A 144,179-nucleotide genomic window follows, 5' to 3' on the forward strand; every position below is an offset into this window, starting at 1 on the left:
GCAGCAGGCGCAGCTTCGTATGCGCGCTGTTTAAAGCATATTTCATATCGAAACAAATTATCGCTTTTAGTAACATAGTTGTGCTCTCGGCTTCAATGCACGCTTTGTTGCGTTATCACCTTCCCGGCCGCCACCGCCGTTACGCTATCGCCTGCTTCTATGTCACAAGTTATGGCGTGCTCACAGAAAAAGACGGCCGGGACCCTCGCTTGTATGACACTTAAGAGCAGCGATAGCAGCTGATAGTCACGGAGCGCACCGATGTCACCGATTCACTCATTGGTCAAGCTCGACTTCAATAAGCGCTGTAATAAAAAAAGGCTAACTTTTCGTTGTTATTTTTCTCTTGAGTTCGATCATGTGACCCAGCAGCAAATGCCATACATTAGATTCTCTTTGTCATGGAGTGGCCTGTACTGCCCTCTTAAGCTGCGGTTACAAAAAAGAAAGGATTTTTATTTTATCGCCAAACATAAAAGCAAAGTACTGCATGTCGTTTGTATGCTCCGTGATCGCTGACTTGGAAACTGTCGAAACGATTATTTCTTTCGGTAGAAAACATGCTTTAAACCGCACGCCATGCGAAACTGCACCTGCTGCAAATTACCGGACATTTTGCGTGCGCCGAAGGTCCGCTAAATTTTTTGCCCTATTTCGCGGCAAAAGCAGCCGCCATTTTCAAGCTGTTACGTAACAGTACGTCATTTTTACGAAGGCTGAAGTTGCCAATGTGTGACGTGATCGTTCCCGCCAACTGTTTAAATTACGTCACGCCTTCTCAGTCAATCACAGAGAGGGCGTGCAATACAAGCAGTATTGTTGAATAGCAAAGACAGGCCTGCGTTGTCATGTCTGGTGCATTTAGTCTATTTTTCATTGCCGGACAGGAATTAGGCGCTTTTAGTAAAGAGAAATAAGCCGAACTTTAGAACTGTTGACAGTAAACGTCATGAAACGTCACCATGACGAAACCACACACAACCGCTTTGTAAACCGGAAGCAAGTGACCAAAATTGAAAGCCAATCAGAAAAGACTTCCGGCAAATTGCCCAATTGCCCGGGAATTTGTGCAGTCGAGAATAGGGCTCTTAGTTTCCTGTTAGCACCGATTACGTAGTCCCGCGGACGCGTGATGAGCACGTCTGATAGCGGACGGCTAATAGCCGCGGCAAAATCGAATAATGCGCTTAATAACGCTAGCGCGTTAAAACATTGCAAAGAAATTAGTGCACTGACTCTCGAGTGCTACAATTCCTGCGATAGAGGTGAAGTTTTCAAAGATAGGAAAATCGGCAATAAATACTGCTCAGAGATTTACAGGGCCAAGAAACTCCCTGTGTTCCACTACACTCTCCGCTCCAGTGGAACGTGTGGTTTCTATTACGAATTAAATGGGAACATGCATGAAGTGCACGCATGAGCCTTTTTCCTCAACATCGCGAGCAATATACCACTTCTACTACTCAACTTACCATATCGGTGTGGAGACATCGCAACCCTGTTTTACGGGGAAAGTCCTAATGAGCTCATTTGAAGTACCGAGCACTTAATGGCTTGCCGCCATAGCTTGCTAGGGGTCAGGGCGTCACGAACCCAAACAGAAGCTTCGAAAAGAAAGCCGCTTACCCTGGTAGGGACCGAACCCGGCTCTCCGCGTTACGAAGCTGTCTACTTCCTTGCGCCACAAAGGCACATGGTATTTATATGTAAAGTTTTGGGGGTCATCTTTGGGCAACGCAGTTTCCATGGACGCTGGCGTCGCTAGGCCGTAAATGACACGGTAAAACGTCTGCAGAAATTCAGAGAGTTGTCTATTCATGCGTAGCAATCTTATGCCGTTTGTCTTGAGTGTGAGTTTTTTGCAGCCAAGTTTTTTAGTTGTTCTAAATGCTGTCCGACCAATTATCTCCATTTACGCTATTACCGTATTTACCAGATTCTAACGCGCACTTTTTTTCCGAAAAAAATAGGCCGAAAATTCGCATGCGCGTTAGAATCGGATACAAAACCGAAACTGCCGAAACAGCGGAAATTTCGTCCCACCCATCACCATCGCCATCTCAAGATGGCGCCAAAGCTTTTAGCAACGATTTTTCAGACGCAGCAAGCCTAGGCGCCTAGGCTTTTCTGTCGGCGTTCGCACAAATCGTCAAATCGTTTCACTTGCGCGCTTGATAACAGCAATGGCAGCAGTCGCTTCAATGCGTTCAAAACGAGCGGTCGGCTGAAGCGTGCACCTCTGGAGAAGCTCTCGGGATGGGCGTACGAGGCGTAGGCCACGATCCCATCGACCATGGTTGAACGTTCGTTCAGAAGTGTGGCATCGCGAACGCGCTTTAAGGTACCGAGGCCGAGATGTTGTGGTCAGCGGAGAGCGACGAGGAGTGAGATGAGTGAGGTTACTTCGGGAAATGAATCGCCCGTTTCTCTCGCATTCGTTTGTCTGGGTCAACAAGTCCCGTGCGCGTTACAATCGGAGGTGCAAGTTTTTTCGTTTTTTTTTGCCAGGAAAATCGGGTGCGCATTAGAATCGGGGGCGCGTTAGAATCGGGTAAATACGGTATAACGATTACAAATGCCACTTTCGCAATATCTGCATTTGTTGGGGAAATGCAGGGCGTTACACATTTCGCCATTTTCCGTAATTTTTGTGTATTTTCGTCTTTCAACATTTCGTTCCACCAATCATATTCATTTACGCTATTATAACGATTACATTTCGAACTATCGCGAAACCTGCATTATTGTGGAAATGCAGGGCGTTTCACCGCTTGCAATTTTCCTTTAATTTTCTATTTTTCTTATTTTTTGGTTTTCGAAATTTCGTGCGGCCAGTTATATTCATTAACGCTATTAAAACAATTTAAGGTGGAAATTCCGCGATATCTGCATTTCTGCAGAAATGCAGGACGTTATACGGTTCTGGCTGTGAAGGTACTCGCCAAAGAATGCTACACAGTAATATGAAACAAGAAAAACATCATTATTAACGCGTTAATTTTCCCAAATTAAAAACAAAAATCAATCCAGCGTTTTTTTGTATGCCTTTTCAGGGGCTGCGGCGCAATCCCTTGATTACTGTCGGTATCAGCGCCATGCTGATACTGAAATTGACTAGTCAACAGAGAGCACCACAGCCCGTCTCGGCGGGTTACTAGGCGCAACGCCGCCTGTATCACGCAATATTTTACAGGCGGAATAGCGAAAGCAAGAGAAACACGAGGTACTCACAAGATTAACAGAAGGGAAACACTGGCGAATCACTACTCCGCACTTAGGACAGCTTTCAAGTTGAGTGGAACTGCCTTGTTCTTTTTGGGCTGTTCCACTACCTCGCTACAATAACTTAAGCACTTCAAAATATGTAGCAAACATAACGGCGTAAGTTTACTCTCGCACGCGTAAAATGGCACATGGAGACGTTTTCTGGGATCAGTTCTGTTATGATGAGTAGTCAGCTGCTGAAGATTGGCCTACTATGAAGCAGCCAATGACGGCAAATGTGATGAAAGGGCCCACACCCCGCGTTGATGTGCGCCAGTAGGGTATCAGGGTACAAGCCTCTTAAGAAGCTTGTTTCCAGTGCAACGTCTGTAGCGACTAGAGCAATAACTCCAGACACATTTCATGTCAGAAAATAAACCACAAAGCCTCAAGTTGGTGGACTGGCGCAGTACTCGTAAGCCAGGATTATATGTAGCGTGTGGCCCCAGACTGAGTCCCGTTCGAAGGTCACCCTTTAACTAGTCGTGTTTGTCGTGTGCCATTACGGTGCATACCGTTACGGTGCACATTTATAGCCGCAATATGCTTCAGCACAGTCTGAAGCATCAAAGTCCATCTTCTCATTCAAATGCGGCCTTTGAAACGGTACCAATGGCGCTTCGAATACCACAAGAGACGCACGTGACTGCCACTTTATTTTTGTTTTGTTACAAACCGCAGGATCCACACTACTAAAACACTGTTTTAAACTTGACGTAGCAACGCCCACAGAAGGACACACGTATCCAGCACTGCATGGGCGAATACTATTCTAGATTCCTGGCTCCTGAAGCTCACTCTATCCTCTATACAAAAAAAATTCAGCAAGCACAGGTCCCTACATGCATTCATCGAGAAAAACACGCCCGAAGCACAGCCAACCAAATGTACAAAGCTATGGAATTAGAGACCGGGGCACAGTGTCACTCCTTCCTGGACAACCGGTACTTGAGCAGTATAAAGGCTATCACCCTGCATATCAGCTCGTAGAGGAGCAGTGCGAGGCACATCACGTAGATCTTCTTGCCGGCGGTGCCGGTGACCTCTAGAAACTGTGCCGGATCCTCAAAGAGGCAGATGAACTCGTCGCATTTGAGAGGTGCGCGGCCGTAGCCGTATACGGAGAGGAGGAAGCCGTTGTAGGCGTAGTATATATACGACGCATCCGTCATCCAGCGGATATAGGGACTCAGCAGGTGCGCCGGCACGAAGAAACCGCAGAAGAAGAACGCCGGTGACACGGCCGGCAGCGCCATGAACACCGCCGTCTGCACATGGGCGAAAGTAGGAAGCAGAGAAACAAACAGCGGTAAAGTAAACTCCACTTCGGAGCCTATTTCGTCGCGTGTTCCAACCACGGTCGCGCTCAGGCAAGGAAAACTCTAAATTTTTTGATATCCCTTTTTTTGAGAGATAACAAAACAGCCCCTTCAGCCATGGTTGTCAGCCTTTCTACCACGAAAGCTGCTCGAGGGGACTTGTGCCGATAAACTTTCTTGGCAGCGGGGCCCTATGAAACTGGGCTGCCTATTCAATAAAAGATGACAGTTGATCTTTCGCCGAGAAAGTCGTCGAGCGTACGCAATGCAACGACGAATCACCAGTGTTAAAATAAGCCGTGAAGGCACTTGGGGATATATTACATTTTGGCATGAGAGTGCCATGTAAAATTATTTTCCCCATACTGCAAGCAGTGATTTTACAACAAGATTTAGTTCGACTGCGAAACCATTCACACATCATGCGGTACTTTAACAGGTTATAAACAATTTCATGCTGGTAGCTGATTTCTTAGGAATGTGCGACAAGTCTACAAACGTTCAAAACCCGTGAAAAATACAGTATTCTAAAACATTTAACGTGATTATGAACCGTGAATGCACAGCATCGCGCAGTAAGAAATCCCTCCACGTCCCTTTCTCTTCGAACGTTTCCAAGCCAACCATTCTTGGAAAGGTAGGCAGGAACACCGCCATTGCACGTTAGCGTTTCGCGACATCTCGAACGTTAATAATCACAGAAAATCGTTCTCGCCTTACACTGTCGCACACTCCATAATTGGATCGAAATGTCTGTCTGGGAAGCCCACTGATATTTCCCATAGGCATTACGAACAGGAAGTTGGGACAGTTGGTTAATGGATGCTCGGTACGTTATACGAGCACTGTAGGACGGAACGCAGAAAGAAGGAGACGGTACGAAAGCTAGACTTCAAGTCTTCAACAGTGAAAGTCTAGCGTTCGTCCCGTGTATTTATTTCTGTGCTCCGTCCTAGAGCGCCAGTGCAATGTACCCAGCTTTTCGTGCACATCCTTATGCTCCTTAATTCCTTCCCGCCACCCACCGCTAGTTTACGTTCGCGGCGTTCGGCTTCGCAAGCGGACTGCGGTTTCTTCGAGGCAGCTGATGGCACCAAGTTTGGAACGATATCTGCACGCCAGTGAACGCAACGCAATAACTACCTAGTCCCGGGACATCCATATTGAACTCCTCGATTACAACTAAAGGGGTAGTATTATGGCAGCCAACCCACAGTCTGAGGACACTCCTAGGTATTCTGGCGTTGACAGCACATTTCCCAACTATCAAGTTAAAGTGACAGGGAATGAAATTATCAAACGTCTGTTCGTGTCTGCATTACATGGACGGGCTCAAATAAACATATATTCCATTGTTTCACGACATTAAATCAGTGTTTAATTTACAAAGGTAGAAAGAATAACAAATACCATGCGACGGCTCTGGCGGCGGCAGCAACTGCCGCGGAAATGTGAAACTACCAGCACCGTTCTTTGACTGTAATTGGCTATTTAGAAGTTTTAAAAATTCCAGAATATGCACTCCCTGCGATTAGGTCAACGTTATGTTCGAGTTAACAAAAACTATATGTTCGGTTTATCAAAAACTTTAGTTATATTTAAATGAAGCATGTGTGCATGAATGTCTTTTTGTGTTTTTATCGAGTTGTCCGAATGAGTTTTGATATTGGTCTCCTGCTGTAGGCATAGCGCCCGAGCTCACCCTGCGTGGTCGCGCATTCTGGATATCTTAAAATCGGCGTGCTGCGCTTCTGTGATGTTGTCGACAGCAGAATGGGTCGTATAAGCCTGCCAGTGGCGCTTAGAGCGAGCAAGTACCGTCCCGTTCACAGCCAAACGACGAGCCAAGGCATACGCCGTGGCTGAACATCTTCTGCACCATCGCGTCGCTGAACTGCGAGGCGTTTCGCCCGCCCCTTCGGAGCTCGCCTCGCTTGTCTCCATGTCCTTACACGCACGTACACACCACGCCAGCACTTGTCCCGTGTTGTCCCTTAGTCTTAAGCTGCCTTTGCATTGTAAGTTTTCCATATCTCAGTACAAACTTGACCAAAAGCATATTCGTCTGTAAAAATGTGTGCATACGTGATGCATGCGCAGTAGGGGAGCCCAGGGTGAGATCGTTATAAACAATGAGTAGGCGAAGGCGGCCTGCCTCGTAAGCATAAATAGTGAGGGTGAATCATGGTTTCGATTTACATCCGCAGAGTCTACAGGAGGACCAAAGAGATAACGCAATGTGCAAAAGTTGTACAAGCGTAAAAAACGCACATGGCCGAAACCTCTTCATACCCATGCAGTGTCGTGCTATTAGGAGACCGTGTTTTTTTTTTAAAGTTCAGCACAATAATTTCATTGACACCTGGTGTTTCTCGGTAGCGCCACTTGTTCTTTTGTCACTGTTTCTATTACCTGCAGTTTCGTGACGGCCGAAACAATGAGGCCCATGGCCTGCGAGACGGAGCAGATCTGGACGCAGAAGAGGTAGAGCGCTGCCAGGCGCCACGCCTCCATAGGCTGCCCCGTCGGGTAATACACGATCGCAATCATCAGCCCGACCGGGATTACCTGGGTAGACACAATCAACAGGCGTTGACAAGAATGGTTCGTGCCGTCCGCTTTTCAATACAGCAATATCACAGGAATACCGCCCACTGCATAGAATATAATCACCTCAACAAGAACAACCTATTTACACGGGTGCCCGTGCAGTGTCCCCACGCCAATTTCTAAGTACAACGCTAAGTAGTCCAAACATCGGGAATTCTGAAAGGCCAACAACAAATAGTATATTTTTTATTCAATAACTTGTAAAACCCTACATTTCCATCAAATACCTCTTAAGCTCTACCTCACAACGCTCTTCGAGCTAGCTTAGCGCGTCGCATTTTCTTCCCTAGCACCCCCATAGTCCCAACCATGTAAGGCACTGCATTTGCACAAAAATGCATAACTGCCGGTTTTCACACATTTAATCGATATAAGTACAAAAAGGAAAAGCTCTGATCTGAAGCATAGCCGCGCGCATCCTGCCAAGAAGGGAATATGTATTCATTATTGCGAAGAAGGTCAGAAGGCCTGTTCGAGGCCTGTCGTGAGAAGGTCAGAACCACTGTGTCCTACGGCGGTCTTATGACGCCCAGATACAACGCACCCATGTCCTACAAAGTGCCCAGGTCTCACGATGGTGCTCCTGCTTCCTGCATCGGCTGTTTGCCCGCACTTTGCCCTCACCAGATTATATCGATGCCTCCCTCACGCCTTCAACGTCCTGCCCTCGTCTGTTCCTTAAACCACCGGTAGAGCTTCCATTTGTAAAACTACCGAATTTGTTCGATTGCTGGATTGACATTCAACTTATTAGTGTTAGGACTTTCTTCTTTACGTCATTTTCGCGACCCTAGCATTGCAACTACCTTATATTTTGTCTTTCTTGAGCCATTAGTCGTCTTCATCGCTTCGTAAAAATACCATTTCCATTGGTTACTACAGAACATTGTGTTTCTGTCTTTGACCCATAGCTCTTAGTTCCTTGTCTTTAGTCCCTATAGCATAACTTGTCCATTTGATTACAGCGTATGGTCTTGTCGATGGCTCTTTAACTGTGGTTGCTGCAAGGGAGGGTGAGGTTACATAGATATTGTGTTGCCCATGCGCCTCCGGAAACAGCTAAGTACTAGCCACTGGGCTTAAACATGAAAAAAAAAACTTCACCCGGCCTTTTCCCCAAAAGGAACTCGGTAGTTAGTTTTTCATTGGAACTTAAGTACCTGAATGCAAATAGCGTGTTACGTGCAAATCTGCTTGAGGGAAACGCTGTCCCTCGCAAGGCGAGAGGCTGCAATCGTATGCTGGTCCTTCTTTGTGACGAGGGCCATCTTGGTTCTTACTCTCTCGGCCTTTCCGTCCCTTTATTCTTCCTTCCTTCCTTCCTTTGTTCACTGCTGACTAATGTCGACAGCGGTAGCATCTTTTTCCGGATAAAACAAAATACCACGTAGAACAAAATTCGCGTTTCTGACGATTCAAAGGAGAGTCGGCTCTCAGCGGAATTCGTCAAAGATATTTTGATGACGCCTCCATGTGAGGGCCTATGATTAAAGCAAAATGCCGTGAGCAGAGAATGGAGTCCATACGGAAGGTCTCAAGAAAAATTTGCACTTGAGGCAGCCTACTGTGCACGTGCTAGACTTTCAGTCAAGAATATTGTTTTGGTTTAAAGGAGCACTGACACCAATTTTCGGCGTTAATATTATTGCACAGTTCGCTTCCTTCACTCAACATAATACCCTGGCTGAAATATGAGCGGCCTGCGACGCGAAGAACGTAGTTCAATTGGATCTCATTTATCGCGCCGACGGAGCAGCGCGCGGAGCGGCACTCATCAAATGGACATCAGCGTGACGTCAATCCAAGAGCGGAAAAGAAGTGACGCGACAGCGCTCGTCAAAAACTCGTGACGTCCCTTCACGCGCGCGACCCCACGAGCGGCGAGCGGGCGCAACACCCTCTCAAGCGGGCGCCGGTGACGTCCGCACAAAGCGGTGACGTCTGTCCGGGAGTCTGTCATATGCGCCGTTCGGGATGAAAGCGCGGGAATTTGAAACAAACGATTTCAGGCCGTTCAATGTAATTAACTATCGCGCGCTGAAGTATTTGAAGGGCTGTTTCGGGTTCGCCAGACCATTAAGCATCGATAAAAACAATAAAAGTGGAACATGAAATTTTCGTGTCAGTGCTCCTTTAAGGCCCACACTTGCAGCTACACTCAAAAATACTATTTACAGGAAAATGTGCCTGGACTATCCTAAAGCAGAGAGTTTGTGCCTTATCGAGTAAGCACCTCATTGTACCTAGCTAACCTCTTGTGGAACTTATTTTTTGACTCACCAAAAACGGAATCTCGCAGATGTAGTTGGCCAAGTAGTATACCTTGAGGCTGTACCAACAGTTTCGCTGTTCTCGTACCAACACTGAAATGTCGACAGGAACTGCGGAAACGCAAGAAAAATGACAACAGTCAGAAGTTACACTAGCGACTTTTGTCCCTATCGCCGTCTTTTATGCAAATATGTACTACTCGTTTGGACAAGCCCCAACAAGTTGAAAACTCGTCGTGATTGCAATAGTTTCAGAGCACTCATAAAAGATTTCGAGGTGGTTTCCTTTTCGAAGGACTTTAAGAGCGTAAATGATGACAGTAGGTGCATTCATAAAAATACAAACAAACAGAATGTTCCTTTGAGGTTGCTTATGTTTGTAATTTGGTGCCAGGGCAAATAGAGCCCAAGGCCGTACCAACAGAGAGTACGGATCTCGAAACAGAAGGGCATTTACTTACATACCTTCAAGAGACAGCGAAGCAATACATTGGTGGCTTGTGCACTGCGAGACATAAACATTGTCCCGCTTCTACAGGACAGTGCCTAGATAGTTTTCTAAACACAAGCCATCTGTGAATATTGCCACGAAAACAACCCGGCACTGCTCACCACCATGCCCATAACATCGGATGCTCTACTTGCACCAAGCAGGACAATCTCGGGCACATTGCGAGACCGGGTTGCAACTGGGACAACCGTTGGATGTGCCCCTCTGTACTTAGTAGGAACGAAGGGAGGACGGCAAGGGAGCAGCCCGCAGACCCTCGAACGCACGCACATGCTTAATTTTGGAGAAGCACCTCCAGGGATGTATTCCGATTCGAAAGAGTCTAGAGAGCCAATTTATTGGGCGGATCACTTAACCTATTCAAACAACTTGATGTGGCTAAGCTGAGTGGGGAGACAAAAGGTACAAATCTGAACCTTCTCATGATGTGACAAAGGCGATTCAATTAGTGTCTCTGGGACTTCACCTAAGGAAAAACAACCAGGACATTTTTACTGCCGACTTGCTTGGTTAGTTATTGTTTCCTCACTTGTTATATAGGTTTTTTTAGAGGCCGGTGTTGGTAAAAAAACGAGGGCTTCTTGTTCTGTATGAATTTTTTTGTCAGCACCTCAAAAAACACAATGTGTGCTCCTTACGCCCTCGGTAAAGTTTACTTCAAAATCCATGAAGTATCCGTAGGGCGGGCCTTACAAGAAAACAAACATCTTGACAGTGGAATTGCTCAGTATGAATATAAATCAACACGAACTACTCCGAATGAGCCAAAAAACAGAAAGGCGAACTGGGGCAAATAACAATTGACGAAAATTGTGAGGAACAATGAAGACCCCCGGCTGTGATGCTACACATCATGCTGCCATATAAAGTGATGACCTCAACGCCACCGTCCAAGGACAAGTAAGATGCATGGAGGAGGCCTGCCAGGTTGCAAGCGCCCTAATCACGCCACGACAGCTGGTGGAGGTGGACGCTCAAACCTCGAGACGCGAAGTGTCTCAGATATTTTGCGCGGGTTGAAACGCCAGTTATATCACGTTACCCCAGACGGATATGCTACCATAACGAATTCAGTGACAACGCCCTTGCTCACGAGGTTGCCCTTGGTGTGACTAAGGGAAATAACGACGATGCATGTGACCTAAGGTTGTCTGTGTGGCTTGCCTCAAGCCATACTGTGCTCGAGAAAGCACTTTTTTTCTTTTCTCACCTGCTTTTAGTTTCCACCCAGGCAATGTTTTTATATACTGGTAATGCTGTAAACCCTCTTTAGTGAATTCTTTTTCTATGGTTTCTTTCCAGCTTCTGGCCGCGCACAGCTATACTATACTGAGCCGAATGCGGTGTCCTTGGTTCCTTTTGACGTTAGGTCGCTTTGGTGTTGTTTCATATTTAAAGAATGACCCATGCTTATCCTTCACCTGGGCAGTTCTTGTTTAATCGACAATATTCTCGATGTTATCGGAAACGTGCACACCAAATGCCGTGGCACTCAATTCACCGGCATTACTTTGTTGTCTGCAGCCTGGGCGTTTCTACTTTGCATTTTATGTTCCGCACAGCGCACGTTTGCTGAAATAAACATTAATTATTACAAAAGCCTTCTGGCATTCCTGAATACCTTACACTATGAAACAAAGTGACTGCGAAGCTGACTTCCTTTTAACAAAACACGTTGCATCAGGGACGTACCCAAAGGGGGGGCCCGGGGGGCCTGGGCCCCCCCGAAATTTTTTGGGCCACACCCCCCTTTCCCGCGCCACCTCCCATCGTCCCTCGCACACATTCTAAAGCGACGCCATACAAATCCTGGGCTTGATAGCTATTTGAGGCGCTTTTTTTTTCGGAATGAGCCAAATCCACCTAAGGGGAATTTGAGGGGGAAAAAACGAAAGTTTGGAACCGGACCTAAATGCAGTGCTGTCAAAACTATTAAATTACATGTTTCACATGTCAGCTAGGGGAAATCTATAGCGACAAGTAATTAATAATTATGCGGAGAATTCGAGCAATATTAAGTTCAGATTTGGCTCGTACTCATTTGAAACAGACAAGTTGGTGCGGCATTCTTATGAAAACTTTAGAATCGACTTTCAAGAACGGTACGATACAGTTTCAAGCAAAAAAGGCAATAAACATGCAACAGAGCTTAAAAAACAGCTCTTTTCGAATGGCTCCGTAGAGTACTTTTTTGGACACGCCTGAAAACACTCATGAAGCTCTTCATTGCCTTGCCATAAATTTCCAAAACGCTTTACAAGAAGCCTGCCCAAATCATCTTCCATGGCTTGCCATGGCTTATAAGAGGCAGCTAATTTGTTAGGTACGTAAGTGGGAAGTATGGGAGTAATAACAATAATAATAACCAGATTTACCGCGTAAGGACGAGGGAGACGAGATAAAATGATAGTATCACACCTCTCAGTTTCATTTCGTTCACTTCCGCTTCCGTTCACGTTATCGTAGTCGTGTGTCGGCAGATCATTTGCCGATCTCCTCATTGCTGTCTGACCTCATGATAAGCCAGCTCTCAAAAGCAAAAAAAAATTGACGCAAAAACACACAAAACAGCCCGAAACGTAACACCAACGCTAAATCCCATTGGGCAAATGAATTTGGCTCATTTTGCTTCATGCCACAACAGGGTCTGGCTCATTTTCCACACGAAGTAAGATCTGCGTACACGTTTGCAGGGAATTATCTCAACTATTTTTTTGCCACATTTTTTTAGGGGAAACTTGGCGGGATTTTCTTGGCACTGCAGTTTTATCTGACTTAGTTTTGGTTTGTGGATTAGGTTCATTTCGAAAAAAAAAAGATGAATCATTTGGTGGTCAACGTGGGATTAAACAAAAAAAAACAGGCGAGGTATGTTTGCTCCGTTTACGCGGAAGCCAGTACCGCTGTACACTGGCTTCGCGCTCTGCTGCCGGCCTGCCACTTGCAATTCGCTGCACCCCCTTTACTCTGTTCATCTGCAATTGGTGCTTCGGTTCTCTCAGACAGCAGTAACTTACAGCTTGTTTCGCCAGGGTGGCGGTTTCAGCGGCTCGGGTCGCATATGTTTTGGTGGGGAAGAAAATGTTTGCCTTTGAACATTTAACAAATCCCTCCATCCTAGCGCACCGTGGTGTCGGCCGATACTATCGCCCATGCCTGGTGTTTGTGGCTCAACGAATTCCTTCCCTGAGCCTAACTCACAGCGCGTTTTTCACTAGTTTTCGTGGAAATGCTGCTTTTGTGTTTGTCGGTAAGATGGGTAAGAAGTCTTCTTGCCGCAGAGAAACCCGCTGTAGGGTTTCTCTACGCAATGCCTTCCAACGTCCGGCTCGCGCACGCGTGCAGCGTCTGCCGAACAAGCCAAGGCGACACAAGGGCTTGGAACCGGATGGCGACGAGCGGAGTGGCGCGAGGGGATGCTTGACCCCACCGTCCGGCGCCTCTAACATTACGCCCGCTTAGGGAAAGCTACCGTGGGAGTACAAAAGCCTTGTTCCACAGTCGGCGCGTCCGTCTGGACAAGAAGGATCGCTCAAAAATGAAGCGCAACAACGTTACCAAGCCCGGCGACGGCAGGGTGACAAAGTGAAGGCGCGCATCGCAGTTGTACGGCGGCAAGAGACACCGGCGGCATTCCTTTGGACAACTAAAGGCAGTGACAGCGGCACTGTTGATTGACAGCCATTGCGGTTAATGGCTGCTATGCACAACGGCGGTGTAGTGATGCCAGCGCCGGTGGACCCCATCGGGGCGATGACCCTCCTCCCTTCTCGCAGCTTTGCCGTGTCCCCCAAGCCGTCGGCGGAGTGGCAGCCCTTTGGGACGGCCTTGCCGGCGACCTTCTCCGCGGCTTTTGGGAAGACTCGTTTCCCCCCGACTTCCTGGGGCGGCGGACAGGGGGGAGCGGGGGTCAAAATCCTAATTGGTACGTGTGTTGCTGTGTGGAGGCTGCTTCGATTGCGACTGCATGCGCAATTTTGCAGAGTTTGTCCGGAGCTGCGGCCAAGAGCGGCCGCATGAAGACTTGCTCTCGTGGCAGTTTCTGGGCGCCAGAGCCCCACGAATTTCTCGCCAACCACGCGGCGGTTCGGCACCCATTTTGGCCCCCGGGCCCCCAGCAGGGATCATGCCGCTATACCCTTTTTGTGCGCTGCGTCACCTTTTATTTGTAATCCAGTTTTCATTATCATCTGTTATCTTATGTTCATGCTTCGTCGTCTCCTGTAAATAAGTGTAAATAGACTTTTTCTTCATTATCTACTTGCCTCGTCTCATCATCGGGTCCTTCACGACGACACCACCCACCTCATCAACGAACCAAACTTTACTGGCGGGTTTACGGACCCCGAGCTGCATTCCTATGAACAGACCTCGAGAACACCGGGCTTCAGCGGGGAAGGGCACGGAGTCTAAGTGGCCAATGGTCAACATGAGAAAGACGGGGTGCCGCGGGTGAACGGTGAAAATGAACCCGGGCCGGACATCTCGACGGACCACAACCAGACTTTTGGCCGAGAGAAATTTCGGCTTGAAAATTGGACTCCGAACTGTGTCTTTGTATTAGAGAGGTTATGAAACCCCGGGTACATATGATAGCTTAGTCTCGCGATGTAGGAATATCGTCAAGGTGTCGGCAGTGAACGACTTGTTTACTTCACCAACGGGCCGAACGAGAAGACAGATGAGCTCATTCCCGCCTTGCAGGACAAGCCACGCAGCGACGTCGAGGAAGCGACAAGGCTCTTTCCTGGATATAACAAGGTTCTTTACAAAACTGCCAGAGGTAAGCGCTGACGCGCTGACGCTTGCCACTGTTTTTTTATCTACATTTCCTGCAGTCCAGTGTGTCTCGATACTGCAATTTCCAAGGCCTGAATCATTGGTGCTTTGAATGGCAGACCGTTAAACGTCGAACTCGGAGGCTGTTTAGGGTAATAACACACGGAATTAGGCGTATGACATCTCCGATTTACCTAGAATTTTGTTTCTTTCCTTCATAACTAGGAGCTACGGGTTTTGTTTGGAGAAAAATATGGAAGCGCAAGAGGGTTTCCACGGAGATCTGAACTCTCGAGTGCCTATGACCTTCCATATCTGCCGACTTCGATTGTGTATAACGTGTGGGATGCTCCGGAAATGTATAGTTACTGTGCAGTACGCGTATTTATTCCCGTAAATATTGTAATTACGGCCGTTCTTTTTTTTTAATTTTGCAAACTTCGCGTAGGGATCTTTAACGTGAGCAGAAATCTTGAACATACGAGTGTTTTTGCTTTTCGACTCCATCACAAGGGCGGATACAATTAATTTCATTTCTCTATGCAGGCTTACGCGCATATATGGTAAACGCTGTGCGTTTATCGTGTTTGTACTAGTAACGGCGGGTACCCTCGCCCTCTCCCCTAATTTGCATAGAAAACGTACCTTGGGTTGGGCCCCCCCGGAAAAAAAATCCTGGGTACGTGCCTGCGTTGCATACAACCCACCGGAAACATAACGTACTTTTTGTTTGCCGCTCTTTGGCCTACACCTGTTGTGCCGTTAAACACCATTATCATTATCGACTTCGATGTCTTATGCTGCATTCACGCCGACATAATTTACTGAGACTAAATTGTAAACTATAATTAAAATGCATTTTGCAGTTATTCCTCCTGCACCTCCTGTGTGATAAGATAGGTCGTCGGTCGTCGCAAGCGGCCACCACCCAGACAAAATAAATGTTCTGCTGAGAAGAAAGAGAAAGATGGGCACGAGCAGAAAACACCAGTTGGATAAGCGGGGGACGAGAATAAGGCACGCTCACTGCCTCCCTCAGTTGTTCGAATGGCTAGCTGGAGGTCGCTCTCCGGGTTGCCTGGTCTTTGGTTCCCTTCTCCAAATGCTTCTTGAGATGGCACCCTGGAGCCACCGAGCATCACCTCTCCGCAGCAAAGGCGGATTCTGAGGAACAACGGCATCTACAAATTGTAGCCTCTTCTATGTGACAAGGTGACAGTTCATACACCACGCTTAGCATACCGTCGACACCTATCGTTCTGGTGCTTTCTACTTTTTTAGTTTTATTTTCTTTCGATTGATTGTTCTCCTCTTCGTGCCCTGTCGTAGGTTTGCCTCTTAAAACATTCTTTAGGCGATAAAGCAGTGCAAGTGGAGAAAAATTAAGAAAGATCATTTCGATTGCTGAGGAGGCGCCTGATTTCCGGTGGGCGACAAAGTTGTGTTGTCAAACTATATTAACTCCACTCGCGGAACCCTACCCACATCTCATGAGCTCCCTCCACGACCTTTACTATCCTCGCTGCTCCGTCCTCCTGACCCCTTTCGCTGAGGCTGCAATACATTAGGGACAACGAAAACCAGAAATCACGCCACAGACGTTTTCGCAGAAAAACGCTACATGCTGGTACAGTGTAAGTTGTTCCGCGACAAGCTAATTAACTGTTTATTCACTGTGTTGGCTGGCATCAAAAGCCGCACGGAACTAACCATAGCAATGTAAGCCTATAATCTTTTTTTATGTGCAAGCGTTCTATGTCTAGGGCAAATTATCCTCCCGAATTTATTTGGAACTAAGGAACAGATCTTTAACCATTGCATCAACAATCAGCTTTTCCTCCTCTTCTGCTTTGGACCTTGCCCTTCCGCTCTGCTGGCCATCTGCAAGACGGCCTTCTTAATTCCTGCAGGCATGACTTGCTCGGCTAACAGCATTCCTCGACCTACTAGTAAGCCCGTGAATTTCCCTTTGAGGTATGCCTTCCACAAGTAGCGAATAATCTTAGGGCGTTATGCGATTGGTGACGAATCCTGACGTGCAGAGCGAACAGACAAGTAAATGAGTATATCTTTGGATCATGTTTAAATATGGAAGTAGAGACAGCAAAAAATAAAGCGAAGGAAACTTCTTTTAATACTATAAAGGGTTAACAGCGCACAATTACAACGACACACAAGGAAGAGAAGACAGGACAAGCGCTGAACAACAACAGTAGTTCAGGGCTTGTCCTGTCTTCTCTTCCTTGTGTCGTCGTATTTGTGTGCTGTTAACCCTTTATGATGCTACACCAACTAGCCCACCAAGCCATCCTCGTGAACTTCTTTTCATACACTTGAAAATTGCACACTTCATTAGCAGAAGAAAGCGAGCTGAAAGAGAAGTTCAGTGGTAAAGTATGCATAATAACCAAAATGAATAAAGGTTCGCCACGCATCTCGCTGGCATTTCGTTGTCGATAGCGCAGCACCCTGCCATTGCACTTTACACACGCTTCATTTTACGACGCCGTTCAAAAGCCGCTAGTATGTACCAGCGTGTATACACGATTAGGCACAAAACAGGAAAATACCAAACAAAAGAATCCCCGTAAGCATTTATCAGGACGCGAGGAGCACTTGCGCCAAAGCCGGCGGAATCGTCACATTAGGCCGCTGTTCCATCGGGATGAAAAAAATGTTACAAAGGCGTCGCTCCTCGGTGCTTCAGTGACCATCGCAGTATAGCTGCAGGAAGCGAGCAAATCAGCGTGCTTGCGTGTAAAAAAGACGCGCATGCGCGCCGCGCTGGTCCCGTCAGCAGGCGCCAGGCCTCCAGAGTGCGCATCGGTGGCTTTTGCCACGCGCTGGCGGGGTCCAGAATATTAAAGGTTCACGGAAGTGATTTGTAAACATTGCGGGAATACTAGCGCAAATTGTAGTACGAAGACCATAGGCCATGTTTCGACCACTCTGAGCGCGTTTACGCGAATTTATTTAGCAGAAAAATCAATTCGAAAATGCTGTCTTCCTTTCTGCACCTTCGCCCATTTTCTGTGGCGTTTTCGTGTGACGTCAGGAAGAGATGTGCTGGCAATTGGCTGCGTTACTGCACGGTTCGCCGACCGTCCGACCGAGTCAGTTGGCCGAGTGTTTAGACCACCGGCCGCCGACGGGTCGTCGCAATTTGCTCGCTGAGTTGAAACTAAGCCACAGCACGTTTGTGAATGGAAGAATGTGCCTTTCTTTACTTTGTTAGTTTGTACACTGTATCAAGCTCCGAGTCCGGCTCGCTCCACACAAGCGCTGCAGAAGTGGACATGCGACGCTTCGCTGACTTTACGCTAGTAGGAAAATCTAAGGCCACTTGAAGGCGGGAAGAGGGTAAGCGAAGTCAATAAGGTACTAAGTAAATAAAATGAACTGAAACTTGTACCGTACAGCGCAAAACTAGGGAGCAGGAAGCACTTTTTGCGCTGGGTGAACAAGCACAGCGGTCAGCAACACGACCGCACATCTGCGAACGCTTTTCCGTCGAAGAAATGCAATTGGTAGACGCCAGATACTGTGGAAGTTTGGGGGACGCATACTGCACAAGCGCTATACAAGAAATAGTCACCTAAAGTAGTTGAAATGCTAAAATTAAATAAAAGTGTGAACTGTTTACACACGATATATCTTCTATATCCAACTTCGGCAGCGCTGGCTCGTGGCCAAGTGGTCTGAGGAGCTAGGATTATTGTTTTGCAAGTCGCAAGTTCGAATCCCCGAGGGTACGTGTTTTTTTTTTGTTTTTTTTTTCGTAAGTTGATTTTTTCGTTTTCGGCCGCTGTTTTCCAAATTGAGTTCACCATTTTTGGGCCGTAACGTTCACTGCTCCACGAGCGAGTTCGCAGAACGCGCGTAGACTGACAATGACGCACTAGCGAGTTCTTCTTGGCGCGCTGTTGCCACAAGCACTGACTGCTTGCGGGCAGTGGGCACAGGCCTGAATCAGCACACCCTTGGCCTGGTGTGAACACGCTTTTTACGATACAGGCATGAGTGAGGCAAGCTACGAAAAGCGCGTGGCATTTGAGCGTCTGCGGTGACGCGGAGGGCGTTCATACTGTTCATACACTGCGTAGGCCTCGGCTTGTGATTTCTACGATTCCAAGCCGTCCCGGGAGGCTTATCTTAGACATTTTACAGCCGACAACATGGCAGAAGCGCGGTACGGCGATTACTGAGATATTGATCGAGAATACCCATCGAACGATGCCGTCCGATGTCAGGCATGTTGTTTTACAGAACCGAAACTGAAACTTATTTGAATGCTAACCTTGGACATGGCCAATCACGGTGCCACCTCCTGCCGACGTCACACCCTTCAGTTGGTGCGGCCGCCACATCTAGACCTCGCATGCTAGTTTTTCTTCTTTCCCTCTTTATAAAATAATTAACGACTTATCAACCGGATAAACAATGAAAAGTGTGGTAAGTTGAGCCAGTCTACGCAGTGCAAGCAAAGCCGGGAGCTTGACAAATTCACTTCAGTGTCCCTTTAAGTCACCGCCTGTACAAGTAGTCGTTCTGTCGTACCGTCGTATCGCCAATACAGGTGCGCTGGTGAACCACCTTCACATAGTGAAATGATCGATGAATTTTTCACCCGAGCACTCCGAGAAGCTACCTCTACGTCAGAGACGTTTTGAACCGCCTGCATCTTTAAAAGCTGCGATTACCGCCACAGGCTTCTACGCATATCAGACGCATGCAGATACACGCATGCTACGTGACGTGTTCAGTTAGGGAAGCTGTCACAATGGCATAGTCAAAAACACCGATTTCCGGGCATTTAAACAGTCAATAACTGGGAAAGTGCGACGACACAGCGCGTTTAGCTTGACAGACTCACAGACTATGACGGCGGGAAGAATTGACTGGAAGACGCATATGCAGCACATGGAGAAGAACATGGTGGCGTTGTTGGTCACCGTGCTCGCCTTGTTGCCGATATTGTAGAAAAGAAGCACCAGCATCACGGCGAAGCCTACGTAGGCCACAAACCTCAGGGGCGTGGCCACCTGCGCCAGTTTGAAGAGAGATCGAGCAACTCCAGTTAATACATTATGGAAAGTGGAGGTCGCATGGGGCCGACAGAGGGGGCCGAGAGGCATTGGTTAAGATTTTATAATTGATGTAAAGTACAATGGCTTGTGATCTGCTCATGAAAACAGACATTTGCTCACCTTTCTCATTGGTCCTAAATTTGTACATTCATATGTAACTTTGTTTTCCCCTTATTGCACAGGCAACGTCTTCTGACACACGCGTTACTGATAGTATAAATATGTCGACTGACAGAGAGCAAATTCTTTTACTAATATTTACTCGAAGCTCTGAAAGAACATTTGCTGGAAGCTACTACATTTTAATAGTAAATTTTGTAATTTTCCTATAAACCTAAAGGATGAACATCAAAATGAAGGAGCGGCTGGGATGCTTGCGGTCGTATAGCCCGTGGCCAGTGCCTTGATAAAGCCAATCCGACTTCAACACCCGCACTTCTGTTCCATTGAGAAGGTAACAGCGACTTTGTTGGCATTCTCTTTCTCCTTGCTGTGGCTGCACGCTGTGTTGTGATCGCATTTTGCACAGCAGTGCTCCAGCATTATCCGCCAACGGGGTCATTTGAAATATCACGCGCAGGTTTGAAATGCCACATGGCAGGATATTTCGGTTTACATATTTTTTAAGTGTTGATTGACACACACCACTTAGGATACGAATCTCTTCTGGCGACACACACAGACCTCTTTTCATTTGTTCAAGATAAGAGGGTGCGACAGCCAGTCATACCTTGTTTCGGAAAACAGAGAGCCAGCACCTCTTCAGGAGCACGAGGAACTGGCGGAACTGATTGACGTCAAACGAGTACATTCGGTTGGCCTCGGCTCTTTGCTGTTGACCAACGAGAAACGAGAATAACATGCACGTATTTAATACGAAAGTCCACAATACTAGAAAACAATTACCTTCAGACACTGTGCTTGGGTCATTTTTAGCTTCTAGCCGGCTTTCCTGTCGATTACAGTACAGCTGTGAAATGCAAAGTTCTCTTTACTAAGACACTCTAAAAAACAATCAATTCGTGCTCTTGATTAGGCTGCAAGGTCTCTTTCTTATTGCGTTATGTTTTTGCACAAACTGGAGGTTTGTGGGATACCAAACTTAGTAAAGAACAAAGGTTATTGGCATCAACTATCACTCTGGCATGGCCAATCTATGATGGACAAATAAAGCTTGTATTCGAGGACCACCACTTGCGTCAATGAGAAGTTTAGGGGTGTGAAATCCTCGATATTGGCCAAAATCAAAGATTTCGTGAGGCAGTTGGTGACACAAGAGAAAGTTATGTCTTTCATGAATCCGTGCGACAATAACGTGTCGTCTGTAAGAACATTCCTGGTTGAATGGGCGATGTTTTAAATGCAAGATAACCTCCAGGAGCTACACTGGGCAGTGTTCGTGCAGGAGCTTGCAAAAGAATTCGGCGGTTAACGGCAGTGAGGGTGCAGCGAACGGGACTGGGAGTGTTTTAAGGATGGGAGAGGCTAAAACAGTTTCTTCTGGCACTGTTGGGAAAGTGCCAGGCGTGAATAGATGACGCCCATCATCTGGGCAGATCCTATGTAGAAACCTGGGGGTGAGGGGGTGGCGATATCTGACAGTTCCGGCCACATGGCAACGTCAGAGCAAATTTGCGGCTCTTCGCGTACACAAAACACTGCACTAAACATTATCTTTTCCTTTTATAGGTGGCGCTTCATTCAAGTAGCGAGCGCCTCGGTGACCAAGAAAACAATTGGGGCAGCTTCGCACTAGTGGTACGAAGACTGGGCAGGCAGCGAAGCTAGCGGCCCCACCTAGTCTATTCTTGCTTCGGCTAAGTTTATGCGTGGTTATGCTTGGAGAGTTGGCCAAGTTTGCTGCGTGGTTATGCTTGGTTACTCGGGGAAGGTTTCTGCATGGTGTCGTCGATAGCCTCCTAAAGATCAACGAACAATCGGTCATAAAAGCATGTCCAATTTACGCGAGCTCGCGGCTCCGGATCTTCCGCAACTCAATGGCGTTTTGGCGTTATTCGAGAATGGACCGAAGTCGCATCCGTTCTCGAATAGAGGCGCGGCGGCTTTCTCGCCCCGCTTCTTCTTCTTCGGGAGTGACGATCTTCTTCTGTGGCCCCGTCTCTCCCTTCGTCGGAGACCCGGCTGTTGCTACACAGATCGATTTCCGAATTTTTCGCTGAAAATTCTCCATCACTGGGCGGCCAGGACCGTTTTGTGAGCAGGCTTACACATCTCTCCCAAAGTGGACTGCGTTATCATGCGCTAGATCTGGCAGCAACCGGTCTCGCGAACCCGGCGTCTGTATTTCAGGGGCTAACGCACGCGAACTGGCGAGGAGAAGTGGACGCTAGAGATCCCGTCAGGAACGCTGGGCAGAGTGTTCCCGAAGGCCGAGCGGTGCCGACGGCGTCATAGGTCACCGAGGTTTTCTTGCGCACGTTCTCCGGGCCAACACCAGCGTAAGCAGCACCGCTGTTAGAAAGCTGAAGCGACCGTGCTATATGCACTACCGCTGCACCTGCCAGGATGAGGCTCGGATGGGGATGGATTCGCACACTCCACCACAGATGTTACGGGCAAGTTACTCTATTTACAACGCTATTTACAAGGTTGCAGACGTATGTGCCCGAGAAGAGCGGTCCAGGAGCACGCACAAGCATAGCCGAGTCCGAAGGTCGTCGCCCCGTGTTCTCCCTCTAGCTGCGTCAGCGTTAAGAAGCTATATATTTAAAAGAAGCTACATACAACCTACGTTCGCCCTAGGATTGAATACGCTTCATCAGTTTGAGACCCTGGCTGCGTAACACTATGTAATAAAATTGAAGCTGTGCAAAACCTCTCCGCAAGGTTCATACTTTCTCACTATCGCCGCACTTCCAGTGTTACTACCAGGAAATTCAGCCTTCACCTTGCTACTCTTGCCACTCGCCGGAAACTGTCTCGGCTTTGTCTGCTGCAGAAAGCGTATCACCACAACCCGCTGCTTCAATGACGTTGGCTAAAACCTCCGTTTCTCCTATCTCAACGACTCAACTATCATTACAAGGTTCATATTCCGCGCCAGAACACCGTAACATACTCGCATTCTTTTTTACTACAAACATGCCATGATTGAAACAACCTGCTTGCGTCATTAGTCACCATTACTAACCATAAAGCCTTGGGAGGCACTCAAAATTTCTATGCGTTGATTTGCTCAACGCATATTTTTTCCTTTAGATGTTTTTTGCTGTTGTTCGTGTTACCATTCACTTATGTATCGCAGAAATTTTATGCTAATTTCTTTTCGTCAGTGCTTTTTTGTGCATTTGGTTGTCATTATGGCATTTTTTGTCCCGGTGCTTCCTTGTTTGATTCTTTCTTGATACTTTCTCTGTTTTGTAAACATTGTGGTTTATATATTTGAGTGTTGAATTAATGTACCAAATGTGGTTTGCTTTTCATGTGCGCGTTTGTATTTTACTTGTCTCCTAAACCCACTCCCCTCTATAATGCTGTCTGCCCTGAGCAGGGCCGTAGCCAGAGGGGGGGGGGGTTGGGTGTTGAACCCCCGCCGAAATTTTTCAAAGGCAGTGCGAAACCGAAATTTAATGTTTCTTTTGCCAAAACTCCTCCCTCACGATAACCCATAGCCCCCTCCGGAAACAATTTCTGGCTACGGCCCTGGCCCTGAGGGTAATATAAATAAATAAAATAAATAATTCAGTCCAACAGCCTGATGCATGGCCAGCACAGATGGGGACACATAGCTGCTACGCTCAGTACAGAGCCCAACAGCCTCAGCACATTAATTAGAAGTTTACTGTGAACTACGTAGACCAAAATGTAAAAAGAAATCTGCGTAATATCGGAATTGTTTTAGCGGCTGTCATGTAATTTGTTTTGGGGTAGTTTCGACAAAGCAAGGGCTACAGCCATTTTTCACACTTCCCTAACCGTGTACTGCCTCCGTAGATGGCCATATATTTGCATTTTCATTATCAACTAATTATTCATGGAAAGTAAACGAAACATAGCGTAATCATAGTGTCGTCCTTGCGGCCAATTTCAGCATTATTTTTGAAGAAACATACAATAGAAATATACAGAGCATTCAATAGAAAGTTGGCATTGTCATCGAAGTTGTTAACGCTGTTGCCGTCGACGCAAGCAGTTTTGGTAAGACCTCAGCACATAAAAGCTCCGCTGTAACCAAAACACCTGTATCTGAAGGCCAGGAGCAGCAAAAAAGAATGACGGAATTAATTCCCTTGCACATTGCACATTGCACAACAAAATTATTTTTTTTTTAATTTATGTGATGTCCTCTGTACTGCATTCACAGTTTTTTGCTGAAACAAATGCAGATGTAAGCAGTAAAAGAAAATTTGGCCCCATCGTTCGACCCTGCATTACGAAAGCGCTTTCTCACACAACCAGAGAAAAAATACTCCAGCCTCATGCACAACAAAATTTTTTTTTTTTAATTTATGTGATGTCCTCTGTACTGCATTCACAGTTTTTTGCTGAAACAAATGCAGATGTAAGCAGTAAAAGAAAATTTGGCCCCATCGTTCGACCCTGCATTACGAAAGCGCTTTCTCACACAACCAGAGAAAAAATACTCCAGCCTCATGGACACTCATACCGGTGAAAAACAAAAACACATCAATGTTCAAGTAACTGTTGTATATCACTCTTTACAAATACGCGCACAGACCGTAAGCTACTGCTCTAGAATAGCGAAGCTGTGCAAACCATATTAAAATGGCGCTGTTAGTGATACTCTAAAATTACACAGTGGAACTGGAGGTCATGAAACATTGATAATTAGGTACAGACCTCGCCACTTCCACTTTTAAGAGACTGCAGTCCGAAAAACTACTTAGCGCTGGTTGAACCGCGCTGTTCAAAGCATCACGAAGGGAAGCTTACTAGCGTACCTCACTGGTCATGACTAGTCCGCCGTATTTTGTGCGCTCTCCTTCTTTGGTGCTGGTGCTGCCGTTGGGAACAGGAAGCTCGAACTCCGAGCACAGTCGGTCGCAATAGTCGCCGTACTCACCGGAAGCCACTTCCGATACTGCAGCAAAAACCACGCAGTTTGACAAGCGGAAATGTGCGTAAAACCATCGCCTCCTGTATAAGAAAACACGAGGGGCAACACCGTGCGACCTCATAGCTTGCTATGAAAGTTCGGCATATTCAATACCGTTAACATGGGGGAAGTGGGACAGACCAAAAATGCTAAATAGTTATGATAGATTTCGCGAACATCTCCACAATGGGGTAATAGCAAACATTGAGCACCTCGGTACACCGGGTAGAGATGGTGGTTGGTCCCCCACATTCGTAAATGCTCCGTAATTCGCATATGCAGCAACAAACTCCCACGGGACACCGCTGAAGCCTACGAGATCATTTCTCACGAAGACACATGCGCCAGCTGCACTTCTGTGCTGTTAACAAAGAAATCGCTTATGAATAGGCTTATCGCTCGTGAAGAACAGTTGTGTCTGAAAATGTGCCTCTCCCCTTTTCTCTTTTTCCAGATTTGTTACAACGGAATTCTGCCTACCAGTATTCTTTCGTGTAATAAATGACAGTTGTTAACACCCTGTCCCGTTCGCACGTGGCCTGCGTCTTTTCTTCGCGCTGTCCCAATAACAAAACAATACTTTCTATACGGATTTTGGGAAGCCCTGTTACAACGAGCCTTGGACTCGGCGCAGGCTTTCCTAGACATGGTAGGCTGACCAAATCCCCGTGAAAATACCCTCTTGCTCAAATAAATGTTTATTCCTACAGTTCTGGGGGCCGAAGCATTTCATTTATGTTATTTTAAAAGCCTCACCCTAATTTCTGTTCTGGGGATAATCGAGTGCCGATGAAGGTCTCCCAATGAGATCAGGCATTCAAATATTTTTTTTGAAGTGGGAACCACTGTAAAACGCTACACAGGGGGAGAAGACAGACACGGACGGCACTGCCATCCAGTGGCGTCCGTGTTTGTCTTTTCCACCTGTGTAGCGCCTAACACTGGTTCCCACTTCAAAAACTATGAACCAACTGGCCCAGCTTTCTACCTTATCCAAATAATTTGCGATGGATGTGAATCCATCCGCGAACTCACCGGCTATATGCACAGATGTTGGGACAGGGGCGAGCTTCCTTTAGAATGAAAAACTGCTAATCTGGCACTCATCCCGAAACCCGGCAAGAAACTAGGTTTAGATAATCTGAGCCCGATCTCCATCACATCGTGTGTTGGCAAGTTAATGGAACATGTAATTCAAACCAGACTTGGTAGGTATCTGGAAGACGAGGGAATGTACCCAGACTCGATGATAGGTTTCATGGCGAACCTTTCGGTCTGTGATGTAATGCTACAAATCAAGGAGGATATAATTGACAGTACGAGTAAGGATACGAGAGTCATTGTTGGCCTCGATGTAGCCAAAGCTTTCGACAACGTCAGACATTCGGCCGTCCTGCGCCACCTGAGAGCCCTAAACGTGGGGACCAAAACATACAACTATGTCAGGGATTTCCTTTCAAATCGTACGGCTAACATAGAGTTAGTGGGTGCCTCCCTCCGGTAATTTGAACTGGGGAACGCCTCAAGGGTCGGTCCTATCTCCGACATTGTTTAACGTAGCCATGATAGGACTATCCGAGAGGCTCGATAAGATAGAAGACCTGAGGTACACCATCCACGCGGACGATCTCACTCTGTGGATCAACCATGGTAGTGACGGGCCCATTGAAGATATACTACAGCAAGCCATAGATGAAATTGAAAACTACCTAGAAACTTTGGGACTCAAGTGCTCGGCCAAAAAATCCGAGGCACTGTTCCTCGTCTCCCAGTACAACCGGAAAGCGAGCAGGAACAGCCACAACATAAGACAAAGTTGGAGGACAGCAAATCCCCGCGAGAGACAAGATCAGAGTACTGGGGCTTTATGTTCAAGACACCGGCAGAAATACGGAGACCATACGTCGATTAGAGAATGTGGTGGCACATGTTTGCAGAATGATGAAACGCATCTCAAACAAGCATGGGGGATGAAGAAGCTCAACCTGCTCAGGGTGTTTCAGGCCTTCGATATCACTAGGATCCTTTTCGTAGCCCCCTACATGAGGCTGACAAAATCCGAGAAGAATAAGTTGGACATTATATAAGAAAGGGAATCAAATGTGCGCTAGGTCTTCCCCTAACACGCCAACGGCCAAGATTCTTAGTTTGGGCGTATCGAACACTTTAAATGAACTCATAGAGGCGGCAAACGCATTGCAACAGCAGAGACTGTTGGGCAGCAGGACAGGTCGCAAAATACTCGAACGTCGGGGATACCAGACCAGTGAACTAGCCAAAGATACACGCGAGATACCAAAGTCGATCACGGAGAAAATTAGGGTAACACCCATGCCCAGAAACATGCATTCCGCGTATCACGAAGCTAGACAAAAGAGCAGAGCCAAAGCCCTGCAAACCAGATACGGTGGACAGACGGACGTCCTTTACACCGACGCAGCGGCATATCACAGTAAAACCGCTTACGCAGCAGTAGCGGTTACTGAAAGCGGGGTCCCAGTCTCGTGTTGCACGTTACTGAATAGGGGCGCGACAGAGGCCGAGGAGGTAGTCATTGCCTTAGCAAAGACCCGGCCGGAAATTAGAACAATAGTGAGCGACTCTAAATTGGCCATCAGAAATTTCGACCAAGGGAGGATCTGCAGCTCCGCTTGGAGTATCCTCGCAAACGTAAAAAAATTTACAACCGAATAGGTAACGTTACTGTGGACCCCAGCTTATCGGGGACTCATTGGGAATGAGAAAGCACATGCGACCGCCCGAGGTGTTACAGTCCGGGCAACCGCCGCCAACGCCGCCGCTGCTGATGTCCAGTCGTTGGCCTCAGCCTTGCATGCCGAACGTCCTTCCCAAATGACGGTGAAGGGCCGAGTGACTACAGTGAAATAACGCAATATTATAGACTGGAGAGGAAGATACTACCTCCTGCGGATCCGCAGTTAAGTAGAAAAGAGGAGATTTAATGGAGGCGAGCTATTACAGAACCCAGTCGTATAAGTAAGTGGCATCCCGAAGTCGTCGATTCAAGATGTAAGAAATGTAAGGGCCGAGCGTACCTCGTCCACTTGGTGTGGACTTGTCCTTCGTACAAGAAACCACAACGAAACGTAGCATCCTGGGAGGCACTACTCCTCAGCCGAACCTCCGAAACCCAGCGCAAGATCATCGGTCTCGCCCTAGAAGCCAAGGGATATAGGCCGACTGATGGGGGGAGGCAGCACGTAACGTTCCCTTTTTGACTGGTGTGTAATAAAGTTTTCACTGACTGACTGACTTGATGGATATTTCGCAATGAGTGGGCATGTCATTGCTACCCCTACCGAACTTTCAGGTCCACGCAATCCGCACGTGTTGTTCCGGTTTCAGAAGTCCGCCAAGAGGGGTTTCTCGTACACCCCTCGTTAAAATAAACCTGTGGCCTTGCGTCAACTCAGTTATTACGGCGCAGTGCCGGGTTAGGCTGATCCTATTTCTGTTGGTCCTAGGGCTTTTTTAATGCTCGTACAGCTTGTTTTTGCCTTGCCAAAGGCATTCACAAAACTTCTTAGCGGTAACTGAGCTTTTTTTTTTCGCTCTGATAACTCAGTGAATCAGTGAACAAGCAAAAAAATCGCATGTTTTTGACGTTACCCAGTGAACACTTTGCCCGCGTCTTTCTATGCGTGTTTACTTTCCGAGCATGTTTCGGTTCCGACTCGGGCACAAGTTAGCTAGTTTTTGCCCGTTTTGTATCTACCAGTAACCAAACTTGCTGTAAGGGAGGCTTGATATACCTGGAGCTCACAACGAGATAGATACCACGCGTGGGGAATTGTGGCCCTGCACTGACACCTTGCTAACAACCGGCTGCTGCCTACAATGGCAGCCGAATTTGTAACCGAATTCGCAGAATTCGGTTACGAATCCAGTGAGTCAGAAGCATGGCAAAAAATGACCACTAAGGACCACTTACGTCAAATAGTGCCATGCCGTTCGCACTATTCTCAGATGTCACGTGTCGTTCTTTGCATGTCATAAAGGCTGTGTTCTGCCATTCTGCCCAGCAACAAGCAAACACGCTCTGATGAGGATGCTTGTACTCTCTTGTTGTGAAGAGTTAAAATACCTACCACCAGTTATTGAAACTAGATTTCATGAGCCCTATGCTTGTAACTTTCCTGGTAGCCTTTATTTTTATTTTCTGATTTTAGTGCAACTGAGCTAAGTGAAGACAGACTTTGAAGCCCTGAGTTTGTTCAGGCGTATTCCAAATATTGAGTGTAAGACTAACTACAGAAGAGGCGTTTGACTAGCACAAATGGTACCCGGGTATATCTTCTATATTTACCAGCAATGTCGTTGGATTCATCAAGTGTACACCTTCGATTTGAGTGAACTTGCTGTATTATTACAGCAGTGCAGCACAATGCAGCACAGTGCAGAAAGTGCAGGGTAAGTTCACTGTTTTCCCTGCACTCCCAAGAAGGTAGGTGCAGAAGTAGACGAAAAAAGTGCAGGGCCTGTTCTGCAATGGCTGCACCTGTTGCGAACTATTGTGAAGGGTGCAAGCGGAATTCAACAGAGCTATCGTTGATTGCGTAGACTCACTGTAATCGGCTGGATTGTGAAACTGTGGACAGTACAGGCCGTGGCGGTTGAGGAACCCGAGGAGGTCATCCACTTCTCCATGGTAGATGCAGCGCCCGTCGGACACCATGTAGAGCTGCGACCAAATGTGCCGAGTGAGCAACAGGAGTTCTTGCACGGACAACACGGCAGGAAGCTTGCAGGGGAAATTGTAAATGGAGCAACGTCTGTGCTAGACTGACACCGCACCGTACAACAGTAAATAACGGAATTTAGAGTGACTAACTTCAGTGAACCTGGAGTTTTGGCTACAGAACTATCACACCAAGCGCAAACTATTCGCAAAACCAAGCCTTCTGCGCCTTTGACTTGCCTTAACAATACATTCATAACTTGCGGGTCAACGTTTTTTGTAGATTTGGGAAATTTTAAAGCTATGTTAATCCTGCATATGTTGTTTATGCGGAAGTTTGCATGCTGAAGCCAGCGTCTCGAAGTTCGACCAGATCTCTACGATCGCTTCTGGTTGTTGTAAGCATCCAGCGTAAACTGGTTTTGGTAACCAGGTTCTCTGGTAGAGATAACGGATCTCTGCGCCTACAGTCAGTGCGAACATTCCATTGGCTAAGTGGCAGGTTTCCCAGGAAAATCTGGGGTAAGAGAAAGGTTCCTCCGCCTAAATAAATCCAGTGGCCATGGTGGCAAGGCAGGAGCATTCTAATCTTAAACTGCTTACATTTTGCAATGACTATGTCCCACGTGACGTACACTAATGAAAACTCACCATGTCGAAGTATGAAAATATCTTGGCGCTGGGTGCATGTATGGAGCAAATGACTGTGTGTCCCATAGAGGCCATTCGCTTCAAGATCTGGACGCACATGAGGCTTGACACGTTGTCCAGACCACTGCGTAATGGAGGTAAAGAAGTCATCAGTCTCTGCTCAAGAGAAGTATACAGAAATTGGATGTAAGGGTTGCAGATCTGAATGGCATTCAGTTACGGCCACTCAAAGATATTTTTTTATTTAGGAACGGAAGCATCGCACGGTAAAAGAGCGTGTACTTTTTGAATTTCCAACAGCTCAGCTATTGGAATACATGAAAATATCAAAGCAACGTCAGCAGTTCGAGCCTCGGTATGAAACAAATACATAGGCCATGGTGAAGATCTAATAATTATTATTTTTCATATGCATACAGCTTCCGTATTTGTTTTCTGCGATGAAAATTATTCACCATGCAGAATCGGCACACTTCGTTTTTATGAAAATTTAAAGCTTAAAAAGCTAGTTTTTTCCGCCTGGCTACACAATCAAGAGAGATTTCGGCATGTGATGTATGGCAGGACAGGGTTTTGTTAGTTACAACCAGTCTTCTTAGAAATACGTGTTTACATGCACGTTGCTTTAACAGCACGGAAGTCCTCGAGCGAGTTAACTGGTGCTATTACAGATTGCTGCCTTGTACGAATGGTATGCATGCCTTAGCCCACAGCTTCTGGTAAATGTCCCTCGAGGATGTTTGCGCTCCTAGTGCAGTCAAATCTCATTGGCTAGTAGGAAAGCTCGTTTTTGAACACTTACAAGTGGCAGTTTAGTAAAGCAAACTCAAAATTTCGCATATACAGGTCAGAAACTAACACCCACACCAAAGTATAGTTGTGTTGGGCGGGAAAGGAAACAAAAAGTGTTGCAACTGCTGCACTACTCCGTAACCATGAAGCCATGTGATGACTTGTGAAGCAATGTGGTAGGTGGTGCTTCGTTTCGTTTTGTTTTTGTCGCATTGTCCGTGAACCCGCTTTTGTTTCAAAGAACACACTGTGGGGGCATATACCACTTTTATAGTTGGCATAGTTCGCACGTATCATGAACACACTATGTGTGCAGTTCATTACAGGTCCAAGGAAATGTTTCGCGGGTTTTGCGCAGCATTAAACACCTCGACTATGGTATTTGGTAATCCTGATGCGGAAGAGTTGCTCCTCCGCTTTTTTTGCAAGCCCTTGATAAAGTAGGCGGTGACAAAACCTGACTTGACCAGTTCTGGGCATATACGCATACGAAAACAACAAAGAGCGCGCTAACCTTGAGGGTTGGTAGATCTACTTTCTTTTGAATCGTTTTCTATTTTTATAAGATCCTTCCAGGCAAGACCACTAACAGAAGAAGAAAGAACAAAAGGAAGGCTGCAAGCAAGTCAGTTTCTGCGCGCCGCGACGCGTTTGTGTTGGGCGGGAAGGGAAACAAAAAGTGCTGCAACTACTGCACTACTTCGTAACCATGAAGCTTTGAAGATCATAACTTTGAAGATGGTAAACACAACATCGCTGTTAACTGTTAGGCCATCAAAGGCCAGAACTTTTATACGCTGTAACACACACCACGAGCCGAAAATTTTAGCATGGCTGTTGTGCTCTCACCTTTCGATGTAATTTAGACAGAACAGGCAGCACTGTGGCCCATATTTTTTTCCTGTGAAGTCCTTACATACTCTCTCTCTTCCCAGAAGGACCACACATCCCACTAAGGATGCGTGATTACCTGGTGGGCTCGTCGAGGAAGAGTACAGGAGGGTTGTTGACGAGCTCCTGGGCGATAGCCAGCCGCTTCCGCTGACCACCCGACAAATTCTCCGTCCGAGTGTTCCGGCACACCTCGAGGCCCCATTCCTGAATGCACTGCTCCACCTAAGAAGGGCCGAAAATAACAAGCAAACTGCTATTACTTCAAAACCCACCCACGAATGTCACCTGAAGTATTCTAGACCGATGAGTCGAGCTCATTTATTATTCAGAACACCTTTAGCCTGTATAAGATTTAGCCTAAGATCGCTCGAAGCTTCTGCTACCACATTCTGTAACCAATATAATCACGTCAATGAACAAAGCAAAAAGCGACTACGTCTGTTCCTGGCAACAAAATTCAGTATTTTTAGCCATGCCTAGACAACACTTTGAAGACAAATATTTTATGCGAATAAAACCAAACATCAGCCCTATTTCTGCAAAATAAAAAGAACTACAAGCAGAAAGCTCGTTGAAAAACCAACTTTCCAAGGCCCCGTATGGGTAAACAATCCAGTTTTAAAGCTCTATTTCTGCAAAATAAAGAAACTCCAGGCAGAAAGATTGTTGAGGAAGCAACTTGCCAAGGCCCCGGAACGTGAAGAATCAAATTGTAAAGTTTCATTTGTAAAGTAGAACATTGGTGAAACAAACTTGCCAAGGCCTGGGATGTAGGTAAACAGATGTAAAACAGATGTAAACAGAAGTGAAGATATAAAATAGTAAAGAGATGTAAAGCATGATTTCTGCGAAATAAAACGGACTCCAGGCAGAGAGATTGCTCAGAAACCAAGTCGGCAAGGCCGCGGATCTAGGCAAGCAATCCAGATGTAAACCCCTCACTGTATGTGCCATGAAGCCGTAGTATTTTAGCTAGGTTATTCTACTGCATTACTGGCATGAAGTCATCAAGCCTCTTAAAAAAATGTTGAAGCTCATACTAGGAATCTTGCCTTCGGGCCACAAGTATTCTGCTTGTAAGTGTTTTTTTTTTTGTCTTGTGAGGACGCATCGTCATTATCATTATAATACCCGCTGCTCAGATAGCAAGGAGAACGGTGATGAGTGACATCCCTCTTCTCATGCCCTGCAGCTACGAATGAGCAGGCAGCATAGAAAACCCGATGCCACTCCCTTTTTTAGCAAATGCAGTAATAATGTCGAATCTCCTGAGGGACAGCTTGGTGAAATCATGATACATCTTCTGGGAGTACTAAGGGCGTGTTCTCTGAGAAACAATGGCTTGTTCTCTGAGGAACAAGGGCATGTTCTCTTCTCCTAGGCTAGGAGCAGATCAAGGATGTATGTAGGTGTGTCCTGGTCGATTCATTCAATTGTAGGCGTGAAAAGCGGCGACCAAGGAAGACGCCAGGAACAAGTGCTTATTCCTGTCATCATCCTTCGTTGTGCATCAAAATTTGGCGCTTTAATTTACACGTGTATAATTACAAACGTGCCCACAAATCAGCACAATTAGTTAAAACTAATTGGGAAAAGAAAGTGGCCTGGAACCTTTTGTCCTATTTATATTGTCACGTAGCCAAGGACGATGCATGCAGCTTTCTTCCGATAAACAAGGTTTACTGGAGCGAAATCGTGCTCCGCTACGAACGAGAATTTCAAGCGGCAAAATGCCGGTAAGCAAAGCGACACGCACAATAGGGCATTTATCATTTCGCGCTAAAGTTTACAGAACCGTCAAACTAGATCGACAGCCGTGACCATTAAAGAAGTATGTTCTTGTATAGTGACGACAGGGCAAAACACTCTCCCTAAAAGAATGGAGATGAAGCCGGGCTCGATCGCTTCGAACACAGACAACACAACTGGGCGCAGCCAGACCATAACAAGAAAACACATAAGTACGAAAAAGAGAAGGCACCGTTCGTGGCAATGTGCTTTCTAGTCGCGAGAGTTCAAAGGACTGGCCTTCTTCTGCTTGTCCTGGGCGGAAGGCATGCGCAGCTCGACGCTCATGGAGATGGCCTCGTGCACCGTGAGCGCGGGCAGAAGCCGGTCCTCCTGCATGACGTAGCAGCTCTGCTTGTTGAACAGCGCCTGGTCACGGACGAACCCGTTGGTCTGCACCTCACCCTCGTACCCTTTGTCGCTGCGAAGGAAACGCAGTCATTGCTGATTCTCCTCCACACGCAAGACAATTTTCTCCGCGTGTTCTATTAGAGCTTTCTTTGTTAAACCTCCGTGGCTCCCACACCCACTTTAGGAAATACTTTTGCTACTTAACTGAAAACACTTGCAACAATTTAAAAGTTAGATTTGTGAACATAAACATCAGCACTGTCGAGTACTCATCATTCAGTTTTGTCATCACTACCATCGTTGTAGTCATCTGCGCTGACAGACAGAATTGGGCATGCCGGTCAAGGCAAATAATTTTAACCATCGGAACTGTCTTTGCAGGCGAAGCGACAATCACCCCCAAAGCATTACTAATGGGACCGTGAAAACATTACAATTTAAGAGGCAACTTGTGTTCCTTCTTGTCTCATAGTTGCAGCAATTACTGCACATGATACCTTGGTCAAGAGGAAAGCTGTGTTTGCGTCGCACTGTTGTTTTTGCGCCTCGTCCATTGCGCTATTTTTATCCCCAATTTTTTATAATTCTATAAAGCGAAGGCAATTTAGCTGCACTGTTGCAGGAACTCTCACGAAGGAAATAGTACGTCATATGGTTAAGCCAGGCTTGAAAAAACCCAAAGGATTTTATGATACTGACTTGAGTGTATTATCTGTACAATCGCAGGCACCCAGAAAGAAAGGTGCCAAAGGTAAGTTTTTAAACCTCTAAAGACGCAGATAGAAATGTAGACGCATTCTGCTGCATAATGAGTGCAGCAGCTAGTGTTGCCCGCTTACCTAAGATGTACACGTCAAAAAGTATACAGGAAAGACGCACCGACATCTGCCTTCTGAGATGAAGGGGGTGACGGTTTGTACTGGGATGGGGTATTTGCAATGAGTAAATTACACACTTGGTGCTCAATCATCACGCCCCGATTTCACCTTGCATAAGCTATAAGGGTTGAGCCAACTCTGCCAAGGTTTATTTGAATGGCGAAGCAGGTCGCGAAAACCCAGCGCCAACTCTGTGGGGCTACAATATAGTATGGGGGAGGGAGGGCGGTAATTTTCTCTTTACCCTGCTTCCTCCTTTGGCGGCCGGCCAGATCATTTTACGGGCGGCTTGCAGTTGGCATGAGCGAGCGGTCTATGGCTACGCATTAAAAACGATTGTTGCTCACTAGAAGCCGGTGAGTAAGTTGAGAAGCGTGGTCTTGCCGGCCCCGGAAGGCCCCATGATGGCCGTCAACGTCCCAGACGATGCTTCCCCGCTCATATTGTCCACGATGTTTTTTCTGCCTGAAAAATAAAAAACATGTCACCAAATCAGTGAATGACCAAACATTGCCACTGTTGGAAAGTTAGGCAACCTGCAACTTACCTCTGACAACATTGCGCTGCCTAGAGGTTGAAAAACACAGTAATAAGCAGGAAAAAACCGTTACCGTACCTTACCGGGTTGCACCGGTTTTCGAGGAGCTCGGAAAAATAGCGTTAGTTGTTAATTGTGCGCGTTTCGTATGTTTGCTTCTGATTCCCATATTTGTAAACAACAGTAGCGCAATGTTTTTATGTACCAACTAGCCCACAAGCAAGCACCCCTCGGGCAACCCAAAACGGCCAGTTCCCGAATAATAATTTCATCCCCAAATTGGCGTTAGCCTTCCACTTGAGACTTCTTTGTAATAACATTGCCGACACTTCTCAACTCTCCTTCTGCTCAAGTCGATGCGTTAATCACAGTTGATGTGTCTGGAGCCTCTGACCACATCGGCCACGACCATATACCCTGTTCCCGAAATTCCACATGCCGTTTTCGCGACCTGCTTCGCCATTCAAATAAACCTTGGAGCGGCTCCTAATCTCAACTAAACAAACATTGATTGCCTGCCTGAAACGAGGTGCGCAAACGAGAGGAGCAACAGCAGTTGCCGCGGCGCAGCCTCTGTTGGGAGGAAGCACATTTTGTGAACACCAAAGGAAGTTCCTGCCGAATTGCGGAGTCGAGGGCGTGAGCAATTCATGAATACTCACCTGTACGGATGCTCCTAAAAGTCCCAGCCATTTTTTTGGAAGATTTTGTGGCTGTTGAGCTTAGAGCGTCTGAGCCCGAGCTCGGGCTCTTTATTTTCAATTTGCGGTTTTATCTGCCCTCACTTCGACGCCGTTTTTAGGCCGTTTTTTATTGGCATCGCGAAAACCGACCCCGGGGTTCCGTCTATTTTTAAATAAAAGAACGTTGAAATTGTGAGTTACGCACTTGTGTTCTCTGTTCCTTTCGTTTTGTTTTTCCTGATCAAGTTTGAGCAGCACGAAGCATGCCACAAATTGCAAAGTATACTTTGAACAAACTTTGGGCATTTCTACTTCTTGTTCAAATGTTCTATAAGCTTTTGCAGGGCAGCGTAGGGGTGTAACAGACAGATCGAAATTTTAGTGTTTATGTAGCCCGAAAGGACTGTCTTTAAAAGTGATAGCCGCAAATCAAACATCAGTGAAAGTTAATGTATGGGGAAAGAAGGCAAACAGCACATTGAATGTGTGGACCCAAAACGACGGCAGAGTGATGTGACGACAAAACAGCCCGCCGACAAAACGAGACATCGCAACAGCAAAGCGATGCGACAGTACGGCACGCTGCTCTGGCGTTTTTCGACGGTTCTCTTCAGCACCGTACAATCATATCTGCGTGCGTATATCTCAGAATTACATTACTTAGATAATCGGAAATAACTACATTGAGCACCGAACATGGCGCGCTCTTTTTACTTTCAGTGCGGAGCATCTAGGTATTTGCACATACTAAACCAACATATAATTATTACCACCAGCCCAAAATCTCCATGATTCTTTTTTTTTCCTACGCTATCACAGCTGGAACACTCTTTGAAGGGGCCCACCAGACAAAATTAGAGTTTGGTTCATTCAAAGGATTGCCTCGTTAGAACAACAATAACGCCACTTTTTTCGCAAACTTCACCCAAATAAGCTATATAATTAGGATAAAATAGAGTGGCCGTGCGACCTGCTTGCTCAAGAACCTATGCCGTATAATGGGCCGCTGAGCGATTGGCTACGGCCGGTCAAATCCAACGCAAAAAATACCGAGGGTGATAAGCTTGCAGAAGGAGCTATTTGCGCTTATATTTAATGTATATCTTTTTAATAGCACTAAAAATGCTGGCGTAAGCAATGAAAGTTATGAACGCGCACGTAAACATAAAAGCACCAGTGAGTACTGCGGGCCCTATGCCGGTATAGCTGCATAGCCGTTCGGCGCGTAGAGCTTACGCTAGCCAACTGGCATAAGCGACATTGTCTTCTGTGACTCTCTTTGTCGAGCATACCCAATGTTTCACGAAGTGATTACTATCAACGGTAACAAAAATTCTCCAGGCACAAATCTGGTCAAAAACGAATCGACGGTGGTCAGCGGCCCTCAGCGGTATTGTGGCGCCATCTAGGAATACTGATAGCAAAGAAGACGTTGTGCAGTTCGCTGCAGCCCTAGTCCGCATGCTTAACGTTCTTTTAAGTACCTCCCCAGGATATATAATCGCATATGTCACGAAACCCACTATCCAGCAGGAGAATCAAAATTGTGGCTGCAGTCGTTTACGTTCAGTGTATACAGCATCTTTTGCAGCCGGACAAGGGCTGGGGGCACGATAAACACCAACTATTTCGAATAAAACAAACTTGTTATTTTCTTCATGGGCCCTTAAAATGCTGCTTAAAATGGTTTACCTGATTAATCGCCCAGTTTTATATCGTGCCTAAAAATTTTTCATTCGTTTTTAAATTTCAGTTTTTCGTACCGCAAGTTAGGATTCGACGTGACGATTACAGGAACCCAACAACAACGCATGACATGCTGCTAGTGCCACATTTGGGCTCACATTGCCTCCGGTGCGGCTGCAGGCGGCGGCTTGAAGATTGCACGGTTATAGGCCGAAACTGAGAGCAGACCATTCGAGAAATTATAGAAGCGGCGGAAATTCGCAGATTAGGGGACGAGTGTATCAGCCTTCCTTCTATATTACTGTCAACAAAGGCACTGCACTCTCTATCGGCTCCTGGCTAATAGTTATAAATGGCTTAGTGTTCCAAGTGACAATGTACAATCTTTTACGGCTATCTTTTAAGGCTCCCTGATGTCTACATTCTGTTACAGTGACCAACATACATAGTGTATATAAGCATTGCTATTTCAAAATAAAAAATCAGTTGATAGTAGCGCTTCGTGTCTATGTATTTTGTTTTCTTCTCCAGTCCCGTGTTAGTTTGTGTTTCCACCCAATGCAATGTATCACCAACTCGCCCAAGCTTCCGCTCTTTAGCTGGACATTCATTATGTTTAGTACCGTTGTTATAACACTTCTTCATCTTTTTTTTTAATTTCACGTGTTTTTGTATGTGCAGTTTCCTCCCCATATTTTACTGCGTTTAGCTTAACTGCTTCACTATTGTATTTTCCTGCTGTTCAGAGTGAGCTGTACAATTAATTCTATTGGCTCCTATGTAATGCCAGCGAGCGCATATAATTTAAAGACGGAATACAATGACGCAAGTAGGATTTTTTTAGGCCCACCTGTATTGAAATGTACTGAAGGAGTGGGCAATGTGGCAGGAGCGACAGCAGCATGCTCAGCCCTTCTTTTTCTTTACGCAGCTCCTTAGCTGCCTGGCCGGAACGATTATCAATGACGCTGCCATGCCCGGTACTACAGCATCTTGGACAAGAGCTGCTCTCGCCCTTCTCAGGGAACGCGAACAGCTTATCAGCCGCGTGCGCGACTACCGTCCTGTCGCCCTCGTTGGCGATGGAGCTGATGTGCACATCAGCGTGTGCACTAATGGCTTGAAAGCTTTCCGCCTGCCTGGCATCAAATTTTACTGTCCAATTATCGTGCCCCACAGACGTGTGACTTCAACAAGCGGAAGACCAAAGGTCCTGGCCACGGCGCTCTCATCCAGTGGGCAATGTGGCAGCAGAAACAGCAGCACGCTCAGGCTCTTCTTATCTTTCACGCAGGTACGTTATCTGAACAATGCGTACTGCGCCAGGTCTGACGATTGTTTTTTTGCCGCTGCTTCTTTTCCCACGAAATCTCGTTGTATCCTTTTCTAATACACTGTATTGTTTTAATGGACTAATAGTGAGTGGTGATTTCGAGCAAAACCCAGGTCCCCGAAGGAAGCCCCTCCAACCAGCTCGAAAACAGGCACTGCTCTCAGAATGCAAATGCTTCCGGTACAACCGAATGCGCAAGATAGCTGTGATAGCCCCTCCATAACCTCGACAATCAGCTAGTCAAAAAGAAATCGCTCGCGATATAGCCGATATCAAGATACAGTTCAATGCTCGCTTTGGCGCACTTGAGGCTGGTGTATCGGCATTAGAATCTACATCATCGGGAAAGGACACTGAACCCACGAGCGAGAGTAGGCGCTCGCAAGTTGCGTCAGCTGATTAAACCGCAAGAAAACTGATGTCACAAGTCACTTGTGACACTTGTGATGTCACAAGTCACAAGTCACTGATGTCACTTGGAAAATTGATCGAGACGCAATAGGATTATTCTACAAGGACTACCGGAAGACTGTAACGAGGACAGTGAAACCCTTATGGTTACAGTTTCCCAGTTATTCTTATCGAAATTAAAGGTAGCATGCCCAAGCGTCGAACGCTTGCACAGGCTCGGTAAAACAGGCGCAGGGCGCTTGCGCCCTTCGCCTGGATTTCTGGATTTTCGGGAGAAAATAACTTCTGCTGGAAACTAACTTCTGGAAAATAACTTCTGCTTCTGAAATAACTTCTGCTGGAGCATGTCGTGTGAAAATAACGCTTCTGGATTTTCGGGAGAAAATAACGATACTAAAAAATATTGCCGCGAACCATGCATTGGTTTGTTTATTTGTTTTGTTTTTACCGCAAGGCTGCGCCGGTCTGTGTTATCTGTGTGGCAAGTGAAGCACGTGTTCCATTCTTTATTTTTATGCCGCACGTGTTATCTCTTTTTATAGGGAGAGCGTTTTGGACTAACGTCAACAGCCTAGAATAATCATCTTTGATCTACAGTGTTCTGGATGAAATTAGACGGTTCGAGAAGCACTCGCGCCAAAAGATAAATGCCCACAAAGCAGACGGCGCAGTATTCGAAACCCGACACCTGCACACGTCACTTTGTTGACTGCTGCTTCGCGGCCTGTGTATTCTTTCAGTTGTTAGGGGAGCACGAGTTCGCTCTAATAAACTTGTTTTTTCTTCAAGAAAAGTGCGTCGTCGTCAGCTACGTGGCAATATTCCGAAGCTTAAAGAAGCCACTTTCAGTATTACCGAGAAGCACTCCTTTAGAGTGCGCGGTATCCGAAAAAAGTTGGGGGATGCTTCCGCAAGCTTTCTCAGTAGCGGCTGTTCTGCAAAAATGCGCTTTGATCACTTCTTCAATGATGACATTTGCTACAACTGGGACGAAGCCACAAATGGGCTAGTTATGGTCCCCGGTCACCTAGCAACAGACACAGAACATTCGGCTGTAGTTATTCCGTCGCCGTCGGCGCTGCCCGGATTTTCTATTACTCCCTATTCAGTAACACCTCCTACAACTTGCCTCTGACTGCCCGGACATACGACCAACTTAGTGATAATAAATCTTACTGCCAGAAGCGCAACCAATAAGTTTCCTGACCTCATCAAACTAATCTCTTCCTATTCGCCGCACATAGTCGGTATAACAGAAACCTGGTTGCATGAAGGTATTTGCAATCATGAGCTCACTCTGCATAACCACTTCGCAATTCGTGCCGATCAGCCGACCGGGAGGAAAGGAGGCGTTGCGGTGCTTATCCGTTCCGATATAAAATTCACAATCATCCAGGGTCCATCATATGATTACTCGGTCTGGTGCAAGCTTCACATGAACCGGAATTCTACCGTTGTAGACATTTTTTGTAGGCTCTTCAATTGATGTGTTGCATAGCCTTAGCCCGTTGATGAACGAGCACGTAAGTGAATTTCAGAGCTTTGCCTTAATTGGCGATCTTAATGCTCTGGGAATAAACTGGCACTCTCTGACCTCTTTCGGGCGTGAGGCAAATATCTGCGACGAACTAATTAACATAACTGTCACTTGGGCTCTCGCAAACGGTAGCTAAAAACACACGGCTAAATGTTCTACTAGATTTGGTATTTCTTAGCTCAAATCTCCACGAAAAATGCTACGACTGTGAAGTTGTCGATGGAATTTAGGACCACAGGGCAGTACTAATTTGCCTCCCGTGCTCAGTCCCCAAGCCGCACGTCTCTATCTCTTTTTTTCCAGATTTTTACCGTGTCGATGATAATTAAATTATTGACACCTTGGCCGACGCCTTTCTTTTTTTTTTTTTGGAGTTAAGCATCAATAGCTATGTCGATTCGCTGGTTAGCACCTTCAAAAGCCTGGTTACATCTTGTATGTAACGTTTTGTTTCCACTAAAACAAAAAAGAAAAATGCGAGTGTCCATTGGATAAAACGTGAAATCCTTCAGTTGCCCTGCCGCGTGCGTAGATTAAGGCGTTCGAAATCCACCAGCCGCCCTCATAGCGTCGCCACATTCGAAAAAGCAGAACAGGAACTCAGGAACAAAATACATTCTGCGAAAGATTTATTTTCGGAGTGGAGCTACATAGCTTGCTAACTAGTAACCCCAACAAATTTTGGTCATTTAAATGGCCTAAAGAGACAGCATCTAACCCATTTAAAATAAACCACAAAACTACAAATGATCCAGTAAAAATCTCAAGCGCATTTAATATTTTCTTTCAATCCGTGTTCAACAGAGACAACGGCCACTCTCCACCGTTCTCCAGCCCTAAACCTTCTCTAGCCATAAGTGATGTCACGGTCAGTGATGAAGGTGTCCTAAATATTATACTGAACCCTAACACGAAGAAATGCCAAGGAACTGGTGGGATTCCTAACATTTTCTTAGTTCGCTGCTCTTTATGAACATGTCGCTATCTAACTATTATATTCAATAAATCACTTGTAACAAACACAGTCCCTAGTTCATAGAAAATAGCTAAAGTGTTGGCATTATATAAATCTGGCGACAAGCAACTATTTAGCAATTATAGCCCTGTATCACTAACATCTTATTGGGGTAAAATGCTGGAGCAAATAATCTGCCAACACATAATGCAGCATCTAGAGATGAATAAGTTGCCTCCCGTCTAACGTCCAAAACGGGTTCAGGCAAGGTTTCAGTACCAAGTACCATCACTCAATTAACCGAATTTGTGCCCGAAATCGCTCACAATCTATGTATCGGAACCAAGACCGATGCAGTATTTATTCAATTTTCGAAAGCTTCCCCACAGTGCTCCACGCAAACCTCATCTGCAAATTACAAGCCATATTGAATAACACAAAGTCGTTAAATGTATCTAAAACTTTCTATCCAACCGCTCGCAGTTCAGTTTGTCAAATTTATAAAGGGGCAGAATCATCACCATCCAGTGTGTCGACCAGTGTTTGTCAGGGGTCAGTGCTGGGACCATTACTATTCTTACTATACATAAACGACTTGCCTAAAGACATTAACTCTAAGATTCGCTTTTACGCAGATGATTGCGTCCAGTACGATGCAATTGCATTGCACGAAGATCACCATCGTCTAAACGAGTCATTTTCTGAATTTTGCGCATGGTGCGAACCACGGCAGATGACCATTAATTTCAGCAAAATGGTAGTCATGTCTGTTACCAATAGTGCATCCGAGTTCAGTTTCCCCTATTTTTCAGGTAATATTCAATTGCAAACGGTTCCCCGATATCAATATCTTGGCGTTAACATTACAGGTAGCTTATGTTTAACCATATCGATTACTTCTCGGCTAAAAATAAAAAAAACTTGGTTATCTGAGACGTACACTGACCCAAGCCCCACAAGACACACAGCTACTCATGTAACAAACACTAATGCGCCCGATACCTGAATAGGCCTCTGTCGTATGGAGCCCGCACAAACAATGCGACATCAACGGTATTGAAGCCATACAAAAGAAAGCCGTCCGATTTACCTGCCGTCGATATGACCGCAACTTTTTACCAACTACAGCCCTTTTATCCCTGAAACCAACCCAACTTTCAACGCGCCGGCGCGTAGATTCACTCAGTTTTTTCCACCGCATCATTCACTCTTCGTATTGCTTGTCATCTGCCGACTACACTGAAACCCGGTCATAGCGAACTGTAATATGCGCCGCAATTAGTTCGATATATCCAATAGCTGAATATAGCGAAATCCGCCGATAACGAGTTTTTGTTACGAGTTCGCAATACGCGAGACACCCCTTACCCCCCCCCCCCCCTCCCCCATCCCCGCATGCGGAAACCAACAGAATATGAAGTATGTTGTTACCATACACAAAACGATTCATTTATTGTAAGCAATAAGTCTACTTTCCACCTCAACTTCCTACTTCACAAAAAAGAAATGATTCTAGTTTTCACTTTCATTTTGGGGGCGTCAACTAGCACAGTGTTCCAGTCCGGGTCCTTCAATTTCGAAGCAATAATGTATGAGCATATCAACTGCCCAAAGCGCTTCATTAAGCATTAGACGGCTCTCACTCGCGACATCCTCTGTCTCTTTGGAGTTTTCAACAGCACCAGCTGCCATAACATCGACGACGGTGTCTGCATCAGAGGGGCTCACAGTGACGGCAACCTGGTCGTCGAAGACACTCAGGAAATCCCCGAAGGAATTCTATGGGCCCGTTTTGTTGTGCGCAGTTGCAGTTGTGAACCATTTTCAACTGGCCCGGCTTTCCACTCTGCTTCAGTTATGGAAAGTGTCGAGCGTCACGTCGCTCCATGTGAGGCTCAAGGTCTCGACCGCGGTCAATAACATCTCAATTACCGCTGTGAGACTATGCATTTCGGCGGCAATTCTAGGTTCACCAAGTTTGATATATCCGATGTGAACTTTGTCATGAGGGATATGTTTCGCATGTATTTTTGTATCTGACTTGTTTTTGTTGGATATATAGCATACTTCGCTCTATCCCGGTTCATTATAATCGGGTGTGACTATGTAACACTAGCTAAGCCGTCAACAACAAGAAGCAACCATCACTTGAACGTTTCCTCTTGCCACCCACGCACTGACACAATTAAATTTAGTTCTTTTCCACGCGCAACAAAACTTTGGAATTCCTTGCCAGGCCAAGTACGTTCCCTCCCATCGAATAAATTTTTGACTTCACTTTAAGAGAACTAACCAATGCCTTTTTTTTCTTTAACACGGATATTGTGTTTAGAAGCATTTCTGCCTGGTCTATATATAATATGTGCGTGCTCTTTGATGAGCCCGTGCGTAGGTTATTTAGTCTATGGTGTAAAACCTGCCTGAAAATGTTGTATAAATATGCATACCTTGTTTATTGTATACATCTGTGTACTTTTTTGTTTACTTTGTTTTTATGTACGACTGCTGTACACCCGTGCATGCACATAAACGTTGTACATTCTCCCCACTCCTGCTATAGCCCCACAGGGGCTGCAGTATGTTAAAATAATAAGTAAATAAATAAATAAATAAATAAATAAATAAATAAATAAATAAATAAATAAATAAATAAATAAATAAATAAATAAATAAATAAATAATTTGGATCACTGTATGAATTGTACCATTAGCCGCATGGATAGGGAACAAACCAAGCTGGAGGACATTCTAGTTCAAATTAAGCGACGGAAATGGGCATGGGCTGGTCATGTAATGAGAATGAGGGGCAACAGGTGAACCATCCGTTTGACAGACTGGCTGCCAAAAGACCGCAAACGCACTGGGGGTCGGCCGAGAACTCGTTGGCGAGATGAGGTACAAAAATTTGGGAGAAAAGCATGGGCTCAGCTAGCACTGGTAGGCGTGGCTGGAAATCTTTGGGAGAAGCTTTCGTCCTGCAGTGAACACAAACAGGCTCGTGATGATGATTATGATGATGATGATGAAATATTATCCCGATGTTCTCAGTTCTTCATTGCCTGTAATTCTAGGCGGTAAACAGTAGAAAGCAATTTTTTCTTGATTGAATTAATCTCGACTCGTTCGAGTGTCAAAAAATGGAACTTCACGGATTCCTGCATTGCACAAACTCGACGACGACGATGGGTGTAGCGCGTAGGCGGAAGCAGGAAACCAGGCTTAACAGTAACGCGTGACATTTCCTTACACGGCAGCTAACGCTCGGATGCTGCACTTGGGCGGGTGGCGGGAGCACTCAACTCAATCGTCTCTCCAACAAGGATCTTCCTCCGTTTACTTTCAAGCGTGAAATCACTCGCGACGTGAGTGGCGTTATCTCTTGAGCCATAGAAAAGGCACCTGTAAAAGTGCCGCACTGTTCAAGCAAAGCCACTTCGCTTACGAGGCACGCCGCGACAATAAACTCTGGAAAAGTAATTGGCTGTGGCTCGACTCAGTTATGCCTGGATGTGCGTAGCGAGAGGTGGAGTTAACGTTATTGTTTAACTTGGTTCTGTGCACGGTCACGACGCTTCTCGAGGCGTGCGGCTCGTCTTTCCTCCGTCTCCTCGGCTCGCTTCCTCCTCTTGGTGTCGTTCCGACGACGAAGCCTTGCTTCTTACAGTCTCTCCGACTCACTTTCCATATCAGATGACAAATCCCACTGAGCCAGCCCTTCTATATGCAGTACAATCTCGATAAACGGAAATCGGTAAAACCTAATTGCCGCTTAAACACACAATAGCAACGTTACTATTCACAATAGCCTGTAAGTCGGTTGGTTTTGTATTCAGATAACGCAAGAAAATCTCGGTAATCGGTACTAAAATTTCCGCGCCACCCTATAAACGGAATCAGAAATGGGACTACTGAAACCCATCGGCATGAGAATTAGCTTTTTACGGTTCCGGCTGTTTCGTTTTTCTTTTTTTTTTCATGTTTCTTTAGCCTCGTTGGCCTCGTAAACCTCGTCTCGTTAGTCGTCAGCCGTGTTAGCGCAACGAATGCGACATCCAGTTCTTGTTCCAGTCGTTCGATCTCGGTTCAAGACGCCGAGGTTACAGGGCTCAGCTCTTGCCGCCTCGTTTGCCATCGTGGTACCATTCGTGCTTCATTACCGCGTTGCCGTCTTCTAAATTCCGTGGCTCGTAAGCACTCGCCAAGTTGAGGCCTCTAGCCTTCGTGAAAATGCAGCTGCAAGGACTCAAACCAAAATAATTTACGCATTTTGTAGTGCACAGCGACTCATTGTTGCCAAACCAACTTTTCTGACTGCTGTGCCTAAACCTCTGCTGGTTTCCTTCCTTTCTGAAAAACTCTCAGCTACATTCACCTTCTAGTGCTTAGAGTTCAATTAAACCGTATTAAGGGTGTGTACGCACATAAATTTGCACTTTCACACATCTGTCTCGGTAAACGGAACTCCTGTTAAACGGAATTAATTTTTTCGGTCCCTTGAAGTTCCGTTTATCGAGACTGTAATGTACACAATTTTCTTTCTTTTTATTTTTATTATTTTTTATTTTACTGTGTATTTTTATTATTTTCATTTTTACTGTGTATTTTTCTTATTTTCCATTTTTATTTCTATTTTATTTTTTGCGTGGCGAGCGGCGCTGTCAGCTGCGGCGGGTATGGAATCACTAAGTTCCCTAGCCACCGCAGGTTCCCTGGGAACCGCTGCAAGCGAGGGAACCGCTCAGCTGGCGGGGCGGCCACCGGCCAAAGCGAAACGGCGAGAATACGGCAATTGCAGCGAGCGGAATCATTCGGGGCGCCTAAGTGCGCTTCCGTGTTCTGAAAGCGAAAGCTGGGTAGGTGATACGTAATAAACACATCTTTACTGCTCCGTTCTACTTGCGTATCTCTCCCCCACTTTGTCTCTTCGCCTTTTCGCATTGCGTCAACGGGCTTGTATACTGCTACATCGTGTTTTTGTTCCTTTCGTTGCTTTCGTTTATTCGTCTAATGGTGCGTCTTGGTACGAACCTGGGTGACAAGCCAACTGGTCACACAGGCCCGAGCGTCCCTGGAATGAGAGTTTTGCGCGGCTAAAGCGCCCCTGTTCTCCTGACGTGCCGTAACGTTCACTTGGACTACTATGACTTCTGTTCCGCCGCTGCTAACGTGCGGATATAGTCCGGTGATAACGCAGTCGGCTGTAACATGAAGATCCTGGTTAAAATATCACACGGGCTTCAATGTTTTATTTATAGTCTCTTTTTAGCGGAAGTCATTTTTTGATCGGAAAACCACTACAACAAGAACGTTGCTTTTTTTTCGTGAAATAGGGCACTTACGTTTGAACCTAAGCGGTGGTTATCGTGGAAGAAGCGACCCGGGAGGAGAAGAGCGGGAGAGGTTGGCGGGAAACGGGTGGCACAAGGCTATCGTGTTATTTGCAGCGAAGCGAGCCGATACGCGGCCATTTTTTATTCCTTAGATGTGCGCTTGGGAGCAAGAAACTACATGAGAAAAAATTTACACCATCTTCCCGCGAGGGGAATCATGGGGTAGATGCAACGCATCGGGGGTTGCCGTTGCGTTTCCGTTATGTTAGCGATGTCAGCGTGTGGATTGCTGTTGTTGTGTATCCTATTTACAGGGCATGTTCACCCCCGATGCGTCGCATCTACCCCATGGTTCCCCTCGCGGGAAGATTGTGTAAATTTTTAACCGAGCGCAAGCTGCGCGTTAACGCACAGCTGGCACGGCGACGGGAGCGAGCGCAGCCGAGCGCAAGCTGCGCGCTGGCCGCGCCGACGCACAGATGGCGCTGCGGTGAGAGCGGCGGAGCGCGCAGCTGCCGCGGCGAGGAGAATGGGGGAGGGATGCGGACTACGCCGCGACAACTACGCGGGACAAGGCGAGTTAACTCTTTTGCTACCGCGCCTATCAAAATAGATCAATTTGATCGATACTTTTGGGAGCCTCTTTTCATAGCGTTCCAGGCGTTTCTCGAACAAGTAAAGCTGTTCTGAGTTAGATCAGAAAATGGCCTTTCAAAATCAGCTTTGTTTTCATTTTTGCTACAGAAACTGGATTTTTGACACGCTTTTGAATCACCTGGGTGTGGAAAAGGGGCGTGGTCATCGCGCGTCATTGCTACCAACGAAGAATGCGTGCAACTCGTAATTACTCTGCACCAGTGCTTGTTTTTTGCTATCAGGGCTTGAATGGGGAACTAGCAAATGATTTTCAATCATCAGGTTCGCGCTCTGACAGTAATAATCCCAGAAATCGGCTGAAAATGTCAAGGAGTGCCTGGTTGCAAAGCTACTTTATGATTTTAGGCAGTTTTATTGCCTTTGCGCACGTTGTTCTAAGTACTGTGGTAGTTCTACTTACCCCAGGACCATTCGCAAACAGTTTACAACAGTTTTGGTTTCGTTTCTGCATCGCGAAATTCATATTTAGCGCTACTACGCAGTTACCCAACTTCAAGGCTACCTGCTATAGCGCTTGGAGCGTCCGCGACTGATCCTCGAACAAAGCACGCCGCTTCTGATTTCCCCCCTTCCATAACCCGGTTTCTGCGATAAGAACTTCAGATGCAAGTCAAAAGATCACACCCAGTCAGCAGATATCTGTTCCGCCGACAACAGTGCTTCAAACCGGCCTTACACTGCCAGCTGTTCGCCTTCAGTTTCGTTTCCATGCGAGGGTATATCCGGGTGTCTAATGATGCTCCTTAGTTGAACTGTCTATTCGGACGTAGTCTCCGATAAGTTTTTGTACTGCTTTATTTGAAAATTGTTAGGTGGCGCTGCAATAGAGGAGGCTCGTTGTGCTGATCTTTTTCATCGCGCAACTGCTACTCGGCCAAAGATCGCAGGGCACGATTCTAGCTCATCGTACCTCATTTTTGCGAGCAAGGCTACAATTGCGAGTAAGAAGATGATAATAAAGCTCAGCTTTATGTTTTGAGAGATAACTGAGCGTGAACGACAACAAGCATCAGCCACGGAGTTCCGTTTTCAACTTCATGCATGTTTTTTTCCGCATCACGTGCTAGTCCCAAATATTGTGCTCGCTGTAAATTAAAAGTCAGCCGTTGACATGATGTTCTTACGTTATGTGGGGGCAAATTGGGGCCTCTGATAATGACAAACCGCCAGGTTTATTCCAGGAAACCACCCGAAATTGCACATTTTGAAATGGAGGTTGGGCTTCACCGCATGACACGAGCACCGTTCATGCTAACATTTTTTTTTATATCTGACAAACTGTTCCACGCAAGTCGACATTTTTTCTAGGGCGTGTTTTTGAAATGTTTGCCTACAAAATGTATATTCTAATTTTTTTCTACTACCGGTGGTTTGATAAACACAACTCCTTTTTTATCATTTTTTTCGACAACTTGACAAAAATTTTGATTTTGATATTTTTTTTACAACTATGATATATAAAAACCTTTAAAAAACCGGTGTTATTGGAAAGGCCGTTAAATAATCTGCATTTTGTGTTCCTGCAAGTAGTGCCTAACCAATTTTTTAACAGGAAAAAAAAATTTTCTTGGACCCCTAAAATTAGTCAATTTTTTGGCGGTAGCGAAAGAGTTAAAGAGATGCGTTGCATCTAATAAATACTCGCGACAGGACGAGAACTGGGACCATTTGCCCGTACGCACAAGTTCGCGCTTACAATATATTGGTGACCACCGACTATAATTCGGAGTCGGTCACGAAAAATAAGTCAGTTGTCGGAAAGCCAATGAAAAAGCCAACTTATCTGCACGCTTTTTTGGTTTCGCAAACGATTTAATTACTAGGGAGCACTGAAGTCGTAGTTGAGAACTTTACCCGGCTTATTGCGCTCGAGGAAACGGGTCCTAAATATGCTGCGACGACTTTTACGAGACAGAAATAATCCTGATGGAATGCCGAAGCCTTAGTGAAGCCCTAAATAAACGCAGCGTCCATCTTTCTTTCGCACTTACACTTGCATCTAGAAACCGACGATCTGTGCAAAGTAGTGACAACGGACAAAAACCCAAGAAGAGGTCGTGATGTAGCTTCACAGCCATAGCTATAGATAGTCTATATTGACCTTTTAAGTCGTTAGACATCATCATTACCATCACCACCTGCGCCAGAGTAAGAAGGCGTGTCCTCCTTGTTAAAAGGACACTGAAGGCAACCAGCAAGTTGGTTCCTAACAAATACTGACCTCCCAATAGCTATTTTAGCGTGGATTCTGTGCCGAAAAATGCCTTAGTTGCGGAGAAATTGCAAATCAAACAACGCATGCTCCTTCTCATTTCCCTCGCAGCGATTTCATGACGTCAACAGCGGCTGCTGCACTCGCTGTTTGATCCACTATAAACCGTAAGCAAGCAAGGCCGTGGTGATCTATAGCGGTATAGAAGCTACCAGGTACCGAGCGGTATTGTGAGCTTTGGTCAAATCAGTCGTTCTTTCACGAACTACCACGTCCTTTAGGAAATCTACGCATTAGAGTGGCATATTCGTGTTCTCGGTGAGCTAATATATCGGTCGGTCTAGAGCAATTTTTATTTCGACTAAAGTGTCCCTTTAAGTTCCCAGCGTTCATATCCGCAGGAGGAAAACATTGCTCTACATAAAAGGGCACAGAGTGCGGTGACAGCATGTACATACCTTTGCCGCTCTTGACCTTGTAGGTGAGGTTTCTCCATGTCAGGTCAATATTCTCGAAGTTCCTGAAGCCACTGTGGCGACCGTTGGCTTCGGCTTTGATTCCGTTGGTAACGGTCACTGCAAAATGAAGGACAATGAACATTGTGGGTGAAGGCTAGCCCAAACATCCTACTTGCCTTTTTAAAGCAAAGCTTTTTACCTCTACCCCCCAAGGGTTCTTTCGCGACCGTTGGTGTCACCAGAAAACTCAGCGAACAATAAAAGAATTTACTGGCACCGCCAGCTACGAGCCGACGCGAAGACCGTGAACACATGTGGTGTACTCACCAATCACATCTACGGGTTTACCCCCTGCGTTCTCGCTGAATGCCTCGTGAAAGTGTCACGCGACCACTCACGCCCGTCTAGCGGCCCTGTGCGCACCTTGCTCATGTGCTAAGAGTTACAAAAATTAAAGAAAGCTCACACCAATGCATGGCATCTCACTTCTAGTACGCCATTGTGCTAAAGCCTGTGGCCTCTAGTGTTCATGTAAACAATCACAGTTCCTTGTCGTCCGCCCTCACGCCAAACCAAGGAATACATTCAAATACTCCTTGATGGCCAGGCCATAACTCCAAGCCCCAGCAACAAGGTCCTGGGCCTACATCTCGAAGCTAACACCAAGAGTGACGTCTCCTTGCAGCGCCTCAAAAACAGCATTAATCAAATCATACACATGATCAGGCGACTTGCCACCAAGAAGTGAGGCCTAAAGGAATCCGGTACCTTTCGATTAATTGAAGCTTTTGTCCTCTCTAGAGTTACTTACGTCAACCCGTCAACAAACGCCAATACGCCAACAAACTAACCCACGGCTCATACAATCCGGGTCCTTCCACACCCGACGTGCATTTCGTTAGTGCACCCGGATCGCTACGACTCTTAATGTAAATTTTGCTCAGAAGTAGGAACACTCCGCCACATAAGCGGGGTGTGCGACTTTAGCCCTGAGCACCCTCCTCTCTTTCTGTCAACTACCCAATAAAAGCAATGGGAGATGGTGCTGTCCAGCCCCTCTCCGCCTACCCAGCTTCAGCTGGTGGACAGGCGGCGAGCACTGCCTATGGGCTCCAGTGGAGAATGAACCACTCCTTTGGGCCACACTCTGGGCCGTTCAGAAATCTGAAAAGAAGTATTTCTTCCTCATCATCCTGCTCCTCCTTCCATCTATGCCGCCAATCTCGTCGCCTCCGTCCGCGGCGGCAGAAAAGGAGAACTGAGATCGTCTAACGCAGGGTTTGAGCTTCCTTTAGTATTCTAAAAAAAGTTTCCACTCATGGGCTACACCAATACTACTCAAACCAACCACCGTTAATACACCATGCATTGATTTATTACTTACCAAGAATATCTCTTTAAAGTAACAACGGGTGTGGTTAAGTGCATTTCCCTTTTCTCTGGCTTCACTATTTGTAGAGCGACGTGAGGGAATTTAAGTGACGCCTCATAGGTCATCCTTGTCAGTGCCGTTCACAGCTTTGCTTTTCAACCACATTCACATGGTGGATTGGCCTGAATTTTTTTTTAAACGGCTGACAATGTTTCTAAATTTGTTGTACTAAAACTCGGGTTTATTACTAAATTAATACTAAAACTACAAGTCGAGATTATACTAAACTCTAGATACTAAAACTCAAGATACTAAAACTAAAACTCAAGATTATTCAGGAGATTCAATAGTCATTTTAACAGAGCTATGTTGAACACTACCTCGCTGGTTCGGTTGCTTCTATGTGACCGATGTGTATGTTTAACATGTTTCGAAATCAGTGCTGGCATTCTGAACTCAATAGCTGCATATTTAAGCACGGGAGTTTCTTTCGAGACCGCTAATGCTAAATTCGAGAAATGGTTCCGGTTACCAATGAACTACCGGGAGACTCTGGCAAAATGTGTAATGTCAGTCGCCCGCAAGAAGGCCAGCTGCAGCGAGAATTTTTTTTTTTTTTTTTGAAGTGGTACCTTTTAAGCAGGGTGTCGAACCGTAACCAAACCGAACCGCAAATCGGAACTGAACCGGTATTTTTGCCGGAACTGAACCCCAACCCGAACCATTATGTTTTGAGCACGCTGAACCCGAACCAGAACTGAACCGAAAAAAGAAATAGCGGTTACCGCTTCGTGGCGAAACGGTTCGACCCTCCATTGTTGATATTGTACAGTCAATGCAATTCAAGCCATTTTTTTTTCTTTCACGTACCATCAACTTCGAGGTAATTGGAGAATAATGGGAGAGGCCTTTGCCCTGCAGTGGGCGTAGATAGGCTGATGATGATGATGATGATGACCATCAACTTCGTACCCGCTCGCGCACTTTCCCCTCCAGACAATTGAACACTATCACTCTCTATGTATCAACAGGAGAAATGAATGAGCACCGATGTAGCAATGGTCTGTTGCCGCTGGAAGCGCGGGCGTAGTGCAAGCTGACCAAACGAATTGTCATTCTCGGCAGCTTGCAGGGGATATAAAGCGACTTTGCCCTCCCCAGCTGCGACTTTATTGGAGCAATCAGGCTGCAGGAGTGCTCTACTGCGCAACAGCAAAAGCCCACACCCGATGTGTGCAAACTTTTTGCGTTTCGTAATTTGTTTAAAAGGTCCGACACCTGCAAATTGTAAATACTTGACTAGTGTGACCACAGGAGCTTGCCAGTGGCTGAGCCGTTTGCTGCTGATGCAGTTTGGTCTCTTTCAGATCTGCTTTTTTTCGAAGGTTCATTTGTGCTGACTGCCCAACTCGCTACATTGCTTCTACTGCTACTCGTTCCGGAGGTGAGTACTGCTGTCGACGAATTAGAGAGCGTCTACCCAAAAAAGTCCCATCTCATGCTCCGCGCGTCAAATTTCCCTTTCATTTTGTAACAGCATAATCTGTCATAAGGTTCCGCAATGTAGCACACGGAACGATGGCCGGGGGTCAGGCCGTACGATGGCATACTTATTGTAATGCACACATCCAGTATAGCTATCGTAAAAAGAATTGCAGTGGTCAGAGCAATAATGCCGTGACTGAGCGTTAACTAAAGCTTACTTTTAACAAAAGTGTGGCTAACAGATTCGATAAGGTGACAGCTAACAAATTATTTAGGGTGACCAAATAATCTAATTCATTCGTAGTGTTTATGTACCTGTTGCAGGATTTTTCTTTTTTGTTACAAATATAAAAAATGTCGCCATTGGTGCTAAGCGCTGGTATTTGAGCGCGCCAGCACGCAGGCCTAAATTTAAGGCGTCAAAGTTAGCGTGATGGGCGATTCTATAGCGACGATTGCGATTTCAACAAAAAAATGAAAGGGCAGAAAATATATCCCATCGTCATATCTCTTGGCGGTGGCTTTATGAATAGTCGCTAGGACAACATAAAGTCTGGGAGAGAATGTAGGTGGTAAATCGTCACCACTTCATCTGTTTTTCTAATATCTTGTAATTGTTTAAACTTTGCATTGAAAGTGCGCCACTGCCCTTGGGGAATAGCAGCATTTTGAATTTTCGTTTGTATTTTGATTTGACTCTCCTTTCAAACTACTAGATGTTTTTTTTACTAATTTAAGTGAAAATTCAACACATCGAACCGGTTGGCGAACCAGTTCAAGCTCCCGAACCGGTTCGCGAATTTGTCGAACCGGGACTGAACCGGAACGAAATGATTTCGCCTGAACCATAGCCGTAACCAAACCGGTATTTCTTTCGGTTCGACGCAAAAGGGGTTACTGGCCTGACAGTGCTTGCGCATTCGACATTTTCGGTGCAGTTGCAGCCGCCGTCTACCCATGAGCATACACCTATACACGACTTACACCTATACACCCATACACCCGAAATGCTTCTCCCTCCCTCGAGAGAGCATAAAACGCAAGTTCCCCGTATTCCTTGCTTAAAGGATCTCCTCCGTACCGTGTAATCGATACACATACACTCTCTTACCGCTTATTGACGACCTGGGACCCAAGTCCGTCGCCAAAACAGAATTGCTTCGTACACTCACAGCGCTGTCTTCACAACCTGTCCCCGCTCTAAATTCGCTCGAGGCAGTCCACCGATCTTTTATTGTTATTTCTTTTTAATATCGGGTGTCTTGCCTGCCGCTTGGACTTTGTCCTCAGTGACAGCATCCACCAATTCCTAGTGGCCGCTTACTGAGGGTCCTCCTGCGTTCTGCGCCGACCGTACAACAGAGGGCGACCCTACCCGGTAATCGGGCGCGGATATCGTTGCTGCCGATCGTCTGGAGCCTGTCTTCCTATCCACCTATGTCCCCAGTGACAGCACTCCTCTGGCCACGCATGCTGTCGAGTGGACAGCACCAGCCCCAAGTGTCACTCGCCAAGTTTCCTTGGGGTCATCTTTCTGCATTTCTTTACATTTACTTGGGCAGGATTCAGTTTTCCTGAGGCCTGCCCTGAGGCCTGCTCATGCGTAGGTGTGAGCAGGATGGCTATGGCTTGCGCCGAGGCCGAAGAATGGCCGTCTGCCGCGATAAGAGCCCGGTCTGCGTCGAGAGCGCACAAGTCCTTACAGTAATTTGCTCTAAACACATGGCGCCCGCCAATGCCGGTCTGGGTAGTGTTTCTGCGCGTAAATTCAGCAGTGACTTGTACCTGGGGTTAGTGTGACAGCGCAAAAGTATCAAGAGAAATCACTTTGTGTGTTCTGTTAAGAGAAGGTCGTTTGAAAGCTTGCTCTCCTCCCAAGCTCTCTCCTCCCCATCAATGTGGCCAAGAAGCAATGGAGCTGGGCAGTGCAACTGTCTGATCCTTTGCTTCAACCACGTATCCGTAGCTGCAAATAAGGCTACCTATTGTAAATTCTATAAGCTACCGCCCACCACCACGGAGACAGAAGAGTTTGCAACGCGAAATAAAGCTACAGGGTAGGGGCGACACAGAAATGCGGCAAGAGAGAAAAGTGCGGAAAACTGTCAAAGTGCAAAGTTCCAGTCTGGTGCATATCCAAACGCTCCTGCCAGGTCAAGCGCATGCGTGTGCCGTTCTGCAGAATGGAGTCGAAGTCCCTGTTGTGTCTGGTAATAATGCAGAGTACCAGGCAGGATCACCATGTGATGGCGTAAAACCCGATAGCGACTGGGAATACTACGTCAAAAGTTATTTGAGAAATAAGCCAAAAAACGCCGATGTGGGAACGCCGGTGTACATTATCAGCAATGTGCAACGCCGATAGCTTCGATTTTTTTACAGAAAACAAACCACCGCAATGCAAAGCTGTGGTTTGGGAGCTGTCAAGGGCATCATATAAGTGTTTCCTTCGGGTAATTCTGTGAAGTTGTGAGTTACCGTGTTTCTAAAAAGCATATGGCTGCATAATTGGTACCATGAAACGTGATTAATGGTAATACGCTGAAGCTTTTGTGTGAACTTCATCTTAGGCATGTGTGTGCCGTGGCACATTCTTTTTTTTAGTTTCTGTTCTTTCCCTCCAAAGTGGCGGCAATACCTTGTAAAAATAAAATAAATATTGGGTGCATTTTACTAGCGCAAAAGACGGACCACACGAGAAGGAAAAACACATCCGTCTTTTGCGCTAGTAAAATGCACCCAATATCGTCTAACCAACTAGCCCAACTTTCCGTCCTCAAAATAAATATGTTGCCAATGCAGTCACGTTACCGCAAGGGTTACCGCAAGAGTTGGTGGTAATCACCACGCTCGGTGCATGCTTTCTCAAAGCATTTTAATGAAGTATTTTGAGCAGTATGCCTGAGGCACTGATGTTCGGTAGGGACAACTCAGGCCTTTTTGGCGCAGAATGTTTTTCTGCGGGGAGTTGCAGTAATTTTTCTTCAATAAGCGGACGTTTCGTAAACGAGTAGACGCTTGGGCTTATTGGTACGTGACTCATGTATTTTAAACAGCACCGCCTTAATAGGGACAACAAAGTAATGGGGAAACACTTGCAGTAATGTTTCTATGCTGTCTTCTATGCACAATTGAGCCGATAGACTTTACGGCTACGGCACATTTCTCAATCGAGGCACTACACCCCGTGCACGTTTTGGCACGGAAAGATATCTGAGGCAGTCAATGTTTGAATCATTCTTTATTAATTCCGGATTAAAGGAATACACCACAGCTGCAACTCTGTATTTTTCATTTTATACGTGTCTCTTGATTAAGGCGGAAATGTTATGCGCTGCATGCGGCGACACATCACGCATTGTGAGCAGGGAATGTCAGCAATCGCGTCCGTGAGAGCGCGCGATTCTGCCTGCGCACGTGGAACATTACTCTCAAATTAAAGGCTGACAAAAAGAAAAATAAACAAAACACAAAACCAGCGCACCCCTTGCTGGCTTCCTAGACCACGCGATTCGTGGCTAGCGTGTAAATTCCTTCAACTTCGGGTCTAGGGACGCCTGCAAAGGACGCCTGCTAAGCGCAGCCGATTACGCAATTATGCGAACAACACTCAAGCGTTGGAGGAGTACAGTTGCAGCAGAAAAAATCCTGCTTGCGCATTGAAGCCACGTAAGCACATTTTTTTACGTCGTTGTTGCTTTTCTCTCTGTAAAACGTGAAAAGCGCCGCCAATCGCGATATCTGTTTTGTTTAACCCCTGTCTTTTTACTACTAATAGTGCTATCCACACTCAAGTGCAAGGGCGGTTTGGCTTCCGTTTGGATCATGTGATCTTGGCTTATAACCCAGCCTGGCCTCTAAATATAAAAGCTGTCGTTGGATACTGTGTAGTCCGACATCACCCGCCATCACCCTGGCATTTTATATTCTTGGCCTAATGTTCCTATTTTTTGCAGACATTCCTGTTTACTATAATGTGCCTCGCCAGACGTGTCGTGGAACACTGTTTGCTTGTTTGCCTGCAGTATGTCTTAAATAAAAATAAATGTCTAATACCGGTTTATATGTTCATACTTGTCAACTTTGTTGATAATGAACACGCCATTGCGCAAATATAAGGCAGGAAATTGTGCACAAGGGGTATTTACAGTGTTCCTTTATTAAAAAATTCATGGATGCTTGGTTTTTCGATAGCAAATAATATTCTACATGTACTGCAGAAAACTTCCGCCTGCTGTTGCCCGCGCCGCCTACTGGCGGCATATGAGAAATCACGCGGCAACAGCAACGAAAGGTTCCACTAGCTATGTTCCACGTTCTGCTTGGAACGCACGTGGAGCCATGGAGTTTCTTACACTAAGAATATTTATGCGTGGAGCACGCCAAAGCGGTTCTATAAACCTTGAAGTCGGCCGCCTCGATTCAGGCGCGTCTCTGTCGTACTGCAGCGCTGGCATCGTAAAACCCGGCCTGTAGCAGTGGAACGCGGTAAATTCAAATCGCCTTGAGCAAACGCTTAGTTTTTTTTTTTACCTAGGGATGAGCGCGACGGTACAGGAAGAGCATGAGAGGTGAGCGGGAAAGCAGAAGGGGGCATTTCCTTGGCTAATGTCTACAAAGACGATAGTCTTTTGACGACATTTGCAACGAAAGGAGCAGATACGCGGGCATTTTTTTTTTACTTCATGCACACAGGTCGCGTTCGGTTGTGCTGTTGACAAAGTTTAGCACGCTTCATACTGCTAATTATTGGCCGACCGAACTCCAACCTGAATCTGTTTGAAATTCGTCCCGGCGCGCCCAAGCCATCCCTCCGAAACGGCCATTGGTATTACAGCGAGCCACGAGAAGTAATGGCGGTACATGCATACGCGTGCGCAGATAAAGGTCGTGAAAAAGGTCCATTTATGAAGTCGCCGCATTAACTACCAGAAACGGTGTCTTCCCAGTAAAGGGCAAGGGCCAGGACGGCAGATTCACACGTCCCCACTTCATCGGTAGGTGCCATGTGGCGATGGCACCAACGGCCCGCGAGGGGTGCAGCTGCAGTCTTGCTATGGTCCTCCGGTAGCTGACCACTTGAGCTTGGAGTCACTCGACTGCCACTTCGACCTTCTTGACGGATACCGTTTTGCCGGAACGCCGCACAAAACTGAAATGTACAAAAAAGTAGACCCGATCAATTAGATACATTTTAATCATCCGATATCAAATATCTGCAATCCAGTTGATGATGATGATGATAATGTCCTCAAATATTTTGGCACGTACCCACAAGGGGGGATTGGCCAGGGCTACACTGGTTAAAAACGTGAGGACTTCAAAATACTTATTTCCGGAAAGAGGGTGTAAAAGGAAACTTGGTTAAGAATGAAACCCGAATTACCCATTAATCAGCACCGTTTAGCAATTCAAACGACCTGAGGCAGAAAGAAAATTTTGAATGCAATTATATATATCCCTTCTTGCGAACCCCAGCTTTGATGCGCCAATAGATAATATAAGTGTTATCGATAAAGTCAACACCAACCGCTCAATCGGCTCCTTCAAAAACAGTTGTCTAGCTGTTGAGAAACGGCGACAGTCGAGAAAAAAATGTTCGATTGTTTCGGGGACCTGGCACCGCACACATAGTTGTGTAGGTGAAAGTTCTGACCTGAACAGATAGAAATTAAGCCGTGGAACCCTGCAGCGCAGCTCGGTGAAGGTCACAAATGAATATTTATCCAAGTATCCTTCTTCATCTGTGATTTATACTGATGCATCTCAAAATGGCGAGAAAGCTGGAATTGGTATTTTTTCACAATCTTTAGACTGGAGTTATTCGCTGCGAATCCCGGATTACACACCCATTTTTATGGCCGAATTTTCAGCAATAGCTCTCGCTGTATGCAAAGTACCGCACCATGTATCAAAAATTATCATATTATCTGATTCGATGGCAGTTATATCGGCGTTAACTTCCTCTTCGGAATCTCCATTGTACCGCACACTAATATTTTTTGTTCCCAGGCACGTGAAGGAGGTACGCTTGTCTTGGGTCCCTGGCCATACGGACATCAGGGGCAACGAGCAAGCGGACCATTTAGCTAATCTCGCCGTCACAGCTCCCATTCAATTCGGAATTCCTAATCTGGCTCTATTTGCATCTGCGAGACTAAGACGATATTGGCATTTAGACGCCACCCGTTCCGATTCGCTTTTATCATTTGAAGAGTTCCAACATTTAAAGTTCGGGTGGAATGTTCATTTTTGTGGCTCTCGGCAATGCAATCCAGTTGGTTCCTGTGTTCTGTGATCTGCCAAGGATATCAGCACAGTGCTGATGGCTGCCAGGCCTTCTTTCCACAATCCATTAATGCCAGATATGGATTGCTTTTGCGTGGGGGTCTTTCCGGTTCAGTGGATGCGCGCGAAGGGCACACATATAAGTTAAAACGGCGTGTGCAGGCGCTTTCATGCTCAAGAGAGCCAAATGCGGTTACTTTGCCGCGTTCACCAACACTAGCACACACCGTGGCGTAATAGATAATTGCAACACTTGGCTACTAGCATAAACGAACGAGCGTGCGTCTTCTTCCACTTTTCGTGTCTATTTCAGCTCAACGAAGACTATTAGCGCATGTTCTTAAAGAGCTGAAATAATTTCAACGAATAAGAAGAGGCCCAAACTTTTCTGGCAACCTGATATAGCTGGCCACTTGAGCTTGGAGTCACTGGACTGTCACCCTGAGCTTCTTGACGGATACCGCTGACACCTTTTAGCTATCGAGCAAAGGGCACAACGTACCTGAGGTATTTTAATATTAATGTTTAGCTTCGAAAAGCGCACTCGAAGCATTTTCCAAGCCCTTATCCTAAAGGTGCAATACCAGCAACGCACATTCTCGCTGAAGCTACGCAACGTGCTCAGCGTACAGAGTACAAGGGACGCAAAAATACATTTCCGAAGGATGTCTCACCTTTCGTACTTGAGGAAAAAACGTCGCCGACGAGAAAGCAGCAGGGGTTTACTTCTCCGCGAGAGACTGCAGTTAGCAAGAAGCTGCCTGCGGCTTGCACACAGGGGAAAATGTAAATGGCCGCTTCGGCCTCCGTCGTCTGGTCTGCGGCTTGGCGAAGAGGATGCAAGAAGTGTAGTCACAAAATTTCAACTTTTTACATTCGTAAAAATGTGTTGCCTAATTCGGAATAAAATTGTTATTGAACGACATTGTTGGTAAGCCTACTAAGTATTAATAAATTATTTACTTAAGAAACTTAATTAGGATATATTTTACCACTCGCACCAATCGACAAATATCTTAAAAGTGTTATCTTAATGCGCTACGCTCAGAGAAGATTTACCCGAGTGTCCAGTCTTCGCATTTTTATTTCTCTATGAAATCCCGCCGACAGCGACATGTCGTCAGGTTCCGTGACAACTCCGGCTGCCTTTCTCGATAGTTCAAGGCAGCTTCCCGAAGCTGAGCAATTTAGCGCCAATATTTCGCGCAAACAATGCTTCCCTGGGTACACTTATGAGCCGTTTTGTGGTAATTTATAACAGAATTGTTGGCGCTGACAACAGTGCTTGGGTACGTACAAACATTTTCCGCAATAATTATAGACGCCAGCGCGGTGTAACCAAGTGAGAGGAAGGTCGTACCAGAAATCATCGCAGTTTTAGTGAAATATCAGTCCGCATTAGTGCAACAAAAACGTTTTCCCGTCGCAAACTTAAAACAGAAGTGCCACGCACAGATCTTAAAAGAAAGAGGACATCAAGAACAAAGACCCGGAGTGGGTTTAATCAGTCCAGGGCGTTGATGTGATAAGTCAATTCCTGATACATCTGAGTTTCTTTTGGTAACCGAAATCCCGGCGCACCAAACGGCCCAAGCGGAGCAGCAGGATGAATTCGCAAAGCGAGGCTAAACTATATCTCCGTATTTTACGCCGAAAAGTATGCACACGCACTGCTCTAAGGAGCACCTTTTCTACACCCCGAAACCTAATGTGCGGTTTCCACCGCCACCGTAAAAGACGAATTGTACGTCGGACCGTCCTTGCCCTACACAAGTTACCGGACGACATTTGAAAGGCAATTGCGCTTAATTATTTCGTGGGATGACCGATTTGGCTTCAGTAATTTGCACTCGCAAGGCGGTAATGTTCGCAAGACTTTTTCTTGCGCGTGGTTACACTTTGTCCTTCTATAAATACTCACAGCAACATACTCCATGCGGAGTGCGGACGAACAACGGATAGCGGTTACAAGCCTCGTAAGCAACTTGCGCTGCCGTTCAGAACTTTTAACCGAGCGTAGCTCAGCTATTACTTCTGCTTGCACGTGGCAGCAGCTGATTGGTTAGTTTTCTTGCGCGTCGGAAAACAGCCCGATCTGTATGTCGCAATGGTCGGCCCGCGGCGCAGGCGAAGCCTCCGGAGCCGCGCCATGCCATGGACGGCTAGGCGCTGGGAAAGGAACGACCACGGCCGCATCGTTCTTTTTGTTGGTGGCGGTGTGGGTCTTGTACACGGTGCCTCGCAGATCTTGCGCAACCAGCGTAGTAGCTGGTGTCGCTGCTGCGGGAGCGTTAGTCGTTTAAAGCAAACAATTGTGTCTCTCGGAGCACAAAGCAGCTTCATTAAGTCACGATGCATCAACACAAGCCCGCCACCGGGGTTCTGTGCTTGCGCAACTATATAATGAAGCTGCGACAGATCGCCCTTTATCTCTTCTTCCATCCGTTTTTTTTTTTTTTTACACGTGACTGGCCCCTGCAGTCAATCGAGTCCTAGCCATTATGCTGGAAACTGTTCGTGACAATACGCCGATATGTTGTCGCGATTTCAGTAAATATTTTGGTTCGTGTGATTGCGCCACGCGTCTAGGGGAGCGGCGGCGGCGGCCTAATTAGCGCTCGCGCGTGCGTGCCAGATGGAGTGTAGCAATGTTTAGTTGCCGATCCAATCAGACGGGCCGCTCCAGTGAGCGATGCCCGCTGCCGGCCGTCGGTTTCCGCTCCGCTACGGGGCCTTGAAAGCCGGTTGCAGCAGAAGCCTCCGTCACGCGCAGCCGCAACCTCGCGCCTTGACCTTGGGCTGCGCACGTGGCGTGGCGCGTCGCCCACCTTTCGCGCGGAAGGCCGGCGCGTGGGCGCCTCGACCGAACACCTCCCAGAATCTGGTCGGTGGTGCTCGTCGGAAGGGAAAAGGCTCGGGCGTGTTGGTTTGTAGCCACACAGAAAACAAGCCCAGTAAGAAGCAGAGCACGAGGCGAGGACAGGACAAGCGCTAACTTTCAACAATTGGTCTATTGCAGAACCAACGCGATAAATACGTAAACACCTCTGGCTAGCGAGAGGAGAGGAGGAAGGGAAACAAAGCATCAAAACGATGGGCGAAAGAAGAAAAATAATTCGCAGTCATTTAGCTCGGCTATGCCAGGATATACGTAGCGAGAGCTAAGGTTCAGCTGGTTATTGTTAGGTTTCCTGGTCATCTGCAATTAGCAGATTTACATGCTTACTTACTGCTGCTAAAACGATTTCAAATCCAATTAAATCCAATCTAATTTAATCCAACACAACCTAATCAAATCCTATCTAGTCGTGGCGACAGCGGATCCGGCGCGCCAGCTGTGCCGTGAGACGTCACTGCTCCTCGCGCATGCGCAGCACGGCTGTCCAGGGGCCACGCTAAACTGCTCAACCTCGGCCAGTGCAGCTCACGCTACAAAACAGTGACCTGCCGCGCACGACAAGAAATCAAGCTCAAGTTTCGATAATGCCACAGACGTCCTGCTGACGCATTGATCACTGGACCTTGCAATCTGTGCCGTTTCCGCATTTTCTCTTGTCAGACCAGAGCGGTGAAAATGCAGAACAGTCGCTTGGCCGTACAGATGATGACACACGTTTCCCGAGATACATTTTTTTACAATGGGCAGCCAGCTGGCCGTCGGTGGCAACGCTACTGACCTTATTATTGATCGAAGGTTTAAGCATCTACCGGTCTGGCCGGTCTCACAAATGAATTTTGTAGACAACGCTGCGTCGGCATTGAACGCAGGAGTCTCTGTGCTTGGTAGCGCACATCGCTTTCCGCGCACGCGTGGGAAAGCTTAACCAGCACAAGGCCGAGAGCTTGTTAGGCGCCGTGAACAAGACCTTGACCCCTGAACGTAGCCCAACTGTTTCGAAAGTTGTGCATATTGGTGAATTCTAAACCTTCAGCTGCGGGCTTGGCGAAAAAAATGAGGGAGATGGGATTGTTTATTTCACACTATCACGACACATGTGGAAACGTTCAGTTGCGGGAATTTATGTAAACGGTCGGGAGCTTGCTTACTGTTCTTGCTTGCTTGTTTGGCTTTGCTGCGTTCTTTCGTGTTCATACCGGCCGCACTGACGTAGTGTACAAGGAGGGGCGGCGAGGCGAAGAGCAGGCGTGGGAGCCACATGCAGAGTACTTTCCGCGGTTTTGCGCGTCGACGTCGTCCCGCGTCGACGCGTGGCGACGCGAGCTGACGCCCCAGCAATCTCGCATAATAGAGAGTTTTAGCAGTCCGTCTGTTCCGTTGGTTACGTTGGTACCGGGTTTACCGGAAACCGCCTGCGCCTGCGCGCGCGGAAGGGTGAGGAGGAAGGGTGAGGAAGCGCGGACATGGCGAAGGCAGGCCCGCGGAACTAATCCCCCTACCCTGACGAATTCCCGAGTGCCCAGACGGGGCTCGGTCAACCCGGTAACTACGCACCGGACGGAACGGGCGGACTGCTAAAACTCTCTATTATCGGCGTCCACGCAGCGCGAGAAAGCATAAGAAAGCCGGCGGCAGCGTCCGGGTTTTTGTCCGTCTAATGGTCTGTGGTCATTCCTTTCAGTAGAGAACAATCAATTTCTTTTTAACTTGCGGTAATCGGCTGCCTTGAGAAAAATTGGAAGCTATTTCTGTTTTCAAGCGCTCATTCAATCGTGGTTTGTTTTTATTTCATGGAGGAGATCGGGGATTTGCGATAGCTTTTTGTTAGTTAAATAAGGGATCTCTGGCTGCGTCGCTTGTAGTATTAGCATAAAGGGGTTTGTCGGCAAGATCGGTGCGGGACGCGCAAGCGTTATCAACGCCAGATCATTCCATTCCGTTCGCGGCTACCATGGCTTGCGTAGGGGGGACCAGGGATTCGCGATAGCTTTTCTTGACCCAAATAAAGGAGCTTTGGTTACATCGCTTGTAGTACTAACATAATTGGCCCTGCCTCCCACATCAGCGCGTAAGTAACAAGCGTTGTCGCTGCCCAAATTCCTTAAATATGGCCGAAACAATACACGCCCGACAATATTCGTTGGCAGCCTAGCTTAGCACATCGAATCGTTATAATAGCGTACTTGGAGATAATACTTCGAACATAATACTGCAAAACCAAAAATGTAACACTAGGAAAATCAAACTCACAAAAATCATTTGACGAAATCAAAAGTATGCATTTAATATACCTCCTCAAAAAAAACAAGTCTAATCGAAAAAAAGCCCACCAAACAACTTTCAAAATACCAAGCTAGAAAATATCGGAAAAGAGCAGACCGTGTAAGCACCACATTTCAGCCAAAATGTATAACTGGCGGAAGTACCACCTTTACTGATGATAACACCGTAAATGGAGATGCTTGGTCGACTAGAATATTGAAAAACCAAAAAAAAAAGAAAAGTAGAAGTAGAATTTTTGTAAACAAAGATTACCGATGTCCTAAAAAAACGGTCTAATAAAAAGGCCCGCTGAAGATCGTTCGAAATGCGAACACAAAAATGGCGAAAATGAGCAAACCCTGTCATTCCCTGCGTTTCCAAAAAATGCATAGCGAGTGGATGTAACACACGTACTGGTCAAAATAGCATAGATGGAATAATTCGTCGAACAGAATTTTGAAAATCCAAGAAATTAAAAATAGTAAAAGTAAACTTTTCACCAGAAAAGATCTGACGAAATCAAAAGTGTGCATCATGCACATGGCACATGTTTTCCAAAAAAAAAACGAAACATAATAAACGAAGCCCGCTAAGAACATTCGGAATGAAAAAAATGGGGAAAATTGGCAAACCCTTCACCGCCCTTCTTTTCCACAAAACTGCACAATTGCTGGAAATGCACCCATCAAATCTTTATAATAGCTTAAATGGTAATAATTGTTTGGACAGAATTTCGAAAGGGCATAAAATAAGAAAATATCTAAATAATAATTCCACAAAAATGATCTCACAAGATCACCAGCGTGGATCTTTGACATCTGCCCCCAAAAACCGAAGAATAAAGAAAAAAATACCGCGGAAGAACGTGGAAATACGAAAAAAAATAGCGTGAACGGTTGAACTCCGCAGTACGCCCTGCATCTTGGAGAAAAACACTATTATCGCAGCATAGACACTTCTTCCCTATAATAGTATAAATTTGCATCAGTGACTAAAACAAAAGAAAGGAAAACTTGCAAAGAATAAAATAATCCAACGTATTTCGCTACCCACAACCAAATTTGGCAGTAAAAAACCCACGCTTCAGACAAGCGGCATCAGGATGCTACGCCTTAGTAGACAATTCTCTGAATGTCGGCACATTTTTCCTTTGAAGTTGTTTTTTCGAAGCAGATATCATTACTTTTAAGATTATTTATTACAATGGTTAAAAATGGCAGAAGTATTCTAAGCGATAGTTTGTCCGGAAAAAAGGTAACGACCACGCCATGCACTGGCTTACATTAAAAACAGTTGCAGTACGTGTGAGTTCAAGCATGGAAATATACGGCTCATTGTTTCTGGACACTGCATATTTATACATGCGGAAAAACACACAGACACGCGAGACGCCGACCAGTCAAAAAATCGTTCGTGACGTTTCGGCTTCCAGCACGGTTGTGAAGCTTCCGTACTGGAAGCCGAAGCGTCAAGAACGATTTTTTGACTGGTCGGCGTCTCGCGTGTTTGAAATGTATTCTCCCGGCCAGACGTGATTCCGTCACTGTCTCGACTTTAAAAACACACAGACGTATAATGTAGTAACTTTGAGTACATCACACTTAATGACTCGATTCTGTGCACGCACACCATGGTACATTTACACTAGGTCTGACTCCTAGTTTTTGGGCTACCGGTAATTTTAGAATATTCTTCGTTGTTGTTGTCCCCATACAGCATGACAGTATGTTACGGCCGGAAGCAGAAAAGCATTGTATGTAACTAGCATCACTCCCATTGGAGCATACTACCTGTGTTTACATATTAGCCAGTTTACTTTATTTATTCTAGTGCGTAGGTTGTCGCTTAGTAAATCCCGGTTCAGTGTTTCTAAAAAGGCTAAGCTTAGAGTCTATGACAATGATTTTATTTCCATAAACTTCCCCCTCGAAGTATTACAGCCTTGGTCTTGTGCGTATTTAGGTTTAAGCAGTTTTTTTTTGTACAATTGTTGAAGATATCCCAGAAATTGATTGCCGTATATAGAAAACACACTAAAATTTCTTGCACCCTTTTTGGCCGGAAAGGGTGTAAGGTTCTCGTCCCATGGCGAACACCTTTAAAAAGTGTTTTGGCTAAAAAAGGCTGTCAGGTTGAAAAAAGGGTGTTCATGAGAACACCCGTAAAAACGGTGTAAGGTTGCTTAACACCCTAAAATAAGAGTGTGGACTGTGGAGCCACACGTGACGGTGTGGATGGACCGAGAGCGCAGCATGACATACAAGCACATTCAACACGCACAAGTCGCACTTGACCCTCAAATGAGTTCAGCAAGAAAACTAACGGGGTTCACGGGAACGGCGAGTGCATACATGCTTGGAAATACATCTGCTCTTGCTTTTATAGCCAGTAGAAGAAATTCCTCCGATAGAGTCGGTGGGCTTGTCACAAAAATACGATATTTTAGCTCTAATTTTGGAATTATGCATTTCAATGTGAGCATATGCAGATCAGCATGCGGATTTGCAAAAACTTTTATTCCTGAGGGAGAGATTATGTTTAATAAGTCACAGCATTTAAATACATACAAAACACCGATTCCACATCATTTCAACAGTCATTCGGAAGGGTGTTCATTAATTCAGCACCATTTCTCCCAAAAGGCTACAAATTAGGGTGTTGGAAGCTAAGAAAAAGGGTGCAAGAGAAAGGGTGCAAGAAAAGACCGCCAACTGAAAAAAACGGGTGTAAGAGAACTCCCACTTTGGCGGTACAGTCGAGTCCACTTATAACGATACCGTTTATAACAATATATCGGTTATAACGATGAACAGCTATGGCACCATCAACTTTTGTATTCTTTCTATGGTAAGATAAACCGCTTATTACAATTCTCCAGTGCCACGATATCGGATATAACGATTGAATCCCGTTATATTGTGCACCAAAAGTGCAACAGTGATGACTCCAATGACGGGGTTGCGCAGCCTATTCAGGTAGTGTGTTCGTAGGAGGCCTAATGCGTGACACAGCCCCTCGGGCAATTTGTTTTCGCCAAGGGCACTTACCTCACCTAGGTTAAGCACCTACAGATGCTCTTGGAAAAGATTTGCGCAAGCTTAACACGCGGAAAATAAAGGTGACCGACTGTGGCTTCTTTTCCGCAAATTAGTAGTAGTACGACCTTGCTGGCATGCGAATAAAATGGTTTGAGCTGTGTTCCGTCTTTTTATTTCGCAACCCGCTTATAACAATTATCGGTTATAACGATGGGATTTCCTTGACACTTGCATATTGTTATAAGTGGACTGGACTGTATTTATATCCGTTTACACCTTTGGACAGAACATTTTCTAGAAGCTGGGTATGTTTTGTACCTCACTAGGTTTAACACGATATAAATTGGCATACTTTATTACCAGTGAAGCTGTTTAAACTTGAACTAGATCCGGTGGAGTTAGCAAAAATGGACAGAGAAAAATATCTACGCCGCTTGTAAAGGGTGTACCACCGCAGAGAAGGTTTTATAACAGTGAAGCCGGCTTTGGGGCCTCGCACTATACCATTTCAAAGGTACTAGTCTTTTCTGGATTCCAGAATTTCCGCAGCTCGCAATGGTGCTGCAAGGCTTGAGAAACAGCATAACGGAGGGTCGACCTAGCTTGTTCCCCCTTGGATCCGCTGTCAGTGTGAGGGACACACTGGAAAAGCCTTGTAAAATCCGGTTACACTTGGCCTGACCCATAAGCTTATCCTAAGCTTATCCTAGCTTAGCGAAAAAATCGCAAAGCCTAGCCAATGCAGCAAAACTTAGCAACGCCGGAAGAAACTATAGGTAGACCCAAAGTTCCGCTGTTTTTTTTATTTTTGCAACTAAACACCTATTTAACATCCTTTCAACACCTCATAGAAAGCCAAGCGTGTTGCAGTCAATCAACACCCTTTTCACAACACAACTAGTCTTTTCAATTCCAAACGGTCCAAATTAATGTTTCACGTGCCAAAGCTAAACTCGGGCTATGAGACGCACCGTATATGAAATGATGGCTCATCATTGCAGACGAATAATTTTCCTTTTGCTCTTGAACATTTCTTACGAGTAGAGGGGGGTATGAGGGGATGTCTTGTTCTTTACAGAGCCATTATACATGCATGCATGGCCTTATTCAATGAAAAGTTCAACACCTTTCCCCCACCGTTTCAACATCCTAAGACCAAGGGGGTTGAGTTGATAAACACCCTTTTCTCACATAAAACTGTGTGAAGCTAGGAGAGGGTGCTGATATTGAAGGAAAATGGTGTAATAGCCTCCCAACCCCATTTTCCCCCTTCAGCTACACCCTTTTCGTCCAAAAAGGGTGTAAAAAGTTTCGTGCGAACGTCGTTGGTGTCCTCTCGGAGACTAACATGGTGATGTCACCAACATATGATATAAGGATACCTGGTAGCGAACTACAAAATACAGGGTGTCCCAGCTATCATGCACCAAGATTTTAAAAAAGAGTAAAGGCGTAACTCGAAGAAAACGTAATGCATAATGTTTGCAGTACTGCGAAGAATCGGAGAGTATTTTTTTCGTTAATGAGACTTAATTAATTAATTGTAATTAATTATCTAACTCGAGAAATACTGTCCTAATCACTAAAGTGTCAATGAGGCACTTGTAGGTAACCACGAGGGGCATCTAACTGCGGCATCTTCAGCGATGAACTAATTGCGTACACAGTTATTCTGACTGATAAAGGAAGCCCGCGAAATATGAAAAATACCACGTGACGACGCTTACGCGCGCTTTGTAAAGCAGCGTCCCCAAACAAAGCTGATTGAAAGCAACTGCTTCGCGTGTTCACCGTCCGAAGAGACAGCGCATCACATTGATAATAGCATGCATGGAAGGAGCAGCAGCAGCAAGATTCGCGGGACGCGTGTGCAGATAAGGGACAAACTCGGTCGCGATTTCTTCTTTCTTTCTTTTGACTATTTCATTCTGGCTAACTCAGAGGCAGCCTGTTTGAGGGCGTTGCTTTACGGTGCGCGCGGAGGCGCCGTCACGTGGTATTTTTCATATTTCGCGGGTTTCCTTTATCAGTCAGAATAAATGTGTACGCAATTAGTTCATCGCTGAAGATGCCGCAGTTAGATGCCCCTCGTGGTTACCTACAAGTGCCTCATTGACACTTTAGTGATTAGGACAGTATTTCTCGAGTTAGATAATTAATTACAATTAGTTAATTAAGTCTCATTAAAGAAAAAAATACTGTCCGCTTCTTCACAGTACTGCAAACAATATGCACCTGGTTTCCTTCGAGTTACGCCTTTACTCTTTTTTAAAATCTTGGTGCATGATAGTTGGGACACCCTGTATATCATTAATATATCACAGGAGCAACAAGGGACCTAAAACACCGCCTTATGGCACGCCAAACACGTTTGTTTGCACGTCAGAAGATGTTATAATGAGCATCGCCTTGATGACGGTGATCCAAGTGTGACCGTATTAGGTACGCGGCAGGGTCTTTGACGCCGTAATTATTAAGTTTGCCGAATAAAATTGCGTTATTATTTCTATAAAATGTTTTTGAAAAATCAACATATATGCCGAGAACAAGATGCTCCGTCTCTAACGCCTTAAGTATTGTTTTTTTTTTTTTGTTTCAGCAGGGACGTCTCTGTCGATCTGCATTTTCTAAAACCAAACTGACACTCAGACCAACCGGGGTGCTAAGAGAAGAAATGGTTCATTATGGTGTAAATAATCTTTTTTGAGCCCTTTGATAACACTGGGAGGATCGAAACTATAGTCTAAAGTTAGAAAGACATTGGAAATGCTTCAACACATTTCGCAATTTCTAATCGCAGCGGCTTTGATTTTCCCGTTCATCATTATTTATGACGATGAAATCTTCGCGTTCAACCATCGTCGTCGTTAGACTGAAAGGTGCATGGTTTTTATTTCTAATTATGCACGTTCATGTGTTTTCTAAAAGAAGTTGTGGATACTTTTCATTTCCTCACTGCGCGGTTTTCTCTGGAGTACCTGTTTAGTCTTTCAAGGAAGGCTATGACGAACATTTTAATTCATAATTTGTTCCCCGTGCCTCTTTATCGCCAGCCATACTTGCGGTATCATATGAATAATGTTTTAGACCGTGTCAAGCGTTTGTGCGTGCCGCCGAATTCCAAAGCGTTTTTCTTTAAGCTTCATTCGCAAACGCTTCCAGTTAAAACATGGCTCCGCGAAAAAGGAATGTCGATCCCTTATTCAGACAATTGCCGCTTGTGCGATCAACCAGAGACTATTGGCCATTGTTTTGTGCTGTGCCGTGACGCGGTGTTTTTCAGGGACGTTTTGCAATAGACACTAAAAAATTACATTGACATCATCCCGTACAACAATCGTTTCTTTCCATTTGAGGACGTTAACCAGGTGTCATATGACGTTTTTGTTCTCCTAAGATTGTTTAGCTTGTGAAAGTGCCGTATGACTGGTCGGCGTGCGGAACCCCCTAGGCCGACCAAGTGCATTTTTCGGGAACAGGCGGCGTTGGTGCGGAGCGTTTATGCTGCGCAGAGTGATGCACCGGAGTGGCTACCTCTTTCGGATGCGTGCGTTTGCTTGCCTGAGTTCTGAAGTGGTGCCGACCTTTGTTTGACTGACGTGCTTACCCTTTGCTATCTGTTAGTGTTTATATTGTGTGCAATTGCCTTGTCTGACTTTTGTCTAAAATTTCCATCCATTAAACAAAAAAATCTAAACTGCTCCGACCTTGTAGGCATGGCGCAATCGGACGTAGTCTTCATAACTGGAGGGAGAGGTTCGATTCCGACCCCGGGAAGTGTTTTTTTTTTCTTTTTTGTTATTTGAGGCGCTGCCACGATCATCGTCATAGAAAGTTTGCTCTCGTGCTGCGCGTTCTGTAGTGCGCACAGACGCCACTGGTTAAACATAAAAGCTTCGCCTTAAAAACAATCTTTTATGAGCACCGAGACATACACGAGCACCTAAGTACATCACCTCTTTCCAGCCGCTTGTGCGGTCTGTTTTCTAAGAAACGCTTCTAGACCATAATGGGTGCCCCTGCATCAGCTCCAACTTCTTTGCCTTGCTGGGTTCATCTTCACTTGACTCCCTCAAGGTCACTTGCAACGTCATTCGGCAAAATACCGTGTCCTACGAGCGAAAGGCGCCGCCGTGTCGTCGAGAACCGCGGGTAACTTGAAAATAAAGTGCCGCAGCTTGCCGCCAAAAGTGGTGCCACAAAAGTGGTGGCCTCAAGAGCAGCCGTGGGCACCTTGCAGTCGGCAAGTGTTTGCGAAGAAGCAAGGCTTGAAACGAAGAGAATCGCTCCGCGCCTAGTGACACGGCCTGTCGATTCAGCGAGACTACGGCACGTTTGTACCTGGCATGTTCCGGAGGGCTGTCACTCAAAGGCCATCTCTTGCTCGTGATTCAGAGTACCGGGTAATTGTTTTGCCCCGCCCGACGCGATGGCAGGTTGTTGGCAGATGACGCGTTTCATTGACAGTCACTCTCTCTTCATGTCAGAGCATGGCGTGTATAGCCGAGCCTTGTAGTTGCCTCCTGGGGAGGGGGAATGCACCGAGGCGTTCAAACGTGCGGCAATAGCCGCAAAGAGGATTGGTCAGCAGCTCAGTTGCCACGGGCCCGGAGCTTGGGTGTTCCGCCTGTTGTATTCCTCGCATTTCCCTCCCAAACAATTCACGTTTTCTGTAAAGTAGTTGTATGTAATCATTAGTTCGTGTATGCGAAAGCATTGGTGGGCTCATGCAGCGAGGAAATGGCATCGGCGGCTAAAAATCCCTATTGGCTGCGACAGGGCGCATGCGTTGGCCTGACGTTCCCATTGGCTGCGACGTCTCATGTGGCCCCATAGCGATGACGTCATCGTTGCTGCGGAGACCGCTGAACTGCTGGAGGAGCGGTGGGAGGGGCGGACGTGGGAATGCGGTGGCCCGAGATTAGGCCACCGCGCAGGAGACCGGCGCGTTCGCAGCCTCGCACATCAGCACGCCTAGGCACACTCCGCAATTTTACAGCGAGGCTGCCTTGCGCTAGGATCTGACCGAAACTGTGCCCGTGTAACGATTGTGGCCTGAATGCCCAACGAGACGAAAGATCCAACGAGTCGAAAGGTCCGATTCGTCCCGTCGCTGAATCCCCGTGTAACGGGTCACGTCGAAGAAGAATCGCACGCACTCGCCCCAAAGCTAATGAACAGTGCGCTGTAGCTCTTAATCTAGAGCAGGTATCTTTAAAAAAAATTCCCCGCATTTCCCCGAGGGGAAGAATGTGAAAGTGCTAATGCACGAGTTGAATTTGCGCGGTTCGGTAATGTTCGCGAAAGAGAGATCACACACACACACACACAACTACAAAGAAAGAAAGATGCATTTATTCACAGACACCTATTTGTGTTGTCGTTGTACTTGATTGCTAGAGCGGATCTCAGCTTTGAAATTTCGTGTCAGTACTCCTTTAAGCGGGTGCATTAGCCCTTCTCACGCCCGATTCCTGGCCAGTCCCCCACGTGGGTATGTGCCATGCACAGACACCTATTTGTGTTGTCGTTGTACTTGATTGCTAGAGCGGATCTCAGCTTTGAAATTTCGTGTCAGTACTCCTTTAAGCGGGTGCATTAGCCCTTCTCACGCCCGATTCCTGGCCAATCCCCCCCGTGGGTATGTGTCATGCACAGACACCTATTTGTGTTGTCGTTGTACTTGATTGCTAGAGCGGATCTCAGCTTTGAAATGTCGTGTCAGTACTCCTTTAAGCGGGTGCATTAGCCCTTCTCACGCCCGATTCCTGGCCAATCCCCCACGTGGGTATGTGCCATGTCAGCGGCCAGGCAGCGCGCGCCCATCTCCCCCCGTTGCTAAGGAAGACGAGGAGCGCGCGCACCCTCAGCTGTTGCTATGCGGACTACGGCGGCGGACGATTCAGGCTCGCTTAAGAAGTGCATTCGCACTTAAAACCACACTGAAATTCGCCGCTAAGACTACGATACCATTATGCCGAGTTTGATTGACTTGCCATAATTAGTACCCAGTGAAGTTGTAAACGTTGCAGATTTCACGTCTGCTCTCTATACATGGCCGTCTACGAAGGCAGCATGGTTAAGAAAAACGACCTAGTTTGAACGAAACGTTCCCGATACAAATTAGAATATAAAATTTAGCCGCTAATAAGACTATGAGATTCAGCCAAATTTCGTCTATTTTTTTTGTAATTACGTAGTTTACAGTGAAGTTATAGATATCGTCGAATTCCGGCCTGCTGTGAATAGATGGGTTTCCACAGTAGGGAAACGGACACCCCATGTTTGGCCCCTAGAGTAAAACTATAGTCCTTCTTTGTATCACTCTTTGCTAAGAGGAAGGACACTGAATATTGTGAACACGAAAGTGTCTTATGCCCGGGTATACACAAAGATATGACTGACGTCATATCCGTCACGGAAGTGACGTCGCCAGAAAAAGAGTGCTTGACGTCGCGGCGCCCGGATTGGAGCTTACGTACTGTTTTGTCTGGTTTTATATCGAATGAAAACCTCATAACTGTGTGGTCACCTTATGGTCCTTTGTGACATCTGTTCTGGTTGTCTGTTTAGTTTTTGACTTGTTGGTGTAAATTACTTTGCTTTTGCTGTAAAACAATCACTATTATGGTATATTATCTCCACTGTCCGAAAAATGAACTCGCGAACCTTTCGCACATGAAGGAGGTTCCTTTAACATTTAACGGCTCCTGTGAAGGCACCTTTCACTTTCGTGTTTTACCGATTCCTATAAAAGAAGAACCAACAACAATTTTTTTTTTCACTGTGAAATCCATACCCAACCCCAGGAGACAGCAAGCACGCGCTTCATCGACGTCGGCTCGTTGGATGTAATGACTCGAATGGATGTCTTAACGTGTTGAACTTTCTGATTCTGGCTTGACGTGACCTAGTGGATGTCCTGACTCGTTAAATTTAATGCCGATAAGCGGTGCGGCATGACGGTTAGAATGTCCGCTGGGAAGCTTACGAGTTAAGAACAAAGAGGGGAACAGCGCATTCTAGACGAAACACAACAAAAAGAAAGTGACAACCACGAGCGGTGACTTACAACTGACTTCATTTTTCGGAATGTCACATATATATGCTGAGTGTCAAAAAATACAGCAGAAAACAGAAAACCAGAAAAACAGAAAAAAAAACACGAGAGCTGGAGATAACCCAGCCGGTCGTCACGCTGCACCCGACGCCATGTGCCACAAACACGTGCTGAAATAATTGTGGGACAGAAAATTAATCTCTTTTTGAGAGACGGACAATGAGGGTACGCTCACACATTTTTTTCTGCGCTCTGTTTCTGCGGCTTTAATAATTTCTCTAGTTATTTTATATTTTGTGTTTTACAATGACCTGAGTTTTCTGAAAGATTGGGACGCAGCCGCGGCAATCCAGACAGTGGTAACCTCCACTAGTCTCCTTATGTACCTGATAGTTATGTTTTTTTAATCTTTCATTAAGGCATCGTCCGGTTTGGCCTACGCACGTTTTCCCACAGGACAGCGGAACTGAATATTTGCCTAAGTGCCTTTGGAACCTTCTACGTCTGTACCATCGACCGTCACCTACTGTGGAATTTTTGTACTTGTCCCCCCGCCCCTATGTAATACACCGCAAGGAGCCCTCAAGGGTACAATAAATTATGGTGATGATGGTTGATTCTTCTTCTTGTGTTTTGTCTGTGTTGCGCTGTTCCCCTCTTTGTAATAATGCACCACCTCGTCCAAGCCATGTCCCTTGCGAGTTAACAACGATGCTGCGTTAGCGAGAAGGACTTTCGGCTCTTGAAAAATAAAATGGTTTCAATGAATGCTAAAACAGTTGGTTGCCTTTACATAATTTCAGTATCCGAGCTCGTTGGGAGGCGTTCTGTAGCGGTGAGCGGATTCGGGGTGATTCCCCCATGGTGGAAAATAAAATGCATTTGTCCACGATGTTTTAATGCAGAGCCTCCACCCTAAAGGACGTTTCTGTAAAGAAAAACCTTACAATGCCGAATAGCTTCCCTTTGTAGCATTATTTGTAGCTTCACTTTGTTGTATGACTGCATTCAGGTGGATGCCAACTTTTCCTTTTTGTCGGACGCCAGTTTGCTGGATCAGTGTTGCGTCATAACGGATGCTCGTTGTTTTGACTGCCATTGCTAGACATTCGTTCGATTCGATTTTCTTTCTGTCCAGCCTTTCGTATTTCAGCCCTTCTCTGATTTGTTATGCGAAATTTTAACAAAAAGTTCGAAACATATTTGCATATCTCTATACTGCTGAGTTCCGTGGGAGGTGTTCGCCTTCAAGCGAGCCAGATTGGGCCTTCTTTATGTTATTTTCATTTTCGTATCATGGAGTAAGTCGGTCGTGTTGGTGCACTGGCCTACGAGAAACAGCGCAAAATACAAAACGCATTCGAAAATCCCCATCCCAGTCTTGTCTATCCATTTTCAATTTTGTTTAATTTTCAACCTTCCATTACGGGATTAGTTAACGTGTTGAGGGAGAGAGGAGACCGCTTAGTGCACACATCCGCTACGCTGATGAACGGCGTTCGTTCAGTGTACGCTCAAAGTTTGTTGTAAATGAAATAAACATATTGTTAAATCAGGATATGGTTCACAGCCTCGTTTCACCACTGATCGATCATATAACGCCTTTTGCCTAAGTGCCTTCCGCGCTCATCTCTATAAAACCGTAAGTCCTCTTCGAATTACTGTCGTTCGCAATTTTCCTTGGAACAACTGCCGGCCTCCGCGTTGCCGTCTCAAGCTGCCGCATCAGAATAGCGAACATCGGAATAGCGGGTAATGGCGATCCCTGAAGTACCACTAAGGCCGTGTCCAGTCCAGTTCAGACTACGCGCGCTACGTACGCATCGTTCGTACGGATCGTTAGCGTAAACGCAAAAAAAAAAAAAAAAACGCAATGACTTTGTTCAGACTATCGCTGCATTGAGCGTAAAGTATGCAACGTTTGCTGCCAGCTCCGCCATTGCAACGTTGTAGAACAACGGAGTATCGCCAGTACTCAGCTTCGCAGAAAGATTGTGGAAATCCCCGTCAACGGCTCTATCGAGGAAGATTTGACGTACCCACATCGTTTTACGACCCCTGCGTCTGCGTCGGTTAGCAAGTAGACGACGATAAGCTCATTTTGGGCTTGAAGAGCCTCGAGCCCCGCTAACAGCCGCTTGCTGACCGGCGCCATGATGAAAAATGCGAAACGCAGTTGCCCCAGAGCGGTGATTGGCTGGTCGTAAAACACGTATCTTACCGAAAGGCTCAACGTGAACATATTTGGTTGCTAGCTGCGTATACGGAAGTTCCATTAGTTCGGCAGATTACGATAAATGTATACGCCACTTACGGCGAATGCGACTGTAGTCTGAACGCGGGCTAATGCGCGATTTCAGATGACGTCGGAAGTCATGAACGTGTTGAACTGAATCGAAACCGAAATTGTTTTCTACGCCTCTTCAAAAGCAAACCACAAGAACTACGTTCAGACATATATGCTTGTTGTGAATGTAGTACTAAGTTTTCCCTAAAAAAATAAAAAACATGACTGCGCAATCATGGATAATGCCGAAAACCATGCCATCTGTTTTGTTTACTTATATGTTTTGTTCCCAGTGCGTGGCCGCTCCCGGATGTTTTACCTCTTTTCGTAGCGAAGCGCATGTTTCATTCTTTCTTTTGCATGCGGCACGCGCTATCTTGTTTGATAGCGAAAGTGTTTCGCCCTGTCTAGAATGCTTTTCTTTGATCTGCAGTGTTTGCTATTTAAAGGGACACTGAAGTGATGTATAAACATTGCGGGATTACTAGCGCAAATTGTAGCCCGGAGTCCCCAGGCCATGTTTCGACCACTCTGGGCGCGTTTACGCGATTTTATTTAGTAGAAAAATTAATTAGAAAATGCTGTCCTCCTCTCTTTACGCTCGCCCATTTTCTGTGGCGTTTTCGTGTGACGTCGGGAGGAGCCGAGCTCGCAATTGGCTGCGCTACTGCACGGCTCCCCGGCCTTCAGACAGAGTCAGTCGGCCCAGGGTTTCGTCCGCCGGCCGCCGACGGGTCGTCGCAATTCGTTCGCTCAGTTGAAACGAAGCCAGGACACGTTTGTGAATGGAAGAATGTGCCTTTCTTTACTTGGTTAGTTTGTACACTGTATCTAGCTCCAAGTCAAGGTCGCTTCACACAAGCGCTGCACAAGCGCACATGCAACGCTTCGCTGACTGGTACGCCAGTATGAAAATATAAGGCCTCTTGAAGGTGGGAGAAGAGTCAGCGAAGTCAATATAGGTACTAAGGAAATGAAATCAACTGATATTTTTACCGTACAGCGTAAAACTAGGGTGCGGGAAGCACTTTTTTGCGCTGGGCGAACAAGCTCAGCGGTCAGCAGCACGACTACGCATCTGCGAACGCTTTTCCGTCTAAGAAATGCAATTTTTAGACGTGATATTTTGTGGAAACGTGGGGGATGCTTACTTCACGAGCGCAAAACAACAAATAGTCACCTAAGGTGCTTAAAATGCCAAGACTAAATAAAAGCATAAAGTGGTTATACAATATAAACCTTATATTACCACGATCCGCAGAGCCTGCCCTGTAGCCGAGTTATCTGGAGCGCTAGGTCTGTCATCGCGGCTTGCGTTTTGCAAGTCGCGAGTTCGAATCCCCGCGGGTACGTGCTTCTTTTTTATAAGTTAACTTTTTCGTTTTCCGCCGATGTTTTCTATACTGAGTTCACCTTTTTTTGGGCCGCAACGTTCATTGCTCCACGAACTAGTTCACAGAACGCGCGCAGGCTGGCACTGGCGCGCTAGCGAGTTCTCGTTGGCGTGCTATTGCCATAAGCACCGACTGCTTGCGGGCAGTGGGCACAGGCCAGAATCAACAGACCCTTGGCCTGGTGCGAACACGTCTTTTACGATACAGGAATGAGTGCGGCAAGCTCCAAATATGGGAGAAAAGCGCATGGCATTTGAGCGTCTGCGGGTACGCGGAGGGCGTTCATGCACTGCGTAGGCCTCGGCTAGTGAATGCTACGATTCCAAGCGGTCCTGGGAGGCTTATCTTACGCATTTTACAGCCGACAACATGGCAGAAGCGCGGTACGACGATTACTGAGATATTGAGAATGCCCATCCAACAACGCCATCGGTTGTGTTTTACAGAACCGAAACCGAAACTTGTTTGATTGCTAACCTTGGGCATCGTCCAATCACGGTGCTCCCTCCTCCCAACGTCACAGCTTTAGTTGGTGCAGCCGCCGCAAACCGCGCATAGTAGTTTTTCTTCTTGTGCGCGGTGTAAAATAATTACCGATTTGTCAACCGGATAAACCATGAAAAGTGTGCTAATTTGAGCCAGTCTACGCAGTGCAAGCAAAAACGGGAGCTTGACAAATTCACTTCAGTGTCCCTTTAATTCGACGGTTCCAGGAAAAATTGCGTGAAGAGGTAAATGCTCCAAGGGCGAACGGCGCGGCATTCGATTCTCCGACGGTAGTTTGTGCATGTCACTTCGTTGACAGTTTCTGCAGCGCCTGTGTTGTACGTTTATGGCGGAGCTCACGTTCGCTCCAATATACGATCATTTCAACAAGAAATTAGTTTTCTTCTTCACTTCGTCAAATCTGGTAGAGCTGCTGGGTAGAATATGAACCATGGTCCTCCGGAATGCGAGAAGGGAACGCAACCTTTGAACCACCACAAGTCCGTGTTGACGGATGACCGCACGCCAGTTGTTCAACACGTGCACGCTGTAGCGCTCCTTGAACTCGGCCACGGAGTGACCCACGCGCGCCATGTCGAGGTCGCGGCCGCCGACGGTCTCGAAGGCCGCGGCCATCATCTTGAGCCGGTCCTGGGTAAATCCCACGATGCCCATCTGCAGCGCCGAGTGGCCCACGTCATCTCCAGCGCCGAGTGGCCCACGTCAACGAGGGGCACTCGGCCTTCGTTGAACGTGATGCTCGGCTTCTGCTCCGGTAGGTCGTTCTCGTAGAAGCCGTGCATCAGCAGATGGCCGTCGTTTTGTTCATCACCTTGAGGCAATTGAGTCCCACGCTGCGCGTCGCGTCGAGCAGAGCCCACCACTCGGCATCCGTGAATAAGTGTGGCACGGAACCCCCGCAATGTTACATTCGGGAAGGCGTACGCGAACTGGGCTCCGTCCCCATCGTCATGTGTGGTAGCGTGGTAGTCGGGCGCCAACAAAAACTGCTGCCTTGGTGATGACGACAAGAAGCCGAAGGCAAACTTAGCTGGTTTACTGCATGGCGAGAGGTGATCGCGACGGTCTGGAGCACCACCCTTCTGGCCGAGCTGTCAGTAAAACTCGAGCAGAAGATCGCGCCTAACAACAGCCCGATGCGGTCTAAAGAATGCCCTTCGGCGCTCGGAGAAACCTCTTTTTTCCTATCTGGTGGCACGAAAATAGTACAGACACACACAAACGCTCTTTCCAGAGTTGGTGAGGGTGGGCAGTAGCGGTTCACGTTGAGCTTGGGGGAGGGGGATAGGGTATCTCGGCGAGAGGCGCCCTCTTCGCAAATGCGTGTCTCTGCATGAACAGTTTGTTTTTGGTATTTTGTAGCTTCAATGGTTTGGGTCGCCGCCAATGGCCGGCGCATCATGTTCGAGGAAGGCCACAATCCTTACCGTGATCGGTAAGGCTGAATTTTCGAAAACTCTGCCCCTAAAGGAGGAATGGAGCAAATTCTGTTTTCGCCTATTCGTTATTATCTCGCTCACCCGTTCAGACATGGAGGTGCTTTTTGGGCATATATGTAGCTCGTAAAAATCGGGACAAAGTAGTTTCAGGGTTCTTATGCCTATCCAACCCCCGTGGTGTGAATCTACTTTGAGGGAAAAAAATTGCGCGTTTTTAAACATTCTCCGATATATGTTCGACCAATAGCTATATCGAATTGGGTTTCGCTAATACATTTCACTCATCCAAATGCACAAAAACAATGTTAGGGATTACGCTTTACGACGCCTCAAAAAGGCCGATAAATACTTTTTTTTTTTTGAAATTACGGCATTACGGTCTGTTTTTATATATCAACGTCCGCGAATATGTTTTTCCCATGGAGAGGGAATATTGAACAGCGCGCGTTTTTGGTTTGGACAAGGACGAGGCAGACAAGTGCCTACGTCTCCACGTGGTTAGGCATTTAGATTTCGTGGCAGCGCCTTGGGCGAAGGGCCGTGAAAGATGCATCTAAACCAAAGGTGTATCAGCAGAACGCAAGAAAGCGTCATGAGCAAAAGAACGTGTCTCAACAGAACTCGGCAATGGACCCGTGCTAACCCACCGATAACAAATATGCAGGGCATTAAAAAAGACGCATGTCCTGTATGAAGCATGAGATCCTGCCACCCCTACTGCCTGCCATCGGCTTCAAAAAGGAAGCTAACATCTCTCTTTTTTTTAACTTTGAAGGGAGTTCCCACTCACCTGTATGCGGAAAGGTTTACACAGCTTAGTGTAAAACTGCAGCCACAACAACCTTCTACGACTTGTTTCTTGGAACATCACCATGTCTCTGCTTAGAATTACCGCCAGAGAAGTCGTCAAGCCACATCCATCAATTTGCAACCGTTCTTTCAACCTAGAGGCGACTGCTTATACTACGAGACCACTGCCCAATTACTGCCAACTCGTATGCTGAAACAGATACCATCGAGATCACAGTCTGATATGCAGGGTACCTACTTCAAACTTTCTCTAGACACAAGATTTCGTACTACTCTCGTACTGGGGGCTCCGCGGCGGCCCAACGCAGCAAAGCCCCGAATGCAAGACGTACCCAGGTTTTCTGCGTGTGGCCGGCGAACATCGCAAATCGGATGCCGCCGTGAGCGAACGAACGTGAAGCACGTCAACACTAACAGCGGCAAGAACCTAACTCCTGACCACCACGTTCAAATCTTCCAGTTAACTCGAATGATCTCCGGATGGCTCTTCGTAACGAGTCTAATATTTTTAGCGTAACATAGAGCGCCTTCTTAGCCGCTCCCACTGCCGCTATACGCCTGTCTCTCAGCCGTAAATGCATCCATCACAGACAATGTTGCCCTCTCTGTCTTTTGTAGTCCGCTCCTTTTGCTCTTTGTCGTCCGCAGGTTCATCGGGAATTCTCTGCGTGGTGCCTTCAACTTTTTTTGTCGTTAGAACCACCGTGTACACCAACGTCAGGAGGCTTAAAGGGCCCCTGAGAGGGTTTTTTGGGGGGTCGATGGTATCGGAGCACAACGGCTATTTCTTGAACTAATCGTGACGTGTTAGTGCGCTCTTGATTTAATCAATTTTTTTACGAGCGTAAAAACATCAGAAAGCTACAAAAACCATCTTTTGTTTGTGTGTGCGTTTACGCAGTCGCACATATTTGTTTTATACCGGAGTGTAAAGCACTTACACACCGGGCCAAACCGGGCTTGACGCTCCTCCGTTCTCGGCGGAAGGATATACAGTGAGCGCAGGAGCAACGACGCTTGCAGCGTGATCGCTCAGCGCTCTGTGTCTGCATGGTGTAAGAGTATCATCCGTTTTCTTTGCATTTGCTTTCTTGGACGCTGTACCCGAAAGGATTCTTTGCACCATCTGTGTTTCGAGCGTAGCCTCGACGTTGTTTCAGTTATGAGGTGGCAACAACCTTGGCGCGCCGCCCCCACGACGGACGCGGAGCTCCGCACGCAGCGCTTGGACGACGCCGGGCACTACTCGTGATCACGAGGCGCACGCTCAAGTGTGCTCACGCGGGCTCAATAAATCAGTTCAAGCCCAAAAGCTGTCGCAGCTGATTATCTGCGCCGGTCGCGACAAGGGCAAGAGCATGCGCATCCCGTAACGACAACCGCTGCCAAAGAGTTTCATTTCATTGCTTCCCATCAAGTCATGATCGCAGGAAAGTGTGGTTTGCTGCACCGGCCTTCTGAATGAACCTGTTGCCTAGTGTCCTTAGCGCGCTTTACCGTTTGCCGAGTTAAATGAAGCAAGAGTAGCCGTTTGCCGCTGCAAACGAAAGGATTGCACTCTGCGGTTTCTGCATTCCGGCTCTGCCAAGTAGCGACATCTGGCGAATTTGTCTCAAAGCAAATTACACAAAAGTTTGTTGCCAAGAGTGGCCCAGAGCTGTTTGCTTACGCTTGAAATAGCTTGAATCTTGGACGTTTCAGATTGAACTCTCACAATACAATAATTTTCTTTTAAAAGAGCCGTATACTTCTGCTGTAGAGCTTAAAAAATAGAAAACATGACGTTGACGCCGCCATCTAGTGGGAACAATTAGGACCAAGTATTGCATTAACAAGAATTCACGCCTCCGCGAAATATTTCTATATGAAATGAGTAAGATATATTGTAATGATACCACAGTTACCTATATTACCTTGCCCAACACGATTTTAAAAGCATAAAAGACCTATGCTAGTTCATAAAGGCATCTGAACCATTGGAAGCGTGGGAGGCTGGAGTAGGGGCGGAGATTTTGCTCGCTCATTCTGAAAAAAAATTGTCATTTATCGTGCTCCTGATCATCATTTAGCAAGAATGTAGTAAACAACATCAACTAAGATTGCTTGCGTGAAGTGCCGAGCGCAGCGCATTTGCTGTGCCGTAAAGTTCTGGAAGAACGCCCACCCAAATATAAGTACAGTGATATCAAGTGAAAACTACGAGATGGGCGAACTTTCGGGTCAGGTGCGAAAAACTACGAAAAGGTGGCCGCACCGCCAACCAAAACTGCGGAGATGTCAAAAAAAAAATTCCAGCGAACTTCTGGGTCAAGCACGGAAAGGGCGAATAAGTGACCGCATCTACACATGAAGAGGTGATTCGGGTTTGTTTTGTGCACTCATCGGCGCTAAAGCCATCGATTTTAAGGGGTGGGCGCGTCTTTCAGTCAATTGAATATCTCACCCGTAAAAGGAGGTGGGCGATGTTTCGGGGGAGGGCGTTCGATCTCTGGGAACTTTACGGTAATCTAAACGAGACGCGAGCGTACATTTCGCCGGCGCAGGGAGCTCGCTGTTACAGTCGTTAGAAATTCTAGCCGCTGTATCGTTATGTAGCGACGGTAAAAATAAGTTACCGTTCACGGAAACTCTCGCGCATGCAAGGTGGACTTCCGCAATCACCAGTATCTCCTGCTCAAAGTCCGTAAGGACTGGAAAGGTAGCTTAAAAAAAAAAAAAAGGCGTCGTCGTTTAATGTGCGATCCACTCGCTGAAGTAACGATGGTAACGACGACGCTGTAAACCACCGACCGCCGCCGTCAAAAATCGTGGACATTCCGGCGGCCAACCATGAAATGAGTGCTTCGCCTCGGACGAGGTCGGACTATGTCGTCATCGCAAGCGTCATCGCAAGCCGCCGAGCCAACAAATATTCTGTCTCGTCGGGGTAATAACTTTTGTTAGCATGAGCGAATATGCTTACTATTTTTGGACTTGTTTCTACAAGAACTATAGAGTAGTTTTCTGACACAAACAAAAACACTTTGAAATCCATCTCAGGGCCCCTTTAAGTGAGATGGTCGGCGAAGTCGCTGCGAGTTGCAAGGCCCCCCGGCCACGCGGCTACATATGTCCAATACTTTACACGACATCGAAGAGTGCGCGAAATATGGGCACTAGAGGGGAAGAAAAAAGACAAAAAAACACGGAAGGAGTGTAAGAAAGACAAATTTACAGTAGCGGTCAAGGCCTCGAGCACTTTTCCGGTTAACTTCAACTTCTTTGCCGTGGTGGGTGCGTCTGCAAAATCCCTTCTAACGGCAACGTCTTACGGGTGAGAAGGGGCAGCCCCTCTAAGCAGGAGCCACTCATTTACCCCTTTCAGCCCGCATTTTTTATTTCCCGCGAAAATTGTTTTTCTGCGTGTTTTCGTTCAGCTTTGACCTCAGAAGCAGAGAAATGAAAAATTACGCCAATAGTGCAAGTATGTATTAATTTACAGGTCCGATAATTAATTAGGCCATTAGGCAATTAAAACTTTTACTTTTCTTTCTCGTATTTTTTTTTTCTTTTTGTCGTGAAAGCTACGGCCCCCTGATCTTACAGAAAACATATAAAGCTGTTAAACTAAGTATTTACAGATTAATTGACATTTTGACAAGCCAGCCTTTCCGTTTTCTTACCCGCCCGTAGTCATACCCTCTGTCCACTGAATCTTCTTGTGTTTCATATCGTCCAGCCCCATGAAAGCTCAGCAATGTGATGTCTATCGGAACAGGCACCCTTGAAAAACCCTCGCCCAGAAAACCAGCAGATGTCGTTTTGTTCTTCATGCGCTAGAGGATATTATGTGTTGTGTCGTCAAATGACGACGCCATGGGGCCGAAAGGGTTAAAGATGAAACAGACAAAGCAATGGAAATTGAGCCATCGCGGCTGCGCTGTAGTAGGAGAGCACTGAAAGCGGCGATTCTCGAGGCGGAGGGAACGCTCTACGCCTGGAGCCACGGCCTCTCGTCAAACGGATCCATCCGGCGCCACCCTGGTACCTGGTTACACAGTCAACGACCGCCGCACGCGCCGAGGGTAGGTCGTTCCGGAGGGGCGCCGGCCGGAGGCAATGCCCTGCACGTGGCTCCACGTGGCACCCCACTCAAGCTGTTCTTACCAAGCGACGTGAGAGCAAGTTGCTGGCCGAAGACACACACGATTGGCGGCTCTCCTTTCACGGCGCCAGAGCATCGCGCCGTTTCCTTCGCACGTAGCCGAGCTTTGTGGCCCTCTCCGGAGGACTGGTGCTTCGGGGGTTAAAATTGCCTCCAATGACTGCAAAGGAGGATCTGCCAAAGCGCCTAGTTATGTGTCCGCTCCGTCTGTTCCTTTGTTTGCATTTCTTTCGACCGTCCACATTGTCTGCAAACGTCATGCAAAAAGTTGTATAAACTAATCACTCCTTTTATGCGAGTGAATACCTGCAACACGGGGCATTGAATATGCCAAGAAAAAAATGCCTTCCGCGACAAACATTCACATTGCCTATGAACGCGCGAAATCGCCGGCCTGACAACGCCAACAGCACGACCTCACAAATGCTGAAGACCCAGCCTAATTGCTATATCGCAGCTGAAAGGGAAGAGGCGGGTATGCGCCGGCCTGGCGTTTTACTACTGCGCACGATACTCTTGAGACATGACGAAAGACACCACGACGTTACCTGTCTTCCGCTACTCTTTATCTTAAGAAGTACCCCTCGCGTTCCTGAACTCGGTCCCAGCATCAAAACCTTAACCAACGCACTGCTGAGCAGTACGAGTGCTTCACCGGTGCGACATTCTAAATAAAAATCAACGAAAACAAAATTCCTGTTCACTGGTGCAATCTACTCTCCCTACTAGATCATATCTGCTCAGCGGTGATCGTTGTGCCCTCTCACGTACGATTTTCTTTAATGCCGGTTAACAGTCGAATGTGCACGGTCGTATTTTTCATTAACAGCCGTGGCGGGTAACCAACTCATCGACAGCGATGTGAGTATTGCAGTTTGCTACGATTCGCTGCTTTCTTTCACTACGTGTTATCATTTCTTCCCCGTTGTCTCGCCATGGGGCGTGACAGCAAAGGTCGCGAGGTATTCCATGCTCGCAGGTGTGCATCATGATGAGAAGAGGAATGCAAGTTCGCCGCAGCTTCTCATTACTTTTGGAATTGTTTCGCAATCAACAGCTGGTCATAGCTGCACCGTCAGCTGTTTCGCAAACAGGCTGGTTGCGCAGCCTGAATGTAAACGAATGGAAACACAACACAAAGAACAGGGAGATGGGAAGTCGACAAGAGAGCTGCCTGCCTTAGGGTTTGATTAGAGCAAAATCGTTCCAGTAAGAGTGACGAGCTGTCGCAATCGGAATCCATCGCGTTAGAACTACATCCTCGATGTCTTTGTACCGTAAACGAAAGTGCGGCTGCGTTGTCGGATTGACGCATCGCTACGACGGATTCATTGAGCAGTGTTGTTTTCGACGCGGGTTCCTGTTGCTCTTATATATCGCACATTCGTAAAGCAGGCATGCGATCCATGAGACTTTGACAGCTGTACCCTTATAGATTGCCTGTCTCTGGCTTCGCTTATTGTCAAAACAAAAGGTACATGCGCACTCTTACGATTGAAGTCACTGTAGGGGACATCGACGCGATGAGAAACTTCGCAACCCCCTCCCCCTTTGTTTTGCCTACCCTTTGGCCTGCGTGATGTCCTTTGACTTATGCAGGAGAATAATCACATTGAATAATACATCCCCACACTCAGGATAATAGCACATGAGAAAATAGTGCATGCTAGATGAAACCATCAACAGCCAGAACACAGGAGCGCTAAAGGGAAAATGAGTTGGGGAAAAGCCGAGAAAAATGTTTGTCTATCATTGAAAAATGACCTAAAGGGATCCAGAAACACTTTTTTTCGAAGCGCAAGTCGTCCTACGTGTCTGATGCGCATGGTCGCCAAAACTGGAACCCTGCATTCAGTATTAGTTTACTCGAACGATTGAGGGTGATTTACCTCTGTGACTCAATGTCTTTCCTTTTACCTGTGCTTTTAATGTTGGTGGAAATGCACCCCTCCATTATTAAGATCCACTGCTCGGCATGCTGTTCGTGCTCGCGCAGCCAATGGGAAATGGCCGCTCGCCAACGGTTAGTTGTTGCGGGCGCTTGTGGGACGCTATATGGCGTCGCAAAATCTATATGCGGACGGCAGCCGGGTGCGCGCTTTCGCGCTAAAAAATCTCTTTCATTATACCTAATATCGAGCCCGCAGTAGGTGTGTACTCCCTAATGGAGAATGGGCAAACTCCAAGGGACCGGGAAAAGGCTGGGCCAGCTGGACGACCCACTTAATAAGTGAGGCTAAAATGCACGGCAAGCCGGTGCAGCGGCACCGGAACGAAATCTGAAGAAGCCAAATCAGAAAAAGCAAATTTGGCGCACGGAATCGCCGAGCATGGGCAGGTCGCGCTTTATAAAGCCGGTGGTGATACACAAAAATATTCCGCTATTTTAATGCGTTAGTATTCTTTGGCGAGTATCCCACAGCCACGACCGTATTATGCCCCACATTTGTACCGAAATGCATAATTGACGAAGTTAGGATATGTAATTGTTGTAAAAGTGTAAATATAGATAATTGGGCGGAAGAAAAAAAATTCACAGCATATCCACGGGGTGAATGATGATGAGTGGGCGAAGCTCCTGAGGGGAAATCATCGGTAAAACCGTGACTCTTCAGTGAAAGTTCACCCACTACATCTGTGTCCGAACGTAACGTCTAGAAAGTCTCGCTTAAACCGCGCGTCGGCACCTTGGGGCTGAGCTCGCCTGATGCGTTTTGCAGACGCCTCACGAGCTCTCACTGCATCGGGGTCTGCCTGCCGATACGCGCGCTTTCTCGCCGCTTCCCGTTCTCTGACGTTTTGGAGATCCTCTTCGCGCCGCAGCCGTGCCGCTTCGCGTACGGCAGGGTCCTCGCGCCGTTGCCGTGACGCTTGGGCCTCTCGTTCTCGAACGCTGGGATCTTGGCGGCGTCGTCGCGCAGCCAGACGACACGCTTCGGCCTCCCGCTCTCGTACGGCAGGATCTTGGCGGCGGCGTCGCGCAGCTTCACGGAGCGCTTCTGCCTCGCGGGCTCGCACATCTGCAGCCTTATCCATCGGGCGACTCCGAGCGCGCGCCAACAGCGAACGGATTTTATTACAACGCTCCCCGCCATCTAGTAAACAATCCAAGAACTAAACTAGAGGTAGCCACGCCATCTAGTAAACAATCCAAGCGCATCTTTTCATCATATACAAGTACCGCCATCTAGTAAACAATCCAAGAACTAAACTAGAGGTAGCCACGCCATCTAGTAAACAATCCAAGAACTAAACTAGAGGTGGCTACATACATACGTCGAGGATGGACAGACCCACGCCCTAAGGAGCTTCGCCCCTAAAAACTCGCAAGGAAAAGAGCCGGAGTACAAATGCGCATTATAAGATAATTGCAGGAGTATTTCCAATTTGTGTTATTTCGTAGCACGTCACTCACATCTCTGATACAAGGAGCGTTTGATTACCCAGGAAACATCCCAGTGAAGAACACTCTACACAAGCGGAGTGATAAGCCAAGCGTACAGTCACTGTGCTTACAACAAAATTTTGATAAAACAGGTGCCATAAATACTGTTTCACCCAATACCCAATATGAACCAACAGGTCCAGACTTCCACTTCGCGAGTTTAGATTACGTGGGGCAGCGCTGGTACGTTACAAACGCGCCCACTGATACAACAAAGCCAAAGTACGAAGAAACAGAAGGGCTTCTTACGATGTCGTGCATGTGAAAACAATGTTTAGCACAGTTACGACAGAGACGGTCAATGTAACTGCGCTAAACTTTGCTTTCATTATCATGAACAAGCCGAGACGTTTTAGTTACTCTGAAAGCATTTGTGTCTTGCTGCGTTTCACCATCGCGGGACAAGTGAGGTAGAGTTGGAAGCTCGCGGCGTTCTCTGCTGAGAATAGGTGTGTTCATTTTGGCTGCACTCGCTGAACTCATTCAGGTAGTGCAGCACTCGCCTCTTCGATTTATCGGCCGGCGCAGAAAGTGCAGGATGAGTTCCCGGTTTCCCTGCACTTCCCCGATTGGAGGTGCACAAGCTGACAAAAAATTAACAGTGGTTTAGCTCGGGTATGCCAGGATATACGTAGCGTGAGGTAAGGTTCAGCTGGTTATTCTTGGGTTTCCTGGTTGTCTCGGATTAGCTGATTATTATGATTATTGCTGCTAAAACGTTTTTCAATCCAATCCAATCCAATCCAGTCGCGGCGGCAGCGGCTCCGGCACGCCAACTGTGCGCCGTGAGACGTCACTTCTCCTCGCGCATGTACAGCACGGCTCTCCAGGAGCCACGCGAAAGTGCTAACCTCGGCCATTGTAGCTGGCGCTAGAAAAGTGAAGCGCCTGCGCTGAACTAATCGTGAACTCGTGCAGAAAGTGCAGGCTAGATCGAAGAGGCGGGGATGTCTCGAGTGCAGTTCGGTGACGGCGTCATTTCGCCCTGGAACCTCATCCGCTCGCATACATCGAACACGTCGTCGAGGGGGTCTTCCCCGAATGTCTCGGGAGACCGGTTTATTGCCGCCTGGTGCGTCAACGCTCAGGCTGTGCGGTGCTGCCGGCGGAGCTTCGCTTCCTCCACGGGCCTGTGACGTCCCGCTTCGGCTTCCCGTTTGCACAGCTCCTCGTCCTCCTGTCGCTTGATACTCCTCTCCGCTGCCCCTTGCGCTTTTGTCGTCGTCGGCGATTCCACTGCACGTGTCCCGCTCTCACGGCTCGTTTCGCCGCGCTGATTCTCGGGGTCGGCCGTGTTTTCAACCTGTTGATGTCGCTATAACGAGGCTGAGGTCTGGGAAGTTTAAGAATCTATTCCGACGCGTCCTCTCTCAGCGGCACCCTGAAAGCGCTTGCCACATCTGCCGGTTCGCGCGGCTCTTCCGTGAATACTTTGCGCGCTGTATTTGAAGCCTTGGCAGGAAACGAGAATGTATTCGTTGCGTTGCTTCGTCGGGGATTATACTGAAGATCAAATTGGAGCTACTTGGCATCGGAAATTTAAAGGTTCAATTACTGGAGAAACTCAGCTGCACTGGTTACATAGTTCACGATTGAAGAGCGCTGGAAAAAACGTCCTGTCGTTTTGCGCGGACGTAATGCGACTCTGGCGCAATGTTGACGCGCCACCACGAGAGTCTGAAGGCCAACCCCCGGAGAGAACTTGTTGTAGACATAATATAAACACTGGCGCCTGGCGGCGCCTCGTGGTCTCGGTATGGATCAAAAGGTTGCGCATATTACACCAGAACAGGAAAAAATGATCAATGCCACCTAACGGAACATAGCTGTTGGGCAAAACGTCTGCTCGCGTATCATGACGTCTGCTAGCCTCCGCACCCTGTGATTCCACCAAACCACTCAGCATTGGTACAAAAAACTCCTCCTACCAAATGGACGTCACAGCAAAGGGTGAGGCCGCAGTAGGCCACTCGCTGATTGGCCACAACAACCGATCGTAGGTGTAGTGCGTGCACAAATAGTCATGTGACCCAGCACTTCTTCTATTGTGGGTACCTAAAGGCGTTCATCAACACAAGTTCAACACGAGTCAAAAACAGAACGAACAGAACAGATAAAAACGAGTCAAAGAACAGAAACTCTCTGCGCTAACTATGAAACCTCGGGCGGTCTGTTTTAAGTACAGTCCATACAAGGCACGCCTACAATCCGCCTCTTTCACAACCCCACTGCGCATGCGCAATCCCCTAGCGGCCAAGTCCCTAAGCAGTCCAGTAGGGGCAGCAGACGACATTCCCCACAGCTCCCGCACAAGCGGGAAGGGGTCGTGGTTGTATTTACATAGTTTGATTTTTTGTGTGTGCTCGTTGTGCGCGGAACAATGCCCACAACTTGTGCTGCGTTCCGCTGTAACTCGGAGTGCCGAAAAGGGAACGGTGTCGGCTTCTATCGCTTCCCGTCGGCCGCACGCGATCGGCTACGGCGGTTTGCGTCGCTCGCGTCGGCTCGGGTGATGGGAACTTTACGCTTAGCATCCTGGCGGATATTTGATCGCTGCTATCTGTGCAACTGCGAATGACAATCCGCAACACAACTTTTCACTACACTATCATCCCCTTTCTCGCATGTGGAACCTGTTATAACTGCCGTTTGAGCGATCGGTAACCAAGACATCTGCGTAGCCTGTTTCGATGCTTCCGCGCAGGTATCGCCATCTCTCGGCCGCTCGGCGCACCGCGCGCCGCGGCGACCGGTCAGCGTAGGCTTGCATCGCGGCAGATACATCTGATCGCCGCTTTTAAAATAAGCCCTGACAACAATCCCTAGCACAATTTTTCACCACACTAACACCTACTTTCTCGCATGTGGAACTTTTTAGCGATCAGATTGATTCAGAAGAGCAGCGACAAGCGCGGTTGCTACCGTGGTCTGCGCCGGTTCGAGCCGCTGAGTGTGCCGTGCCGAGCTGTCAGGCGCGGCTGGCGTGTGCGCGGACTGTTTCTGAAGGCAGAAAACGCTTCACGATTGCTTGCTTTATCCATTTCTTGCGAACAAACGCGCAGAATCTACAAATTCAGCTCAGCGATCATCGTAGTTAACCATGGAGCAAAAACAGTGGGCGGAGCGACGCCGACGACGCATCTCATGCGCGCATCGGGCTCGCTCTGCTACTCGGACGGCACACGGATCTGTCCGAGATTTCTCTGCCAGCCCTCATTCAGTGATAAGAAGCCGCCTGGTATTATGTGATGACCAGGGGCTGTCATCTTAAGGCGTTATAACACCAACACAGAAGAAAAACTTCGGCTGCTCCTCGCCGTAATGGGGGATTGCCGTGCATACAACGAGAACGCAGCCGGAGGAAACGCCGGCAAACCCTACAGCTTCAACTTCCGCTAGGCACGCTAGGTGGCAGCACACCGCAATGAAAGAGGCAGATTGCCTGCAATGCAGCGCGCATTTACAGAAAACTCTATCCCTGCCGCATAGGCGACGACTTAGACATGGTGCGAATCAACATGCGCCCTGTAGCTTTGGGCCGTCCAAGCGCGGTAGACCAAGCGTCGTGTTCCCCCCTTTAAACTCCCTGACACCTAAAATCCCCTCGCTGTTCGTGTCTTTCCACCGAGGACCTCTAATTACCGTGGTCCTTTCCATATGCTCACCAAATCATCGGCTTCTTCGTCCCGCAAAACAAAAAAGGTGGCCCTAAGGCTTAAAAAAACAAAAAAAGTTGACGGTTTTCCAGGCTGGGAATCTCTCGTTCGGCTAGCTTACATGCCGCATCCCCACCTATGCACAACGAAAACGATGAAAAGTGAAAAAGCGTTGCGGCGGCAGCCCCCTGCAGCCTTTTTACGGTGCGTAACCGTAACCGCCGACATCAACCCAAAGCAGCACAACGAAGCTAACAAGCGAAAGATCGACAAGTGAACTGCCCGCGGTCTTCATTAATTAACTGACACTGAAGTGAATTTGTCAAGCTCGCGTTTTTGCTTGCACTGCGTAGACTGGCTCAAATTAGCCCACTTTTCATCGTTTATCCGGTTGACAAGTCGGTAATTATTTTACAAAGAGTGAAAGAAGAAAAACTACCATGCGCGGTTTGCGGCGGCCGCACCAACCAAAGGCTGTGACGACGGGAGGAGACGCACCGGGATTGGTTAGCATTCAAACAAGTTTCGGTTTCGGTTCTGTAAAACAACATGCTTGACATCCGACGGCATCGTTGGATGGGCATTCCCGATATCTCAGTAATCGTCGTACCGCGCTTCTGCCATGTTGTCGGCTGTAAAATGCATAAGATAAGCCTCCCAGGACGGCTTCGAATCGTAGCAATCACTAGCCGAGGCCTACGCAGTGGATGAACGCCCTCCGCATCCCCGCAGACGCTCAAATGCCATGCGCTTTTCCCCCATATTTGGAGCTTGACTTACTCATGCCTGCATCGTAAAAAGCGTGTTCGCACCAGGCCAAGGGTCTGCGGATTCTGGCCTGTGCCCACTGCCCGCAAGCAGTTGGTGCTTATGGCAAAAGCACGCCAACGAGAACTCGCTAGCGCGCCAGTGTCAGCCTGCGCGCGTTCTGTGAACTAGTTCGTGGAGCAGTGAAATTACGGCCCAAAAACAGGGGAACTCAGTATAGAAAACATCGGCCGAAAACGAAAAAGTCAACTTATAATAAAAAAGAATGTACCCCCGGGGGTTCGCACTGGTGACTTGCAAAACAGCTGCAGTAGCATACCTAGCGCTCCAGACCGCGTGGCCACAAGCTAGCGCTGCTGACTTTGGAAATATAAAATATATAATGTATAACCATTTCACACTTTTATTTATTATTAGCATTTCAAGCAGCTGAGGTGACTATTTGGTTTATTGCACTCGTGCAGAAAGCGTCCCCCAAATTTCCAGAATATCTCACGTCTAGCATTTGCTTTTCTTAAACGGAAAAGCGTTCGCAGACGCGTAGTCGTGCTGCTGACCGCTGTGCTTGTTCACCCAGCGCGAAAAAGTGCTTCCTGCTCCCTAGTTTTGCGCTTCACGGTAAAAGTTTCCGTAGATTTTCTTAGTACCTATATTGACTTCGTTGACTCTCTTCTGACTTCAAGTGGCCTTAGGTTTTCCTACTGGCGTACCAGTCAGCGAAGCGTCGCATGTGCGCTTGTGCAGCGCTTGTGTGAAGCGACCTTGACTTGGAGCTAGACACAGTGTACAAACTAACAAAGTAAAGAAAGGCACATTCTCCCATTCACAAACGTGTCCTGGCTTCGTTTCAACTGAGTGAACGAATTGCAACGAGCCGTCGGCGGCCGGCGGACGAAACGCTGGGCCGACTGACTCTGTCAAAAGGTCGGCGAGCCGTGCAGTAGCGCAGCCAGATCATCTCCTCCTGTCAGATCATCTCCTCCTGACGTCACACGAAAACGACACAGAAAATGGGCGAGGGTGCTGAGAGGAAGGCAGCAATTTCGAATTGATTTTTCTACTAAATAAATTCGCGTAAACGCGCGCAGAGTGGTCGAAACAGGGCCTACGGACTCCGGACTACAATTTGCGCTCGTAATCCCGCAATGCTTACATATCCCTTCAGTGTCCCTTTAACAGCCGTTCTCCGTCCAAGCCACCCTCAAGCAAACACCACATGCCTTTCTCGGAAAAAAGGCCCGGGCGGAAGACGCATCACTCTAAAACGGAGACAAACAGAGACGGATGGAGGGTTTCGCGGCAGTCTGATGATGACGTAGCAGCGAGAGAGCGGGCCTATCCCGCACAACGACACCGCGTCGGATGCGGCGGCACCTTGTTGCTGTCGTTGTGGATCGAAGCGGCCGCTGCGTTGCGCAGCGAGGCCTCTTTTTCCTGTCTGCTGACCACCCGCGGCGCGGCGTTGTTATTATTGCGAAATGCGATAGACGCCACCTCTTTCGTCCGGCTAGCAAGAACGAATTGGTGGTTTCACAGCAAACACGCAAAACGCAAAGTGTAATGAAGGAAGATTCCTGCTTTCAAACCGAGAATTCACAGGTTTGGATCTCAGCCCCAGATATTTTCGTGTAGGACGTACTGATTTCTTTGTTCGTCGAATTTTTATTTTTCTCATTCGAACATTTATTTATGGTTCTATAGTGTGACTGACGAAGCTTTAGAGACTGACAGAATGGTTTCCTCGTTGAGACCACACAGGAATGTTTGCGTGTTTAAAAACTCTATCGCACTGCTTGTAAACAGTCACAGGGGAATGAAATGCTTTCTGGAGAAGCCCATAGCTTCCTAAAGAAAGAGGAGAGGGCCTGCATTTCTTTTTGTTCAGTACTGGCAATGAGCCCACTCGCGCTATTTGAAGTCTCAAATGTAAAAATGCAAGCATCAAACGTCGACCTAAACCAAAGAAACAGCATTGAGAGTGAGCCAAATTGAAGAGGCAGTGACTGTGAATGTCTAGCTGACTTCACGCAAACGCTTTTCGAAGCGACATACGTTCCCGGGGCTCACCGAAAACAGGTGACAGACGCTCTAAACCGAAGTGACCTCATTGCTTGTACTGGGAAGAGCCCGAGCTCTTGCGGCCCAGTGACCGTGTGATGGTTAGAGAAGTAATGGATTTGTCACCGATGCCTGACGATGTGTCATTTGTGTTCGATGATTGTTGACAACCGCACAGTCCCCGCTTCCCCACATAATGTCACCGAGGTGGAAGAAGAGATGCGCTGATCTACCCGAAGAATCGTCTGGCAATGGTGTGCGTTCCTTTTTGTATTAAGCGTAGCTCATACGGCTGGGGTCCCCTGTATCTTCGGTCTGCAAACAAAAATTCCCTCGGAAAGGTCCCCGTTCCTTCTAAGTGGGGTGTGCTATTTTATAGCACGAGGAGTTGGAAAACGAACGACTCGGGGTGTGCTAGTAGCACACGGTCATTACCAAAGTCACACACCATTCAAAACATTATTTTGATCACAATCTCATACGTCTCGTTACTTGCATATGTATGTTCAGTGGAGTAGTTATCAACAGGCACAAGTTTCGAGGTCAGCAGAGTCAACACAAAAATTTGAGTGTGTGCGAGAGAGAACAACTTTTTTAGGAGCATTGATCAGAAGATAGTGTGGGAGTGGTTCCATTGTATGTATGTGTCTTTGTTAATGAAGATCGCCATCAAAGAAATAAATATTTCTAATGCCTTCCGCCTAAATTCTGCGTCGCCTTTGCACCCTGTGCAAAAACGGCTCTCGGGTCATTCACCTTCCCGGAGCGGAATACTTTCATCGGGCATAGGGGGTCAATGCCCCATGGAGCCATTGCCCACCATCGACAACAACGAGCTAGTGAATCGCGTCATGGCCGCATTGTAATCCTGTAAATAGATCGCCCATTTATCCCTCACCATGGTTCTGCCGCCACGTTTATAACTTTCTTTTTCTCTCTGTAACCATGCCAAGAATGACAAACACATTCCTATGCACCTACGGTGTGAAAACGTTTATTATTGCTGGCCTCTAAAACGACGATTTAACTGCGCTGAGTTTCACGCATTTGTAGTGTAGTCTATACGCCGAAATTAGTGCGCACAGCTTTGAAACCACCTACGAATTCCGGAACAACGCGGCACTTTCCAATGAATTTTAGCTGTAGAAAAGCAGTACGCGTAGTTGCGTGTAATGGTGCTAACTCGTCGCCTAATGCCCGCAATTAGAAAAATCACCCTACCTTTGCCTGCTCAGAAACGTCTATTACAGTGACCAGTATAAGCTCATTTAATACTAATGATTTGCAACAAATGATTTTACCCGCTTCGTCCGCAACGGTCAAGCGAAAGGACTACGCTTGCAATGAAAATGTATCGAAACAAATTTCATCACAGTTGGTTGCGTGTGTTAAGACAAACGCAACCTCACCCAGTTTACTGCGTATGCTTACTCCAATTTAAAAATTTCCACAATTCCGCCCGTTCCGCCTATTCTACTGAGCCCTTGCTATCTCAGCGGTTCTGTACGGAAGGTCAGAGCGCGAAGCCGTCAGGGTATATTGATATCGCGCTTACACAACCGGTATCCAGTCTCACCGCTTTGAATGTTTCGTTACCCCGGTGCGACATGCTGCAGCCGCATGTGATGTAGCCATCACCCGTAGGCCTGCTTCGCATCTGTTGATCCACCCTCGCGGCGAGCTATACTATGTTCTCTTGCCAATTAACTCCCTGTTTTGCCACACCATGGTCAAAAAGACTCGGAACGAATATCAGAGCAAGCGAATATGAAATGAAATCGATTATTTGGTGCTGCCGCGTTGGCGCATCTGCAAAAAGTTTTAGCTGTAGGAAAGCCCCGGATTTTTTTTACCCCTACATTCGCGATGATTGTAACTTTGACAATTCGGCTTTCAGTTACTTTAAACAAACGTTAAAATTTTTGCTCACCCGGTATTTGCTGATCCGGCATTCAATGTATTTAAAAAGCGTTTAAATTCAACCTTCGTCGTTCGGTTGATTAGTAGTTCCTGCGTGTCTACACCAAAAAAAAAGTGTCTTTACCACCACTAGCTCAAAATTCGCCTTTTTTAATGTTGCTATAACAGTTTGAAATTTAAAAATAAGGGCATCGTGGCCTCAAGCGACAAGGCTTCTGCGCCCGTCCTGTCCTTTTCTTATTGTCTTGTCTCTCACGTGCAGTGTTTCCACCCTTAAAAAAATGTTGCTAAATGCACGTTTGAAATGAAGCAATGCCCCACTGTAGACCGTGCTTCTTCTAAACTTTTTTAGCCACGTTGAGGAGACAGCGTGGCGCCGTATTCAGAGTTTGCTCCTTTTAGAAACTGTCAGTTTTAGCGTTTGGCTCCAAACTTGAAATACGCACCTAGCTTTCTTTTTTTTTCAAATGTCTGGAAAGCGGTAAATGGCCAATAAAGCTGTTGTTGACCTTTGCTTAAACGAAGAGTAGTTAAAACTGCCAGAGTTAAACGCAGAGAATGCGGAATTGTTTAAATATGGAATTAAATCGGCGAATAATCATAATGTGTGCTGTCATCTTGTCCAGAGTCATTCATATCATAATTTATGATAATTTCAGCTTACCGACAAGTCCAAAAATGTCCCAAGGACCGTTCAAGTTTGAAATAACCAGAGTGGACTGCAAGTGCACCCAACTCACCTGGTACATCCAGCGCCAGGTTGTCAAAACACGCCGGTGTCGAGGCGTTTTCCAACTTGGACACGTTTAGGAGCACAGCACCAGAATCCATCTTGACTTCTGTTGTGGTAGGTTTGGCTTACACAGAATGTAAAAAAAAAAACAGAAGCGCTATCACCGGCAGCACAACCGCCAGACGTGGCTTCGGTAAAAGACGCTTGTCGAAGTTGAGCCGCCCTGTGCACGCTCAGCGCTTTGCCGAAACCTTTGCACAAAAGTCAGGAAACTTCACGCAGTGCTCGCAAGAGGCCTTGCGCGAGTGGCCCTACTGGCGTTGTCTGGTAGCGCGGACCGCGAGTAGCGCCGGCCTTCCCGGCCTTCGGCCTGTTCACGAGTGAGACGACGCACGTGTGGACGACTGCGCCTGGAGAAAGCGAAAGGGCCGCCGCGCGCCGTTGTTCCCTCGCACCAGCACCGGTCTCGGCCACGAGGGCTTTCCCTTGACGGTTCAGAGGAAAGGGCCACACGCGCTCGCAGCTGACCGCCGATTTGGGAGGAAGGTCATCACAGCCGGGGCCACGCTATGCCACCCTAGCCACGCGAAGTGGTTCACAACGAGTTTTGCTTTCTGGCCGCTCCTGAGCCGCCGAGGGATTGCGAGCCACAATGCAACAAGCGTCTCGCCGGTCCTCCGCAGGGTTCCACGAACGTCTCGCGGAGGGTGGATAATGGGCTTGCGGGCGACGTTTTGAAGTTTGCGCCAGTGTGCGTGAGAAGATGAGCTCTGCTTGACCAGTCGTGTATCCACTTTTTTCGCCCCTGGAATGCGTATTCGTGTCACTCACTCCAGTTGACACGCAACCGTGATGACTTGTCGAAGGGACGAGTTGGCGTCAGAAGGTATTGCGGTAATTCAGTGCTTTCTCCGCTTGGCCAAGTCATGATGACATGTGTGGTGGCAAGCAGGGTCTCTCCGTTACTAACAGTGCTTGCTGCTTTGCCCGAGAAACGCCTGCTTCGGTGGCTCCGCCAGTTTGCGGCTCTGGTTGCAGCGTGTTCGCAGCGGAAGCCCGACGCCAGCATCCGTTGCCTTTTCGACCACCTCTTAGTGCAAAGGCCGTAGCGTAGCACTTCGCGCTTTCTACTACTTGCCGACGCAATGGCAGTCAAAGACCTTTGACGCCATACTTTGTCTAGTCGGAATGTACGTGCGCTTCGCCCATTGAACTCACTGAATACCGTCCATTATTCCACCCAAACCGTACTCTTCTGTGGCAGGTGATTTCGAGCGCACGCTGGACACCGCGCGCAGAAGAACGGTGGAAACGCGTAGTTTGCGCCCATAAAAACCTGCTTCGGCGCTCGTTAAAAACCTCCAGGTGGTCTGAAGTAATTCGTATCGGTCTGGAGTGGCGCACCTCATAGCTTTCATGGGCGGAAATCACAGCTGTTTTTATTCTGGGTGACTAACCGTATTTTCATTCAAGCTGTGATGTCGCAATTAAAGTGTAGCATTGACCTTTCTAAAATTGTTATGTGTTACTTGGGAGACAAATACACCTTGAAAGAGGTTGGTGCAGAATAAGAAATTTCTTGGCCTACGCGGGGGTGCGGTGTGTGAGGAAATCTTGGAGGGTAGGTTCCCTCTCTTCTGCTCGGTATGTTCTTTACTGGCAACCGCCAACGCGGAATTCATAATGAAAGGGAATACCGGGAAAAGGTTTTCAAATATTTCATATAGTTCGAATGCTACACTGCAAGTGAAACTCGCGTGACACTAGTGTGCAAAGTAATTTGACAAAACTTTGTTGTTGTGCGTGCGCTTATTTCATGGACAATATTGATATTCAGCGCAGAGTTTTGGATAGGCCACGTGGTACAAAACGCGCGCGAAATTTTAACTTCCGCTCCGAGAGCTTGCAAGTGTGTGGGCACAGTGCGCATTAAAAATATTGGCGGAGGTCTGTTTAGGGGAAATTCTTTTTTGTAATGAACAGCGATACTAACACGTATAAATATGCATTAAAAAATCTGGCAGCGTGACCGATACATTTAAAACGATTATACTTTATTATTCGATGTTGCGCCTTCCCTCACGCTGCCTATAATATTCATCGCCTGTTGATGACAGTGATACGTAATTGAACTAACGCTTCTTACGTATTGTGGGAATTAAACACTATAGATATGGAACTCCATAAGAGGGACACTGAAGTGAATTTGCCAAGCTCCCATTTTTGCTTGTACTGCGTAGACTGGCTCAAATTAGCTCTCTTTTCATCGTTTATGTTGTTGATAAGTCGGTAATTATTTTATCAAGCCCCAAATAAGAAAAACTACCATGCGCGGTCTGCGGCGGCCGCACCAACAAAACGCTGTGACGCCGGGAGGAGGTGCACCCTGATTGGACGATGTCCAAGATTAGCATTCAAACAAGTTTCGGTTTCGGTTCTGCAAAAAAGAACAAAAACAACATGTTCATCCAACGACGTTATCGTTGGATGGATATTCTCGATATCCCCATAATCGTCATACCGCGCTCCTACCATGTTGTCGGCTGTAAAATGCCTAAGATAAGCCCCCCAGAATGGCTTGGAATCGCAGCATACACTACCCGAGGCCTACGCAGAGGATGATCGCCCTCCGCGTCACCGCAGACGCTCCAATGCCATGCCCTTTTCCCCCATATTTGGAGCTTGCCTCACCTGTATCGTAAAAAGCGTTTTCGCACCAGGCCAAGGGCCTGCTGATTCTGCCCTGTGCCTACTGCCCGCAAGCAGTCGGTGCTCATGGCAACAGCACGCCAACGAGAACCCGCTAGCGCGTCAGTGTCCGTCTGCGCGTGTTCTGCGAACTCGTTCGTGGAGCAGTGAACGTTACGGCCCAAAAGTGCTGAACTCAGTATAGAAAACATCGGGCGAAAACGAAAAATTAACTTACAAAAAAAAGTGTATTCTCGGGGATTCGAACGTGCAACTTGCAAAATAACATGCATAGCGCTCTCGACCACTGGTCCACGGGACAGCGCTGCCAGAGTTGGAAATATGAGGTATGTAATGTGTAACCAGTTCACACTTTTATTTAGTTTTAGCATTTCAAGCAGCTGAGATTAGTATTTCTTGTATAGCGCTGGTGCTGTAAGCGCGCCCTAAATTTCCACATTAGCGATTGCATTTCTTAGACGGAAAACCGTTCGCAGATGTGTGGTCGTGCTTTCTTCACCCAGCACAAAAAAAGTGCTTCGTGCTCCCCAGTTTTACGCGTTACGGTAAAAGTTTCTGTTAATTTTATTTCGGTAGTACCGATATTGACTTCACTGACTTCCCCCGCCTTCAAGTGGCTTTAGATTTTCGAACTAGCGAACCAGTCAGCGAACCGCGTCGCATGTGCGCATGTGTAGCGCTTGCGTGGAGCGACTTGGACTTGGAGCTTGATACAGTTTACAAACTAACAAACCAAAGAAACGCGCATTCTTCCATTCACAAACGTGTAGTGGCTTAGTTTCGACTGAGCGAACGAACTGCTACGACCCTTCGTCGGCCGGCGGAATAAACGCTGGGCCTTCTGTCTCCGTCGGAAGGTCGGCGAGCCGTGCAGTAGCGCCATCAAGGCAAGTCATCTGCTCCTGACGTAACACTAAAACGCCACAGAAAATGGGCGAGGATCCAGAGAGGAGGACAGCATTTTCGAAGTGATTTTTCTACTAAATAAATTCGCGTGAACGCACTCAGAGTGGTCGAAACATGGCTAATGGTCTCCGGACTTCTTATAAACCCGCAGCGAAATCTTAACGTCTAAGTCCGGTGTCAATGTTTATACTTGTCAACACTGTTGAACAAGAAGAAGATATTACGCAAATATAAGGCAGAAAATTAATACATGAGTGACATTTGCAGTGTTCATTAAGAAATTCACGATGCTTGGTTTTTGCAATAGCAAATAAAATACTATATCAACTGCGGAAAACGGTCGCGTGCGGATACCCGCGCTACCTGGCGGCATTTAAAAAAAAAAAACAAGTAGCAAGAGCAACGGTAGGTTCCACTAGATAGGTTCCGCGTTCCACTTCGAACGCGCATGGAGTAGGGCAACGTGGTTATATAAACGTTGTAGTAGAGCGCCTCGATTCACGCGCGTATTCGCCGTACGTCAGCGAGCCACCCGACTTGGACCAGTGGAACGCGGTAAATTTAAACTGACTTGAGAAAACGTCTATCGTGTTATCTTGGGAGGAACGAGACGGGATAGGAACAGCATTGGGAGTTGAGAGGGAAGGAGAGGAGAGACATTTACTTGGCAGATGCGCTATTCGAACATCGTCTTTCGTCTATATTTGCAACGAAATGAGAAGATACGGCGCCACCTTTTTTCTTACCCCACTGCACATCCATACATTTTTCTCGCTGAATCGTCTGCTTTGTCCCGGCAATACAGTATATATTTTCTACACTAAGTGCGGCCGCAAAGATTCAAATTACAGGGTTTCGCAAGCCGATCGAGGCTACATCTTGGTACATGGTGCGCCGTCGTGGAGGGCTACAGATTAAGTCTGACTGGCGGGGGATCTCCAACGCGCGCCGAAATCTCGACACAAGGGCGTTTCATTCCTTTCGCCTCCATCTAAAAGGCCAAGTGATCGAACCCGCGTTCTGAGCGACCGCGGCGCGTGTGGCGGCAAAGCGCTGTTAAGTTGCCACACAGGAAAATCACCTGTTCCATAGAGGCTGTTTTCAGTGCTATAAGCTACGGCTTTTCTTTGGAAGAACGAGCCTTATTGTCACGTCTATCTATCTGTACATCTCTCGAGGCTAATTTCATTTAATTTCATTTGCTCCTTAAAGGGACACTGAAGTGAATCTGTTGAGGTCCCGTTTTTGCTTGCATTGCGTAGACTGGCTCAAATTAACACACTTTTCGTCGTTTAGTCGGTTGATAAGTCGGTAATTGTTTTATAAAGCCCGAAAGAAGAAAAACTAACATGCGCGGTCTTCGGCGGCCGCACCAACTAAAGAATGTGACGTCCGGAGGAGGCCCACCATGACTGGACGATGTCCACGATCAGCATTAAAACGAGTTTCGGTTCCCATTCTGTAAAACAACATGCGTGACATCCGACGTTATCGTTGGACGGTCATTCTCTCGATATCTCAGTAATCGTCATACCGCGCTTCTGCCATGTTGTCGGCTGTAAAAAGTTGAAGTTTATTTCACCACAACGATACACCATGCTTTGCGCATAATAGAAACAATTATGGCATGGAAAGTGGGAAAAAAGCTGCGCTATAGCAGCTTGACTAGCCCCACCTCCCATTTGTACAAGGCAACAGAAACAATGGCACACCAAACCCTATACGGTACTCACCTATGAAAGAAAAGCAAACAACATTCTTGTGGTTATTTTTCAAGTACAAAATAAATGCACAACTGGGTGTTCACAAGCACATAAAATTATTGGAAAAAAAAGGCAACTTATACCATAATAAGACGCTATAACAGAAAGGGGTACACTGTTGAAATTTTCATGTATTTACAACAAGGAGGTTAACCTCCTTGATTTACACGTACTGGGAGCAATTTCTCTGGGTTTACAGCTCCTTATACAACAGGTTTAATATTTCCCTATCTGAAAGGAGACGGAAGTGTTGTTCTGTGAGCTTGAACTTGTTTAGTATGTGTGGAACAGAGTGTTTTAACATTTGGAGTCCGTAATTTGTTCGCGGTCGGGGGATGTGCCAGTGGTCAGAACTTCGCGTCGGACGCAACAAAATTTTCGGCTGTAAATACGCTAAGCCTCTCAGGTTTGCACAATTTTTCCGGATCTCGGACCTCAAAGACAACAACAGGTTGTATTCATATGCAACACAACATTTTAAACCTTAAACTTGACAAATAAATGGGATGTGTTATCTCGCTAACCTAAATATGCAACAGCCCGTAAAGCGCATATTTGAAGTTTATACAACTTTTGTTTTGATTTTTGAGTTCCAGAAGCCCATACCAACTCACAGTAGCGAAGATTAGAACAAAAAAGCGTATTAAAAATCAGAAGTTTCTGGGGGACCAGTAGAAACGATTTGCACCTTCTTAGCACGCCAAGGACTTTTCTTGGCTTAATACACAATTGTTCAGTGTGAAAATCTCAGAACATATGTTGATGAAAGATGTCGCCTAAAGTTTTGGCACTCTCTGAAAGTTCAATATTAAAATTATTTAGCAACAGTTTTTGTGTGTACGTACATGCCATTTTTTTCGCACGGAAAAGAACGGCCTTGATTTTAGAGCTGTTGATCTGTAACGAATTATGACAGGACGATTTCGAAAAATTGACTAAGGTTTTATTAGCTGCTTTTATCAAATCGCCTATATTTGTTCCCGTAAAGAACAAGCTTGTATCGCCTGCATGGATAAAGCACGTTATTGATTGATCCACGTTTACAATATCGTTGATATAAAGGTTAAATAGAAAAGGTCCTAATATGCTTCCCTGCGGTATGCCGCGTTGGATTTTTTGGGCGTAGATGTGAGCCTATTTATAGAAACACACTGGTAACGATCACTAAGGTAGCTTTCTATTAAATCGAGCACGATGCCTCTAACGCCGTAATAAAACAGTTTTTCTAACAAGGTTTGGTGATCAATCCTGTCGAACGCCTTCGTAAAGTCTATGAATACGCCTAGTGTTAGCTTTCTTGCTTCAATGTATTGTCGCCCAGTATGAACTCTTTCTGATGCAACATTGCTAAGATAAGCCTAAGATAAGCCTCCCAGGACGGCTTGGAACCGTAGCAATCACTAGCCGAGGCCTACACAGTGGATGAACGCCCTCCGTGTCACCGCAGACGCTCAAATGCCGCACGCTTTTCCCCCATATGTGGAGCTTGCCTCACTCGTGCCTGTATCGTAAAAAGCGTGTTCGCACCAGGTCAAGGGTCTGCTGATTCTGGCCTGTGCCCACTGGGGGCAAGCAGTCGGTGCTTATGGCAACAGCGCGCCAACGAGAACTCGCTAGCGTGTCAGTGTCAGTCTGCGCGCGTTTTGCGAACTCGCTTGTGGAGCAGGGAACGTTATGTCCCAAAAAGGATGACCTCAGTACATAAAAAAAATTCGTCCAAAAACAAAAAAAAAAAACAAAAACAACTTTTAACAAAAAGAACGCATGATGTCGGATTCGAACTTGCGACTTTCAAAATAACATACCTAGCGCGCCAGAGCACTCGTCCACCGGACAGCGCCGCCAGTATTGGAAATATAAGTTATATAACGTATAACCAGCTTACTTTTATTTAGTTTGAGCATTTCAAGCAGCTTAAGTGTATATTTCCATTATGGAAAGGAAGGTGATAGGTTTAACATTATTAAGAAACAAGAAGAGAGCGAAATGGATCAGGGAACAAACGTGTGTAAAGGACATATTAGTAGAAATTAAGAACAAATAGACGTCCACAGGGAATATAATGTGAAGGCAAGATAACCCTTGGTCATAAAGGGTAATAGAGTGGATCCCTATAGAGAGAGATAGTAAACGTGTTTGTTGCGAAAAGCAATGGCGAGGAGTCCTCAGTCCAAGACCCCTTGAGGTTTCCCCGCCTCAACAGCCCTCAACACCAGCAGGCGCTGGTCATTGAGGTCGTAGCTGGTCAGAGCTCTCTCCCAAAGCTCGCGAGAAGGAATGGAGGGATTTCGCGATTGTAGTGGGGCGTGCGCGCAGCCCCCTACCATATGAAAGAGCGTCCCAGGGGCTCCGCAGAAGCGGCATAGCGGGGAATATACGGTGGGGTGCAAGATATGGCATTTAGTGGGATGGGGGAAAGTATAGAAGGCAAGCGTGGAAGAGGTTGGCAGAAAGTTAGATGGGCAGATAAGACCAGGAAGTTTGCGGGGTTAATTTGGTCGCAGTTAGCGCAGGACCGGGGTAATTGGAGATTAATGGGAGAGGCACCAGCCTATCTACGCCCACTGCAGGGCGTAGAGGATGGTGATGATGTTGATGATGATGAGATGACTATTTGTTGTATGCGCTCGTGCAGTAAGCGTCCCCAAAAATTACACAATATCTCACGTCTGGAAATTGCATTTCTTAGACGGAAAAGCGTTCGCAGATGTGTGATCGCGCTGCTGACCGCTGTGCTTCCTGCCGAGCTTCCTGCTCCCTAGCTTTACGCTGTAGGGTAAAAGTTCCAGTTGATTTTATTTCCCTGGTACCTATATTGACTTTTCTAACTCCTCTCTCGCCTTCACGTGGCCTTAGATTTTCCCGCTAGCGTACCAGTCAGCGAAGCACGTCGCATGTGCGCTGTGCGCTTGTGCAGCGCTTGTGTGGAGCGACCTGGACTTGGAGCTAGATACATTGTACAAACTAACAAAGTAAACAAAGGCACATTCTTCCATTCACAAACGTGTCGTGGCTCCGTTTCTACTGAGCGAACGAATTGTGACGACCCGTCCGCGGCCCGTGGACTAAACGCTGGGCCGTCTGACTCGGCGGGAAAGTCGGCGAGCCGTGCAGTAGCGCAGTCATGCCAAGTCATCTCCTCCTGACGTCACACGAAAACACCGCAGAGAGTGGGGAGGATGCAGAGAGGAGGACAGCATTTTCGGATAATTGATTTTAAAGCAAAGCTTTTTACGTCTACCCCCCAAGGGTTCTTTCGCGACCGTTGGTGTCAACAGAAAACTCCCGCGAACAAGTAAAACAGTATACTGGCACCGACAGGAATCGAACCAGGAATTAACAGAGTAACAAAGCGAGAGCCCGTTGTCTTATCGATTTAGCTACAAGCCCAAGCGGAAACGGGGAAGACGGGGGGTGGACTCACCAAGCACATCTACGGGTTTACCCCGGCATTGTCGCTGAATGTCACGTGATAGCGTCACGCGACCCCTCATGCCGCTGTGCGCTCCGCCCACGGCACGTCTAGCGGCCCAGTGCGCGCCTTGCGCGAGGGGGCTAGGAGTTACAAAAACTAAATAAAGGAAGCTCAAACCAACGCATGGCATCTACCGTCTAGTATACGCCAATATACTAAAGCCTGTGGCGTCCAGTGTTCACGTAAAAAATCACAGCTCCTTGTCGTCCGCCCTCACGCCAAACGACGCATCAAGGAACACATTCTTATACTCCTTGATAGCCAGGTCATCACTCCAAGCCCCAGCTACAAGATCCTGGGCCTACATCTCAGGTCAACATCCAGAGGGACGTACCCTTGCAGTACCTCAAACACAGCACCAATCAAATGATACACATGATCAGGCGAGTTGCAACCAAGAAGTGAGGCCTCAAGGAATCCGTTACCTTTCGATTAATTCAAACTTTTGCCCTCTCGAGAATCACTTAGGTCAACCCCCTGTCTTCTTCTCGGCAAGAAGGATATAACTATGCTTTATATAAAGATTAGAAAGGCGGTTGAGCAGGCCATTGGTCTTCCCATGAGTGCGTCCACAGAGAGACTGCTTAGCACGGGGCTTCATAACACGGTGGAAGAGCTGACAGAGGGTCATCTTTCTGACCAGAAGCTCCGAATGAGTAGAACTGTGGCGGGTCGCCAAATCCTTCACCAGATTGGCTGGGCAGCACAGAATGTCACCCGCTTAATGTACTCCAGGTCTTTTGGCGAAAAGAACTAAAAATGCTCCCTTCGCTCAGAAAAATGAACCCCTTACATGACAAGGGTCGCCGATAAGGTGCACGGGCTCCGGCGCTCAACACCACTCTCGGTTGGGATCATGCTGTTATCTACACAGACCCCTCCCAAAATCGAGGGCAGCAGTACGCCATCATCGTGGCTACCTCCAGAACCAACCTCCTTGCGTGTACCTCACTCAAGACCCAAGACATGACGGCAGCAGAAGATGCAGCCATCGCCTTGGCTCTCACTCAACCGGGGGTTCGGAAGGTAGTCACCGATTCCCAAATAACGTACCGAAATTAGCAGTCGGGTTGGGTGACCCGACCTGCACTGCGTGTGCGAAAAAACTCCCCAAATGGTTCTTTGGCGGCGCCCCAGCAGCTTGCGTCGTCTGCTGCCGCAAACGGGCACGCTCCAGGAACGATGACGCTGGGGCTGAGCCAGGAGTGGCGAGTGCTGACCACGCGCTTGCGGTGCGCGCTGGGCACGAGCGGGATAAGCGGGGCCTCCAGTTTGGGTCCACGGCGCTGTAGCGTGCAGACGTGTGTCTTCTCATCTCTCTGTCGTCGTCGCGACATTGGTGACCCGGACGTTGCAGCGGAGCCACGTACTCAGAATGGACCCTCCCCGCGACGCCAGCGGTCCTTCTGTGTCCTCCGCTGCCTCTTCACCTGGCATCTCCGCCGTCGCTTGCCGTTTGCCCCCCTTCAGCGCTAAGCACCCCGACGTGTGGTTCCTTCAGGCCGAGGCAAGCTTCCGAGTGAGTCACATCACGTCGCAAGAGACCCGCTTCAACCATCTACAACAGTCATTGCCTATTGAGATCGCGGTTGAGGTTCGTGACATCCTTGCCAACCCGCCTACCACGAACCCTTACGACACGTTGAAGGCTGCCATCTTGAGCCGCACGAGCCCTTCGGAACGGCAGCGTTTCCAGGGGCTGCTTTCTGCAGAGGAGTTGGGTGACCTTCGCATCTCCTTCACGAACTGCAAACCCTCCTCGGCCACGCACCTTCTGCCACGGACTCCCGTTTGTTGAAGGAACTTTTCCTGCGACGGCTCCCCTCTTCTGTGCAGATGATCCTCGCGACTGCTTCTGACCTTCCCTTATCCGCGTTGGCCGCGCATGCTGACAAGATAATGGAAGTCGCCACGTTGCATCCGCCTTTGTCCACGGTGGCATCCGCTCAATCTTCCGACCATACCACCGTGGCGGCGCCTGCTACTCCTTTGCCCTCACCGCTATCCGACAACCTCGCCGCTCTCCGAGAGCGCATGCAAAACTTGGAGGAGCTTGTCGCCTCGGCTGGTTACAGCTCGCCGCCGCCTCTCAACCCTCGAGCTCGCCGGTTTTGCCCTTCTCGCCGTACCCCGTCTCCGCAAGTATTTCGCCAGGAAGGCACAACGCGCCAGCCACCTCAACACCCTGATTCATTGTGCTGGTACCATCGCCGCTTCGGTGCAGCGGCGCAACGTTGCACCCGTCCTTGCGGCTGGCCGGGAAACGGGACGAGGGGTCGTTAGCGGCGGCGACCGATTCCCAAGCCAGCGACAGTCGCCTCTTCTACATCACAGATGCAACCAGTGGTCAACGTTTCCTAGTTGACACTGGTGCTGAAGTGAGTGCTCCCCGTTAATTCCTGTGACCGCACTCAAGCACCACTGTGCCATCTCCAAGCTATTAACAAGTCCAGCATTCCCGTGTACCGAAAAAAATCCCTGATGGCAAACATCGGCCTACGCCGTGCATTCCGCTGGATTTTCCTCGTGGCCAACGTGAGTCACGCCATTCAAGGAGCCGATTTCCTTTCGCACTTCGGCCTCCTGCATGGTTGACATGGCCCGAAAAAGAATCCTGGACGCCACAACCGGCCTTGCTGTCATCGGCAAATCGTCTCCAGTCCATCCGTTCGCATTCACGCTTCTTTGCGACCTACCTTCTCCGTACCGGGAATTGCTGAACGAGTTTCCTTCCCTGACTGCCCCTCCAGACTGGACAAAGCCAGTGAAGCATGACGTCGTTCATCAGATCATCACCACCGGTCCACCTACGCACGCCGTGGCGCGTCGACTGGCTCCAGAGAAACATAAAATCGCGGAACAGGAATTTCACCACATGGTTGAAATCGGCATTGCTCGCCCGTCATCGAGCAACTGGTCCTCGTCGTTACACATGGTCCCGAAGAAATCAGGAGACTGGCGACCCTGTAGTGATTACCGCTCCCTGAACGTGGCCACTGTACCCGACAGGTACCCGCTACCTAATATACAGGACTTCACCAATAACCTCAGTGGATGTACCATCTTTTCAAAGCTTGACCTCCAAAAAGCCTACCACCAAATCCCCGTAGCCCCGGATGACGTCAAGAAAACTGCCATCATTACACCGTTTGGCCTCTTCGAATTCACTCGGATGCCTTTCGGGTTACGCAACGCAGCTCAGACTTTTCAGCGCTTCATAGACGTCGTCCTCCGTGGTCTACCTTTTGTTTTCGCCTACATAGATGACGTTCTTGTCGCCAGTTCATCGCTATCTGAGCACCTGCACCATCTGCGGATAGTTTTCGAACGCCTAGCAGAGAGCATGGTCTCATCCTTAATAGCGACAAGTGTGCGTTCGGGTTGCCGTCGTTGGAGTTTCTCGGTCATTTCGTTGACTGCAATGGAATTCGCCCTCTGCCAGAAAAAGTGAAGGCCATAATCGACTTTCCCCGACCTGAGTCCTTGCGCCAACTGCGCCGTTTCCTAGGGCTGACCGACGGTTCATCCCGGAATGTGCGGCCATTGTTCAACCTCTCGAAACTTTCCTTCAAACTCCCAAGTCTCCCGAGCGCAGTCTTGAATGGTCTGAAGCCGCTGATCGCGCATTCACTACCATCAAGGAGCGCCTGGCCTCTTCTACCCTCCTCGTGCACCCGCGCCACAACGTTCCCACAAGCCTGATGGTAGATGCTTCCCACTGTGCGATTGGAGGTGTACTTCAGCAGCTCATCCGCGGCAGCTGGCACCCGCTCGGTTTCCTTTCGAAGAAGCTTTCTCCCACTGAGCAACGGTACAGCACTTTCGGACGGGAACTCCTGGCGGCATACCTCGCTGTAAAAGCATTTCCGCTTTTTCCTCGAAGGCCGCAGCTTCGTGATCTTCACCGATCACAAGCCTCTTACGAACGCCTTCAAGTCATCGAAGACTACATATTCTCCCCGAGAGACGCGACATTTGGCTTATCTTACAGAGTTCACGACGGACATTCGGCATGTCAAGGCAGTTAACAACATTCCAGCCGAAGCCCTTAGCCGTATTTCCGCCATACAGCGTCCCGGTTTCAGTTCTCAGGAGTTGGCCCAAGCCCAAAGCGATGACGAGGAGCTCCGAACTCTACGTTCTTCAAACAGCTCCTCTCTGCAACTCGAGGACATTCTATGCCCTGATTCGGGAATCAGCATCGTTTGCGACATTGACCCGGCCTCAGGCCGCAGACGGCCGTACCTTCCTGCGTCTCTCAGGCGCATTGCCTTCAACTCTATTCACCGTCTCTCTCATCCTGGAGTTCGTGCCTCACGGCGTTTGACTGCCGAGAGATACGTCTGGCCGGGCATGAATACTGACGTACGCGCCTGGGCCCGTTCCTGCCTCGCCTGCCAACAATGCAAGGTCTCTCGGCATACCACATCGCCTCTGGCTACTTTCCCACTACCGGACTCAAGGTTCTCCACAATTCACGTGGACCTTGTTGGCCCACTACCACCATCTAAGGGCTGCCGCTACATCTTGGCAGTGATTGACCGTTTTACCCGCTGGCCGGAGGCTTCTCCAATCGACGATATTACGGCTGAGACTGTTGCTTCCACGCTTATGTCGACGTGGATCGCCCGTTTTGGCGTGCCGTCGGAGATTATCACAGACCGTGGCCGCCAATTTGAGTCCACACTCTTTCGCCGCTTGACATGCCTACTCGGTGTTGCTCACCTAAAAACAACGGCCTATCATCCTCAAGCCAACGCCATGGTCGAGAGGTTTCATCGTCAGCTCAAGGCCTCGCTGATGGCTCACGAATCACCTGAGCAGTGGGCAGTTCACCTTCCTCTTGTGCTGCTAGGATTGCGCACTGTCATCAAAGATGATCTTGGTTGTGCCGCATCCCAAATGGTCTACGGCACTTCTTTGCGATTACCGGCAGACTTCCTGGTCCTTCCACAGCCTCAAGATAACCCTTCCTCTCCTGGCCCATCCTACGTAAAGGATTTAACCCGGTTTTTCAGCTATATCCGTCCCCAACCGCCACGGCCGTGTTCCACAAAACCCACTTTTATTCACCCAAGTCTTTCTTTCAGCCAATACGTTTTCATCCGTGTCGACAGTGCCCGCCGGCCACTTCAACCACCCTACACCGGCCCTCATTTCGTCATTTCACGCGGCGAAAAGACGTTTACAGTTCGCGTTAACGGCCGCGACACTGTCGTTTCCATCGATCGCCTCAAGCCCGCTTTCACCGAGGCTGAACCGCCTGCCTTCGACACCACCATCCACCACTCCACCCTGAACACCACCACTCTCCCCTCCGTTCGCAGCCCCACCCGCGAACATCCCAGCGCAAAGACTGTCCGTTTTGCCGACACTCCGTCCGAAGAGGGGGGGGGGGGGGGGGGCTATGTGGCGGCGCCCCAGCAGCTTGCGTCGTCTGCTGCCGCAAACGTGCACGCTCCAGGAACGATGACGCTGGGGCTGAGCCACGAGTGGCGAGTGCTGACCACGCGCTTGCGGTGCGCGCTGGGCACGAGCGGGGAATAAAGCGGGGCCTCCAGTTTGGGTCCACGGCGCTGTAGCGTGCAGACGTGTGTCTTCTCATCTCTCTGTCGTCGTCGCGACAGTTCCATTCATCTCATCTGGACACCCGCTCACGCTTCTGTGAAGGGCAACGAATATGCCCACCAACAAGCCTGCGGTTTTGCTCCCCGTGCGATGGAGCTTCACGAGGACAGTCACCCGCTTGTCTCGTTCAGGGACATAACCCAGCATTATCGCCTTCAGAGACAGACCCTACCTTCACCTTACCCTAACCTTTTCAGAGAACAAACTACCCTACGGATTATACAATTCGCCTCCTTCCCACACCCGACGCGTCTTCTCTTAAAGGGGCACTGACACAAAAATTTTGCATCTTGTTTTTTTTGTTGCGATAAGTAGCTAGTGACCCACTTATAACCTGTAGAAACCTCATTTGCTTCAGCGTGCGACGGTTGTTTAATAAGAGGCATTTTCAATGCGGCCAGTCGCAGTTTCGGTTTCAGCGAGTGCCGCGAAACGATGGATTTTGTGGATTTTGTGTGAACAAAGCTGAGCACGTGACCGTCGGAGGGATATCACAGAGCAGAGCCGCCGTAGCACTGTCGAATCCGCATCGACGGCAGTTTCTGACCTAATCTAAAAACGTTGGTTTTTGCGAATGCCCCCACGTACTGATCTCGTGAGGCGCTTAATTAAAAAGCGACCGTGGATGTGACGCAGGCGCTGCGAGTGCAAATGCTACCGCGGCTAAAGAACGACGCGCGACGCTCGAGACGGTGGGTGGCAAGACGCGCGCTGGGAGCAGCCGGCCGGTCTGCCTACAGGTCCGCCTACAGATGTGTTCGGCTCAGCACTGCGGCGGATATTCGAGTGCCGCTCTCGTAAGCGGTGCAGATGACAATTTTTAATGCAACCCGCCATCGCATCATTAACTCCTTTCTCATGTAAGCCACCATGGTCGGGACTTGGGGACAATTTCGTGCAGCGGTAACAAGCTATCACTCGAGCTACTTGCGCCGGCCTGGGCCACTTCGCGGCCGTGGCCACCGCCTGCACAGCGACCGTGCGGCTAGCTCAGTGAGCTTTTCGTGCCTCCGGCGCGTTTTCGCATCCAATGGTAATAAACAGTAATAGAAACAGAGTGCCTGGAATCGCTGTAAAACTTTGGTCGCGGCCAGCTGCCCGATTAGCTGACGAAATCACAGCGCCTCCGCCGCCAACGATCGGGTCGTTCGTTCTCAAGAACAGAAGCTCCGCCCTCCGGCCCTCTGATTGGAGCGGCGAGCCGGGCGAGCCAGCTAAAAACGCCGGTAGTGCGGAGGCGGCAAACACAAACTCGTGACGTGTTTGGATGTTGTTTATTTACAATTGCGCGTGGTCCTCTGCTGGCTGCTCGGTTGCGTTTCGCACACTTCGAAATTGATTTTAAATATGTTCTAGGCTGTATTCGCCGCTGATATTTTGCAGATGATGTATATGTGTTCCCACCAATCTATCTCCGAAGTTATCTCGCCTTCAAAATTTTGTGTCAGTGCCCCTTTATTGTGCCCGAATCACTACGACGCTGAATGTAAATTTTGCTCAAAAGTAGGAACACTCCGCCACATAATCGGGGTGTGCGACTTCAGCCCTGAGCATCTTCCCCTCGCTCCGTCAGCTACCGAACAAGAGAAATGGGATATGCTGCTGTCCAGTCCCTCTCTGCCTACCCAGCTTCAGCTGGTTGGCAGAGCACAGGCGGCGCGGACTGCGTATGGGCTCCAGTGAAGAAGGAACCACTCTGCTGGGCCGCACATGGTGCAGTCCAGAAATCTGAGTAAAAGTGTTTCCTCCTCCTTCCCATCGTCCTCCTCCTCCTCATCCTCCTCCTCCCATCTCTGCCGCCAATCTCGCCGCCTCCGTCCGCGGCGGCAGAGACGGAGAAGTGTGATCGTCTAACACCGGGATTGAGCTTCCTTTAATTTTATAAAAAAAAGTCTCCACTCATTTGCTACACCAATGCAACTGAACAAAACACCGTTCATCACCGTTCAATATCTCTTTGAAGTAATCAAGGGTGTGGTTAAGTGCATTTCACTTCTCTCTGGTTTTACTGTTTGTAGAGCGACGTGGGTGAATTTAAGTGACGTCGCATGGGTAATCGTTGTGGGTGGCGTTTACGGCTTTGCTTTCCAACCACATTCAGAGGGTGGATTGGCGCGAATTTTTTTCTACTAAATAAATTCGCGTAAACGAGCTCAGAGTGGTCGAAACATGGCCTATGGGCTCCGAAATACAATTTGCGCTAGTAATCCCATAATGTTGACAAATAACTTCAGTGCCCCTTTAAAGGCCCGAAGGTGGGGCTTGCGTCAAGATATAAGAATACATACAGCGAAAACAGCAACAACAACAACAACGACGGCGACGACGACGACGACGACGACAGCAACAGCAACCACAACAGCAGCAACAACAACAGAAACAACAGCAACAGCAACAAGAACAACAACAACAAGAACAGCAGCAGCAGCAACAGCAGCAACCGCAGCAACAGCAACAGCAGCAACAGCAGCAACAGAAACAGCAACAACAGCAGCAACCGCAGCAACAGCAGCAACAACAGCAGCAACAGCAACAACAACAGCAACAGAGAGAACAAGAAGGAGAAGAAGAACAAGTAATTCGAAATCAGCATCAGTTAGCAATAGCGAAACTATTAATAACATGATTAACTGGGGTGAATAAAACAGAAAACGATAAAACGTAACAACGGAATTTGCACAATTGATTCGGAAGGAGTGTCACGTGAAGGCTGAAAGGTTCGTCATTTCAAGTTTTTTTAGAAATATTTTACGGTTAGTGCACCAAGCTATGTCACTGGGTAGTGAATTCCAAATTGCTATTGCGTGACGAAGGAAAGAACATTTCATTGATAATTTACGGCACTTGATTCTAGGGATTGGGTGACTGTGGTTCAGACGGGCGGAAGCGTGATTGTGACGGGTAGTAAAACGTCTGGACTGTTTAAGCAACGGCACACTGAGTGTGTGCGAGTACACGAATAAGTAACACAAAAGTCCGCCTGTCAGTGCACCGGTCTATTCCTCTGTGCCTGACCATAAAAAGTAAGATGCGTGATAGGAGGAAAAGATGCACACGAGGAAAATGCTGTTTCTTTTGGGTGTACAGTTGGCAGTGAAATGAAAAAAAAAGGGTCTATTCCTACTTTATCACCTTTGGGCCGCGGTGATAAAATTTTTAACACCTTTATCACCTTTGGAGATGCCGGCGCTGCGACCGTTTTGATGTCAGTTGTAAGGTCACCGTTCCTATCTTGCTGCGAAGTTGGCTTGCAGCGCGTGACACTTCGCTTGGGACGCGCGTTCTAAAAGTATTTTAGGGTTAATTTCCCTGGTTTGAAGTTAATTCTCAGTGCGCCAAGGGCAGTTTGACCTCATGGGATTTTACAACCTTATCAACTATGGTACATTCTCCGCAAACAACTTGAGCGTGGTGGTGTAGGACGTATGCGATCGAAGCGTTAAGTGGGCTCGTCCCTGGTGAACAATGTAGACTACGACGATCGCCGAGCTAAGTTTCTAGATTACCCCCGTTTGTAAGAAATGTATACAGCAGCAAATCATGAAGCGTTTGCTGCTCGCCGAAACACCCGCACCCATACCCGCCGTTCCGGCCCGCACGGCTGACGGAGAGGCTCGAACCGACGCAGGTCGCGGCAGCAACAACTTGTCGCCGCTTTTAAATCAGAGTAGTCCTGGAAAAGAAGTTCCACATCGGCGAAAGTGGATGTTAGTGTGGTGAAAAATTGTGCTAGGTAGTGTCACCAGCTGTGGTTTTTAAAAGCGATGCTCAAATATTTGCCGCTATCGGCCAGTCCATGCTCGATGTGGTGAATGGCCGAGGGATGGCGATACCTGCGCGCAAGAATCAGCCGAGGCCGTGGCAGGTATGTTGATCACCGATCGCTAAAACACCATTCACCCCGGACAAAAGCTTCCACATACGAGAAATGGGTTGGCAGTTAGGGACTGTCATTTGCAATTGTAACGATAACGGCGATGAAATATATGCCGCGACGCTAAGCCTAAAGTTCATAACGTTGGATTAGGCGCATCCGAAGCCGGCAGCGAGATGTTGGAAAAGACCCTCTCGTCGCGCGCGCGTGTTGCGTTTGGGTTCCTCTAATTTCTTGGGGGCCCCAGCGTTCGGTTATCCTGTTCTAAAACTCCCCGTTAACCCAAATCATTAACGGCGTGTTTCGCCTCGTGCACAGCCTTGCCTTCTGTGAGCAGTCCTGAGTTTCGAAACTGATACTAGAGAAAGGCAGGATCACTGTACCGACGTTGCAATTATACATTCCCACGCCGAGGCCCTAATAAAAACTAAATATATTCATGTCCAAACACGCTCGAAGGCGTTGAAAACTGGCGTTCATACCATTCATACATTGCGGACAAGTTGTCGCGAAAATAAACATATAAGCCCTGCAGAGTACAGGCTACGGCAGTGATCGTTAGAAATCTGGGCATAACTATAAAAAAAACATTGTAGTGGAAATAGGCACTGCTTAAGCCAAACTGCAGATCATAGCAGCACTTTTACGTTGGTGCGGCGAAGCAACAGGCAATGCGAGCAGTACACGCGGTGAGATCACAAGCGAACGAAGTGTTTCCGTCGCGGTTACACGGCGTTTCCTTGCACACACAGTATCGTACATTTCAGGTCATAAGTATTTCATAATGAATTTACAGCGTATTTTTCTCAGTATTAACTAGATCGTCCTTGGCGTTAGCTGGCTGCGCACGAGCTATGGGTCGTGATGGTAGGACATACCTCAACGCGGCAGGGTCGCCGGGAACAAGCGAGTCGCTGATTGCCTGCCGGGATTATTCGGTCTGCAGATCACTTTTTTGGGGTCATGTGCATCAAATCCACAAGGGGGGGGGGGGGCCCAAATTAAAAAAAAAACACGTGGTTGCATACGCACAGGAAATGTATTGCAGCAGACGACAACACGACCCGGCGTCCTACAAGTGACATCACTCGTAGTTGGCGCCACGGTATGTCCTCGAACCTTCGTGTCGAGTGGGAATTTTGTTACTTAATGAAGCGCATCCCTTTTTTCGGTAGAGATTAAAAAACTCATGCATCTCCATGAAGGGAATCATGACGAGTGGGTGAAGCACTGGGGATCGTTCTCACCGCAAATCACCTGTGGAGTCGCCCACTCGCGCATGTGAATGAGTGACAACGCGTGTGTACAGTATATACAATTTCAATACAATCCAATCCGATACCATTCAATTTAATCCAATTCAATTCTTTTCAACCCAGTCCAAATCCAAATCCTATCCAATCCAATCCAATGCTCCTCGCGCATGTGCAACACTGTCCACACTGACGCCAAGCCGCGGACAAAGCGAGGTCCTAAGGTGCTTCGTCCATAAAAGAAAGCCGACAGCGGATTTGCTGGCTTCGCTGGAAACGCTGTCGAAAGACGATAGCCTCCTTCCCTCACTGACACGTAGTTGCCCCTCTTCCCTCTCCCGCCCTCCTCTCTCCCCCAACGACAACCACGACGGAGATTTGCTCACGTCAGTGCAATTTCTCCGCGTTCCTCTGCTCGCGCCCTATTTATTGAAACATTTGGACGCTGTTTGACTCTAAATGCCGCCACGTGGTCTAGGCTCGTGCGTGAGCAATTTTTGTATTTCTAACTTAAGATATTCTTTCCAGCGTGTATCTATTGTTTTCAACGGGCACATGTATTTTGAAATGAAAGAACACCACCCAGTACCAGTTTGACCTACTGAAGGTTTTATTTTTGCTCAACAATTTTGACAAGTATGAACTGCAAAAGAGGGGTTACGCGGGCCGGATGGTATATAATGCTTAAAGAGAAAAACAGCGCCAAAGACACGTATGAGTTTAAGACAAGTACGAGTTGTGGGGCCAGATTTACGGGTTTGGAAAGACTTTGCCGGTATAAAGTTCTTGTTTCAAAAATACGTTATCTTTTGGCCGGGTGCCAGAATCGAGGTCTACAGACAGACAGAAAAACAGACAGACAGACAGACAGACAGACAGACAGACAGACAGACAGACAGACAGACAGACAGACAGGCGAACATTTTCGGATATGAATAGCCATAAAAAGCTATAAAACGCCAAAAAGGTAATATAATGCTATAAAAGTTATGTAAAAGTATAAAAAAATAAAAAAGATATCACAAGATTTTTGAAAACTGAACAGATGACGCCTCCAGCATTCAGTTTGGCGCTGAGTATCAGTGCGTTCAGTATTTTGTTGCCCGTCATTAGTGGAGTGCTTCTTTGGTAAAGACATCGGAAAGTTGAACAAAAATCCAATAGTGGCATGGAAGGTGATTAGGAGATAAATTGGTTCAAAATCCGAATGATTGATCCAGTACAGAGGTCCAATCCATTTGAATCATATGGTCCGGACACCGATAACATCTGCCGAAGATGTTATCACTGTTGGGCTGGCTGGTACTCAGCTGTCAAAGACAGCACAGCGCGAAGGTAGGCAGCGAAGAGTGAGGAAGAGTGAGAGAGAACACGGGACAGCGCTGACTATCAACTGTATCATATTTGACGGGTAACACACGTACTTTACCGTACACACGTAGAGAGCAGCGATGACGTAGAGGTAGAGCATCCGCCTCGCGTGCAGAAGGACCGTGGTTCGAATCCCGGTGCCGGACAATTCCCACCGGATTAAAAAAAATCCACGTATTGATGGAATTGCGCAAAGGGGCTTGGGGTGCGGCCTGGCCCCGGCGACCATTGCCGTTAATGCACTACCTCACCAGAGCAGGATCGGCCACCCTGGTGTAGCAACTGCCACAACCTCCCCGTGAATACGCCAATTAACCCTCGGCCCTCAGTCCCCAGCGGCTGCGAAGCAACTGACCACGGCGGCGGTCAGACCTTTGACGCAGCAGAGGGTGCTAAGAAACCCTGGATCTGAACAGGCTACCAATGGAATCTGCACCTGGCAACGTTTAACGCGAGAACCTTATCTAGCGAAGCGAGTCAAGAGGTGTTGTTCGAGGATCAAATGGGATGTAATAGGGCTTAGCGAGGTTAGGAGGGCAGGCGAGGCATTTACGGTGCAGAAAAATGGACACGTCCTATGTTACCGGGGTCTAGAGGACAGAAGAGAAGTGGGAGCGGGACCTCTAGTCAATAAAAGCATAGCTGGCAACATAGAAGAATACTATAGCATTAACGAAAGGGCAGCAGGTCTTGTAATTAGGCTGAATAAGAGGTACAAGCTCGAGGTGGTGCAGGGCTACGCGCCCACATCCAGCTACGACGACCAAGTAGTGGAACGCCTCTATGAAGATGTGGAATCGGCAATGGCTAAAGCAAAAACACAGTATACCGTAGTTATGGGGGACTTCAATGCTAAAGTAGGCAAGAATCAGGCTGGAGACAAGGCAGTTGGAAACTATGGTCTGGGCTGTAGAAATAGCAGGGGGGACCTACCAGTTGAGCCTGCAGTACGGAATAACCTACACAAAATGAATACTTTCATCTGTAAACGGGAGAGTCGGAAGTGGACCTGGAGGAGGCCGAATGGGGAGCATAAAAATGAAATAGACCTCATATTATGCGATAACCCTGGCGCCGTGCAGGATGTGGAAGTGCTCGGCAGGGTAATGTGTAATGACCACCGCATGGTAAGTTCTCGAATTAGGCTAGATCTGCGGAGAGACCGCAACAAGCTAGTACGAAAGAAGCCGATAAATGAGCTAACAGTAAGACGTAAAGCAGAAGAATTCAGGATCGCGCTGCAGAACCGATATTCAGCTCTTAACGATGAAGCCGAGCTTACGACACAGGAAGCCAGCAACAACCTTACTCTCATTATCACGGAGTGTGCAGTAGAAGTCGGGGGCACTATGGCTAGACAGGATACTGGCAAACCTTCACAGGAGACGAAAGATCTAATTAGGAAACGGCAAACCATGACAATCTCCACCGCAGCTGACAGAATAGAACTAGCGGAGCTTTCGAAGTTAATCAATAAGAGTAAGACAGCTAACATACGGAAGTATATGGAGAGGATCGAATACGCTGTAACGAACGGAGGTAGCCTGGAAGCAGTGAAGAGGCGTCTTGGCGCGGGGAAAAATCAGATGTATGCACCTAAAGATAAGGAAGGCAATGTCATCACAAATAGGGATAAAATAGTCACAGTGGCCGAGGAGCTCCATAGGGACCTGTAGAGTAGCCGGGACATCCAGGATAATGCCGAACGAGAGAGTAGCTCAGAGGAGATATACATCCCACCAGTAACGACCGAAGAAGTAAGGAAGGCTTTGAAAGAAATGAAAGGGGGCAAAGCACCTGGTGAGCATCCGGTAACAGCAGACCTCTTGAAGGATGGCGGAGAAATTGTACTTGAAAAACTGGCAAACCTGTATACGCAATGCCTAATGACCGCAAGTGTACCGGAATCTTGGAAGAACGCGAACATCATCCTAATCCATAAGAAAGGCGACATGAAGCACTTGAAAAATTACAGGCCGATCAGCTTACTGTCAGTCGTCTACAAGGTACTTACCAAGGCAATCGCTAACAGAATTTCTGCAACCTTAGATTTCAGTCAACCTAAAGAACAAGCAGGGTTCCGTAAACGTTATTCAACAATGAACCATATTCACACGACCAATCAGGTGATAGAGAAGTGCGGTGACTATACTGAACCCCTATATATGTAGCCTTCATAAATTATGAGAAAGCATTTGACTCGGTCGAAACCCCAGCAGTCATTCAGGCATTACAGAACCAGGGGGTAGATGAGCATTATGCAAGAATACTAGAGGATATCTACAATAGGTCCACAGCTACCATCATCCCGTAGAAGGAGAGCAGTAAAATACCTATAAGAAAGGGCGTCAGAGAAGGAGACACAATCTCTCCAATGTTATTCACAGCATGTTTACAAGAAGTATTCAGAACGTTGGATTGGGAACAGGTGGGAGTAAGGGTTAATGGAGAATACCTCAGTAACCTCAGAGTTGCTGATGACGTTGCCTTGCTAAGTAACTCGGGGGACGAATTGCAAATCATGCTTTCCGCACTGGGCGAACAGAGTAGAACAGTGGGCCTGAAAATTAATATGCAGAAAACTAAAGTAATGATCCATAACCTCGGGACAGCACAGCAGTTTGAAATAGGTGGCGAGGAAGTGGAAGTGGTAAGCGAATATATCTACTTAGGCCAAGTTGTGACCCCAGATCCCAACCATGAGGCAGAGATAATTAGAAGGATCAGAATGGGGTGGGGTGCATATGGCAGACATTCTCAGATAATGAATAGCAGCCCACCATTGTCGCTGAAGAAGAAAGTGTATGACAGCTGCATCTTACCGGTACTCACCTACGGGGCAGAAACTTGGAGGCTCACTAAGAGGGTTCAAATTAAATTGAGAACGACTCAGCGGGCAATGGAGGGGAAAATGATAGGTATAACATTAAGGGACAAGAAGAGAGCGGAGTGGGTAAGGGAGCAAACTGGTGTTAAAGGCATATTAGCAGAAACTAATAAGAAGAAATGGACGTGGGCAGGGCATGTAATGCGAAGGCAGATAACCGCTGGTCATTAAGGGTAACAGAGTGGATCCCCAGAGAAGGCAAGCGTTGCAGGGGGCGGCAGAAAGTTAGATGGGCAGATGAGATCAACAAGTTTGCGGGGATAAATTGGTCACAGTTGGCACAGGACCGAGGTAATTGGAGAATAATGGGATAGGCCATTGCACTGCAGTGGGCGTAGATAAGCTGATGATGGTGATGATGATGATGATGAGGACACGTATTTTTATCCACCAAAAATGGCCAGGCGAAAAGAGAACAAAGCTACTGAAGTCAGCCATCTCGCACACGTAGCATCCTCCGCACCTATCCCAAGCGCGAGTGCGGTCAAAACACGAATAAAACTCAAGAAGCTACAGATGCGCATGATAAATAAACAATTCATATTCAGCGCTTATTCCGTGTTCTCTCTCAGTCTTCGTCTTCGTCTTCCACAGTGACAACATCCGCAAGGTATGCTTAACATGCGGCGGGCTCCAAAGGTTCAGGAAATTCATTCAGACACGAGTGAATTTCCTGGTTTGGCTTGTCTTGCAATTGATGGCTTACGAACCACTAAGCCTAAAGAACAAATGAAGAGATATCGCATTCTCAAGGCCCAGAGGGTGAAGTGATGCAATGAACTCCAATGAGAGGCGGGGTACACAAACTGTATTCCGCCGAATGTTATAGCAAACAGCTTTAGTCGTGATAGCGTAACACTGTTATGCTACCCTGAACTTCGTGCACCACGGCTTCAGTGCATGCACGCCCAGTGAAGTTCCGGGCACCCCGTTTAAACTGCTGAGATCGTTGGGTTCATGACAGTGCATGAATATTTCGTACAGATATCGATAGCGCCGTTCAAACTTTAAAAATGCGTAAAAGATATGATTTGACCTAAAACAATGCCTCAAACCGACGACGTATAAGCACTGGTGAAGCAAAAAATATTCACAAGAGGGGTCCATTCAGGCAATACGTTAATAAAATGTATTAGCAGGTTTTAGCACATCCTACACGTTTGCCGTACAGCCCCAGAAGTTATCTTTACTCCCCTTGTGCACAACCTCGCAATGCTTTCATCAGGACCTACCGCGTCCTGCTGCCGCTGCCTTTGGCGCAAGTTTACCGTCTAAGTCGCAAACTGGCGGAAGGTAGGCGATAACGATTCTAAAAGAGCATGCGACTTTGAATAATAATGTGTTCTTTATTTACTTCCTTCGAGGTGAGGGAGGTAAGAAAAAAAAAGCTGCACCAATTGCTTGAGTAGCTCCCAAAATTACCCGCTGTTTTCCCTTTCCACACGTCCGGAAGAGCCACTATCCCCGGAAACTAGAGGCCAATCTCCCTATTGTCTTTTTTTTCCAAAGTCCTCGTAAAAGTAATGCATCATTACCTTTTTGCAGCAATGCGTCCAGTAATCCACTCTAACCAACACTGCTCCATGCCTGGAAGGTAAGTAGAATCGAATCTCGCATGTTTTCTAAACGACATCGGCCCTCCAGTGCTGTTTCGCCAACAGGTTGATGCAGTGTACCTCGACTGTTTCAAGGCCTTTCACGCTGTTAATCATGATTTACTGCTCCACAAATTGTACGCATACGGTCTATCTAGTGTGTTCTGTCAGTTGTTCGGCAGTTATTTAAAAGGCAGGTGTGATGGCGTTACCTCCCGGCCTTTCGTGATGATATCAGGGGTACCTCAAGGTTCAACGCTCGGCCCTTTTCTCTTTAACATTTTTGTTAACAACATCCATCCACCACGTTATTTTCACAGTTCGCTCTCTCAGTAGGCCGATGATATGAATCTCAATCGCGCGGTTTCTTTACCGGACGATCGCGTCCTGCTGAAAAATGACATCAAAGCAGTTTCGGCATGGTGCGACAGCAACCATTTGGAGCTTAATGTCTCCAAAACTATCGTGATATCATACACTCGTAAGACTGCCCCGTTCATTTTTTTGGACTCTCTACTTGGTGAACCCGTAAAACGCGCTACTGTATTGTGTGATCTGGGTGCAATGATGGATGTAAAACTACTTCTCAGTTCACATGGGAACTACCTGACCATGTTCTCTCTCCGGACGCTTGGCGTGATTTCCCGGGCCACCTATGAATTCGTCGACCGATCTATTGATCTATCTATCTATCGTCTGTTCTCTTCTTTGTGTGTTGTTTCTGTTCGCGCTGACCACCACGAACGATAATATTTCTTCTGACTCTACCGTGGTCTAATTTTACCGAAACTTGAATTGGCAAGTGGCATTTGGAATTGTTTAAGCGCTTCGTCGTCCTTTATACTAGAGAGGAAAATAAGTCAGAAGGGCTTCACTAAATCCTTATTTGGTCGTTACTTACCAGTGAACCATTAAGGGCATGGCGGTCTCCTCAGACTTCTCAATGTGGATGAGCTATTTATTAGGTGATCCAGGCGTGACTTGCTTTTCTTTTTAACTGTATTCATTCCAAGTTTGACTGCCCTTGCCCTTGCCTAGTAAGCTCTGTCCAGAGAAAGAGAACAAACTTTAATTAAATCAAGGAAATGCAGGGTGCCTTGGATGCCTTGAGCTCTGGCCGCGTTGACAGCCCTTTCGATCAGGCGCAGTTGACCTTCGACGCCTGAGCTGGTCAAGGCTCTCTCCCAAAGCTCGCTGGATAGGTGGATGTTAGGGAGGTCTAGGGTAGACGTGTCGCAGCCGCCCACTAGGTGTCGGAGTCCCAGGCTCTCCACAGAAGCGGCGAAGTGACGGAACGTGCATCCGGGGAAAGAGGTGAACTCTGGTGGGATGTGAGAAGGTGTTGACCTGCAGGGCGCGCAATATTCTGTCCTGGTCCCTCGGTAGTGATTTGTGGGGTGAAGAGTAGATTTTGTGAGACAGCCTATAGTGCTTGCGTAATTTCCTGGTATGTGACAACATGTTGCACCGCTCGGGCTCGGCTTCGGATTCATCAGCGCTGGCTCGGCAGGTCAAATCTCGAGCCACGAGGTTGGCGATCTTGTTTCCGGGGATGCCGCTGTGAGCTGCTGCCGATACAATCCTCCTTGCTGCCGTTGGTGGTCTCTGATTGTTTAGTCGGAGCGTTGTGACGTGCAATCGACCATTGGCAAAGTTGGGGCACGCGTGCTGGGAGTTTGTGATAACTTTGGCGTCGCTTTGGCTAAGCGCAAGTGCTATTGCCGCTTTCTCGGCTTGGAGAGGGCTGTGTCCGGGGATTGAAATGCTGCACTTGTGTTACTTATTTACAACGACGGCGGCTGCCATGGCTGCTCTTCCGGGGTAACAGGCTACGTCAGTGTAGGTGATAGATGATGCATCTCCGTACAATCTAAATATTGTCCGGGATACGGCTTCTCTGCGATCCTCGTGATGCACAGGGTGTGTATTGCGTGGTAAGGGTACAATTAAGTGTTTTATAATGGAGTGGGGTACGTTTCCAGTAAGGAGATCTGGGTGGTTGAGTGGGGCCTACAGCGCCAGAAGTCAGAGGATGAACCTCCCCGTTCGGGTTGCTCCTAACCTTAATCTTCGTTAGACAGGTGTGCCTCTATTATGTCCCCAGCCGAGTTGTGGATGCCAAATCGGAGTAGCCGCTCGGTTGAGGTGCTTGCCAGGGACCCATGGCGTGCTTGTGTAGGTCTTCCTGATAAGGGTGTTTATTTTCTCGAGCTGGATCTCAAAGGGGCATTTGATAACGTCAAGCACATAGCAGTTTTGCAGAGGTTGAACACACTGGGATTTTGTGCCAGGGTACACAACTACATCAGAGGTTTTCTCTCTGAAAAAAAAAGGTGTCTTAAAAGTCGGGGCAAAAGCTACGGACCCCTTCTTATTGGGTGGGCGCAGAACACCACAAGGGGCTGCATTGTCTCCTATCCTTTTCAATATTGCCCTGCTAGGCCTGCCGCCCCTCCTCGACTACATTCCGGGGATCCGCCATGGCCTACACGCTGACGACATAACCATCTGGTCGTCCAAAGGACCAATCGGAGAGTTACCCGCCTACAAGAGGCCGAGGATATGGTGGCTGCCTATACCAGGTCATGTGGTCTCAGCTGCGCCCCCCAGAAGACTGAGCTACTCCTGGTTTCACCGCGCAAAACACACCCTCTAGGTTCGCGCACCATCACCCTACGCCTAGAGGGCCATATCACTGCGCCATCTCCAAGCGTGAAGATCCTCGGAATGATACTCCAGGCGGACCGCCCCAGCACCCTTCTGATCAACAAGCTTAAAACCACAACAGACCAGGTTACTCATATGAGACGACGAGTCCAAAGGGGGAAGCGGACAGGGGGAAGCGGACACGCTTCGCCTTGTCCAGGTCTTCATTGAGTGCCAAGCAGGCCACCCCGGCCGCATGGCTGCTTGCATGCTGACAGAACACTGACCCCGCCACCACCCACCTGAGGCGAGCATGCCTTTAACAGACAGTTTTTATATTCGATGGATATTTTTTGCAATGACATGGTTTTTTTAAAGCGTCCTTTGAAAATATTGATATTTTGAATGCACATTTGTGGAGATGTCACACGTGCACTTTTCCTTCTGTTGTGTTCCTGCACCCAAGGCACCACATTGGTTATGCTTGTATGTTTTCATTAGGGCATACTCTACACACGACTTCCCAGCTCTTTTCAGGGATTGCTTTTGCCTTCTTTGATCACTCTCCTCTTTTGTATACCTCTACACATTTATTTTTCCCCATTTTTGATGTTTTTTCTTTCTTTTGTTTGCCTTGTATTGATGTACCCGGTGCATCATCCGAGAAGGCCCTGCACTGTTGGTGCGCACACCAAATAAATAAATTGTGAGAAGCTGTACAGGTTATATTTTAGCATGTGGACAATCGCCCTTCCCTGGGTGTGCACCCTATTATCATCGCATCATCTTCATCTCGGCGGCGACAGTGTCATCGACATCGCCTTTCTTGCTGAGCCTTCCTAGCGCTGTGACCGCACGAATAAAGTCTCCCGCCTGGCGACTACCAGAGCCTCTCAAGTGGTGGAAGGTGCTTTGATCCCGCAGTCTACCTCTCGCTTCCGCACCACTGGAGCTACGATCAGGTCGTCGATTGCTACTGCCCACCAGCACCATGCAGCATGAGAGCAGCCACTCGGGCAGCAACGCTGCAGCCCCGATCCAGCCTACCTTTACTATCACCAGCCCCCAGCGCGATCCTCCATCTTTCGCTGGCCTCCGCGGTGAAGACGTCGAAGAGTGGCTCGACTCCTACAACCGCGTGAGTGCTTTCAATCGATGGGATGACTCTTACAAGCTAGCGGAGGTGCCCTTCCGTCTGACCAAGGTGGCTAAAACTTGGTTTTTTAATCATCGCGTAGATTTCACCGATTGGGACAAATTTACTACTGACTTGCGTCGAATTTTTGGCACATCCTCCACGGGCGCTGAAGCAGCCAAGAAAAAACTAAATGAGCGCGTGCAACATCCCATGGAGACCTATACATCCTACATTGAGGATGTCTTGGCCCTGTGTCGACAAGTGGACGGCAGCATCTCGGAAGAAGACCGGGTTCGGCATATTCTGAAGGGAATTGCTCCGTTTGCTTTGCAGGCACTTGCCCTGTAGAACCATTCACGCGTGCAGGACGTCATAGCCGCATGCAAACGACTCGAAGACCTCCAATCTATGAGGGTGCAGCCAGCCATGTCGGGCGAAAGCTTCTCGAAGGACTTCGACTTGCACGCCATGATTCGGCTGATCATTCGCGAGGAGCTTGAAGGACACGTTTCGCACAATCTCCCAGACAACCGCCACCAGCCTCCGAGTACTACAGTCCTCGCGCCTCCACAAGAAAGCTTGGTTCCCGGCCTGCGTGATGTCATCAGGGATGAGCTGGCCGCTATTAAAACCGATCCTCCGTACAAGGCTGAGCACTCCTGCACATGTCCTGTGACTTCTGCTGCCACACTGCCACCGGTCATGCAAACGTCTACGCCGCCAACGCACGTGGGGCAATCCTGCGCGCACGTGGCTCCCATTTCTACGGTCTCTTCTACTCCGCAGTCTAATTCCGTCTGGCGCCCTTCACGGCCAGTTTGTTACTACTGTGGCATCCGCGGCCATATTTCACGTTTTTGCCGACGGCGCCAGCAGGACGAGCGATACAGTTACGCTATGAACGCACGCCGTGATTATAGTCCACGCCGTTATGGACAACCCTCGTTTCCACCAGCTACCCGTCGCTATTCGCCCCCTCCTGACTCCTATAACTCGCCTCGCACGCAACATTCTCCCCGACGTCGGTCACCTTCGCCTTACCGCCGGTCGTCGTCTCCTCTCCGCCCTGCCTCTCACGTTGCCGACCGTCTCTCGGAAAACTGAAAGCAGCAGTTTTCTGGGGGGAAACTGCATCACGGGAAAAATCTTCAAGCCCCCCTAAGTCCCCATCAAATACATTGACTGTTCTCATAGAAGGAGTTTGGACCGAAACTTTAGTCGATACAGGTGCCAGTGTTTCCGTGATTCATGCAGATTTGTGCTGTAGGTTACGCAAGGTTACAACGCCCGATGACGGTCCGACTCTTCGTGGGGCCAACGGTGTTATGATTCGATCCTCCGGATTCTGCACAGCTCGTGTGTTCATCGATTCCATACGTCTTCACATACAGTTCGCAGTGTTCTCATGTGCACGTCAACTCATTTTGGGTTGCGATTTTCTGTCGTCGGCCTCAGCGGTCATCACCTGTCGCCAACCCACCATTCATATCGCCGATACCTCCATTGCCAGTGTTTCCGAAAGACCGAAGCAACGCCGCTTAGTAGCGAGGACCGATTCTATTTTGTGCCCAGGAGAAGAAAGTTTTGTCCGTCTCCTCGACCACAGTCATTGATGGTGATGTGTTGATTGAACCAGCTGGGAATTTTATTTTGAAAGGCGTGGTCATACCTTCCTGCCTCGTCCGTTTTTCATCTGGTTCAGCTCTCCTTGCTGCAGTAAATACGTCTACCGAAACAATTTTGCTACCGCAAGGTGCCACGGTCGCTTCAGTTTGTGACGATGAGGCAGTGTCTGTGCTCCCACTGTCTACACTTTCGGCAGATCAACACACCTCCAAGTCGCCAATCCCAGCCTCTGCTTTCGACTCAGCAATAAGTTCTGATCTTACACCACGCGGGTTCGATTCCCGGGCGCGGCGGCCGCTTTTCTGATGGAAGCGAAAAGCAAAAACGCCCGTGTGTACGAGATTTCGGCGCACGTTAAAGATCCCAAGGTGGTCAAAATTAATCCGGAGCCCTCCACTACGGCGCGCCTCATCGCCTGCGTTGCGTCGGCGCGTTAAACCCCACAATCAATCAATCAATCTTACACCAGACCAGAAGCAAGCATTACAAGTCTTGCTATGGAAACACCAGCGTTCTTTCCACATTTTTTCGTCTGTTCTGGGCAAGACATCTGCTGCGGAGCATCGCATCGATACAGATGCATCGTCTATTGTTCGCCGCCGCCCATACCGCGTTTCTCCATCCGAGCGGAGGGTTATCCAAGATAACGTCGACGACAAGCTCAAGCGGAATATCATTCGTCCTTCATCGAGTCCGTGGTCTTCGCCTGTTGTGTTAGTGCAAAAAAAGGACGGTTCCGTACGCTTTTGCGTCGACTATCGGGCGCTGAACAAAATAACTCGTAAAGACGTCTACCCGATATGCCCCGCATTGATGATGCCCTGGACACTTTGCAAGGTGCCGAGTACTTTACGAGCCTCGATCTTCGCTCTGGATACTGGCAGGTTCCCATGCACGAAGCCGATAAAGATAAAGCAGCTTTCGCCACGCCCGATGGTCTTTACGAATTCAACGTGATGCCATTCGGGCTGTGCAACGCTCCGGCCACATTTGAGCGAATGATTGACACCGTCCTTCGTGGCCGTAAATGGAGAACCTGCCTATGCTATCTAGACGACATTGTCGTTTTTTCCTCTACTTTTGCTGACCACCTACATCACCTAGATGAAGTCCTTACATGCCTTGCCAACGCCAGGCTTCAACTAAACACAAAAAAATGCCGATTCGCGAGCAAATCAATCAAGGTGCTCGGACACGTAGTGAGCAAGGACGCATTTCGCCCGGACCCCGACAAAAGTAACGCCGTATAAAACTTTCCCCGGCCTACCCGTCTCAAAGACCTCCGCAGTTCCCTTCGCTTAGCTTCTTTTTTCCGTCGTTTCATACAAAACTTCGCTTCGCTTGCTTCGCCCCTCAACAAACTTCTCGCATCTGGCACCTCTTACACATGGTATGATGACTGCGAAGCAGCGTTCGAAAATCTAAAGCACGCTCTCACTTCTGCGCCGGTGCTCCACCATTATGACCAAACGGCGGCGACTATCCTACACACAGACGCCAGTGGGCATGGTCTCGGTGCCGTGCTGTTGCAGCGCACCGCATCTTCAGTAGAAAACGTTGTGGCCTACGCAAGTCATGCCATGACACCTGCCGAACGAAATTATACAATCACGGAACAAGAGTGTCTCGCAGTTGTCTGGGCAGTACAAAAATTTCGCCCATACCTGTACGGACGGCATTTTACGGTGGTCACTGACCACCATGCTTTATGTTGGCTCTCGTCGCTCACGAACATGAACGAACGGCTTCGCCGCTGGGTCTTGCGGCTGCAAGAGTATGATTTCACTGTTACCTACAAATCTGGCAAAAAGCATATGGATGCGGACGCCCTTTCGCGTTGTCCTGTCTCGACACAAAGTGAATCATCAGCTCCTGCGGCTCAAGTCACCCTGGCAATAGCGCCTTTGGGCGTCGTGAAGCTCGACTGTCCCGAAGACTTCGTTGCACTCCAGCGGGCAGACCATTATTGTCGGAAACTCATGGTTGAACTGAACGGTTTGGCAGAGCCGTCGAACAGCCGCTTACGTCGTCAGCTACAGAAGTTTCGTCTCTTTAATGGTATCCTGCATCGTTATAATTACGACCCTACCGGTGACAAGTGGGCTCCCGTCGTTCCGCGTGCTCTTCAACAGCAGATACTGCGCGTTTTTCACGACGACGCTTCGGCCCGACATTTAGGCTTTCGCAAGACCTACCACCGAATCAAAAGTCGTTTCTTCTGGCCTGGGCTTTCTACCAGTGTTTCCAAATATGTCGCTTCCTGCGTGTCCTGCCAGCACCGTAAACGGCCAACCACAGCACTTGCTGGACCGCTGCGACCACTACCTTGTCCGTCAGCACCATTCGATGTTGTGGGCATCGACTTATACGGCCCGTTGGGTAGTCATCGGTCATCGGTGGGTAGTAACTGTGGTTGACCACCTTACCCGCTATGCTGAAACCGCCCCTCTCCAAACCGGTTGCGCCCTAGAGGTCGCCGAGTTTTTCTTACACTCCCTATTTTTGCGCCACGGTCCACCACGCGCTCTTCTAAGCGACCGTAGGAAGACGTTTCTGTCAGCAGTCCTCGCGGAAGTTCTTCGTGCCGCCAATACCGTTCATAAAACGACCTCGATTTATCACCCTCAAACAAACGGGTTGACTGAACGCTTTCATCGGACACTTTCTGATATGCTTTCTGCCTATAATAGACCAGATCACACCAATTGGGACACTATTCTGCCTTTTGTGACATACGCGTATAATTCTGCAGTTCAACGCACCACTGGTTTTTCGCCGTATTATCTCGTCTATGGGCGCCCACCACCTTCTGTTCTCGATTCAACTTTCTTTTAAATGCAGAGCATTTCAGTAACTCACGATGTCACCCGCGTTGACGTCCGTAGTCCGCACCATCGTTGTCCCTACTATATAAAAAATTCCCCGCATTTCCCCGAGGGGAAGAATGTGAAAGTGCGAAGGCACGAGTTGAATTTGCGCGGTTCGGTAATGTTCGCGAAAGAGAGATCACACACACACACACAACTACAAAGAAAGAAAGATGCATTTATTCACAGACACCTATTTGTGTTGTCGTTGTACTTGATTGCTAGAGCGGATCTCAGCTTTGAAATTTCGTGTCAGTACTCCTTTAAGCGGGTGCATTAGCCCTTCTCACGCCCGATTCCTGGCCCATCCCCCACGTGGGTATGTGCCATGTCAGCGGCCAGGCAGCGTGCGCCCATCTTTGAAATTTCGTGTCAGTACTCCTTTAAGCGGGTGCATTAGCCCTTCTCACGCCCGATTCCTGGCCAATCCCCCACGTGGGTATGTGCCATGTCAGCGGCCAGGCAGCGCGCGCCCATCTCCCCCCGTTGCTAAGGAAGACGAGGAGCGCGCGCACCCGCAGCTGTTGCTATGCGGACTACGGCGGCGGACGATTCAGGCTCGCTTAAGAAGTGCATTCGCACTTAAAAAAATAGGCCACAAAGCCGACACAGATTGGGACGCTACGAACGCGCCTTATATCGTTGACTCATTCAAATTACTGCTGACGAGCGCTCTCTCGTCAGCAGTTGCCACAAGTGCAACAACATTAACGTAACGCAAACTACTTAACGTCGTGCGCCCCCGGAAAGAAATGCTCTGCATTTGATCGTGCTGCTCGCGATGGGGATGTTTCACTGCGTCTTCTCTCGGTCGCGGGACCTGTGGCGCCATCTGGCGGAGGCGCGGCACAACTCGTAGCACTTTGAAAAGATGCGGCGCCAGCCGTGCCGCACTTGTACAAATGGCGAGTGCATTGGCTGTCCACAGAGCAAAGCATTCGTGCAAGTAAGCCGTTGCAGTCAGTCAGTCAGTCAGTCAGTCAGTCAGTCAGTCAGTCAGTCAGTCAGTCAGTCAGTCAGTCAGTCAGTCAGTTAGTTAGTTAACAACTCCGCAAGCATTTGCGTTTCTTGCTTTGTAAACAAAACGAAACACGCAAGAATGACGAAATTTCCTTGACTCATTCAAACTACGTCAAGAAGCTGCTGTTACAACGCATTCACTAATACCAACTCCCCAAACACTAAACGTGAACGCAATACACCCACCCCCTATGTGACGCATTTACTCGAGTCCCCCTCGCGGGGAGATGGGCCCAATTTTTTTTGCACCTGTTGACTGCACGGCGAATGTCACCGCACAATTCGTTGCCCGCGTCGCTTACTGCCGCCAATTGGCCCGGGCGAATACTGAAGCCAGTCAGCATCTCTGCAAGTCTCACTACGATGAGACTCACCGCAGTGTCTCTTTTCAGCCAGGGGACCAAGTTTTGCTCTGGACACCCGTACGCCAACCTGGTGTGTCAGAAAAGCTGCTTTCGCGATTCATCGGTCCTTATACAGTGCTTCAGCAAACGCCCCCGGTGAATTATCGCGTGGCTCCGAACAACGCTGTCACCGATCGTCGCTGCCGCGGGACTGAAATTGTTCACGTTTCTCGGTTGAAGCCATGCGTTCATCGTTCCGACACGCCCTAGCCAGCGGCCAGGTGACCGCTTTTCCTGAAGGGGGAGGATAAGTGTGAGAAGCTGTATAGGTTATATTTTAGCATTTGGACAATCGCCCTTTCCTGGGTGTGCACCCTATTATCATCGCATCATCTTAGTGTCATCGACATCGCCTTTCTTGCTGAGCCTTCCTAGCGCTGTGACCGCACGAATAAAGTGTCCCGCCCGGCGACTACCAGAGCCTCTCAAAATAAATAAATAAATAAATAAATAAATAAATAAATAAATAAATAAATAAATAAATAAATAAATAAATAAATAAATAAATAAATAAATGGAAGTGCAGTATGACCCGTTATAGTTTCAAAGGGACCGTGCAACGCTTTCGATAAGTGCTTTAACTCTTTCCTTCGCGTCTGGAACCACTGCGAAAGCTATAGCTATCGGCAGCACGGAGCGGCACTGCGTGATTTGCTCGTCGCACGAGATACGCTTTCCATTTCTGCTTTGTTTCTGTGGCCATTTTATGCCTATGTAGTCAAAACACTGAGGAACGTCCAGTCTACCTTGCCAAGCATAAATTTCAGGGAAAGTACAGCAAGCGAATAGTGCGAAAAATTGGCAATAAACCAATTAGATAATCATCAGACAGCAAGATCACGCGGTGTCCGTTGGCATCAGTTGACTTCGATGGAGCTTCCTCCTGATGTTAGGGATTTCGGATGGTTGCGTGGAGGGCAAGTTCTTCCAACGTGTGACCGTCTGGCGAGATTCGGCATCGTGCGTTCCTCACGGTTCCCGCACTGCGGGCACACTGAAACATTGGAACATGCTTTGTTTCAGTGTCGTGTAGCGGTAACGTTTTGGACTTTGCTAAGCAGGTTGTTTGGTGTTCCACTTAGAATGAGCACACGTTCAAATGACACGTCGGTGAACTTCCTGATGTGTGCTGGGGCTTTTGTATTGTGGCGGAATCGTGGTGCCGCGTGTCTTCGCGCCCGACCGCAACGGGCGATGTTTCCATTGTTGTGGCGTGTGCGGTCAATCCTTATGAGTCACTTGGAAAATGAGTTGGCAGTTCTAGGCGAACAAGCCTTCCTGTTACGCTGGTCCACGCGTTTCATAGTGGCCAGGAACAACATCCTGAGCATCACTATTGTGCCGTATTGACTTTCAACGAGTTAATGAACTCTTTCTGTGAATGCATGTGAACTTTTTATGGATTGATTTCTGAGTAGCTTGTTTTACCACCATAGACATTTGTCGCGCAAAGTGTTGACTGCCTGGAGTATTGGAAACTGATTGGATTTTGTTTTTCTTTCGGGCAGCGCTGTTACCACTAGTCGCTGCGTGCTGATATGTGGTTTTATAATAAATTCTCTTCTCACGGCTTTAGTTTTTAGGTTGCTATCAAAAAGCGTTAATTGCGTTCAAGAAAACCGACCAACAGCCGCTGCATGGCCTTAGTGACGTAATTCGAGCCGTTGAAGGACGTCAAGACCGGAAAAGAGAGAAAAATCTTTTGAGCGAGTTTACAAGTTATCTGATGGGCATAGATCAGTAGTTTTTCGGCTGAGGTACTTTGCGACCTCGTAATCTAAATACTGGGTGTGTTCGGTGGCTACGTTCTGCAAGCATTTAGGATTTCCAAGCAAGTTGACAGAAGTGTTGCAGGGTCCCTTTAAGCAGCGTACAGAGCAAACGTGAAACAGCACAAGTAAGAAAAAGAAACATAAAATCAGAGGAAAACAATCCGCAGTTTTGGAATAACAGGAAGCACGCAACAGTCCTGGTTACGCAGTTTTTTTTTCGCGCAGTCATAGCAGTAACAGAAAGCGCAGCCCAGTTCAGATTACAAAAGCTGAGCGCTGCCTTTCAAAACAGAGCGTCAGCATAAACAGCTACTTTGCTATGGATTTAGATAAAAAAAAAGAACTCTGGACACTACCGACAGAATAACTTCGAAGTACCGTGTTTTGGAAGTATTCAATCAATTGAAGTAAGAATTACGTACAATCAATTAGGGGAAAGCAATTAGGGGAAAGCAAGAAGAAAGAAGAAGAAGCAATGAGAAGAAGCATTCATATGGCGCTAGTCTGGATTGTAAGTTCTTTAGCCATATATGGCTATGAGTAGCGAATGGCGTTGGATTATTTTATTCTTTTCATTGTCTCTCTTGTTTTTTTCGCCAATTATGTAAGTTCATTATAGCGAAGAAGTACCGACGCTAAATATGTTTTTGTTTTAGAAGATGCAAGGCGTAGTGCAAAGTTTGTCGGTTTAGGCTATTTTTCATTCGCATTTTTAACGTTTTTTTGCAGACTTTTATTGTGTATTCTTTGGTTCGTGGGGAGATGTTTAAGATGCATGTTTAACTTCGACATCATTTTTGCAAAAACTCTGTATTCTCTGTATCAGAGTGGCGAGCTGGGCAAGTTGGTATGGCGTCATTCTGGGCAACAGCGCGAAAAAGACGTGGACGAATCGAACGGACACGACGACCGCTGACTCACAACTAGTTCACTCACGATATCCGTGCGGAAAATGAACGTTTACAACAGAAGAGAGAGAGAGAGAGCGAGAAACAAACCATTTAAATCAAACACACTGCCTCGTCCACCCTCCCCCACATCGTCAGCACTCGAAACCTTAACATGAAACTCAGGAAGAATGAACAAAGGGCCACACCGGGCTGATAACTGGGATACAAAACATCGGAACATCAAGCATAACGGCACGTGCTAGCCAAGTACGCATATTCTTTGTCACACAGAGCCATCTACGTTTGCCTTACACAATTAGCTCCCAATTTCCTGATGTGAAACGCTTGAATAATTTCCCGGCCTGTCTGCAGGGGGTGTCTGGAAAGAATGGTTGTTTCTTTTAGCAAAGAATAGCAACCACATGCGCGGGAGTGGTCTGCTAGCCGGGAGTAGGTGATCGCTTTTAGCAACCTTCTATGCTCGCCTAGGCGAGTGTTGCCACATCGACCACTCTGACCTACGTAGCTCTTGCCACAAGACAGAGGAAGCCGATAAACTATACCCGTCTTGCCCGGAATAAACCTTGGTCTGTGTTTCACACCACAGCTACCCTCTGTGCGATTGCCCTCTGCGCGGCTGCGCACTTGAGCACACATCTTGGAAAGCTTATGTGGCGCAGAAAAACCACACCAACACCATAGCGCTGCGCTACATTTTTTAGCCCATGGGACAGCCTATGTGCGTAGGGAACAACCGCAAACCGATCAGGCTTCACTGCAGGGCCCAGAGCGTCGGCCAAGCCCGAGGCCGGGAGGCGCTTAACCAGTTTTTCACATGCGCGTCAGAGTACACGACGTGGAAAACCTGCGCATTGTAGCCGGTGAACTTGCAGTTGAAAGCTTTCTGGAATGCTGTGTGCATGGGCACGACTTCGTAAGAGCCGCTTTGAGTGATGAAAAAGCTATACCTTGCTTGATTGCCTTCGAGTGACTAGAGGCGTAAGGAAGTAGGGGTTTCTCAGCACGTGGCTGATAGCACCAGCACACATGGGACGACAGGAAGGTCAGGCTCAAGTCAAGAAACTGAAGCACCCCTTCTTGCAGACATTCAACCGTAAATTGAAGCCCAAGGCCACACTCATGAAAAACGGCTAGAAAAGAGCGTGCTGAATTCGTGAAGTCCACTGTTTTAAACAGTACCAGAAAATCGTCAACGTAGCAGAGCACGTGAACAACCTTTCCTTCTAGGCTGGTGGCAAGTTTCCTGTCCACTCTATTTAAGAAAATTTCACTGAACACCGCGGCAACTCTGGACCCTATGCAAACCCCTTTCTTTTGAATAAATAGTGCTCCTGCATAGCCAACAACTGTCGATTTGAGGTAGGAGGACAGCAGTTCCAGAAAAGACTGAATAGGTATCCCGCAGGAGCTCCTGAAGGCCAGTTCATCATTGCTTTCAAGGATGCATAATCTAACACTTTCCATCAGTTCATCGTGCGGCAAAGAGTAGAAAAAGTCAGTTACATCAACACTGATGGCGGTGCAGGGTCCCGGATTGTCCGCCTAAAGAAGGCGTACCAGCGCCTCTGAATTCATAATACGGAAGGGATCTTGCACCTTCAAAGAGTTCAAATTCTTTCGGGGAAAGCACGAGACCACATACTGCCATGTATTTCGTTCTGCAACAATTGCGCGGAACGGCACACTCCTCTTGTGATTTTTGGCAGTAAAAAAGATGTCCCGACAAGACTTTTCAGCCTTCTTAACCTCGGTTGCCATGCTTTCAAGGTTAAGGTCAATAAGCAGGGATACAGCATTCTGCCTAAACATCTTGGCCTTAACAGAGACTCGTGCAAAGTTTTTAGGATCGCTCCGAGAGCCTTCTCGTTAAACTGACCCTCCGGAATTATCACAAACATACCCTCCTTATCAGCTTCCATCAACCCCAGCCCCTGGCTCACCAAAGAATTGACAACATAGGATAAGGACGTGGACTCACGCTTGTCGCTGCCGGTCTTTGCCACAACATCCACACAATCATACAGACAACGCGGTCTATACTCATCAGGCACTTTAGAAGCAATGTTTCTAGAGAACATGGGTTTATCCACCGGGGACACGTTGGGTTCGGAGGCGTACTTAGGGCCTTTCCGGAGCACATCGATTACCGTGGGAGGCACAGGTTGATCACGTAACCTTCAGGAGGGGCTGTCCTTTTCTTCCTGGGTAGATCCCGTAGAGTAGCCGCCCAGAGAGCTGCTGTAGTCTTGTCCGCAATACTGCACCACTGGGAAAAGGCACTACGGCTCGAGCGTTGGCCGTTGGCAGAGTGTTGCTGACACAAAACACGGAGATTGGTCTTGAAATGTCGGGCATCGCGAGACCATTCCGAGCACAGGAAGCTGCTGATTCGTCGGGCTCTTCCTGACGGTAGACCAAGTGGACCAAAGAAGGCCTCGACATGGGGCGGGCAGGAACCCTGTCTTTTGTACCACGAACCGATGCGGGAGTTAACAACACAAATGGCGATCAGGGAGACGAGGGAGGCGGGATTAGAACATGTAGAAGAGCCCTGTGTACTAGAAATAAACTGTATCAGGGTGGTGAGCTGGGCAAGTTGGTATGGTGTCATTCTGGGCGACAGCGCGAAAAATACGTGGACTAAGGGAACGGACAGGACGAGCATTCTCTATTTTTTCTCTGATTTTGCAAATTCTATCCCACCAATTACCTCTACGCTATTCATCATTCATCATCCTCACGAGCCTGTTTGTGTTCACTGCAGGACGAAAGCCTCTCCCGAAGATTTCCAGCCACGCCAATCTAGTGCCAGCTGAGTCCATGTCCAAATTTTTGTAGCTCCACTCACCAACGAGTTCTCGGCCGACCGCTAGTGCGCTTGCGGTCTATTGGCAGCCAGTCTGTCATGGGCCACCTGTTTTTTTCAACGGTGGCCCATCAACGGATGGGCCACCTGTTTTTTTTCTCGTTCGCCTTACGTCACCAGTCCATCCCCATTTCGTTCGCTTAATTTGAACTAGAATGTCCTTCCCCTTGGTCTGTTCCCTAATCCATGCGGCTGTTTTCCTGTCCCTCAACGTGACCAGCAGCATTCAGCGTTCCATGGCCCGTTGTGCCGATCGAAGTTTGCTTTCAAGTCGTTTGGTGAGACCCCAAGTTTCTGCCCCATAAGTCATTACTGGAAGAACGCGTCTTTTTGAGTGACAGGAGAAGCTTAGAAGAACTTCTTGCTGGGCTAGTTGGTGAATAGATGCCTTGATTTGAAGTGCAACAAAAACACACGGACGAAGAACAGTGTAGACGGGATAGCGCCTGTCCCGTCTACACTGTTCTTCGTCCGTGTGTTTTTGTTGCGCTTCAAATCATGGAGAAGCTTACCAGTGAGGATGTCGGAGATCTTGCCAAATGCAGCCTACCCCATGCTTATTCCGCGGGTAATCTCCCGTTCATGGTTTGGATCTGCAGGTATGATATGACCAAGATATACATATTCGGTGGCTGTTTCCAAGACCTCATTGCCTACCTGGAAGTGATGCACCTTGGCGTGCCGATTCGACATTACCTTGGACTTTTTCGTGTTTATTTTTAAGCCTGAAATCATACTGGCTGAACATAATTGGCAAAGCACGTGCTGCAAATCCGTCCTGCTCTGACTGAACAGGACAATGTCATCTGCCAACCGTAGCTGGCCGAGATATTCCCCATTAATTATCACCCCTGTTTTCCTCCACGAGAGCTTTCTAAACACACCCTCTAGACAGGCTGTAAATAACTGCGGTGATATTGTATTCCCTTGCAGGATCCCCTTTTGTACAGCAAATTTGCAGGTTCTGTGATGAAGCCGTATTTTTCCCGCACATCCGTCATATATATCATTGAATATCGCAATGTATGCCTTGTCGGCGCCGTGATCACATAACGTGTCTATTACTGCTCAAGTGAGCACTGAGTCAAATGCCCTTTCATAATCTATGAATTCCATACACAGCGGTGCATTATTATACTCTGAGCTGATAGCGTGAATATGAATTAAGGTTGAGAAACAATTCCGTTTCCGAAACCGGCCTGTTTTCGTGGCTGGTGAGAGTCCAAAGGGGAACTGATGTGGTTAAGAATTACCTTAGTAAACAATTTGTAGGTAACGGAGAGGCGGCTGATGGGCATGTAATTTTTAAGGTCTTTGGCATCACCTTTCTTATGTAGGAGAACTAAATTTGCATTTTTCCACCCCTTTCGCACCCTTAGTGAGCTCAAGCACTGCGAGAATAGAGCTCAAGCTTCGTTAGGACAACGTTGCTTCGACGCACAGTATATCGGACGTAATGCCATCATCTCCTGCAGCTTTGCCTTTCTTCGTTGTTTGGAGCGCCATCGCTACCTCATGGGTTGTAACCGGCGTAACGGGTTCCACACCATTTACGGGAAAATGTGTGTCTGAGGCAGGAGTAGAAGCGAATAGGTTTCTGTAGAATTCCTCGGCTATTTTTTAGTATATCAACGATATTGCTTGTGACCACTGGCGTCCTGGAGTGCATACATTGTATTTTTGCGAATAGTGAGCTTCCTTCTAGTCGCTTTCAAACTCTCTCCGTGTTTCAATGTTCCTTCAAGTTTTGCAACACTGAAAGCGCGGATGTCGGCAGTCTTGCTTTTGTTGATCAATGGAGAGCTCTGCCATTTGTATTTGGTCTCGCGGAGTGCGGACTAACATTTTCCGGCGCCGATCAATAAGGTCCTTAGTTTTCTGCGATAACTTGAATTCGAATGCGGGCTGTTTTTCTCCTACGGCTAGTGCTGACTCCATAACCACAAACCACATGTGTGAAATTGTAATTGAAAGCGTCCACATCATTGGTGTCATTAGACAACAGAGAGAATTTGTTTTCAAGTAACAATTGGAATTCACCCACTTTCCGCCCCACGGAGGCCAGGTTAGGCGTCTTCCGTTTTAGCATCTTTAACCTTTCCCTTCTTAAATTCAGAGTGATACGACTTCTGACCGTTCTGTGATCACTTGTTTTAATCCGGCCAATCACTGGTACATCGTGAATCATGCGAGGGGTGCCAGTTGGAATGAAGTCAATATCCTTTTTAGTTTCACCATTCGCAGGCGAAAAAAAAATCACACCATATCCACGGAATGAATGATGATAAGTGGGGCGAAGCTCGAGAGGGGGAGATCATCGGTAACCGTAACTCTCCCGTGAAAGTTCGCCCATTACATCATTGAGAAAGACGTAAGACTGTGTGCGTACATAGTACAAATCAACTTTTATTTTCGGAGTCAATGCTCCCAGGCCCAGACCTGGTGAAAGACCCCGCGCCATCGAGGACTACCCCGCACCTCCACCACAATTTGTCACGTAGGGTGGGACACAACGGCAAAGAAAGAACTTTTATTTAGGGCGAACTTGTGCGCGAACAAGACGAGAGGAAACGAGCAAAGGTCCTTGCGTCTCGTTCGATCTCCGAGAACGACTGCCTGCGTTCGTGGCGTGATCTCTTGCGTGATCTCCCCCTCGCAGTGCACGTGCGCTCGCGCCTCCGTTGGCGAACACAGACAAGCTCGCGCTCCCGGTGCCGAGTTTGCGCTGCCGGTTGCAGCCGATTCTTGCGCGTGCAACGCGGCCCACTTTGCGACATCTCCGAAAGAATGCGGCGGTCACGTACCACGAGACACAAGGAATGGACATACCCATGACTTAAGGAGCTTCGCCCCTAAAATAAAGTTCGTCCGTTTTTGCAGCCGCCCCTTTCCATAGGGGCGATTTGCTGTGCAAGCCGGGTGAACTTCCCAAGCGTTGTAGTCTCACACAAGGGCGGAGCGCCAGGCCGGGGAGTCGCTTGTGCATATTTCACCGGTAGGTGCCCGGCCCCACCAAGGCACACGAATGCACATGGTGGCTTCCACAGCCACGGTGGACGCTCAACTTGCAACCGCCTGTGGCAGGACATGCCGCTGGCAACGACGCAACGCGCATGATGGCCGGGAGCCCCGTCAGGTTTAGTTTAGTGAACTAGAATACTTCAGTATACCTCTATGCTATTATAATGACGAATTTGTTTCTTCTGCCAAATCTGCGATCTTGTGAAAATACAGGTTGCTATGTGGTTCACCATTTCCGCTTTTTTTTGTATTTTGAGCGTTCTTTTGCTGACTTTTTTAGTTTGTTCTTCGATTTTTGGGGAGAATGAGAGCCATATTTTGAAGTTTGTCAGATTATTTTTGTGGAAGTTTTATTTTCCCAGTTTTGTTATTTTTTGTTTTTAGAACTTCTGTCAATGATTAAAGGTGTTACTGCGGCCAAATCTACTGTTTTGTGGAAATGCAGGGTGTTACACGGCTCGCCTATTCGGCTATTTTATTCGTAGTTTGAACATTCTTTTGTGGAGCTTTTTTGTTTATTCTTTAGTTTCGGGGGCAGATGTATACGATGCACATTTCTTGTTTTGTCAGATCATTTTTGTGAATTCCCTCTATTTTTCTTTTTTTGGGGTTTTTTTCAAAATTATGTCCATCCAACATCTACATTCGCGCTGTTATAACGATTAAGGGTGTTACTTCCGCAATATCTTTATTTTTGTTAAAATGCGGGGCGTTACACGGTTAATCCTTTCGCTATTTTATTCGTATTTTGAACGTTTTTACGGGCTCTTTTCGCTTGTTTGTTGGATTTTGGGGTTGGTGTATACGATACATATTTTTTAGTTTGTTATTCTATTTTTTGAGGACAGCTATCAAGCGTTTATACGGAAATTGAGCTGTCCGGAGCTCGACTGAACAGGGGCAAAGGTATGGCGGTGCGCTTCGGTACGTTCGCGTACTTGGTGGGGTGTTCCCTTCCTCGGGTAAAGTGGCGCGTAGTACGTGGAAGCGCCTGCTCGAGACAGCGGAGCAGTGTCTCGCTGTTGCAGCAAAGTTCAGGCCTTCCCTGGCCGGGCGAAGCTACGGAATTACGTCGTCCGTCTCGGCTGCACCTTTTTATGTTGCACGCGTAGCAAAACCACCGTTCCATTTCAGCCGTCAGCGCGCCAGGAAGTTTGGGGCGTTCTTTTGGGCGGGCAAGACACAAGCAGTGTCGTGAGCGCTGTTGAGACTGCCTAAATCAATGGGTGGTTTCAGTATTCCTTGCTTGAAGACCCAGTGTAGCCTGCTGGGCGTACGCGCAGTGTTCGACCTCGTAGACTCAACTGAGTGCGGAGGGAGGGCTCTGCTGAGTACTTTCTGGGAACTTCCCGCTCAGTGTTTCGTGACGAATGCATTGCCAGTCCGTCTGCTGAGAAGTCGCCGCCGTTTTCTGCCTACATGACCTCACACTGAGAAACTTCCAGTCTAGCTTGCCAAGATTAAATTTTAGACAAAGTAGGGCAGTGAATTGTGCGAAAAATTGGCAATAAACCAGTTGGACAGTCAACAGGTAGCAAGATCACGCGGCATCCGTTGGCATCAGCTGACTTCGGCGGCAATTCCGGCTGATTTTCGGGATTTTGGATGGTTGCGTGACTCGCAATTTCTCCCGATGTAGGAACGTCTGGCGAGATTCGGCGTTGTGCGTTTCACACAGTGCCCGCACTGCCGTCGCTCTGAAACATGAGAAGATGCGTTCTTTCTGTGTGTTGTAACGGCGACGTTTTCGATTGTTTTAAGCAGGTTTTTTGGTCTCACACTTGAAATGAGTACACGAATAAATTAAGTGTTGGTAAACTTCCTGATGCGTGCTGGTTATTTTGTATTATGGCGAAATCATGGTGCTCTCTGTATTCGAGCCCGCCGGCAACGCGCAATGTTCCGACTCCTGTGGCGTTTACGGTCGATCCTTATCAGTCAGAGCTCATAGGGATCACAGCGTATGAGCTGGCGAAGAAGCCTTTTGGTTACGCTGGTCCGCGTGGTTCATAATGGCCAGGAACAATATCCTGGGCCCATCTGAGGAATCATATTGAGTTTCAACTAGTTTCTGAACTGTTTCTTTGACCACCTTCGAAGTTTCCGCGGATT

General features: G+C 47.6%; 1 protein-coding gene across 2 annotated transcripts; it reads right to left on the reverse strand.

Annotated features, from left to right (window-relative positions):
* Positions 1–3,903: 3,903 nt before the first annotated feature.
* Positions 3,904–99,307, reverse strand: LOC144179519 (ATP-binding cassette sub-family G member 1-like). 2 transcript variants are annotated; one of them, XM_077707907.1, is made up of 13 exons: positions 98,343–99,307; positions 50,771–50,887; positions 35,318–35,435; positions 33,982–34,074; positions 32,030–32,175; positions 30,268–30,391; positions 29,505–29,619; positions 24,763–24,902; positions 20,571–20,672; positions 19,627–19,795; positions 9,474–9,574; positions 6,996–7,151; positions 3,904–4,532 (listed from the first exon to the last, which is right to left on the reverse strand). In XM_077707907.1, exons 2-13 carry the CDS (start codon positions 50,806–50,808, stop codon positions 4,188–4,190), a joined length of 1,647 nt encoding a protein of 548 aa, XP_077564033.1. In that variant the 5' UTR covers positions 50,809–50,887; positions 98,343–99,307; the 3' UTR covers positions 3,904–4,187. The 2 variants fall into 2 exon arrangements, with proteins under 2 accessions (XP_077564033.1, XP_077564032.1); XM_077707906.1 differs by having other exon boundaries at positions 33,982–34,162; positions 98,343–99,306.
* Positions 99,308–144,179: the final 44,872 nt, after the last annotated feature.

Source organism: Haemaphysalis longicornis, unplaced genomic scaffold, assembly GCF_048455015.1.
Source record: "Haemaphysalis longicornis isolate Haplotype H1 unplaced genomic scaffold, Haemaphysalis longicornis Haplotype H1 scaffold_4, whole genome shotgun sequence".
NCBI classification, from domain to species: domain Eukaryota; kingdom Metazoa; phylum Arthropoda; class Arachnida; order Ixodida; family Ixodidae; genus Haemaphysalis; species Haemaphysalis longicornis.

Bases quoted from the DNA above. Each gene is read 5' to 3' on its own strand.
- LOC144179519 (XM_077707906.1), bottom strand. From the start codon at position 98,433: ATGGATTCTGGTGCTGTGCTCCTAAACGTGTCCAAGTTGGAAAACGCC. The intron at 35,436-50,770 runs GTATGTACATGC...TTTATTTTTCAG, and splicing joins CAAGGTCAAGAGCGGCAAAG to GCAGAAAAAACATCGTGGAC. The intron at 30,392-32,029 runs GTAATCACGCAT...TCCATTACGCAG, and splicing joins TTCCTCGACGAGCCCACCAG to TGGTCTGGACAACGTGTCAA.